We start from the raw sequence: 136098 nt of genomic DNA on the forward strand, positions 1-136098 counted from the left end.
GTGTGCCCCAGGGCGTCATCTTCACTATTTAACCCTCAGCACCGTCTGTCACTTGACCGAGGTCACACAGCAAGTAGTGGGGACTGGAATGCCAGCCCCAGCCCCTCGCCCTTCCCGCTGCTCCGCTGCCTCCTTGATGCAGAAGGCAGCAGGAAAGCCAGATGAGCTTCCATTCCACGCATGCTTGTGGAGCCAACTGTGAGCCACACCCCAGGCCAGCAGCTGACTGGGTGGTGGGTGACCAGGGTGAGAAATCTGGGGTGCCTCCTGGGGGAGTGACCTTTGAAAGACAGTGGAGTCTGGTGCCACTCTTGGGAGAAGAGGAGGCAGCGCTGCAGTTGGCCCCTGGAGAGCGAGGCTGGTGCGGGTGGGGTTTGGGAGTGGCAGGCATGGCTGCAGTGCCCTAGTGTGACCAGCGGAGGGCGCACGGGTCCTGCAGAATCCAGTCCAGCCTTTGGAGCTCAGCCAAGGGAAGCTGGAAGGAGGGAGTGCAAGTCCCCACTTCACCCCCAGCGGTACTCAGCCCAGAGGACTCTGTGGTGGGCCTTTGATCAGGCTCCCAAGGGGCTGGACTTGGCTGACAGTGAAGCTTCGTGTCTTTAACCCTCAGCAATGACTGACTGCTCTCCGACGGGAAGGAGCCCCCCAGTGGTCCCTGTTCCTTTCCCCTGGTTGAACACAGTCACCCAGAGGCAGTATGGAGTGGTGGTTAAAAGCTCCTGCTCAGGAACCAATCAGGCCTGAGTTCAAGTCCATTTGCCAGGCTAGGCCTCAGTTTCCTCTCCCATAAATGGTGGTCCAGGAATCCCTACCTTGGGACAATTGTGAACGTGTAATGAGATCGTGCTTGGAAATCTCTTAGCACGGGGTCTGGTGCTGATAGTTGCGCAGTACATGATAGTTAAAAGAAAAAAGGAGCAGTGTTGAGGTGTTAAGACCCCAGACTAGGCCTGTTTCCCACTTCTGCACCAGCACCCGCCCCCAGCCCCTCCATGTAGGGACGGGGCTGGTGGGCCCCTGGGCCTTGCAGCTCTCCTGTCTGCCTTTGGTCATCCCAAACCACGGCTGTGTGAGTCATCCCCTGGGCCTGCAGTCGGTGCTCAATACATGCTTGTGAAGTTAACGATAGCTACTGTTTACTGGGCATTTCCTGACATCTACATAGTGCTTCACAGTTTACAAAGCACTGTGTAAGTACATCAACGGAGCAGATGCTAAAGCCCTACTCTGTGCAGGGGGACGGGGCATGGTCAGATCTGCCCTCAGGGAGCCCACTATCTGGGGGCAGAGGAGAGGGGCCTAGCCAGTCAAGAAGCAAAGGGTGTGTGCTTAGCTGCACCCTAACCCAGAGCCCTGGTCGGCGTGTGGGGGAGGTGAGGAAGTCGTGTTTCATGGTCACAGAGGCTTTTCACGGAAGAGTCATCCAAGAATAGGAGAGGGAAGAATGGCCCAGACAGAAGGAGCCACAAAACATAAAGGCCTGGAGGTGAAGGGCAAGCAGGGCAGATGAAAGAAGGGCAGTGAGGCTGCAGCGGTGGGGCCGGGGGGAGAGTTGAGGCAAGGTATGCAGAGTGAATCCTTTGTGGGCGTTTCTTGCACACTTGAGGACTGGGAGCTCAGCTAGGTAATCCTCGTATCAGGCCAAACCCATTTCCTTCGACTTGCTGACAGCCACTGCGTGTGGAGCACCTCCTATGTGCAGGACGTGAGACCAAGCACTTTATGTGCGTTATTTCATTAAATCCGTAACACAGAGCAGCTAAAATTTTTATCCCCACTCCACAGATGAGGAATCTGAGGCTCAGAGAAGCTAAGTCTCTCCACAGACCACAGGGCCTGTGAATAGCAGTGCTGGGATGCAAGCCCCCTTCCCAGAGCCTCAGTGTTCCCATCTGCAGGCTGGGCCGGGGAGGCTGGAAGGGGCCTGCCTTGAGCGTCCCAGAGGTCCTACCACCCTTAGACAGGCGAGTGGCTGCCCAGGCCAGTGCTTGGTGTATCACTTTCAATCCCTGGGAAGAAGGTTAAATACCTCTGAGGGGCCTATTGAGGCGCTGGCGGCAAGGGAAGGGGCGACTGAGTGACTTTCAAAGGGGCCTGAATGCGTGGCCAGCCCCTCCCCTGGAGGAGGGGGCCCTGCTTCCTCCCGGCCTAATGATATTCTGGGCTCAGCCCTCATCTTTGGCGGCAGTTTAACCCGAGCCGGGGCGGATTTCTTTCTCACTGATCTCAGCTTGACACCCAATTAGCACAAGAATGGGAGGTGGAAGCCTGCAAGAGGCGCCTCCCAGCCTCCCGGGGCGCACGAGGGGAGCAGGCGGGGAGACAAAGGGCAGCGGGCAGGGGGGCCCCCGCGCCCTCGTCTCCCCTGCAGACCCCGCCATTGTCTCCCTAGGAGCTTCAGAGGGGATGGAGGACAACACCCGGCTAGCCAGCCTGCTGGAGGGACGGGGTTGGGGCCCAAGCCCCTCTTCTGCGTGGATCCCAGGGGAAGGCATTTGGGTGAGCCAAGCCCAAAAGGACGCAGTGAGGGTCAGGGATCCTGAAGGCACAACAACCTGGGGTCGAGGCCTGACACGTAGGGGTCCGTGAACAAGTCACCGGTTCTCAGCCTCAGTTTTCACATTTGAAAAATGGCGCTAATAGTAACCCCTGTGAGGCATCAATCAGGTCATGCATGTGAAGCTCCTGGCAGAGGCAGAGTGGGGGTCAGTACTTGCTGAATGAGTATAATATGTTAAACTGTTATTGTTACTAATTAGGAGGTTGAGTAGGGTAGGCTTGGGGTCAGGAGAAAGGACTTTCTAAGAATGAGAGCCAGGCATTCAGAGTGGGCTGACTTACTGAGAAGTGAGCTCCCAGTCTCTGGGGCTTTGCCAGGAGAAACTGGAGGCCCCCCTGCCTGTTGAAATGTGGGAAGGGTTCCCACTCCTCTGGCCTCTCTACATGCCCTCTACTGCCCACCTCCACCTCCCACAATTCCTTGGGACTTGGGCTTCGATGTGACTTCCTCTGGGAAGGCTTGCCTAACCTCAGGGCTGGACAGGGTCCTCCTCCAGCTCCCACAGGCCCCCGTGTTCCCCCTTCATGCTACTGATTGCACTGTGTGGTCTATTTTCACATCTGTGTTTTTTCCAAAACATCAGCCCTAGGAAGGCAGGGACCCCTTGGTTTTGTTCACCATTGTGTTCCCAGCACCAGCACTGGACCTGACACTTAATAGGTGGTCAATGAATGTTTGTCAAATGGATGAAGCTTTTCAAAAGCTCCTTAGCTTTCCCATTCCAGCCTCAGGAGGCAGCGGTTCATAGGGTTAGAAGATATTCAACTAATAGAGGTGGGCTAAAATCAGAGGCCTTTACCTTGTTGGCAAAGAGAAGACATTAAATGACTTTGAGCATGGGATTGATATGTGTTCACTCATGCATTCATTCATTAACTCATTCAGCAAGCACTTACCAAATCTCTACAATGTATAAAGCTCTTTATTATGAGCTAAGGCTCTAGGATGAATCAGGCAAGGTTTCTAGAGCTCAGCCCTTAGAGGAGCCGGTGGAAATATCTTAGAATATGTGAGAGTGTGTGTGTGTGTGTGTGTGCATGTGTGTATGTGTGCGTGTATATATATATATATATATATATATATATATTAAATGCCTCACTGTGCAACTTGTGGGATCTTAGTTCCGCAACCAGGGATCGAACCCAGGCCCTTGGCAGTGAAAGTGCAGAATCCTAACCACTGGACCGCCAGGGAATTCCCTAGAATATTTTTGCTGAAAAGACCTTAAGAGATCATTTGGCCCCAAAACCTTCTTTACAGATTGGGGAAACTGAGTTCCACAGTTTCCACTGGGGCCTTTCCATTTACCACAGGATTCTTCTGTGCTTTTCGAGGACCAGGGTTGTGTCTCATTTGCCCTCATTTTGCCAGTGCCCTGGAACCGTGCCTGATACACCGAAGGCGCTCAGGGCTGTCTGTGGAGTCGAATTGTACAAGGAAGCCAAGGCCAGAGGGAGGGAGTGGGAGGCAGGCAGGCCAGAGGAGCAGGTGCAGGTGAGAGGTGATGGGGGTGGCGGTGGTGGAAGAACATGGGGTTGCAAAATCAGCTTAACAAGGAGACGAGTCCAAATGTGGTGACTGTCTGGGTGTGGAAGAGAATTAAGAACAATGTCCAAGGTGTCTTGCTGAGGTGTTTCTGTGGATGGCAGTGGTATCCTTGAGATGGGGAACACGGGGAGCCTGTTTTAGGATGCGAGGCACTGTGCCAAGAACTCACTTAGTTCTGACTACAACCCTATGGGGGCTGTTACTATCTTCATTTTACAGATGAGGAAACTGAGACACAAAGATGTTAGGGACTTAACCAAAGACACAGCAGGAAGTGGTGGGACCTGGATGTAAAGCTGGCAGCTCTTAGTGATGACTGCATCCTTATATCCACCCTTAACCACCAGGCTACCCCACCTACTCTACTAATGCTGGGTTCGATTTTGGAAGTGTGGTTTAGATGCCCTGGGAGATCCACTTCACCCCTTTTGTGCCCTGGGCTTTTGTAACAGGCTGCAGTGGTCTCCCTATCTCCTTCCCTGTTCCCCCCAAACGTTCTCCACACTGCAGCCAGGAAGGTTTTTTTGTTTTTTTTAAATAAATTTATTTATTTGTTTATTTATTTATTTATTTTTGGCTGTGTTGGGTCTTCGTTGCTGCGAGCGGGCTTTCTCTAGTTGTGGTGAGCTGGGGGGCTACTCTTCGTTGCAGTGCGTGGGCTTCTCATTGCGGTGGCTTCTCGTTGCGGAGCACGGGCTCTAGGCGCGTGGGCTTCAGTAGTTGTGGCGCGTGGGCTCAGTAGTTGTGGTGCACGGGCTTAGTTGCTCTGAGGCATGTGGGATCTTCCCGGACCAAGGCTCGAACCCATGTCCCCTGCATTGGCAGGCGGATTCTTAACCACTGTGCCAGCAGGGAAGCCCGGATATTTTAAAATATATTTATGTATGTATATATTTATTTATATGCCACGCCTCACAGTATGCAGGAACTTAATTCCCCGACCAGGGATTGAAACCGCACCCCCTGTAGTGGTAGCACAGAGTCTTAACCACTGGACCACCAGGGAAGTCCCAGGAAGGATATTTTAAAACACAGTTCTAATAATGTCACACACACACACACACACACCACACACACCACACACACACCCCAAAATCCTTCCAAGGTCTACCATTGCTTTTAGAATAGAGACTGAAATTCTTACCTGGCTCGCAAGGCATGATTTGGCCCCTGCCCACCTTTCTAGCCTCATCTCTTTCCAGGCCCTCTGCTCCCCAATTTCCACCTTCTCTTGGTGCTCCAGCACGTTCTCCCACCCAGAGTCTTTGCACCGTCTGTTCTCGCTGGAATGCTCCCAGAGGTTTTTCTCCCCTCACGTCCACCTAGTTAGCTCTACTCAGGCTTTAGCGCTCAGCCCAAGTCCAGTCCAATCCATTTTCTTTTTGAAGTTCTTATAATTCCAGATCATTTTTCAGTTTGAGATTTTACATTTATTAGCATGACTCGTATGTTTATTTGATTAGTTTCCCCCACTAGACTGTGAGTGCCCTAAGGGCTGGAACCTTGCCTATCCCGTTCACCCCCGCATCCATTAGCACCAACCAAAATGCCAGGCACACGGAGGACGTGCAATAAATATCTGTTGAACGAGTGCAATCCAAATCGACAGGGCGGTTGGATTGCGAGTCGATGGCTCAGGAGAGAGATTTCTGGGCCGGAAATAAAGATTTGGGGGTCACTTATAATTCAAGACGAGTGGACGGGCTCGTCCAAGCGGTGTGCGCACTGAAGAGAACTGGTAACTAATGCAAGATAAACTGTAACGTGGCTCACAGTCTCAGCACCAAGATGCCAGGGCTCTCCTCCGCCTAGCTGTGGCTCATGCCAGTCGCTGCCCGCCCTGGTTGTTTGAGCCTCAACCCTAAACTGCACAAAAGGACCAACTCAAAGGTCCTCAACCGGGCCCACTATCCTCCAAGCTCAGCTCCCTGCTCCAGGCCTCCCTCCAATAGCTGAGCAGGAGCGTTTCCCTGGCACCGCCTCTTCCGTCCGCGGCAACCGGAAACGAGGCAGTAGCGTCGGAAGTTGAAGAGAGTTTCCTGTGAGCTCGGCTTCCTCAACATGGCAGCGCCCTTGTCTGTGGAGGTGGAGTTCGGGTGAGTCACAGAGCTGGGGCGCCGTGGGGATGGATTGAAGTCGTCGGGCTCGGAACTCCCCTCCCTCTGCCTTGGGGCCTGTCACGACCGAATCGCCGAGGCTCCCGGCGACTTCCTTGAGCTATGGCACCCGCCTCGGAGAGCTTGAGAGGTTCGGTCCGCCTGGGCCACGAGGCCGTATGTCCGGGAATAGAGGCGCACGCCGGGGCGTGGAGGTGCGGTCTGGGCACTCCTCCGTACCCTGAGCCCTGCCAGACTCAAAAGGCCTGGCGGTTAGCGGGCGGCCTCTCTACCTTCTTTGCCAACCCCGTTTTGGAGCAGGCCCGTGTGTCTGGTATCTGAGTTCCTCGGATCGAGAAGGAGCACCTTCACCCCCTGATTTCTTTCTTCTGGCAGCAATTTCCGTTTTCACGGTTCTTGGAGCCTTGTTTCTCGTGGGGTGTGTGGCCAAGACGAGATTCCTTTCCTCCCTTTCCCAAGATTTGGGGGTGTTGAACAGACCTGAAACCCTTTCAGTACATTCCGTAAACTTGCTACTCACCAGTCACTTACTGAGTGCCTCTTGCAGCTCCTGAGTCAGGTGGTGGTACGGGGCTAAGTGAGGTAGCACAGCGGAGGAGACTAACCCTGATGACAGTACAGTATGCACAGGATGAAAAGTGCAGGATTGGGGCACACACACCAGTAACTGAAGAAACACAGAGGAGGGAGGAAGTCTCCTCAAGCCACTGTCTTCTGCCTCCTACAAACAGAAGGTTTTTCATCTGATTTCAGAGCTGAGAGAAACTGCAGAGGTTAGAGAGAAGGCAAAGAAGCTGAGACCCTAGGAGATGGGTGATATAATTTCCAGAGTCCCGTGGAAAAGCTGGGACTAGATTTGTCTTTGTGTGTGAAGATAAACAAGACAAGGCTTATGTGAAAGGAAAAGTCCGGGATGGGAATCTAAAACCTCTGCCCATAAATGCCTTTCCTTCCATTGGATGCCCCCAGTTTCTTTCATGTTTTTCCTTCATTGCATAGTCCATTCACCAGTCATTTATTGAGTGCCTACCATGTGCCAGGCGGTGAGCCAGGCACAGAGGATACAAAGATAAATAGAACTTTGTCCATGCCCTCCAGCGTTCAGCGTTTCTGGCCCTTACAAGGGGGTAGTCTCATGAATGTTAACTGCATTTTAATTGATGATATTGTCTGGCCCCATGGGTCCAATTAGAACTATGTTTGTCTGGCCTCCTGACTCTATTGCTTTTCTGACCTTTTGCCCAGCTATGCCCCCCATAGCCTGGGGGTTCTAGGAGGATCCCTGCTGCTTTGACAGGCCTCAGCAGAGCTGAAGAGGGAGAAGCTGCAGATTGCCAGTGTTAAGGCTTATCTACAGCCGGCTTACCTGTCATGCTCACTGAGTCAGACATGGCATTTGTTTCTCAGAAATGTCTTGTTTGCTAGGTTCTGTGCTGGCAGCAATGGGGAAGTCATATGAGGAAGATATGGTCCTTGCCCTGCAGAGCTTACAGACTAGCTTGAGCACCCATTTTCTGGTTTGACCATCTCAGCCTCCCTTACCCCCAAGAGCAGTAGTGAACCCTGGCAAGGCAAGACAGCGTTCCCTTCACCCACCACCCCAGTGTCCCCTGAGAACTGCAGCTTCTCGGGAAGCAAGAATGCCCAATATGTATGCCAAGCCCAGATTCCTTCCCTCTTTGTCTCTGTCTCAATGCATGTCTCAATGTCTCAATGTTTTTGTTGCCCCGGCCTTTCTTTCATTTCCTACGTCTCTTAGCAGACTTCCTTCATCCTTTATTCTGAACCTAAGTAGATGTGCAAAGAAGCTGCCTTGCCCATCATTCTCTCCCTTTTGTCCCTGAGTGCCACTCCAATCCTTGAAGAGACTGGGTTAGGCCTTTGCCTCTTTCCCCTGAGCAGATATGGTCCCCTCAGCCCCACCAGGTCTGATAGACGCTCTAGAAGACCTCGCCCACCTTTCTCCCTCTTGTCATTGACCAGTTCTGCCATCCTCATCTTGCCTCCTGAACAGAGCATTTTCTCAGGTCACAGAGGATGCAGAGTATGTAGTACAGATGTGAGATGCCCTCTTCCTTCTCCCTTTTCCTCCTCCTTTAGTCTGGGAGGTAGGTATTGGCAAAGGGAGGGAATGCCATTGCGGTCAGAGAAGAAGTGAGGGAAATGGGCATTTTCATTCATTCATCAAATATTTCTTGAGTGCCTGCTGTGTACCAGGCCAGCAGGTAGAGGGGAAATAAATAAAAATAAAAATATATAAGGTAAAAAGATGACGATAAACTAGAAAAAGTGAAGGCCATTGTGGGAATGTCTGTACCAGTCACTGGTACCAACAGCCACCTCCCACCGAGAACTGGGGAGCGGCGGAAAGACAGGTATCTTAGGTTGTAATGCCTTAATTGCGTTTGAATAGCAAATCCTGTAGAACATAAGAGGCTGGCTTTGGTTCTCTTCTGGGACCAAAACAGGCCCCTCCTGCCTCCCTGAATCACTCTAGAGGCTGGGCATGCACCTTCCTCCCCTCCAGATGTGCTGACAACAAAAATGCCAACCCCTCCCTCGAGGGCTAGTGAACCCAGCAGTGACAGGTCACTCTCTGAGCCAGACTGGTTCTTTATCCGCTTGTGAAGGGAAAAACAGCCCTGGCCTCTGAGCCTGGCACCACCAGGTTTGGCCGATCTGAGTTGTTTGCCTGGATCCCCGTGCTTCCAGTTCCCACTCCTCTGACCCCCAACTCCTGTCGCCCCTTGCCTGCCACCCTCCCCCACCCCAGCTGCTGCATGTGCCAGCCCCCACCCAGGAGAGAACGAGGCTCTTGGAAGGGGATAAATGGACGCTCTGTGCGGGCCTGCAGCTGAAATGGCCCTGTGCACGACCACAGATGGGCCTCCTCTCCCCCTCCACATTTCTGCATCAACAAAGCGTGACCTTGTTTGGATGACAGTCGCCCCATGTTTCCCCCATGACAATGCTTGCCTTGCCTCTGCCTCCCAGTGGACTGTCTCAGGACATCTCTGTTCTCTGAAATTGGGAAAGGGTGGTGGGGTGGGAGGCATCACATCCATCAAAAGTCTGCTAAGGCCTTCTCAGTTAAGATCCACGTGAAGTCTGAGACGGGAATGGAGAGACCCGGGGGGAGGAGCAGTGTGGGGCACTGAAAGAGCCCAAGTGTCTGCATCCTGAGCCCTGGCTTCTGCACTTGGCTTTGAGCATCTCTGCTGTCCCAGTCTTCCCTTGGCCAGGTGTTGGCACACAGAAGTGAACCAGACTCTGCCCTCAAGGGGCTTCCTGACCTTTGGGGGGGAGTCTTGGTTGTTTCTGCCAGAAACCAGTTAGAATTCAAATCCTAGTTCAGCCACTGCCTGTCTGGCCTTGGACACGTCACATAACTTCTCCTGGCCCCAGTCTGCTTCTCCACTGGTTGGAGTTAATAATATCCGCCTCCCTCCCGCCTTCCCTGGGAGTCCCTGAAGATGAAATGAGAGGAAGAATGTTGTAGCAAATGGCAGGGTTATTGCTAAGCCCAGTGGGGTCTCTTACCCTACAGCACTGTGGTGCGCCCACCAGGCCAGCAGCGGGGATGGGCGTGGGGCACAGGCCGGGAAATTTCAAAGCATCGCCAAGCCAGAGGAAACCTCTGGATACACAGGGTCTCTAGTGTGCCACATGGTAGCTTCTCAACATTTTTGCAGATGGAAAGACTAAGGCTTCAGAAGATGAAGTCACGTGCCCAAGGTCTCGCCGTCAGGCGCAGGTAGAGCCTGGTCTCCATCTCAAGGCCCACAACTCCAAAGCCTGTGCTCTGCCCCTGTGCACTAAGGCAGAGGAATAAAAACAAGAATCTGCAAATTTGGATACTTAAATATTAATAAAAATTGTTTCTCTCCTGCTTTACCACATCAGGAAGCCACATTTGAGGCTTGATCGCTGGTACCCAGGGTGTTCCTGAACCTTGGTCTCTGCATCTCTTGGGCCTCTGGAGCCAACCTCCTCCTCAGTTTTCAGTCTCTGAGGAGTTTGCAGGAGCTCACCCAGCTCTTTCTCTGGCCCTCCTTTGCAGAGGCGGTGCGGAGCTCCTGTTTGACGGTGTGAAGAAGCATCAGGTCACCTTGCCTGGACAGGAGGAACCCTGTGAGTATGGGCTTCTGAGCCCCTCCCTGGGGGCCACTGGGCAGGAGCTGCTCCACAGGGTCGCTCAGCCCCGTTCAAGTGAGAATGGGTGAATTTCCCTGGCCAGTGGGGAGGAAGGAAGAGAGATCACCAAGTTGTCCCCACATCCTCTCCGCAATCAGCCAGCTTTGTAGGGAGGAGATGGCCTAGCTTAGTCCTTACGAGTGCGGGTTCTGTATTCAGACAGACTTGAGTTTGTTTTGGTTTGGTTTTTTTTGGCTGCGCCACGCAGCTTGTGGGATCTCAGTTCCCCAACCAGCGATTGAACGCAGGCCATGGCAGTGAAAGCCCGGAATCCTAACCACTAGGCCATCAGGGAACTCCCTGGACAGACTTGAGTTTGAATCCCCTTAGCCCCTTAGGCCAGTCACCTCACTTTTCTGAGCTTTAGTGTTCTTATCTGTGAAGTGGGGATGGTAATCCCTATCTCTCAGGGTTGCTGGAAGGTGTCAGCCAGCTGTACCATGCACTGGATGGCAGCAGAGAGATGTCCTCATGAAGGAGGTAACCTTCGTCAAGAATGGAACAATGCACACGGGCTTACATGGTGGGAACAGGATTTGGATGAGAAGAAAAGCATCCAGCCAGAAAGGAGGTTGGAGGAGGGAGGTTGACTAAGGGAGACGGGGGTTTTTCTATGTGTTCATTCAAATACCTGTTCACCTTTCTTTAGCGAATGTGCACTGAGCACCTCCCATGCTGCAGACCATGTACCAGGCACTGGGGAGACAGACCCTGCCTTCAGACGGGGGGCGGGAGTGAGGAGTTGATTTCCAGAGGTCCAGCTGGGTAAATAGCAGTGTAACCTAGAGGCAGGGGCTGGACATTGCAACTGGGGAGGTGCTTTGCAGCCCTAGCAGTGGATCCTAGCAAGAGCAGAATGTTCAGGGACGGGCGCCCGTCTCGCCTAGGGCTGAGATACTTCTGGGAAGAAGAGGAAATCGGTTCTATGAGGAGCCAGGGGAATGAGGTTCCTGGAGGTGAGCAGTAGAAAATGGTCAAGTGAGGTTCGACAGGAGTCTACTGGGGCTGGACATGCATCTGCCAAGAGTCAGACAATTACTGCCCAGATTCACTGGCTACCAAAGCTGTTTCTGACCCTCCCTTGGGTTGGAGAGCAATGGCATAGGGCGGGTCTGTGTGCCACATTCAGAGGCCGGGGGACACTCACTAAGGGACAGGGCACTGCCCCCTGGAGCTGGGTGTGGGCATTAGGCTGGGGTTAAATGTCAGGACTGTGGGATTGGGTCCCTGGTGGGGAAGACCCAAGATGATAAAGGCGATGGTTTCTTAGTTTGACAGATGGCTATGCAGCCTTGGTAGAGAACAAGGGGCTCTCAGAAGCCTCTCAAAGGTTCAGCCATAAAGACTTATCTGGGAAGGTATTAAAATATCACAAGTTATGATTTATTTCCCCCTGCTTTTGCTTGGCATGCAAGTCCCTGAGTTTAATCATTCCAGCCCCTTTTCATTCATTCATTGGCACCAAGTGCCAGGCATGGAAGTAAGTACTTTATTCTTTCCTGTAGTTGGCACACGTGTTTTTGAATGTCTCCTTTGTGCCAGGCACTGTACTAGTTGCTGGGTATTTAGTCGTAAGCAAAACAGATATGGTTCTTGCCCTAATGGAGCTTACAGAGTAACGGAAGTGGAGCCAGGCAGTGAAAAAGTAAACACGCAAATGCGTAACTGAACAAGTGGTCATCACTGGCATGAGGAGAACAGAAAGGTGCTTTGAATGAGACAACAGGTGGTAAGGGAAGGCCTCTTTACAGAGGTGACCTTGAGGCTACGGCCTGAAGAATGAAAAGAAGCCACCCTAATAAATTGGAGGGAGAGTAGAGATGCAGGGGGCCCACTCCAAGTACAGAGTACTTCTGGGCAGAAGGCCTTGGGGTGGTCAAGGACCTGAAGGAAGGCCAGTGTCATAAGGGGCACAGGCTGAGTGTGGCATGGTAGGCAAAGCCCCAGCTGGTTGTACCAATAATTGTCACAAATTCTTAGGTGGTAGCTATCATTATTATTCCCATTTTAAAAAGTGGAAACCCAAACCCAGAGATGTCAAAAGTCTTACCCCAGGTCATACTGTTATATAAATGGCAGAGCTGGGGTTCAGAAGCAGATGTCAAGGTCGCTGCCGTCCTTGCATGGTACCACTAACCCATTACCATTTATCCCAAGAGGTTCCCTGAATTACATAACATCTCAAACGTGCAGTGTATTTTCCAGTTTTTACACTTTTTTTCATGCCTCCAACAGCTACTTATTTCAATTTTCATTATGAGCCCAGTATATATTATCTATCGACAAGGAAACCAAACCTCACAGAGAGAGAAAGAGAGTGACCTGTCCAGAGTTACTCAAGTAGGGAGGCTGGGCTGAGACCCAGGTTTTAGATGCCCCATCTACTGCTTAGGGAACAGGTGGGGGCCTATCCTCCCCGCTCTGGAATAAAGAAAAGGAGGCAGGAGAGGCGAGCGGAAATGGCCCATGTGCTCAGTTTTGGGCCCTTGGCTGTGGATCTCTACCTCTGGCTTCCATTTTTGCCCTTCTGTGCCCAGAGGTGTAAGTCACATCACAGCTGCAGAGCTGGTTGGCAGCTACCAGGCCTCACCCTGGCACACGGAGCCCAACAGGAGGGCAGGGGCCTGGTGCCACTGGGAAAGTAACACTCTTCCCCCAAGCCCGTGCCCAGATCTGCCGTCTGGCAGCGTTCCCAGCCCAGGGGCTGCCACTTGGCCAGGCAGGTCTTGGAGACTCCAGCAGAGAAAATAGCAGCCATAAGGTCATGGATTGTGACAAGGCATACAAACAAGGGGACTAAACAGGGCCCTGGGTCCTGGGCCAGGCGAGAGCTTCCAGCCCAGCCAACTTGGGAGAAGAGGCTGGGCAAGGCCAAAGTGGGTGAGATCGCAAGAGAGGAGCCCTGGCAGCGCACGATGGCAAATTAGTTATTTCTGCAGGCCTCTTTTTTTCCACCTGTAAAACGGGAGGTTGGGCTAGATTTAGTCTGGAGTGAGCTGGTTATCTGTTTGACATCTGCAGTTTGGAAAAGTTGCTTCCAGATCTAAGTATATGGTTCTGGGAAACAGGGTGCACTGATCCAGTGAGCAGTTGCATGTGCAGGGGAAAGGGGGGTGGGTCTTAACCACTACCTCCATGGAATAGACCTTGAGTGGCCAGGGTTGGGAGGCACCCACCAGCTTTGGGCACTGGCTACCGAGAGCTGGCTTTTTTGCCTCAAGGATCCTTTGAACACAAGGCTCGCAGCCCATGGTTGGTCAGTGGCCTGGAGCAAACCCAAAACCTCGGCCGTCCCAGTGTGGGCATTACCTGCCTTGGCCCCAGGAAGAGACTCATCTGCCTCACCTTTCCCTGCCCCTCTGCCCTGCCATTGTGTTAAAGGGGGGCTGGCGCGGGAGGCAGGGGCGGCTGGGGAGCTCCCAGGCGCTTTAAACTGCTTAGCATGCATTTCACAGCCTCTCTGGGGCCAGCTGTTCCTTTCTCTGCTCTGGGGCCTGTTTGCTGATCCCCTCCCCACCACCCTCCTCTCCCCCCAACCACTCTCAGTCCCTGTGCAAAATTGCTTTTGAAAAGATCCACTTTCTGCTTAATTAAACAATGAGGAGCGTCCCCACGCACATCTGTAAACCTCCTTCTGAGGCCAGTTTAGCCCACAAACTGCTCCATTCTTACCCCCATTCACTTGTAAATGGACCCTCTGATGTTCCCTCTACCCTCTCTTGTCTTTTACTCCCCCCATCCCAGCTCTTTCTTCTCCCCTTTCAACTAAGGCCTGGGGTGGGCTCCCAGAAGAGCCCTGTCCTGGAGCCTGGTGGACTTGGTGGGGACAGGAGCGGCTTAACCTGTGGAAGAGAAGACGTAGGGGATCCGTCTTTCCCAAGTCTGCATGGTGTGGGGAAGCGGGGCCACACTTGTTGGCGTGGTCCCCGGGATTAGCCAGGCTCGGTGAGTGGCAGGGAGAGGAAGCCAGATTTCTGGTTGGGAGAAAAGCTCTCCCCAGAGGCCTTCAAGAAGAGGCTGGATGAGGGTCCACCGCAGCCGGGATGCAATATCAGATGAGACCAGAGAGCTAGGACACCATGGGGGCCCTGCCACAGTGGGTGGTGATTGTCCCCAGACAAGGACAAATCCACCGGGGCACGGGATTCTGGTGGGAGCCTTTGTACGTGCTAAGAGGGGCATGTGTGGTGCCCCTTTCCCAGCAGCCTTTAGGAGAACGTTCTGGCAGCCCACAGGATAAGCAATCCTGAGTCACTGCGGGCAAATGTGCATTTGTCTGGTCTGTTTGACACTGCTGGGCCTGCTGTTGGCATTAGGAGTTTGGATGATTATCCCCATTTGTTAGAGGATAACCCTGAGACCGAGGTCAAGTGACGTCCTACCCAGGGCCATCTAGTGCACGGCCCAAGGCCCTCCGGCTCCAGAACCCGAACTCTTCACCCCTCTGCCGTGGGAGCAGTAGCTCCCATCGCTTGCTCTTCCCCCAGTAGGCAGGCCAGGTCCCAAGGCTTCCTGCACTGGAAACCTTACACTGGGGTGCTCATCTCCCTGCCCTGGGCTGCCTGCCCTCAGAGTGTGATTCCTTCCACCTGGGTTGTCCAGGGAGCATCTTAGGAGTTTGAAAATCTAAAGTGAAGGGAAGGCTGGTGTTTGGGGCCCCCTTGCCACTCTCCCAATGCCCCCATTCTCTCATTCCCTCTCCAGGTCTGATAGAAAGGTAGTGGATCCCACAGAAAACCCCAGCCAGTCCCAGCAGTGTCTGTTCAATAGTTCATTGTACCGCACCCTCCAGAGCTTCCTAAGCATGTCCTTGAGGTGCCAGGCCCCTGGGCAGAGCATGTGGAAGCTCAGGGCAGCAAGAGAGATTAAAGGGTACAGGTTCTTCCTCTGGCTCATAGAAGCATTACAGCATCGCTGTGCCAGGCACAGTGCCAAGAGCTTTATGTGGACCATCTTATTTGAGCCTCACAACAACACTATGAGGCATTCTTACTGTTCCCATTTGACAAAGAGGAAGCTCAAGCGAATTCCTTACCCAAGGTCATATAACTAGGAAGTGATGGAGTCGAACTCAAACCCAGGGCTGAGTCCCGTTCTTAACCAGTCCTCCTCCCCCGCTCCGTCCACAGTTGTCCGCGTGCTCAGTAAACGTCTCAGGGGCGTTTTGTGTGAGAGATTCCCTGCTGCATGCTGGGGCTCCCACTCAGGAAATACCCCTGGGGCTCCCGAGGAGGGAGAGGCCTCTTCCCAAGCAGCCCCTCTCAAGGCCCACACATGCCCCGCATAGTCCAGCCCTGGCTACATCTCTGGCCTTGTCTCAGGCTGATCTTCTGGCTTTCTCTGTTCTGTTACCTTGAACCTGCCAAATCCAACCTGCCTCAGGTCTTCCCATATGTTCTTACTTCTGTCTGGCACACTCCCCCATCCCACCCTTCTCATCCTTCAGGCCTCAGCTTCAATGTTAATATCCTCAGGAGAGCTCTTTCTGATCCCACACAAAGGAGAGAGCATTTGTCACGACTAATTAAGTAATGTCTGTCTCCCCTGCTGGCCTCTTAGCTCCATGAGGGTAGGCTCTGTGTCCGCCTTGCTCTCCGCCATCTCCCTGGCACCTGGCACGTAGTAGCTGCTCAGTAAATATTTGTCTTGTGAGTGATTGCATGGGATCCCATGAGGGAAGCCACCATCGGTAGCAATGGGAAGGCAGGAGGACACAGAGGGGGAAGGTGCAAGTGAGATTCCCCAGAGCCATCCCCGAGCCACCAGCCCCTGACTCTGCTTAACCCTTCCTCCTCCCCTGGGCGCCTTTGGAAGCCGACCATCTGGCTTGGAGGCTATTTGCATATTGTCTGGGCCTCGGCAAGCCTAGCACGATGTCCCTGGGGGTGTGTTTCAGGCTAGGCGGAGTGGCCCTTGCAGCCTGCGAAGGGAGCCGGGAGTTCCACCTCTCCCCGCCCCCAAATCCAGGCATGGGGGAACAATACGGGTGGTGATGCGGTGGCCTCACCATGGTAACAGGCTATCAAGAATGTGGGCAGGCCTGGGGGGGCGCAGAGGAGGGAGGGAATGACCTCAGCAAATAGAAGCATCATGATAAATGAGCCAGCACCCACAGCAGACTCCCCCCCCCCCAGCCCACCCCTTGGGGACTCCACGATGGTGCCATCACTTGGATGACCCCGACATGACCATTAGTCCTCCCCACCACCCCCAGCCTACGAGAGTGGAGCAGAAGTCCCCTCTTGGAGGGAGCCAGGGCTGTCACCCAACTGGGTCCTGGTTCTGAACAGGCCAGCGGGGGCTGTGGAGGTGCAGCTGGTGGCCCTCAGGCCCGGCACTGCCCAGTCAGTCCCTCAGCGCCTCTGCGCACACAGGCACAACCCCGCCTGCCGGGGCTGGTTGATGGATGTGTCAGACCCCGGCGGCTCTATCGAGCGGCCACAAGATGTATGGGCTGGCGGCCCACCAGACAGTTCCAAGATGGAGGCCAAGGGGAAACCTCTGAAACCCAGGCCTCTGGGAGGAGCCCAGCCAGGAGTCTAAATGGACTGCAGCTAGTTGGAGGCAACACTCGCCGTCCCCTGCCCGCTCCAGGGACCGTGAAGACTCCCATCTGCTTTGTTTAAAAATAGGAATTAAAATTGAAGGGCGCAGTCTCAGTCCGTGGACACTTTGCCCATGGCCCTGTGCTCTGCTGGCGTACAATCCAGGGAAGCTGGCACAGAGCAGAGTGAACCGTCCATCCAGGGTGCAGCCTGCCTGAGTGCCTTAAAACCCTGCCCAAGGCTGGTGCTGTGTGTGACACGCACTGGGCCTCTCCTTAATTAGCAGCCTTTCCCTCGCCTGCATGCCTGGAGTTCACCTCCAGTCAGGGAAACCAAGGCACTGCTTGGGCCCTTCTCTAGCTTAGTCCCTGAGCTTTGTCTCAGGCACGGACCCAGGACAGAGGCCCCTCTGAGATGTTGACTCAGGAGGGGGATGGCTAACCTCCAGCCTCCTGCTGCCTTCTCAGAGACTAGCTGTCGTCTCAGCTAGTCTCTGAGAAGGCTACTCCTGCAGCCTCAGGGATGCTCTGTTTGAGCCGTGGATCGTTGAGAGCCACAGCCTTCGAGGAGACGGTAGAGCCAGGTTTCAGTGTGCCGTGGCCTGGGACCTGGCTCCCAGAAAAGGAGAGAAGGCCTGGGAGACAGGTGGCTCTGAGCCTCCAGATGATGTACAGAGCTTGGTGGCTGTCCCAGAATCACAGAGGCAGATCGCAGTGTCCAGCTGAGCAGGAGAGGCCCTTTCGACCCTGAACCTCTTGCCTCTTCAGGGTGGCCGCCCCTGGCCTGGAGGGCTCTGCGAAGGGGGAGTAGAGGGGCAGTGATTTGTCAGCGTCTCCGGCTGGTGAAGGATCCTTCTCTCCTTCTGTCAGAGGAAATTAAATGATGTTATCGGCTCAGCAATTGTTTTTCTTCCCTCACAAAGGGAAATATATGCAGACCTTCCAAGAGCAAAGCCGAATGCTCCCCATCTGGGACTGGCTGGGGAGATAAAGGTGGAGGGGCTCTCCCAGAAGCCTACCCGTGGCGGTTTCAGACCATCTTCAAGGGCTAGTGGGTGGAGGTCTGTCTCTCAACCCTTTCGGACGTGACCATTCCTCTTGCTGTCTGCCTTGCATCCCCATTGCCTCTTCTTCAAGCTTTCAGCAGTGCCAGATGCCACTTTTCTCTGAAGACCTCTCGGCAGGTCACTGGCCTCTCCAGGTCCATTTCCTCACCTTGGGAATCCACTAGTTCAGGGACCATGACAGCCTGGTCTAAAAGAGGCCCTCTCAGCCCCATATTCACTTCCTCCTGGTCCAGGCAAGGCCCTGAGGGCCAAGAATCATTTGGATTTGACATTAGTTTGTTTTGTGCCTTCTTCTCCAGGGGACATCCGGAACCTCCTTGTCTGGATCAAGAAGAACTTGCTAAAAGAGCGGCCAGAGTTGTTCATCCAGGGAGACAGCGTGTGAGTCCCTTTCTCCCTTCCTTGAGGAGGGCAGGTGAAGGGAAGGAGGTTTGAGCCCCTGTCCTTGGTTCAAACACAGCCTTCTCTGGGTCCTGTTCTCCCTTTATCCTCTTCTTAGCCCTCCAAGGAAAAGGCTGGCTCTGTCCAGCTCTGTTGAAGTTTATTTTCAGTTTTCTTGCTACCACATTGGACTGCTGGGGATTTTTTTCAAAACCTGGGTCAGGAGACTGGTAAATTTATCAAAAAACTTAGATTCCGCCTTCTGCTTGCCACAAACTTGCTGTGGAACCTTGGGCAAGTTACTTCACTTCTCTGGGCCTCAGCTACTTTCTCCATACAGACATTACTGAGGAAAAGATGCTACCCAAGGTCTCTCTCATCTCTTGACAACCTAGGAGAGTGTTCTCCCATGGAACTTTCTGTGATGATAGAAATGTTCTCTGTCTATGCTGTCCAATACGGTAGCTGCTAGGCACATGAGGATATTGAACCCTTGAAATGTGGCTAGTGTGACTGAGGAACTAAGTGTTCAGTGTTACTTAAATGGAATTTAAATTTAAATGTAGCTCGTAGATACCGGGCTGGACAGCGCAGGTCTAGGATTACAGGGAGTCACTTCACGCGTGTGCACACACATGCACATTCATGCTCACTGGGGACACCCCTAGTCCAGCCCAAAGCTTCTGTATCTGTCCCAGACCCAGCTTAGCCTCCTAGGAAAGGATCCAGATTCCATGTGCCATGAAGTCACTATACTCCTACAACAAGGCCAGCCTGATATGTCACAGAAGTGGCCAGGGCACTTGTGGGACTTGTTCATCTGCCTCGAAGCAGAGGTTCACCAGCAGGCCCTGGGGGCTAGGGCTGCCATCCAACCTGTGGCTCAGGTCATGGTCCAACAGTCGTGGAGGTCACCCCCAAGGACAGCAGTGCTCTTTGGGTCATTGCCAGCAGGAACCAGGCTAAGGTACCTGTCCAAATGTCGGCCTACCCTGCCTTACTCCAGGCAGGGCTGCTCTCAGGCCTTCAGGGGCTCGGGGCCACTGGCAGGTTTCCCTGATTCAGAAAAGCCAAGGTAGCCTCCTCTCCAGGACACGCATGCGGGAGGCCTAGGACAGTGAGGTTAGACCCCTGGAAAGACAGGCTGCTACCAGTGGTTCCCATGCTAGACCCTGGCAAGCAAGCACCTCACACGCATCATCCCACTTCATCCTCTGGCAGAGCTTGTGAGGAAGGCACTGATTTACCCTGTTTTCAGATGAAGAAACTGATGCTCAGGGCAACAAAATGACCTGCCCGAGGTCTGGGAGGTGGCAGTGGAATTTGCACCTGTGTTCCATCTGGCCCTCAGACTTTCCTGTCGCCTCCACTTCCTGGGAGATCTTTAATGGGGACCCTCGAGAGAAAAGGCTCCCACCACACTCCTGCAGCCCAAATGTCTAAGCCTCTGCCCCTGCCAGCTCCCACCCTTCACGCCCTGCTACTCACCACCATCTTTCCCACAGGCGGCCAGGGATTCTGGTGCTGATTAACGACGCCGACTGGGAACTGCTGGTCAGTACCTCGGGGGACAGCCCTCCCTCAACCGCTCCCCTCACTGCTTTGGTAGGAAAGCCTTGGGCCTCTCATAAGACGCAGATAGGGTGGCTGCGTAATCCTCTGTCCCAATCTGGCCTCCAGACTGAGGCTACTTGAGTCTCCCACCCCAAGTGAGGAAGGAATGGGTAGCTGGGGGAAGTGATGAGCTCTCCTCCACCCTGGAGATTTGCTAGTTAATGTATAGGGTACCCGTTATTTTCTGGTAGATTCTATCTTTCTCTCCCAGAGCAGCCAGGCTCCCCCTCTTTCCCTCTCAACACCTGGGAAGAAACTGGAAAAGTGCCCTTGACGGTCTCCTTATTTCTCTTCTGGACCAGGGTGAGCTGGACTACCAGCTTCAGGACCAGGACAGCATCCTCTTCATATCCACGCTGCACGGCGGCTGAGGGCCCTTCTCTGTGCCTGGGCCCCCTTGGGGTGGGGAGAACAAAACAATCAGACATCCCCTTGGGCCCTGCTTCCAGATCTCCCTGTCTCCCTTGGCTGCTTTCTTCCCTCCTCTGTCCCCTGAGCTCCCTCCAGGCAGGGAAAAGAGGCCAGGTGCTAAAAATGAGCCTTTCTCAGGCACGTGAGCAGGGGAAGGCAGGCAGGCGGGCAGGCACCCGAGCCCGGCACTGCCTCTCCCAGCAGCTGAGGTGGGGGAGGGTGCCCCTCAGTTTGTCAGGAGTGGAGGGGTCTGTGCGGCCAGGTGACCCTGCAGCTCTCTACTCCTGTGTCTCAGTCTAAACACTGAGTGACCGCTGACGAGGCACTCCAGCTCCTGGGCCGTGGTGCCTTCCTGGGGGAAGATGAATGGGCCTGAATAGCTGATGGCAGGCCCCTCCCTTCTCAAAGATTGGAGGGGTCTCCGCCTCAGTTTCCCCATCTGGATAGCAGAGGGCTCTGCCTGTCCCCCACTGATATCATTGTGGAACCCCAGCTGGGGTCCCCTATTCAGTGCTGCCCCCACACACACAGCAGCTGCTCTTCCAGCCACACCCCTCCTCCTGCTCCCCCATCCACAGCCCTTGACCCTGGCTGGCCTCCCCCCACACAGGCCACCAGATGGGCTCCTGAGACCCTCCTCCCGGCAAAAGGCTGCCAGCATGCAGCTCATTCCGCTGAGGGGGGAGAGAAGGAGGGTGTGGGCTAAACCTTGGACTGGCAGATAGAGGTTTGGGGGGTCAATGTGCCTCAGTTTCCTCCTCAACAACAACTGAATTTTTATAGTATCTGAAAACTGGGGAGATATTTGATGGCACAAATGTACACTTGATCTCCTCTCTCACCTTCTGCAGGAAGCAGGATGGGGGCAGGCAGCACCTGGTAGGCAGGATGGTTCACCCCTCCTCCCTCCATCCCTTCTGGAAGTCTTGGGGCCTCAGTGCCTGCAACAGCTGGCCTTGGGCAAATAAAAGACTAGGTTGTTTACTGGCCTTGCCTGGAACTTCATCCTTAGAAACCGGTGGCACCCCACATTTCCCCCAGCCGTGGTCTCTGGTCCAACCTCTCTGTCCTTAGCCTAGGGCTTTCAGAACTGCCCTTCACCCGAAAAGAGAGCAGGGGTTGAAAATCAGACTATCCAGACTCTCCGAGAAAGGGTGATGTGATAGGGCCATCTGGAGAAGGGGTGGCAGAGCCAGTCTATGCTGACCAGTCTGGGTCCCAAGATACTTCCCTACCCGTCTGTCCGAGGCCAGGCTTTGTCCCACCAGCTGCAGCCAGCGGCCTCAGGACGGAGGAGGCATAGATAAGACTGCAGAGCCCCACTTCCCATGACCTGGAGGAAAAGCTTTGTTTGCTGGAGGGAGACCTCAAAAAAAAAAAAAAAAAATTAGGGCATTAACATCATCCCGCCCCCAAACTTTGCTTTCCATTAAATGTTAATAATTTAAGGTGGAATTTCTCTCACTCTGGAGATGAAAGTGCCAAATGGTTGTCCTAACAGTGTTGGTGGTGGTGTGTGCACTTCATTCTCAAGGCTTTGTGGGCAGACGACCCCCGGGCTGGTGAGCTTCTCTGCAGCACTGCTGCAGGTGGAGGCCCCCTGGGTATGTGTGTGTGTGTGTGTGGGAGTGGCCATGTTGAGGTAATGGGTGCAGGTGCTGTCTAGGGAGAGGCTGTATGACCAGCCCGCACTAGGTGCTGAGGTCAGCGTCTGCATGTTAGGGAACAGGGTAAGGGACAGCCTCACTTGAAGGATCAACCTGTCCCGATTCTTGTAACCTGGAAGTGCCTTCCTGCCTCCAGCCCCGCTGAGCTTCGGAGTGCCCCTGTATCCACCCCCACAGGATTCCAAGTCCTGGGAACTGGGCGAGAGGAATCCTTTCCTGCCTGCACTGGGGAGAGGAGGGGTAAAAACGGGATATCCCTTCCTCCACAGCATGCAGTCAATGCCGAGGAGTAGGGCAGGAGGACGTGCTGGGGAAGCCAGGTTCTCCACCGCAACGAGGGATGCCAGCATCACGGCTGAAATTGGCCGGGGCCACACTCCAAGCATTTTGGGTCATTTTCAGCTTGAGCGCGAAAGGGGTCAGGGATAGATGACCTGGGCTCAGACCCGACGACACCCGACTGCCCCCCCCCACCCCGCAACTCCTGAACCCACTTCTGAGGAAATAAACAAATAAATAAACCCCACTATCTCCAAAAATTTGTCTTTAATGAAAAGAATTCGTTTGTCCAAGTTCTATTTCCAAAGCCGAGGCGATTGCCCCTCTGGGGCAATGAGCGCATCATTCCCGGCGCTTCTCCCACTCCAGCAGCAGCGGCTGGAGGAGGCTCAGCCCATGGGTCGGTCTGGAGTGGCTGGCGGGAGGGGTCGGTTTATTTGGGATTTAGGGGTCGGTTTAGGCTTGCTTAGGGGATATTGGTGGGGGAGGATGGGTTAGAATCAATTCAAAACAAGTTAGCAAGGGCAGTCCGCCGGCATCTTCTTTCGTCCCGGACTTTCTGCGGCTCGGGCCGAGGGCGAGCTCCCCGGACCACATTTGGGCCCCGCCGCGGCGTGCCAGCTTCGTTCCCGGCCGAAATTTGAAAAAGGGAAGAACGACGCTATCGACTGGAGGACCCCGCCAGCCAGGACTGGTCACCCGCAGAGGAGGAGGAGAACGAGGACGACGACGAGGGGAGGAGGATGGCGGCGCTGGTGACAGGGACCGGTGTCCCTCCTTCGCGCGCCTGGCTAAGGCCGCGATCCTCGCGCTGGGGCCAGCCAGCCGCCACCCTGAGGAGTCTCGCCCGCGTTGAGCTCGGTCCCTGCGGCTCCCGCCCCTGTCGTGCCCGGAGCTCAGCCACAGATGTCCAGCCACAATTCTCGGTTGGCCGCAGACTCGTACAAGAATTGCGTTTGGACAATCAGTGGCGAAGCCCCCGAGTTCAGGGCCCCGGTCTCCTGCGGGGTTCCGCCTCGCTCCTTAAAAGCGCCGGACCAGATCTCCGGAGATTCGCGGACCTCGCAGATGCTCGGCAGTCGCGGCCCATCCCGCGGTAAGGTGGACGAGCAAGCACGCGGATCCCTACCCTGCGTGGGGATCCCGGTCGCCCCTGGCGCGTGTCTCCTTCGATCGCGGCCCGGGGTCCCTAGAGTAGCCCGCGTTGGGTCTCTACGCCGCCCCAGGTCGGGGGAATCTCCTCTGTCAGTCCCGGGGAACCCCCGACTCCCCTCTCCCCGCCCCCAGCCTGGGCTCCCCGGTTTCGCCGGGAATCCGGAAAACAGGGACCCGAGGCTGGGTCGCGTTTCCGAACCCGGGGTCCGGGCTGCTGGACTCGTGGGTCTCCCGTCCCCGCCCAGCCCCGCGCACGCACCGGCTCGGGCGCTCTCCGCTTCCCTGTGGCTGAGTCGCGGCCGGGGCGCCGGCGGTAGCAGTGGCGGCAGTGGCTGGGACGGCGGGGAGCGCTGGAATGCGCCGCCGGGTCACCTGCAGCGCCCGGGGAGCCGGGCTGGGAGCCGGCGAGCTGGCGAGGCGCAGGGCTGAGCCCGAGCGGGCGCCTCTGGCGGCTCGGGGCCGGGGCGGGCTTTTAGTGGGCCGCTCCAACAATACGGGCCTGGCGCGGAGAAAGGGGCTCGGCTGCAATTGGTACTGGATTTGAATAACGCCACGGGGCCATCAATGGTCATTGTGTCGGCGGGTAATGAATCTCCGCTGTCTCTCGGGCTGGCCAGGCAGCTGCAACCTGCGCTCAGGCAGCTCTTAAAGACATAGCGTGCCCCTCCCCGGGGGCCGCCCCCCCCTGCATCGGCCGGACCCCTCGCCCTCCCACCCCCACCCAGCATCCTAGACTCCCAGTGCCCCGCCAGCTCCTTCGCCTGAACCCTTTGCACATCGCCCCCTCCCTCCTCTTGGGCCAGGCACCCGCATCTCGGCCCTGCACTCCCATGGACCCAACTTAGGCCCCTGGCCTTGGTTGAGCTCCCCAGGAGAGCCCAGGGGACTCCAGAATCTTTTAAGGCTCAACTCTGGCCTTCCATCTGCATCTAAACCTGAGGCCTCTGGAGCCCTCCTGCCTTAAGCTCCTGCCCCAGGGGCTTCTAGCTGGAGGGTGAGGGGGAACGGTCTAGAGGTCAGAGGGTCACCCCCTTAAAAGGCTGTGCTGCAGGATAAGGGAGGAGGGGATGCAGTCCCAACCCCCAGGCTGAAGATGCCATCTCAAGAGACCACACTCCCACTAGGGATCTGGAGACTGCCCTCTCTGCGGCCAAGGACAAGGGCTTATTCCCAGGATACCTCCTGCAGGCTCCTGGATATCTCAGCTCTAGCAGGGTTGTGGGGATGGGGGTGGGGGAGCAGGAGGGTGTGAGAGGGGCATGAAATCTGCTAATTCTTGTCATTGTCTCTTCCACTGGACAGCCACACTGGTCCAGGAGGGCAGGGGCTCTGTCTAGGTCTGGTATGCCCCCACCCCACCCCAGCCCACCCCAGCCAGGTCTGGCACAAAGAAGGTTCTCAGTCTACTGGGAGATACAGACCCAGTTCCTCACCTGCAGAGCTCACTCAGCCTATCTTTCCCAATGAATCTCACACCCTGGAGGGGACTTTGTGGCCCTTCTTCCCATGCATTCTGCTCTCCATTTACCCCAGGGTTCCCCAGGCACCCCAAGCGTCCCTGCCCATGCCCTGAAATCCTCTCCTCTCCTCACAGTCTGTGGGCCACTGCCACGTGCCCCACTGAATTGTGATTATTGCTTGGTCTATTTTCCTCCCTGGGACGGGAAGTGGGTCTTACTAATGATCTTTGTGCGTCCAGAGCCTAGTACAGTGCCCTCCCCCCAACCAATCGTTGAAAAGCCAGTGCTGACTTAAAAACGAGCCACGTGAACTTCTTGGAGTTTCTTACGGAAGTTGAAAAAATAAGGCTTCTGGGGAGTAATACTTGAAGTCAAGGTTTTATAGAGAGGGAACCCCGGCTAACCAGGTCCTAACTCCTGTGAATGTTCCATCTGATAAAAATAATAACAACAATAACTGTGACAAGTACCGTAAGTACCAAGCACTAAGCGCCTTAAAGGTAGGAGCCTTTTGACTTCTCACAACAACCCTGGGAAGTAGGCACTGTTATCAGCCCCATTTTACAGATGAAGAAACCGAGATTGGTGGCAGTTAAGTCCCTAGTCCCCAGCTAGAAGGTGATGGAGCCAGAGTTGGAACCCGCCGCACACTACAGATTCCCAGCCTTTACGTAGCAGATACGGAGGGGACTGGCGTAAGTGTGCACCCCAAACGGTGAAACCCAGGAGGCACCCTGTGTCTGTTTATAAATTATAATCCAGTTCCAGCCCCACCCCAGCCTGGCAGAAACACAACCTTGACAGAGAGGACGAGAGTGGTCTCTGCATGAGTGGGTCGGGAGGAAGGCTTTTCCGTGTATGTGAGAACTACTTAAAGCCATTAGCCCCGGGCAGAAAAGGGTCAGTTCCCCTCACCCTCATCCTCAGGGAAACTGAGGAGCCTAGAAGGGTCCTCCTGCTAGTCATTGAACAGATATTTATAGCATGCCTACTGTGTGCTAGTCGGGGACTCGGCATGGGCAGATGTCCCCAAAGGAGATGCACAACAGAGCACCAGGGAAGGAGAGCCGCCCCGAGGAGCTGCCAGCAAGGTGAAGGCGGGCGGAGCGCCGAGGCGGGCACTGTTCCAGGAGGAGGGAAGGGCGCCTCCAAAGCTAACACGCAAAAAACAACTTGGTGAGTTTTGGGAAGGAAGGAGATTTGGCGTGGCTGGAGCACGAAGGGGAAGTGGAGTTGGAGCTGGGGTTGACCCCACCGGGCCCTGTAGGATACTGGGAAGATTTGTGATTTTACCCTAAACGCAGTGGGGATCCTGAAAGGTCTGACAAGTTCAGATTTACATGTTTAAAGGTGTGCTGGCACTGGAGTGTAGCAAATGGGAGGCAGGGGGGCGGGATAGGGGCAAGCTGGTCAACAACGGAGACCAGTTAGGCTACTGCTGGTTTGCAGGTGAGAGCTGGTGGGGGGACCTGGACTTAGGTGATGGCAGAGCAGAGTCCCCAACTGTGTTTTTGACAGTCTTGTTACTAATGAGTAACATTTAGTGAGCACCTGTGCTGTACTGTGTGTACGCTGGAGCCTGGGGGGAGGGGGAAGGGAAAGATGAACAGAGTCTGGTGTTGCCTGTCTAAAAGTATCCATCCAGTGGACCAGTGGACAGACAGACACACAGCAAAAGGAGCCAGCCCCAGTGAAAGGAGCGGAGCCACGGGAAAACCCTTTAACTGAAGCATTAGCAAAATTCTCTGGGATTATAGAAGACTGAGCGATTCATTCCCACGGGGAGAATGTGGGAAAACGGCTGGGAGAGGCAGCACTGCCTCGGGCTTCCAGGTATGTGAATTCCAGTAGACTGAACCTTAGGTATTGCCTCCGTGAAATGGGGCCATCATGCCTGTCCTGTGTCCCTAGAGATGGTTATTAGATGGTCGTGGTGTTGGGAAGGTCCAAACACACCTTGCATTTGCTTGCAGTCAGGTTTTATCATTATCTTCCAGCATATACAGACACATATATACACGTTCAGGCTCAGGCATGCACTCAACTCTTCCTAGCCTCTGCTCTCTTCCTTCTCCCTTGTTAAGAAAGACCAGCTCTCAAGAAGAAGGTGGCAAAGTCTCCCACACTGCCAGTTAGGCATGCCGTTCCTACCAGGACTGGCATCTGACCAGGAACTAGACCAAACACTGTCCCCAGCGCAAAGGATATGCTCAGTAATTGTCTGTTGAATGAATGAATGAATGCTGTATAGGAGTCATAATTCAATGAATGGGTGGATGGATAGACAGATGGATGAAAAAGCAGACATTGGGACAGCTGAATAGAAGAGAAAATGAATAAAGAATTGACTGTGGGTGCCTAATGTAGCCACTCAGCTGAGGTTCTAAGTATGGAGCTGGACGCATTGCTGTGAGGTGCTCACTAAAGGGGATTTCCTTCATGCTGCAGCCTCAATTCTGTGCTTCAGAGGCAGGCTTATGACCAGAGCTTGGCAGGCAGGTGCACAGGAAACAGCTGTGGCAACAGGTCGGTCAGGCTGCATCTCTGATCCAGATATGTCCCACCCTGGAGTCGTGTCCCCAAACGCTCCCGTTCATCCGGTTTCACCGTGGCCTGGGAGAGAGGAAAGAGCCCTGCTATGACTCTGTGTGTCTCCCCAGGCCAGGCCCTTGCCTGCTCGGGGCTCCCACTGCCCCATCCGTGCAGAGTTCTCTAAGAGCATCCAGTGCTCTTACATGGTGACGAGCTGAGCAACCTGCCTTGGAAATGAATTGACAACCTGATACATCCCCAATCTCAGAAGATGACAAAGCCAGGCCACTGACCCCACTCAGAGGGGATCCTAAGAACCCCTACACCCTGCATAGTATATTTCCGTTTACAAAAGATGTTCCTCTCCATGAGATGAGTGAAGGAAGGGCAGGGAAGCCTTCCTCCCCCACCTGGGATGCTTCATCCCATCATGCTGTGCCATTGTCTTTTTTTTTTTTTTTTAATAATTTATTTATTTATTTATTTTTGGCTGCATTTGGGTCTTCGTTGCTGCGCGTGGGCTTTCTCTAGTTGTGGAGATGGGGCTTCTCATTGCAGTGGCTCCTCTTGTTGTGGAGCTTGGGCTCTAGGTGCATGGGCTTCAGTAGTTGTGGCATGCAGGCTCAGTAGTTGTGGCACACGGGCTTAGTTGCTCTGTGGCATGTGGGATCTTCCCAGACCAGGGCTCGAACCGGTGTCCCCTGCATTGGCAGGCGGATTCTTAACCACTGCGCCACCAGGGAAGCCCTGTGCCATTGTCTTTATTACACGTACCCCTCTCTGAAAGCCTGATATTTACCCACTGTGGAATTTGTCTCTCCACTAGAATGTAAGCCCTACGTGGGCAGGGATCATGTCCTATTCATTGCTGTGTCCCCAGCACCTAGAAGAATGCCAGACCCTTAGAAGGTGCTAACTTTTATTAAATGCCTGGGTAAAGGGATAAATAGACAGGCGGATGCATGGGTCATTGTAATCCAGTTCAAAACGACCATATATTAAGTCCTGGGCACTGGGCTAAGCACTTCTCATGGATCATGACAGCTTCATGAGGAACGCTGTTACTGTTCCCATTGTACAGACCAGGAACCCGAGGCCCAGAGAGAGAAAGTGACTGCCCCCAGGTGCAGAGCCCAGGTTTTATTTATATTTTTTTAAATTTTTGGCTGTGTTGGGTCTTCATTGCTGCACACGGGCTTTCTCTAGTTGTGGCGAGCGGGGGACTACTCTTCGTTGCGGTGCGTGGGCTTCTCATTGTGGTGGCTTCTCTTGTTGAAGAGCACGGGCTCTGGGCATGCAGGCTTCAGTAGTTGCAGCACGTGGGCTCAGTACTTGCAACGCGCGGGCTCCAGGAGAGCCCAGGTTTTAGATCCAAGTCTGCCTATCAGCAAAGGCCATGTTCGTACCCAATCCACCATCTGACACGTCTATTTTCCCAACACCCGGTGATGTTGGAGCCATTGGAAGTTAGGAGCTGGGACTCAGACATATTGTCTGATTCCAGCTATGGAAATATTCAGAATAGATAAATCTATAGAAACAGAAAGCAAAAAATGGTAGCTTAGGGATGAAGGGAGGAGACGTTTGGGGGGAACAGGGAGTGAAAACTAATGGGTATGGGGTTTCTTTTGGGGGTGATGTAAAGGTTCGAAAGTTGATTGTGGTGATGGTTGCACAACTCTGAATACACTGAAAACCATTAGATTGTACATTTTAAATGGGCGAATTGTATGGTATGTGGATTACATCTCAGTAAATCTGGTATTAAGAAAATGGTTGGGGATCAAGAATCTCACCTCTGCCGCTTACCTGTGAGGCACATCACGTCACGTCTCTGAGCCTCAGGTTCCTAAACCCGTAAAATGGGGAAAATAAACGTCTCATGGGGTTAATGTAAGCACTAAATGAGATAATACATGTTATTATCCTCATTTTATCGAGTGGGAGACTTAGGCCCAGAAAAGGGAAGTGACTTGGCCTAGGATGCACAGCTGGTGGGTGACAGGTGAGGGGCTCTGGCCTGGGTCTCTGGGCACCGCTGCTTCTTCTAGCGTGATGTAGACTGGGTCAACATTTGTGCACCCAGCCAGCCCACCACCACCACTCTCTTCCATCTTCCCCACCTTCCCCCTTCTCTTGGGCTCTGAGGCCCTGTCTCCTCGCTGCCCATGCCCATGAGCAGACTGAGGTAGCGAGATCCCCCCAGAGCACAAGACGCCCTCTCCCCCAGCCCCTACCCTGCTCCCCTCCTGGGGCCATGATGCTGTCTTGCCTTTGCTTGTAATAAAGAAAATATCTCAGCTACCCTTCCACGGTTGCTTGGCAACCCCAAAGGGGGGTGGGGGGAGCAAAGGGGAGGAGGAAAGGGGGAGGACTCTGGAGCCAATCTGGAGACAAAGAGTAGGATTTGGGTGACATAGAGCCTGTTCTTAGTGCTAACCTGGCCTGGCCGGGGCGACGGGTGGGGGCAGGGGGCTTCCTCTCACCCCACTGTCTCACACCAATAAATATGGATTAGGGAAATGGGCAGAGTTTTTCCCACGGGCCTGAAAGACCGCATCTGACCTTTCTACCCCCTTTATGTACCAACATGACAGTCAGAGAGAGCAAGGAGCAGGACCCCCTGAGATGCCTCCCCCGCGGCCTTCTGACTCGGGGAAACTTTTCACCCTCCTCCTTCCCCGGGCCCCAGACCAGGTCACAGCCCCGCCTGGGCCCCGGTCCCAGAGACGAGGAGAAGGCTGCTCTTCAGGGGGCAGGCAGGAGCTCCCAGCCTCGACGGCACAGAGCCCAGGCGGGCGGCCCTGGGGCAGCCTGTAAAGGTGCTCCCTGCCTCCCATGCCAGCCCCCTGCCCCGTGGCTCGGGCTCTGTGCCCCCCGTCCCGCCCACCTCTGCCTGGGCCTCCTGCATTAGGAGCCCTGCTCTCCCCACCGGCCCTCCTACAGCCCTGTCCCTCTTCCTCTTCTTTCCTGACCTCACTTCACATCCCTCTTCCCCCACCACCCTCGTCTCCATTTGGTTTCCCTCTTTTCCTCTTCTCCAGGGTGCGCCCCCTGCCACAGTCCCCCTACTTCTGCAGTCCCCCCCAAACCAGGAAGCTCTTGAGGCTGACGTTCCTGAAGGGAAGATGGCAGAAGGGGTTGCAAAGGCGGGAGGGTGGGGTGGTGATCTCTCTCCCTGGTGCCCCAGCTCCCTGGCCGCTGGCCCGGGGTGGAGAAAGGCCTCTCTGAATGGAGTCAGTGTGGAGACAGGAAAAGCAAACACCTCAGCCTGGGCTGTGCTGGCCTGCTGGGGCGGGGGGCAGGATGGGGCAGGGGACTGGGCTTGTCTCAACCTCGCCCCGTCAACCCTCCCCTGGTTCCCGAGGGCCCATGGCTTCCTGGACCCTCAGCCCACAGTGTCCAGAAAAGGAGTGGGTTTAGGGACTGGGGACAAGCCCTCCAGGAGACACCTTCGCCCCAATCTTTCCCTGCCCCCCTGCCCAACCCTCAGCCAGTGCCCTTCCTGCCCAGCAGATGCCAGGAAAATCTGTGCCCAGGAAGGGTGGGCTAGCACCTGAGGGCCTGCCTGACCAGCCCTTCTCAGCAGCAGGAACTGGGTAGGGAAGTCACCTTGTGCCAGAGACGGCCCCAGCAGTGGCATCCACCTCCCGGGCCGAGGGGACCCCAAGATGCTCTGCCCAGGTGAGTGCTCCTCTGGCCCCACAGCCGGGCAGTGAGGGAGCGGGAGGCTTTGTTGGGGCTCCCTATGCGTCCCCAGAAATCTGTGACATTTTCTGTCGGACCGTCTCGCCCTCTGTTTGCGGTGCGCGTGGCACTTGTAGTTTGGTGAGAGGAACCAAAAGGATGATTAGGAGAGCTGGAGGTGATCTGGGGATGAAGGGAGACAGAAGGGGCTGGAGTCTGGGGAGCGAGACTCCTGGATTCCAAGCCAACTTTTTGCTTAAGACCTATGGAATCACAGAGGCTCCTGTGATGGTCTCCTTTGAACACTTTGGATCCTAAAAGACTTCTGGAATGAGCTCAGAGAGGGGTAGCAACTCATCCTGGGTGACACAGCGAGTTGATGGAACTGGAACTCAAACCCACCAGGCCCCCTTATGACGCCAAGGGCAGTACTGTTTGTGCTCTGGGCTCTGTGCTCGGCCACCTTGCCTTCGCCCTCCACATACAGTTTGGTCCCTCTGGATTTCAGGGGCAGTTGGGGGAGGGCAGACTCTGGATAGCACCTCCCAGGGCATCCTTCCCTTTCTATCCTGTCTCCAGGCACCATGCCCAGGGCCAAGCAACCCCTGCCCAGGCATCAGAGAAGCCACAATCTCTTCTGATGAGAAGGCATGGTTTGGCCTTGACCTTACAGATCCCAGAGAATGTGACCCCCTTAGATCTCAGGGTCTAACTGTAGTCCCTTATGCTGTAATCAAAGCCCAACCACTCCTTGGAAAGCAAGGCCAACAGCTGACTGCCTGCTACAGGGTCCCCAGAGTGCCCACCTTGAGGTGCCCTGGCCATGGCACCTTCCTGAATAGAAACAGGCAGCCCTCACTGAGTCAGGTGCTGTTCTAAGGCCTTGCATGTACTTCGCTGAATGGTCTCCACACTCCTAAAAGGTGGGTTCAGTTTTACAGATTGGAAAGCTGAGGCACAGAAAGTAGAAGTAACTGTCCGTGGACCCACTGCCAGGAAAAGTCAGAGCTGGGATTTGAACTCACAGCCTGACTCCAGTGCCCTGAGCCCTTAAATGTTCTCCTATCCTGCCTCTAAATTCCTAGGAGGTCTCCACTAGAGGTCATTGTGTCCAGCCCCCGCATCTGGGTGTCTGCCCAGGCCAACCTCTGCTCACAGACAAGAATCCTTCTAGTTTTTAAAGGCACCTGCTCCAAGGGTGGAGTTCCCCCTGGGGGTAATCAGACATTTATTTATTCATAGCCTTCTGGCTGGGAGGACAGGCCTTCCCACCCAGGACTCAGCAGGGTCCAGCTGCCTCGTTGTCCCTCTCTCCTTCCCACTGCAGTATAATCTATAATCAGAAGAGAACCAGCCTTGCCTCGTGTCTCGGCTCCATAACCTCCAAGCTGTGTGTCCCTGGACAAGTGACTCAACTTCTCTGAGCCTCAGTTATCAACTGTAAACTAGGGTTAATGGTACACCCGCTTTGTGAGGTTGGTGAGAATTAAATGATAAAAGCAGATGAAAAACTCTACTTTAAGGAATCATGTCTGTAGTTTGTTACTAGAAAACTTTCTCTGAACGTGTAGAGCACCGGAAACCGCGAGGAGGAGGCACAGCATTCTCTCCTGAGTGTGAAACCTGCTCTTGGTGTTGCTTCTGCAACTGCCATTTGCCATTGATAATCGTTCTTCTCTTGGGAGAGTAAGAGGCAGAGGATGCTGCCTGAGTGTTTGCCGTCGTTAAAAAAAAAAAGAAAAAGAGAAAAAGAAAAAGGGTGGGGGGAGGTGGCTTAAGGCAGAAAGGGGTCAGTGATCACAGCGCCTGGCACCTGTGAAGTGCCCAGAATGAAGTGGTAAATCCTTCTCATCATCGTCATCATCATCGTCACTGAGACCCGTCTGCCCGCAGGATCGGAGCCTCTTGCTTTCAGCCTTATAGTTTAGCCTCCTCGTTACAGAGAGAGAAACTGAGGCCCAGAGTGGGGAAGGGCTTTCTCAGCAGGAAAGCTCTCAGGTCCCCTCACTCCCAGTTGGATCCCCTGTCTCTTCTCCTTCACTCCTTCCCACCTCGAGTCCTGCCCTGGCTTTCCGTGCCCAGGGTCGGGCCCTGGCCCCCAGTCCTGCCCAGGCCGTGCCCAGGAGAGAAGTGAGCAGCGGTTGGAAGAGTAGGCCAGAGACCCGGCGCGTTCTCAGCCCTGGCTCTTTGTCTGTCGCTTTGTGATGGTAAGTGCTGCTCCTAAATCAGTTCTGTGACATTGTTATTGTTGCCCAGGGCGCAAAGAGTCTAAACTTTTCCCCTGAGGTCAAGAATGTGGCCGGTCCCCAAGCCGCCCGGAGCAGGGGCCTGGGTGGCTGGGGGTGGGGCTGGGGCCTCACCCCGAGCTGGGGCGAGATGTTGGGGGGAGGGGGTCAGCGGGAACAAAACGCTTTGAAATGCCTCCTCTCCATCACTGCCAACATTGTCCGCTGCCCACGGGGGGCCTGGCACCGCCTTGCCGGGGCTCCGGCCCCCAGCCCTGGCCAGGCCCGGCCCGGCCTCTGAAAATGGACAGAAGGGTATTGTCCCTCCTCGCAGCCCTTTGTCTGCCCCAGTTCCAGATGTCTAGGCTGGGACCAGGGGGCTGACCCATGGTGGGCAGGGGGGAGGGGACAGAGGGGGAGAGCACGGGTCACTGCATCCTGAGGGGTCATTCCCAGACCCTGAGATCCCACCCAGCCACAGCCCAGTCACCTTCTGGGCCGTCTCAGCCCTGGGATTGTCCCTGTTCCCTTGTCTCTCCTCCCCTTCCCGATAGACCAGGTTCCGGGCTCAGGAAGAGTTAAGAGCAGGGCGCTTTGGGATTCCCACTGCTCTACCCCGCTAACTGTGTGATCTGGATAAGCTGTGCCCCCTCTCGCAGCCTTTTGCTCTCGCGTGGGCATCACTGGACCAGGGTGCATTCATTCACAAGAAATGACAGAGCCCTCCTATGTGCCAGCTCCGTGCTGGGCATGGGGGCGCACAATGGTGGGTGGGCCACTCAGATCCTTCCGGATTGTCGTTTATAGTCGTGATAGTAAAGGGGCAACATTTCTCACCGACTCTCTCTGTGTCAGGTACCGGCTAACCGCTTTACCTGCATTATCTCATCCTTTTCACAACAAAATCGAGGACGCAGTAGATATTGTTCTTCTATCCATTTTCTAGCTTTGGATACTGAGATTCCGAGAGGTAAAGTCCCTTGCCCAAAACTAGGCTGCCAGGAAGCAGCAGAGCTGGGATCTTAGCCCAGGCTGACCGCCGCCACCGAGAGGAATGATCCACTAATAAGTACTTGGAAGGTGCTGAGCGCAGAGCCTGGCACTACTCCGGACTCAGCCCACGGAGCGGGTGGCGGTGGTAATTCCACCCGTCAGCTTCCCATTTCACAGATGGCGCTACTGAGGCCCAGATCAGAGAGAGAAAGCCTGGGGTGAGAAGCTCGGGGAAACTTAAATAGCAACACCAACAGGGATTCCGGGACCACCAGGGCCGGCCAGAGAGAGGCAGGCAGCCCGGTTTTGATTTCAAACCCCAGTTCCGTGTGGGCTTGGGCAAGTGATTTAGCTTCGCGATGCCTCCGTTTTCTCATCTATAAGATGAAGATATTCCCTGCTTCACAGTGTTGTTGTGAAAACTAAGGTAGGTAACACATTTCAAGCACTTAGCACAATGCCTGGCACACAGCAGACAGTTAATGATAGCTATTACTGTTATTATTCTGAATGGGGTAACATTTATCCTTTTGAACCCTCCTCTCACCTGGGGTCACCTGAGGACAAGGCTCTGTTGAGGGGAGGGAGGGGCTGTGGGTTAGCAGTTGCTGAGTGGGGGTGGGGATAGCAAAGCTTGGTCTGCTTGGGGGTTTCTAGAAGTGTTGTGACACGCTACTCCTGCAGGTCAGAGGAAGGCAGAAGGGGTCAGGCTGGGAGGGGAAGGGGCTGCCTGGTCCCAGAGGAGTTAACAGCTCCCGGGCCCTGGCCCAGCAGGACTGCCACGATTTTAGCAGAGGAGCCAGGGCTGCTTCCTGATGGGCAAAACAGCTGGCTGCACGGGGAAAACAGCTGGCCTGGACCCAGCCTCTTGAGGACAGAGGCAGAGCCTCAGAGGAGGACAGCTCCACATCTGGGCTCCTGGGAGAGGAGGGCATGGCCAAGAGCGAGAGGGTGGTCCTTTGGGGTGGGGTGGGCATTGGGTGGGACCCTGGGAGATGAGGGGGCGTGGGCAGATTCCTCGAGCAGAGACCAAGATATGCTAGGTCTTAAGCGGAGTGGTGACTCCAGCTGGAATTTGGGGGTCTCAGTCTCCCCTCAGACAGGAAAGATGAGGGGCAGGGGAGCAGATGGGGGGCAAGACTTTGGCGCTCAGCCCTGGGTCCGCTTGGAACCGGGCTTGGAACTTGAGGTAGGAGGGAGCCTACTGGGGCTCCTGGACCCCCATCTGCCGAGCTGCACCAGGACCAGGAGCGGGGTGTGGGCTCCTGCTCTGGCCAGGATCCTGGGCTCCCTTGGCCACAAAGCAGGACAGGGGCCCAGAGAGCCCCCAACCCAGGAGATGTGAAGTTCGCAGCTGGTAAGAGCTCCACCCATGCATCCCCTCTGCCGTGGGCCCCCCGTTCCCATCCTGCTTGGCTGCCAGGCTGTGAGGACCCGCAACCCTGGGGCTCTGTGTGGACCCTGGGGTACTTTTAGGCTGCCCCCACCCATTGGCAGGGAAGCAGCACCTGGGACCTCACGTTAGGTTGGGCAGCGAAGGTGGAGGGTTAATGGGGGTGTGACCAGGGTCCACTGGACCACAGCCACCTGCCAGGGCTCCTGACCCTCAAGTCCCACAGGCCAGACACCCCTAATTTCTCTCTGACCTAGGGGGCTCCTCTAGCCCACCTTCCTAACCTCCAGGAAGAGGGGGTTGGCCTTCACCTTGGGTGTGCCAACCTCAGGGCCCCTCTCCCTGATGAAGGTCACTCTTCAGGGTCCTTGCCTGTAGGCAGACCTTGGAGCTGAGGCTCCCAGAGGGGAGAAGAAGGTGGCGGGGAGGGGGACAATTCTTCCAGGGTCTCTGTTTCCGGAAGCCAGGGTGGAGCCTGAGGCACTGGCGCCACCACCTGGCTTTGGCCAGAACTACAATGGCTGAGGGACAGGAGTGAAGCTGCTGTGGGGAGGGAAATCCAGAGCCCAACTATGTGTTGGTCCAGGGTGGTCTGGGTCCTATTCAGCCAGATGGACCCAAAACAATCATTTTTTTTCTACGCACGTGTCCTACGTGACCCCTAGAATGAGGCCTTAGGCCCATAGAATAGCAGCTTCAAACTTGAGCTGGCATCAAAATCACCTGAAAGGCTTGTTGGTTTAACTTCCACTCCCAGAGTTTCTGATTCAGTAGATATGGGGAGGGGCTTAGGAATCTGCGTTTCTAACAATTTCCAGGTGAGGCTGCTGCTGGCTGGTCCAGGGACCATGTTTTGAGAACCACTGCTTTAGAATTTTGGCGGGTTTGGCGCAATATTACCTTTGCAGAGTATGTCGTATTATATGTGGGGGCAAAGAAATGAGTGTAAGTAGGAGCACAGGTGCTTGGTCAGCCCACCCTAGTCAGTGACCTCATAATATTTCTTATTTTAAATTAATTTTTATTGGAGTATTGTTGATTTACAATGTTGTTAGTTTCTGCTGTGCAGCAAAGTGATTCAGCTATACATATGCATATATCCACTCTTTTTTAGATTCTGTTCCCATATAGGTCATTACAGAGTATTGAGTAGAGTTCCCTGTGCCATACAGTAGGTTCTTATGACCTCATCATGTTTCTATTGAGAGCCCAGCCAATGCCCGGCTGGCCCTGCTCTAGGGCTGGTATAAAATGGTGAAGGCGGCAGACGGGTCCCTGCCTCAGAACTCACAGCTGGCAGACGTGGCATGTGATCTTTCCACTTGCGAGTCTAAAAGGCAGCTCAAAATAAGGTCCAACGCAGAACCTGATTTCACATTCTACCTGCTCCTTCTCAGGTCTTCCCCATTCAGAACCTATCCCACCACCCAGCCCACTTCAAACCCTGTGAGTCATCCTGACTCCTCGCTCCATCTCTCACATCTAATCCCATAAGGCTGTGGGCTCTGCCTCCGTTACATCTCTGCCCGCCCGGCCCACTGTCATCTCTCCCGGTACCAGGCTCTCCTGGGCTTTCATCCTTGCCCCCGTGGTCCACCCTCTGAGCTGCAGCCAGAGCAATCTTTTTTTTTTATAAATTTATTTATTTATTTATTTTTGGCTGTGTTGGGTCCTCATTTCTGTGCGAGGGCTTTCTCCAGTTGCGGCGAGCGGGGGCCACTCTTCATCGCGGTGCGCGGGCCTCTCACTGTCGCAGCCTCTCCCGTTGCGGAGCACAGGCTCCAGACGCGCAGGCTCAGTAGTTGTGGCTCACGGGCCTAGTTGCTCCGTGGCATGTGGGATCTTCCCAGACCAGGGCTCGAACCCGTGTCCCCTGCATTGGCAAGCAGATTCTTAACCACTGCGCCACCAGGGAAGCCCCAGAGCGATCTTTTTAAGAGAAATCCTGTCAATCCTCTGCTTACCCCCTCCAATGTCTTCCTGTTGCACTTTTTAAAAGAATCCAAAATCCTGCCATAGTTTTAAGGCCCTAAGTGGTCCTCACCTCTTACCACACTCCCCTTGCTCACTTTGCTCCAGCCACCCTGGCCTCCTTGCTTGTTCCCACCTGTTCCCTCCATCTGGAACACTCTTCCCCAGATCTGCTCTTGGCTGGCTCCCCTTATGCTCTGAAATGTCTTCACTGACCCCTCTATTCAATGTTGCCTCCCACCTTCAGCTACTCTCTGTTCTCATTACCTTGTTTTATTTTGTTCATAGCATTTACTGTTCGTCGCAGTTATCTATTAATTTATCAGTTTGCTTGTTTCCTGTCTGTCTTCCCTCATCAGAATGTGAGCAACTTAGGAACAGAGACTGTCTGTACCTCTGTATCCCCAGTACCTAGAATTCTACCTGCACATAGCGTGTGCTCAATAAATATTTGCTGAATGAATGGAATTATATAGGATTCCCTATAGGAGTAGGTCCCCCTGACATGACATCAGGGAAGTCTTTCCAGAGGGCCTGTAGAAGTTGGCCCAGTTCAAGCAGAGGAATTAAAAAAAAAAAAAAAGGATGTGGGAAGGTCTTCAAGCATGAAGTGTTCTGGAAACTGTACATAGTCCAATTTGGCTGGAGCAGGAGATAGGGGAGGGGAGGTCAGAGGAGTTGGAGAAGCACCGGGCAGGCCATGAAGGGCCTCCTTGTCCCTTGAGGGGTTTGAGCTCTGTGCTGAGGGCAATGGCAGCCCCCAAAGGGTGTAACACCATGCAGTTGAGAAAGCACTGAGTGAAGAACAGTTTCCAGGGAGAAAGCCTCGGGGGTGGGGGTGAGTACTGGGAGGTGCTGTAGCCCAGGTGAGTGGTGCTGATGCCCTGGGCCACGCAAGTGGCCACGTGCAGGAGACACTGAGGTGGTCTAGCCAGGATGAGGAGATGGAGTGGGCTGAGAGAGAGGCACTTGTCATCAGGTCCCCAGCTTGAGGGAGGCCACCGGAGTGGGAGCAGGTTTGGGGGAAAGACTGGGGTTCTGTTTTAGACAGATGGAATGTGGGTCCAGGTGAGAAGCAGAGACACATGTCAGTTTTGCAGAAAGACAGAGTGCTCTATGAGATCAACTGCTGGAGGGAGCCCTCTTGGATGAGGGGCCAGGAGGATGCCGGTCTTGACGGGAGCAGTTTGGCTGGAGCAGCCTTGGTGTGTGTCAATCAGTGAATGAAGGTGAGGAAGTGAGACCGGGAGCAAAGCACAGGCAGGCAGCTGACTGTATTCATATATATTTTTTTAATATTTATTTATTTATTTGGCTGCACCAGGTCTTAGCTGAGGCATGCGGGATCTTAGTTGTAGCATGTGGGATTTAGTTCCCTGACCAGGGATCAAACCAGGGCCCCCTGCATTAGGAGTGTGGAGTCTTAACCACTGGACCACCAGGGAAGTCCCTGTATTCACATTTTAAGTTGGGGGAGATTTAAGTCCTTTGGAATGTTGAAGGAAGGATCCAGAAGAGGCGGGTGTTGGTGATCCAGGAAGGGCAAGGGAATGGCTTTTGGAGTCCAAGGATGGTTCTGTTATGAGGAAGGGGTGCCTCTTCCATGGTAAGAGGCCGTGAGAGCAGAGGCCAGCTTGGTCGCAGGGCGTGGAAGGTTTGGAGGCTGGAAATAAGAGTTCTCAGGTGATGGCTTCTCTTTTTCCAAAAAAGGCAGGAAGATTTTCACTGGGGGAGAGGGAGTGGAGTGAGGGCTTCAGAAGACCCGGGAATGTGAAATGCCACTGAGGAGCGGGGGCAGGAGCACAGGGAAACTGGATTGTTGGGCTCAGTGACAGTCCAGTGGAGAGTGGAGATCAGGAGTGTGCAGCAGTCTTAACGTGTCCCAAAGCAAGATGGCTGTAGGGTTTTTTCAGGCAGGAGTGATGGGAGAACCCTGGGGCAAGGGAGTCAGTGACAGGCTGGACCACTGGGTGGACTGGGGAGGGAGAGAGGTGAAGATGGGAGGGGTCAGTGCATTGGGAGGAGGACGACGACTGAGGTGAGAGAAGAATCTGGAAGCCCCCATGACTAATAGCATGGGCAGAGGCTCTGGGATGATCCTGGGATGGGTGAGGTTGGGGACATTGCTTTGGTATCCCCAGGACTTCCCTGGTGGTCCAGTGGTTGAGACTCCACGCTTCCACTTCAGGGGGCACGGGTTCAATCCCTGGTCGGGGAACTAAGATTCTGCATGTTGCTCAGCATGACCAAAAAAAAAAAAAAGGTATCCCCTTTCTGGGGCTGGGAGTGCCTTCCAGCAGAGGCAACCATGCAAGGGAAGGGACTCATTATTTCCCCAGGATGCTTCAGGGGGCCTCAAGCCTTCCATTGCAGGGCACTGGCTGTGAAGCAGCCCCACCTGGAAGCTGTTGGAGGCTTTGGAGCTGGGCTAGAGACCAGGACTCTGGGGTCTGATGCCTCCACATGCTGCCCCATCACCAGGCTGTTCCTTGCTGGGCCCCCACCCCTTTCCTTGCAGTGGGGATAGTGTGCACAGGCTTAGCCCCCCTCCCTGACCCTGGGAAGAACCTGAAGGGAGACCCAAAGGTGCCATAGGAGAGTAGGTTCCCGTGGGTGAGGGGCTGAATGGAAGGAGAGGCTGGCTTCTCCAGTTCTGTCTTCCAGCCCCAGGAACTCTTCCCGCCTGCCAGGCCCCATGCATAGAATTAAAGTGCATTCACGCTCTCAAGGAATTCTTGCAAACCCTCCTAGGTGGGTGCTGTTAGCAGCCCGATTCTACCCAGGAGGCCCTGAGGCTCCGGGAAAGTGGCCTGCCTGAGGTTGGTGGTAGAGAGGAGCTAGAACCCACCACTGGTGCCTCCAGACCCCTCCCCTCCCCTCCCCTGCCCTAAGAGAGTCTGGGGACCCTCTTCCATCTCAGCAGGGGCCTTAGGACCCCGACTCTGACCAGACACAGGAGTCACCCTGCTTTGGAGGGGGCTGGGTCACCGTGAGGGGCTGAGTGGTGGCCCATGTTCTACACTCAATCTAAGAGTAGGCCTTGCTCTCCTAAAGGGCCGGAGCAGTGCCGGTGCTGGCGACGGAGGCGAGGACGATGACGCGCGGGGGACGCCAGGCTCGGACCGCGGCGGCATGACGTCCGCAGGTCAGGGGGACCCCCTCCCCGCCCCCCAAGCCGGTCTTGCTGTCCGCCCACGCGTCGGCTGGCTGGTCTGAGAAGTTCCGTCTGGGCCCGCCAGAGGGCGCCCGGGGGCGGTGGAGGGGCTGGAGCGGGGGAATCGGGAAAGGCCGCGGCCCAGTGGGTCCCGCCCCGCGGGGTCTGCGGAGGGTCAGATGGATGGCCAGGGAATCCGGATTCAGGGGCGCTCAGTGGAGCCGGATTCTGGCGATTGCACGCCCAGGGATTCGTAGTCGAGCATTCTGAGATGCCCGGGCGGCTCGGATGCCGTCCCCCACGACCCTCCAGCCGGGAGGGAGCTGCTCCTGGATCGCGTCCGGGGCTGGTGTCCGGGCCCTGGCCCTGCGATGCCCCTGGTCGAGGAGAGGACACTTGAGAATCCACGAATAGGGGTTGGGAGTGGGAGTCCACTCTTTGGGGGGTGCGCCCCCCACAACCCCTTCCGGGCCCGCCTCGGCCCCGCCCCGGCCCTAGGCCCCGCCCCGGCCGGGCCGCCCCGCCCCGCCCTCTACCCTCGGCCGGGCTGGGAGTCCCGGGGGCCGCCGCAGCCGCCAGAGCGCCCGCCATGCGCGCTGCCCCCGCCGCCCCGCTGCTCCAGCTGCTGCTCCTGCTGGGGCCGCGGCTCGAGGCTGCGGGCGTCGCAGAACCGCCGCTGCCCGCCGTGGTCCTTGCCATCCTGGCCCGCAATGCCGAGCACTCTCTGCCCCACTACCTGGGCGCGCTGGAGCGGCTGGACTACCCCCGGGCCAGGCTGGCCCTCTGGTGAGAGAGACCCGGGCATTGGCATCCACCGGGCATCTATCCCCCAACCCCACCGACAGTCCGGGCTCCAGATGGCCCCATCTGATCGCTGCCCAGACACCACCCAGACAGGCCCCTCCCTCGCAGATAGGCCCTCCGCAACCCGTGTCCCCGGACAGGACCCCTTATCCCCCTGGCCCTGCAGACTGACCTCTGAGGCCTTAGGTTGACACAGGGACACCATTCCCTAATTCTGGCCCCTATTCCTCCTCTTGGGACCTCCTCTGGGTGTAAGTTGGGCCCGGTCCCTCTTGCCCTAGCCCTCAGAGCTGAAACTGAACCCGTGGGACCTGTGGTTGGCCTGATTTGGAGTGGAGCAGACAGGAGCAGCTGGCGTCCCCTGGGGCCCGATGTGGCACAGACCAGCAGGTCTCCGGGTTCCTGGGGAGCCCGTGAGGGTGCTGTCAGCCCTGGGCTCCATGCTGCCCTATGGGGAAGTCACACCCGTTCCCCCTTCCCCTGGGCTGGTTCCAGCCTCTCTCAGGAGAGGGGCTGGGGCCTGCGGCCAAGGGCAAAGCCCCCTTCCTGCAGTCTCTCCCCCTAGGCGGCCCCACAGGGCACTGGAATCAGAGGCCACAGTCTGTGGAAGCCAGAGCAGGGAGGAGTCCCAAGCTGAGGTTGGGGATAAACTGAGAGAAATGACCAAACTACCCTCCCTCCCCAACACATCAGAGTTGGGCTGGGTTGGAGCCAGTGGCCTGGGGAGGCTGCCCACAATTACTAGTTTGGGAGTTAGTTAGTTCCCACCCATAGAAGACTTGACACGTAGTTAATCTTCACTTCTGGGGAATTGACTTAAAGGGGCAGTATCACCTAAAACCTGGGCTCTTGGCTAAGCCCCCTGCACCCCCCTCTGTCATGAGAGCCCCTTCAGAGAGGCTACTCGTGGTGGCAACGGAGCTCGAGCCCATCAGCATTTCTCAGGGACGCTCAGAGTGTGGTTTGGTCGTTATTACAACTATCTGGTGGAGGGAAGCAGCAGCTCCTATGTCCAGTCCTGACTCAGAGAGTGGAGGCGCCTGACCTGTGGTCACACAGCAGGGAAGGAAGGTAACCAGAGAATGTGGCAGGTATGTTCCTCAAAGTTGAGGTACTTTTCATCCTTCAAAATGCATTCGAGTTCTGTCATCTCAGCCCCTGAGCATGCCAGGACAGCTTAAAGTTACAGGGAGAAAGTGAAGCCCAGAGAGGGTCAGAACCTGCCTGAGGTCACACAGTGGATCACAGACCTATGATTGGGACCTGGCTTCCTGCCTTCCTCTGGAGCACACCTGCCTCCTCTGCTCCCAGGAGAGGCCAGCCCTGCAAGTGTTGGTGCTCCAGGGGTCAAGGCTACCTCAGGGTTTGGTCCTTCGGTGGCTGTGCCCCCTCACCCTTCTTCCTCCTGTGTCCTCAGGTGTGCCACAGACCACAACGTGGACAACACCACAGAGATGCTGCAGGAGTGGCTGGCTGCTGTGGGCGACGACTATGCCGCTGTGGTCTGGAGGCCTGAGGGGGAGCCCAGGTGGTGACCTGAGGGGAACGTTCTGGGGAAGATGGACGACAGCTGCAGCCCAGAGAAGGAAAGGGACAGCCCCAAGCCACAGCCTCCAGACCAGGGCTCTGTCTACTGCCCTGCAGAGAGGGACACCACATGCACCTACCCCATGGGAACATCTCATCGTTTTACCCCCTCAGGTCCTACCCAGACGAAGAGGGCCCTAAGCACTGGACCAAAGAAAGGCACCAGTTTCTGATGGAGCTGAAACAGGAAGCCCTGACCTTTGCCAGGGACTGGGGGGCCGACTATATCCTGGTAAGGAAGCCTGGCCTACAATTGGGCTTCCCACAGGTGGTGGCACCTGTCCTTGACAGAAATCTTGGCGTGACTTAACCACCTGTAGGCTGGCTCCTTCAGCTAGCAACCTGGGTCAGAACCCAGATCAGATATTGAGCTTGGATCCCTATGCTTGAGCTCAGACTCGGTACTAAGCTTGGATCCCTGAGTCAGAGCCCAGGGTATATACTGAGACTCGATCCCTGGGCTAGAGCCCAGAGTATAAACTGAGCCTAGTTCCCAGAACTAGAGCTCAGAGTACGTCTTTGGATTTACTTCCTAAAACTTCAGATAAAGTTCTTAGATCAGCAACTCAGGTGTAATCTCTGGACCCAATCCCCGAGCCAGTGCCCCAGACTAGATCCTTGGTCCAGAAACGGATCTACTGGTTTATAGGTTAGACCTCTCTGAGGGAACCCTGTTGGATCCTGGGAGACTTTCTGGGTTTCTGGAAATCTGGAATGATCCCACTCAGTGAATCCTTGGGGGACCGCAGCCCAGACAAGGCTGGGGCCTGTGACATCCCCCTCCCCACAGTTTGCAGATACGGACAACATTCTGACCAACAACCAGACACTGCGGTTTCTGATCGAGCAGGGGCTGCCCGTGGTGGCCCCGATGCTGGACTCTCAGACCTACTACTCCAATTTCTGGTGTGGGATCACCCCCCAGGTAAGGCCGGGTTCGGGGGCCTCAGGAGGCTTGAGGTCTGGGAGGAGGGATGTGGAGAGACTGAAGGCCTTAGGGTCTGTGGGCCCCGGCAGGGGAGCAGTGTGCTGGGGATGGAGGGGTGCCCTCTCACGGCCCGGAGCCACCCCTTCCCCAGGGCTACTACCGCCGCACAGCCGACTACTTCCCTACCAAGAACCGCCAGCGCCGGGGCTGCTTCCGTGTCCCCATGGTCCACTCCACCTTCCTGGTATCCCTGCGGGCGGAGGGGACAGAACGGCTGGGCTTCTACCCCCCTCACCCCAACTATACCTGGCCCTTCGACGACATCATCATCTTCGCCTACGCCTGTCAGGCTGCTGGTGAGGACAGCTCTCCTTGAGCATTTCTTCCAGGCCTCTAGGCCTTTGCACATGCTATTCCCTCTGCTTGGCGTGCCCTTCCCCACTCTGCAATTAATCTTTTTAATTCCTGTTTGTCCATCAGGTCGTAGCCTTTCTTGGGCCCACTGCCCCAGTAGGTTAGATGTCCTTCTGGCTGTCCCCACCATGGCACTTTCATGTATTCCTTCATTAGGCAAATATTTATGGGACACCTACCAGGTGCCAGGCATTGGGGAGACAGTGGTGAGTAAAATCAGGCAGTCTCTGATCTCCTGGATCCTCCAGTCCAGTCAATCAAAGGATCACGCAAATCAATGTCCAATCACAATGACAGGAAGAAGAGCTTTTTGATTATAGATGTTTTGGGAGCTTAGACTAGAGTTAACCTGTCAGGGAAGGCTTCCTGGAGGATGTAAACTTTGGGGCTGAGCTCTAAAGTATGGGCAGACATTAACAAGGTAGACAGAGCAGGACAGAGCATTTTAAGCAACGGGACCAGCAGGTGCAAAGGCCCTGTGGTGGCAGGGGACGCAAGGAGGCAGGCAGCTGGAGCACAGTAAACAAAGGGGGCATGGTGCAGGCTGAGGCAGGAAAGGTAGGCAGGGGCCAGCTTGTGTGGACCTGATGGGCCAGCATCTGGTCTTTAGCCTGTGGGTGTCGGGCAGCCATCAGAGGATCACATGATTGGATTTGAACACTAGAAAATATCATTCTGTTGTTGGTGGTTATTTTTAAGATGAAGGTTACTAGAAAGTGTTTGGGTTTGGGGAATTCCCTGGCGGTCCAGTGGTTAGGACTCTGTGCTTTCTCTGCTGAGGACTCAGGTTTGATCCCTGGTCAGGGAACGAAGATCCCGCAAGCTGTGCAGCGCAGCCAAAAAAAAAAACAAAAAGAAGAAAAAGTGTTTGGGTTTGGATGGGATAAACCCAGTTCTGAGGAAGAGTCGAAGTTGAGAGTGAGACAGAGATACTGCTGTTGGAATAAAGATCTTGAGAACGCTACAGAGAATGTATTTCACAGTGTGTACTCACGGATGGCGAGGACATGAAGGCTGTCTGGTGGGTGGAGAACTCTGCTTGTGGGCGAGGTGAATTAGAAGTGATGATTTAATCAAGAAGTGTTGCACTTGGGCAAGCAGAGTGTGAGAAGTGTCCAGGGAGAAGAGTGTCATCTTTTTTTTTTTTTGTGCATGAGGTGCTGGCAACATCTGCAGTGCAGAGATGCAGGAAGAAAAAAAAAACCAAGTGCAGAAAGCAAGTGAAAGTGAAACAAATACATGGAGAAAAAAATAAGAAGAAGAAAAGTATTTCCTTTTTTTTTTTTTTTTTTTTTTGCCACACCGGGCGGCTTGTGGGATCTCAGTTCCTCAACCAGGGACTGAACCCAGGCACGGAATCCTAACCATTAGGCCGCCAGGGAATTCCCTATTTCCTTATTTTTTCATTCCTACCTCTGCTTTGAGTATCAGCTGCTCTTTATTGGTCAGCGGTTTGTAGGAATTTCGTGAACAGGGGTTTTGTCTCCATCATTCATGCTTCCACCACCTGCACTGGGCCAGGCTCTGTGCTCAATGCTGGGCCTGGGGTTAACTTTTTAATAGATACCATGTGCCTGCCCTGGAGGACTCACAGTCTATAGAAGACAAAGGCTAAATAAATAATTATAATAAAGATGATAAACATTGAAGGAATAAAAAAGGCCACTCTGGCTGCCAGGTGGAGGACAGCATGGTGGGGGCAGGCGAGGGGGTGGGGTTAAGTGTAGGGATCTGGGCAAGAGGTGATGGTGCTGGATTGGCGAGGGGGGATGGGCAGAGGTGGGAAAGATTTAGGGGGTGGAGCAACGCCCGGTGGCATCAGGTGGCTGTAGCCAGGTGTGAGTTTGCCTGCTCCTTCCTCACCTTGATCCCCCGAGGGCAGGGACTGTCTGTCTTTCTCACCACCATCGTTCCAGCAGCCAGCTGGTGCTCTAGACGCGTCTATTGCATGAATAAACCATTTCGGCAGGAAGATCCCTTAGATATTGTTTGAGCCAAGCCGTTTCTCCCTCCAAGCCCAGGTGGGGACGCCGGGTCCCAGAGAGGACTCACGTGGTGGGCCACTGGCAGGACTGGGGCTAGGACCTCCCATCTGGGTTCTGAGAGCCCTACCCTGCACTCCAGTGCTCACTCCGCCTCTCTCCACAGGGGTCTCGGCCCACGTGTGCAACGAGCACCGTTATGGGTACATGAACGTGCCTGTGAAATCCCACCAGGGGCTGGAGGATGAGAGAGTCAACTTCATCCACCTGATCTTGGAAGCGCTGGGTGTGTCCCCTCTCCCCACTGCTGGGGTTGAAGCCTCTCCCCAGCTCATTCCCTGACTCTGGGCAAGTCCCTTTTCCCGCTGGGCCTCAGTCTGCCCATCCGTACAATGGAGGCAGGTGGATTCTGTGATCTCCTGCTGGGTGTTCTGCCAAGGGGCAGGAACGAGGGGGGCTAGGACTCCAGGGCTGCCGCTGACTAGAGCCAGTAGGGACTCCTGATGGGGGGTTGCTTTCCTCTGCAGTGGATGGGCCCCCCATGTGGGCCTCAGCTCATGTGTCCCGGCCCCCAAAGAGGCCCAGCAAGATGGGGTTTGATGAGGTAAGTCCTCCCGGCCTGCAGGATTGGGGCCAGGAGGTGGGTGGGCTCTCCCCTCCCCCTGCACGCACTCCCCTGCCTCCCCTCCTCCTCCAGGTGTTTGTCATCAGCCTGGCCCGCCGGCCCGACCGCAGAGAACGCATGCTGAGTTCGCTCTGGGAGATGGAGATCTCTGGGCGTTTGGTGGATGCCGTGGACGGCCGGTGAGGCTTACTGGGTGGGGACAGGACCCTGTGCAGCCGGTGGGGACCGGGTGGTCCATCACGGCTCCCTGGGGGTGGGAAAAGCAGACAACGAGCTGAATGAGTTTGCCGTTCTAGGAGCTGTTCAAACAGGGCCTGAGTAATTCTGTCTCGGGGAGTCGCAGGGCAGACAGAACAGGACAGGCTGCCCTCCCTCAGCCCACCTGAGGGAGGAGAGTACAGTGGTTAAGGCCCAGGGTCTGGAGCTTCTGGGCGTGGTCACCAGCTGCGTGACCTCCATCTCTCAGCCCTACTGTGTAAACGGCGAGTAACTGCCTTCCTCTTAGGGGTTTGTAAGGGTTCAGTGAAGATTTAGCCAGGGCCTGAAATGTAGTAAGTATCCCAAAGGTTAATAATGTCTTCATTACGATTATCAGGGTTATTCTTTTCCATCCTGAACTTAGGTCCCTGATGGGCAGGGCGGGGGTGGGAGCAGGCCAGTCGTGTTCCCCCGGCAACCAGGGGTCACACGGCCCCACGTGCCCACTGCTGTTTGCTGCATATGCCCCAGCCCTGTGGACTGCAGGATGTCCATCCTTCGCTTGGGCCGCTGCGTAAGAAGTATCTGCCACGTTCCCCGCATTCATCCTGGGGTATGTCCCCCTCAGACTGCTGCCCCCTCCCCTTAGGATCCCCCCCGCGCAAGGTGGCAGTGGCTTTCCAGGTCCAGTCACTGATGGCTTCAGGCCACACGAAGCAGTAACAAGACTGAAGCCTTCTTCCAACCAGACTCCAGTGTGACTGTCCGCAACTTGCACAGGCCAGTTCCCCCTGGACAGGTCCCTGGCGGGCACCCCTGACCCCCTTACACCATCTGCCTCAGGATGCTCAACAGCAGTGTCATGAGGAACCTCGGCGTGGACCTGCTTCCTGGCTACCAGGACCCCTACTCGGGCCGCACGCTGACCAAGGGCGAGGTGGGCTGCTTCCTCAGCCACTACTCCATCTGGGAGGAGGTGAGGACCCCCATCCACTGCTCTGTGCCAGCACTCGTGTGACCGGGGGTTGACCGAGCACACTAACAAAGACCCGGCCAGCAGCTTTCAGCCTCCTAAGAGCCCAACCCTATACCTTATTCACCCTGCGGTCTCCACTGAGCACCTACTGTGTGCTAGGAGAGCTTCTGCTCTGAGAACACGGAGGTGAACAAGAAGAATGCAGCCGGTCCCTCCTGGGGCAAAGCGACCAGAGCAAGGCGCAGAAATCAAGAAAGAACTAAGCTTGCCACGGAGGGGGGATGTACAGGTTGTTCGAGAGTGCGGACTGGCCTGGCCTCCTGGCCTCCTGTGGGGTCAGGGTGGGCCTCACCATTGAGGGGCAGGGAGAAGAGCCTTCTCAGCAGAGGAAGACAGTGCGGGCACAGGCCCTGGGGCTGAAGGAGTTGGGTGTGTTCTGTGTGGGAAGAAGAAAGGCCTAGGGCTTGGCCAAGCGGCCTCAGCCCAGGGCTGGGGTGTGAGTGCCCGGGAGAGGTCACTGCCTGGACACGGCAGGAGAGGACCCGGGCCTGGCCCTCCAAGGGGCGCCCCCTCCAGGAGGTGGAGCACAGACTCACTCCTTGTTTTTATTTTCTACTGTAGCCAGAATATGGGCGTGTGAGCTTATATTTCTGCTTTTCTGCTACCTCTGAACAGATTGAAGGATGATGTACGTTTCACCACTTACTGAGCTGATCTCATGCTCTTTTCACATTTCCAAAAGTTACAAAAAGTATTTTTTCTCAGGGATGTGTGGGGCTAGGGTCTTCCTCCACCCCCCTCCCCCAAGCCTAGCTTCCTCGAGGAAAGCTCCAGAGGCGGAAGTGAGGAGCCAGGCCCTGGAGTCCAGCAGATGCGGTTCAGATCCCAGTTCTGCCACTTCCTGGCTGTGTGTCCTTGGACGAGTGGGTTCATCTCCCTGTGTCTCCATCTCCTTGCTGCAGTACGGGGACATCGTACCTCCTGAGGGTCCCTGGAGATGAACACTGTGGCCCCAGTGCTCAGTGACTGCAGCAAGGGTTCTGATTGCCATTGTGATCTGCTTGGAGAGCAAGACTCTGCCCTCTGGACCCGTCTTCCATCAGGAGAAACCACTCAGAGATGGGTCCCCTTCCCCGAAGGTCACGTAGCACAAGGGCAGGGCTCACAGGCCCCCTTGCTTTGCCGGCCTGATTCGCGGCCAGGGGTGGAGGGAAGAAGGGAGGTCCCCCCAGCCTTCAGCAGCTGAGCGACGCAGCCAGGGCTGAGCATTCGGCCTGTAACTGAGGCCAGGAGCGTCTGTCAGGGTCAGCCAGGTGGGAGGGGACAGCCCGAGTCTAAAGAGGCTCCCCCACCGTGTACCACAGGTGGTTGCCCGGGGCCTGGCCCAGGTCGTGGTGTTTGAGGATGACGTGCGCTTTGAGAGCAATTTCAAGATGCGGCTGGAGCAGCTGATGAAGGAGGTGGAGGCGGAGAAACTTCCTTGGGACCTGATGTAGGCAGCCTTTGCCCCCAGGGGCCAGGGAGAGGGGTGGGCCTCCAGGGGTCTTCCTCCTCCTGAGGGGTCCTGGGACATCTACAGTGACTCCTGGGACCCCTGGTGTCACCTGCAGCTACCTCGGCCGGAAGCAGGTGAACCCTGAGGAGGAGGCAGCCGTGGAGGGGCTGCCGCACCTGGTGGTGGCCAGCTACTCCTACTGGACACTGGCGTACGTCCTGAGCCTGGCCGGCGCCCGCAAGCTGCTGGCCTCCCAGCCCCTGCGCCGAATGCTGCCCGTGGATGAGTTCCTACCCATCATGTTTGACCAGCACCCCAAGTGAGCCTCAGATGGGGGCAGGGCAGGGTCAGTCTGTCCTGAGAGCCCACCTCAGCAAGTAGTAAGTCCCCTCACTGGGCAGGTGGAGAGACTGAGGCTGGCAGGGCTGAGTCACTTCCTTCTGGTCACCAAGGAATAGCCCAGCTTAGCCTTGGAGTCAGACCAATCTATGTGTGAATTCTGTGATGCCCTGTGGTTTTCAGTCAAGCGATTTTCCTGTTCTGTGCCTCAGTTTCCCCATCCGGAAAATGGGGATAAGAGAAATCCTGCCTCAGGATTAGATGGGGAGGGCGGTCAGGTGCTCTAGGGGTGAGGTGCCTGGCTCCGGGCTGGCATGGGTCTGGGTGGAGGGGCCTACCCCAGCCCCCCTGAGCCAGCCTCCCGCCTCCCAGCGAGCAGTACAAGGCACACTTCTGGCCGCGGGACCTGCGGGCCTTCTCAGTCCGGCCCCTGCTCGCTGCTCCCACCCACTACGCGGGGGACGCTGAGTGGCTCAGCGACACAGAGACGTCCTCGCCCTGGGACGATGACAGCGGCCGCCTCATCAGCTGGAGTGGCTCTTATAAGACCCTGCGGGACCCCCGCCTGGACCTGGCCGGCAGCAGTGGGCACAGCCTCCATCCCCACCCACAGGATGAGCTCTAGGTGCGCCTCGGTTTTCTCTCCCCTTTAACGACTGACTCTGTGTTTGGGTCTCCCTTTCCTCTTCTCAGCTGTCTTCTCTCTCTCCCTCTCCCTGTCTCGGGCTTTCTCTCTCTCTGTCTCTGTATCTTTGACTGTGTCTGCATTTCTCTGTCCACCTCTAACTCCCTCTCTCTCGCTCTCTTTCTCTCTGTCTATCTCTATCTCTTTGTGTCTCTCACTATCTCTGTGTCTGTTTCTGTCTCTGTCTCTCACTGTCCAACTCTAGTTCTTTCTACTTCTCTCCTCTTACCTCTCTCGTCCCACCAGGTCAGGGTGGTGACTCCAGAGACGCACCCGGGAATAGGCCGTAGCTGTCCAGGGAGCAGAGCAAGAGCCGCCACCAGGAACCATAGACCCAGTAGAGACCTGGCTGCCACCTTGGGCATGGCCACTCTGCCCTCTGGACCCGTCTTCCATTGGGAGAAACCACTCAGAGATGGGTCCCCTTCCCCAAAGGTCACGTAGCACAAGGGCAGGGCTCACAGGCCCTCTTACTTTGCCAGCCTGATTCAGGGCCTGGGGTGGAGGGAAGAAGGGAGGGTCCCCAGCCTTCAGTTTCAAGCTGGGCGGACACAGGAGCCCTGCCCCCAGCTAAGGACCCAGCTGCTGGGGCCCCTCTGCCGCCTTCTACCTCCACCTCAGCTCCCTACCCAGCTTGACACATGGGTCTCACCTGCCACCCTCTTCCCTGGCCAGTGGGAAGTGCAGGGAGGTGGGAGGAGGTCCCAGCACACAGTAGGCCCTCAATAAAAGCTGGCTGGTATTGCACTTTATACTTTTTAACTCATGGTTGAGCCTCTTTGCGTGTCCTGAGGGCTGGGAGGGAGGCGTTCCTGATCTGTGGTTGAGCAGGTGGAGAGACAGAGAGGGGAGGGCAGCCTAGAGAAGGAGTCAGGCGATTGATCTGGCATGACCTCCTTAGTCTGCTCATTGGTAAAGTGGAGGTGGGAGGAGAAGTATCTCACGGGCCAGGTGGGTATAAAGTAGCCAGGCCTGGAGCCCAGCCCACAGTGAGTGCTTTACCCACTGCGGCTGTCATGGTCATCACCGGCCTCACCTTGCTGGCCAGGTTGGGCCCAGGCCAGACCGAGGGCTGCTGAGGCCTCCCTGCCTTTGGATCTTCACTTGTGCAGTTGGAACCCCTTCCCTGGAAGTGGCTGGGGAGATCCAGGGCTCCCCTCCCGCCCTAACTAGTGTGGCAGCCAGAGGGCGCAAGGTGGCAGAACCTGGACCTTGTGGGCCAGGGCGCCCTCTGCTGGTTTGGGGCCAACAACGGGAAGGGAGCCTGGGGCATTTGGAATCTGCCCCCTGTGCTCTGGGTTACTTGCAGCAGCTTCACCTTCTTCTGCTCTCCTGCTTGGGAACTGCTGGCCTTCCTCCCTCCCCACCCCTGTAAGGCCCAGCAACTGTCTCCAGTGCCTGCACTCAGGCAGCCGGAGGGGATGGAGAGGTGGCTCCTTGTCTTGTCTGTAGCTGCCGTGGCCTCCACCAGCGCAGGACCTGCCATCTCCAGGTTTCCTTCTTCAGAGGAGCCTCTCCCTCATGCAGCCCCTTGACTTGGTCTTGTAAGCACCTGGGTCCTGGCAGAGTCAGTCAGGCACCCCCTGGGGCTGGGCTTTCCCTCCTCCCGTACCAGGGATGAGGTCCCGCTGGCCTGGTTTTGGTTCCAGAGCCTGGCATGGCTCTGAGAAGGACTTTGGGCCAGAGCTGTGGAACTGGTGCTTTGTTCATTCCAAGACCAAAAGCCATTGATTCTGGATGGCTATGACCTTGAGTAAGTCACTTCTCCCTTCCAGGCTCCAGGCGTCCCTTTCATTCATTAAAATGAACATTTATTGAGCACCCTCTATGGGCCACGTTTAGATACTAGGGATACAGCGGTGAATAAAACTGTCCCAAAAAATCCCTGACCTCATAGAGCTGACGTTCTAGTGAGGGAGGCAGACAAAAACAGAGAAGCAAATATTGGAGGGTGGTAAGTCCTACAGAACAAAATGAGGGAGGAAATATCAAGCATGAGCTGAGAAGGTAACACATGAACAAAGACTTCAAGGAAGTAAGGGGACGAAGTATGGGGATATGGGAAAGAAGACCATTCTAGGCCAAGGGGGCAGCATATGCAAAGGCCCTGAGGCAGGAACAGGACTGGCAGGTTCAAAAGACAGGGAAGATGGCACTGTGGCTGGAGCAGAACGAGCAAGGAGGAGCCAAGTTCTGGAGGTGATGGAGCCAAGGTCAGGGCCAGAGCACGGAGGGCCTTGGAGGTCATTTTGGCTTTTACTCTGAGACGAGGAGCCCCTGGAGGGTTTGAGGCAGAGAAATGACACAATCTAATTTTTATTTTAACATGATTACCCTGGCTGCTGTAATGAACTGTAGTTGGATCCGGGGTAGAAATAGGGAGATGGGTTAGAAACCCATTGTAATAATCCAAGTGAGACATGATGGTGCCGCAGACCAGGGTGTTAACAGTGGGGGTGGTGAGAGGCAGCAGCAGAATTTCAGGAGGAGACACTGACACGCCACCGCTGGGAGCTGCTCCCTGCGCTGCCTAGCAATGGTCAACCCCTCTGTGTTCTTCCACATTGTCAGCGAGCCCTTGGGCTGCATCTCCTTCAAGCTGTTTGCAGACAAAGTTCCAAAGACAGCAGAAAACTTCCGTGCTCTGAGCACTGGGGAGAAAGGATTTGGTTATGAGGGTCCTCCTTTCACAGAAGTATTCTGGAATTTATGTGCCAGGGTGGTGCCATCATGGCACTGGTGGCATCCAGCTACAAGGAGAAATTTGATGACGAGAATTTCACCCTGAAACACACAGGTCCTGGCACCTTGTCCGTGGCAAATGCTGGACCCAACACAAGTGGTTCCCAGTTTCTCATCTGCACTGCCAAGACTGAGTGGCTGGGTGGCAGGTGTGTGGTCTTTGGCAAGGTGGAAAAGGGCATGAACGGTGTGGCAGCCATGGAGCACTCTGGTTCCAGGAATGGCAAGACCAGCAAGAAGCTCACCACTGCTGTCTGTGGACAACTGTAATAAATCTGACTCGTGCTTTATCTTAAACATCAGCCCACTCCTTCCGTAGCTCGGTAGAGCATCCCTCACCCTCATCTGCTCGTGGCATCCTATAATCTTTGTGCTTTTGCTGCAGTTCTTTGGGTTTCACATTTTCCATTCCCCGCTCCAAGTCTAGCTGAATTGCAGAGTTAAGTTTATGATTATGAAATTAAAGCTAAACAGCAACAGAGAGAGAGAGACATAGACAGATTGATGATGATGTCAAAGTTTTGGACCCAAATTACTAGAAGAATGGAACTGCCATCAACAGAAATGGAGAAGACTACAGAGTGTGGGGCAGGGGACTGGCTTGGGGGTGGGGCAGGAGATCATTTTCAGATGTGCTACATTTGAGATTCAGGTGCAGGTGTCAAGTAGGAGTTAGATACACGAGCCTGGGATTCAGGGGTCGGGTCTGGGCTGGAGATAGAAGCTTGGCATCCCCTGTCCTGACCCAGAAGTCCTGGCCCCAAACCACACACTCCACCACCTGTTACCTGGGGAGCTGGTTGAAATGCAGATTTCTGCCCCCTCCTAATTCTCCTGCCCAGGGTTCTGATTCAGTAGGTTGTGGGTGAGGCCTGACTGTTTTTGAACAAAACTATCGCAGGTGATTCTGAGGAGCTGACAGGTTTGGGAACTGTAGCTAAATCTACATACAGTAAAATTTACTTTGATTTTTTTTTTTTGAATGAATGATTCTTTAAATTCTATAGTGCTTTACAATTTTCAAAAGTTTCACACACATGATTTCATATAATTCCATAATAACCCTGTTTTTCCCCTAACCCTCTACTGCACCTCCCCCTTCCCTGTCCCCACTGGTAACCCCTAGTTTGTTCTCTGTATCTAGGAGTCTGTTTCTTTTTTGTTTTATTCACTAGTTTGTTGTATTTTTTTTAGATCCCACATATAAGTGATATCATACAGTATTTGTCTTTCTCTGTACTTTGATGATTTTTGACAAATGTAAACAGTCATGCCACCAGTACTACAATGAAGATATGGAATATATACATCCCCCCAAAAAGTTCTCCTCTGCCTCTCTGCAGTCAATTCCCTTTTCCCACCCCAGTCCCTGGAAACCACTGATCTGTTTGCTGTCCCTGATTTTGCCTTTTCCAAACTGTCACCTGGATGGAATCATGTAGTACCTGGCCTTTTGTGTCTGTCTTCTTTTAGCCAGTATAATGTTTTATTTGGAAGTTTTATACAAAACTGAGCTTTAAAGTCTTCCCTAATATTTTATACCACAGTGTCTAATCCTAATATATATTATGAAGAATGAAGTATGAAATTTTCATCAAGACTTCCAAACGTCCCCCACTACCCACCAGACTACTCAGATGTTGTGTAAATATTTTGGTTTTCTGTGGGTGCCCTGCTCTGAAAAAAGGCTGGGAAGTCTTGCTCCAAGGCATACCCACTGCTTGGGGGAGGCATGGAGAACTGCGAGAAAGTGAGAGTGGGGATGGGTCAGGGGCCAGAACCAGGTCTCCTTCTCGCTCCTGCTGGACCACTTCTAATCTGCTCTTCCCCCCCACCCCGCTACTGCCACAATAGTGTGCAAACCAAGAGACAAGGGGCTTTGCTATGAGTAAACGGCAGCTTTTGGGCATTGGCTGTTTGCCAACCGTTTTGCCTGCTTGGGGCGCTCTTTGTCTTCCTTCTGGTTTCTTAGCGGAATTGTAGATGCTGGAGAATTCCCTGGCGGTCCAGTGGTTAGGACTCCGCACTTTCATTGCCGAGGGCCCTTGTTCAATCCCTGGTGGGGGAACTAAGGAGGAACCCCTTAAACAGCGGGGCGGCCAAAAAAAAAAAAAAATGAAGGAATGCTGGAGAAGAGCCCTCCCTGCAAACCTACTAGTCACAGCGTAGGCCCTGCGGGCAGAGAAAACTGGCTTGAGTTGTCTCAGCCCCTTCTAGCTCTATGACCATGGGCAAGTGTCCTGACCTCTCTCTAGGCTCAGTCTTCTGCTCTGTAAAGTGGGATTATACTCAAGCCAACCTCACCGGATGTTGTGAGGATTCATTGAGCTGATGCAGGTGAGCACAGTGCCTGGCACAGAGGGAGTGCTGCACTGAGGGTCACTGGTATCACGGTGACCCTCCAGACGATGACCGTGAATCAGGATGTACTTGGGTGGTCTGCCTGAGTCAGAGGAAAAAGTGGGGCAGGGCAGAGGAGGGTGTCTCTCTAAACAGGTAATCTAATTTCCAATTTCGCCTCTGTCACTTAGTTATCTGTACCCCTTGAGCCAGGTCCTTCTCCTCTCTGTAAAATGTCTGTTTCCCTTTCATTAAAATGAAGGGGCATGACCAGATTTGCCCTCCAAGATCACTCCCGGATGGTCCAGGAAGTGGTTCTCAAACTTTAGAGTCCAAATTTTACAGTGCATCCGAATCACCTGGAGAACTTGTTAAAACACAGATTGCTGCTCCCCCCGCCCCCCAGTTTCTGATTCAGTAAGTCTGGGGTGGAGCCTAAACAATGTGTATTTCTAACAAGTTCCCTGGCGATGCTGATGTCGCTGGTACAGGGACCCCACTTTGAGAAACGCTGCTTTGGGCCACCGTAGAACCTGGACTCTCTTCTCAGCTGAGTCCAGCGTCCATCCAATCTCAGAGGCCCAGGGTCAGTGAGGTGCTGGTTAAAGGTCCAAGAGGAGCCAAGCCTTGATAGGGCCTGGAAGAATTTTCTCTCCCTACTCTACCCACGACTTGAAATCTCTAAAGTCACCTGAAAGAAAAAGTTAGACCCTGTTTGGAGCACGGATTCCTTCTCCCCAGGGTTATGCTGTGACCATTGCATCAGGGCCCTGGAGGAAGTGCTCCAAGATGGAAACAACTGGTAATCAGGCCCTAGAGCAAATGGAGAGGCTGCTCCAGAGCCTAAGGACTCGGGCCATCCCCCTGGCGGGAGCTGCACGCAGGGCTGGGTCCAGCGCTGGAGCTGACAGCTCCTCCTTCACCTGTGGTTATTTCCAACGAACAAGAAAAGCCCATGTTCATTGTTGAAATTTAGAGAAACAGAATGAGGAAACTAAAATCGTCAGTGTTAACATTTTGAGATAGTGTCTTCTGGCTAAAAATTTAAAAAAAAAATCTTTTCTTACTTAAGCTGGGTGGTGGCTCCATTAGTGTTTATTTTATTGTTATTGTTATTATTATATTTTTTGGCCACACCGCGCGGCACGCAGGAATCCTACTTCCCTGACCAGGGATGGAACCCGTGCCCCGTGCAGTAGAAGCGCGGAGTCCTAACCACTGGACCGCCAGGGAAGTCCCGATTTTATTATACATCTTTAAATGGAACATATGCATTATGTTTGGGTTGAATTGTGTCCCCCAAAAGTTAATATGTTGAAGTCCTAATACCCAGTACCTCAGAATGCAACTTTATTTGGAAATAGATTTGTTGTAGTTGTAATTAGTTAGGATGAGGTCATACTAGAGAAGGATGGGTCCCTAATATCCGCTATAGCTGATATCCTTATAAAAAGGGGAAATTTGGATGCAGACACACACACGTGGAGAAGGCCATTGGTAGACTGGAGTTCCGCTACCAAGGAACTACCAAAAGCTAGGACCAAGGCCTGGACCAGATCCTTCCCAAGCACCTTCAGAGGGAGCATGGCCCTGCCAACACCTTGGTCTCAGACTCCTGGCCTCCAGAATTGTTTAGTTCTGTTTAGTTTCTGTTGTTTCATTCACCCAGTTTGCGGTACTTTGTCAAGGCAGCCCTAGGAAACTAATACACATTACATACCCTCTTTTGTTCACAGTTTTATTTTCTATTTTATTTATTTATTTTTAAATTTTTGGCCACCTCTCACGATATGAGGGATCTTAGTTCCCCGACCAGGGATCGAACCCGTATCCTGTGCAGTGGAAGCGCAGAGTCTTAACCACTGGACCCCCAGGGAAGTCCCTGTTCACAGTTTTAAAAAGAGGATATGTAAGTGTAATACAAGAAACACCCATATATCCTCCACCCAAAATTTGTAGTTTTTTTCTCTGTGAATATGTATCTACATCTCTCCTCAGCCTCCCAAACAAATACATGGTCTTATACTGAACTTGCTATTCCTACAATCTAGTTTTTCAACCAATAGATCACGATTATCTTCTCCAACAAGTTTTTTTTTTTTAAACAAAGTTTTCTTTTCTTCTTCTTATTTATTTATTTTTGTCTGTGTTGGGTCTTCGTTGCTGCGCGCGGGCTTTCTCTAGTTGTGGTGAGCGGGGGCTACTCTTCGTTGTGGTGCAGGGGCTTCTCATTGCGGTGGCTCCTCTTGTTGTAGAGCACGGGCTCTAGGCACATGGGCTTCTGTACTTGTGGCACGTGGGCTCAGTAGTTGTGGCTCGCGGGCTCTAGAGTGCAGGCTCAGTAGTTGTGGCGCACGGGCTTAGTTGCTTCGTGGCATGTGGGATCTTCCTGGACCAGGGCTTGAACCCGTGTCCCCTGCTTTGGCAGGCAGATTCTTAACCACTGCGCCACCAGGGAAGTCCCCTTTTTTTTTTTTAATATTTATTTATTTATTTGGCTGCGCTGGGTCTTAGTTGCGGCCTGCAATATCTAATTCCCTGACCAGGGATCATACCCACGCTCCCCCTCCAGGGAACGTGGAGTCTTAACCACTGGACAACCAGGGAAGTCCCTCCAACAAGTTTTTAATCTGTTGATTTTTCTTCTGACTGAAAACATATTCCTTTGCAAAAATACTTAAACATTACAGAAATTTACACTTTACAAGTGAAAAATCTCTGACTCCACCTTCCAGAAATAAACACTCCTAAGTGTTCAGTGTCTAGTCCTCCAGATTTTTTTACATGTACATATTAACATACACAGGTTATTTTCCTACAGAAATGGCATCATGGTTGCCTTACAGCTTTGCACCTTGCCTTTTACTTTTCTCAGCTATATGTTTTGGAAACCTTTCCACATTCAACAATTGATCTGTCTTATTATATATATATATATTTTTTTTGACTGCATTGGGTCTTCATTGCGGTGCGCGGACTTCTCACTGTGGTGGCTTCTCTTGTTGTGGAGCACGGGCTCTAGACGTGTAGGCTTCAGTAGTTGCAGCACGTAGGCTCACTAGTTGTGGCCCGCGGGCTCTAGAATGTAGGCTCAGTAATTGTGGTGCACGGGCTTACTTGCTCTGCGGCATGTGGGATCTTCCCGGACCAGGGCTCGAACCCGTGTCCCCTGCATTGGCAGGCGGATTCTTAACCACTGCGCCACCAGGGAAGTCCGGTTACATCAGTTTTTAAACCTACCAGCAATGTGTGAGACTGCTTGTTTCCCAGTGTCCTCATCAGTGCTAGGTAGTGCTCTTAAAAGAAAAAGTGGCCAGTGCTGGCCAGGCTTGGAGTGGCTTGAATTCAGAAAACACGGTCCAGCAATCCAAAGTGATATCAGGGAATTCCCTGGTGGTCCAGTGGTTAGGACTCCATGCTTCCACTGCAGGGGGCACGGGTTTGATCCCTGGTCAGGGAACTAGATCTCACAACTAAAAGATCCTGCATGCTGCAAAGAAGATCCCGCAAGCTGCAACTAAGGCTCGGCGCAGCCAAATAAATAATATTTTTTAAAAAATTCCTGTTCTCTTTCCCATCGCACGTCCTTCCTGCAAGCCGCTTGATGCAGCCAAAACAACAACAACAAAAACAAACAAAAAAACCCACAAAAACCAAAGTGATATCAGAATAACTCAAGTTCTTTACCTGCATTTCTCAAACACCACAAAAGGGACAGATATACAGACCACAGCTATGCTTTAAAAATTCCTCTTCTCTGGGACTTCCCTGGTGGTCCAGTGGTTAAGACTCAGAGCTCCCAATGCAGGGGGCCCGGGTTCGATCCCTGGTCAGGGAACTAGATCTCACAACTAAAAGATCCTGCGTGCTGCAAAGAAGATCCCGCAAGCCGCAACTAAGACTCGGCACAGACAAATAAATAAATTAATAATATTTAAAGAAAAATTCCTGTTCTCTTTCCCATCGCATGTCCTTCACCCACTACAGGTGTCCCTGCGCCCCTGTCTTCAGCACCCCTTCCTCCCTGTTGCCTGTCTCTAAGATTTTCCTCCTCCTCCTTCCTGTCACTCGCTTCTAGTGTGTGCATGTGTGTGTATTTGTGTGTGTGTGTTGAGGGTGGTGACCTCTCAGTCCTGTCCATTCTCAGATTCTCCATCACAAAAGCCCCGAAGAACTGCACTGGCAGAGAAAAACCCTCCTCAGATGGTGGGTAGGGGACAAAACCACAGAGGCAAAATCCTTCAGTGGGTGGGGAGGGGAAAGCTTTAATCATTTCATCTGGTCACGTTACAGGGGTTGGCTGTGTACTCCTTGAAGACCGAGCGGGATGTGTTGGTTTGGTGTCCCTCACCCTGGGCTTAGCACACAGTAGGGACTTAATAAATGTTGGTTCATTGAATGTGGGAGCACTGAGAAATGATCAACAACTCTGCGTTGGGGGTGGCAAGAGACGTTTTACAGAGATGTTTGACCTAGGCCTGGAAACAAGAAGGTTATCTTGGGCAGCAAAAATGACATCACTTCTTCTGAAGCGGGGTGGATAAGGTGGGGGAAGTTAAAGATGAGGGAAGGTGGGAGAAGGAGAGAATTCCACTGGATGAATTTATGTTTCTCTATGAAAAAGGAGAGTGGTCATATGGGATGGGGAAGAGGCAAAGATTTGGAAAAGCCCACATGGCGGGCTTCCCTGGTGGCGCAGTGGTTGAGAATCCGCCTGCCAATGCAGGGGACACGGGTTCGAGCCCTGGTCCGGGAAGATCCCACATGCTGCGGAGCAACTAAGCCCGTGCACCACAACTACTGAGCCTGCGCTCTACAACCCGCGAGCCACAACTACTGAAGCCCTTGCGCCTCGAGCCCGTGCTCCGCAACAAGAGAAGCCACTGCAATGAGAAGCCCACGCACCACAACGAAGAGCAGCCCCCACTCACCGCAACTAGAGAAAGCCCGCACACAGCAACAAAGACCCAACTCAGCCAAAAATACATAAATAAATAGATAGATAGATAAATAAAAAGCCAACGTGGGGAGGCGGAGGGGGTCCAGGGATAAATTAAACCATTGTTGGGCAGTGGTGAGAGCTCAGCTGAGGGTGGAGGAAATGATTTGTGCATTTGCTCTTTGCAGAGACTCAGGAGGTTGGATTACAGTAGGGATTGGGGATCCATCATTTTATTCAACAGGGAGAAAATGAACGGGGCAAGGGAGTGGAGGGCTCCCTAACACTGAGGAATGAACGCCATAAGCATTAGACAGTAGGCGGGAAGGCAGAAGAATGAGTTCTGTTTGGAGAGGGGGGAGCTGGAACTTAAGATTTCAGGTGGACCAGTTGTGTGACCCTGGGAGTGCATGGCTGAGGTGCAGGGAAGGTCATGGAGATGAGGATGTCAAGGAACTGAGGCCAGGATGGCCCTGAGGATGTTAAAGTCTCCCAGAATCCAGGGCGGCTGCGTGAGCCACGTGACAGCCCCCCATGCTTGGCTGACAGTGAAACATAGTTGAGAAGATGGAGACTCAGCGAGAACTTCAACGGAGTAGGTCTGTACACAACAGCGGCATACAGTGTGCAGGAGGGCAGTGAGGAGCAAGGGGAACGCGGACACTTCCTCCCGCCTGGACAAAGACAGGCGATGTGGGAGGGGGAGAGAGTCTGGGTGGTGTGCAGAAGCGGGCTCCAGCTCTGCACCAACAGGGGAGGAGAGACAGGGCTGTATTTCCAGAAGCAGCGCGCAGCTCCGGACAGTAACATGTTTCCTGACCCCTGAGCCCAGTGGCCTAATATGAATCAGAGGGAGTAGGCTAGAAGTTGGGCTTTCCTCTGAGTTAGGGGAACCGATGAGGGCTGAAGGCAGGGTAAAAATGGCGTAGGGGGGAAAGCTAGGTCATGAACGGCGAGGCAAGCCCGGGAGAGGCAAGCCCGGGCCAGGCCCGTCAGTGGCGTCGCGCGTCTCCATGGCGACGCTACGCGTGGCCCGGAAGAGGGCGGAGCTTCTGATGGGCGGGGCATCTCTGTGACGCCAGGGGCTGGGCCTAAATGGCGAAACCCGAGAGGCTCCCGGGGGGGTTTGAACTGGCCAATGGGCGAGCTGCCGACCGGGTGTCTGAAAAGGAGGAGGAAGCGGGGAGGAGTCGCCGCCAGAGCTGGACTGCATCCGCCGCGGCGTCTCCATGGCAAGACCCTGGCCTCCGACTTCAACGACTTCATAAGGAGGCGTTTCTGGGCGCAGCCGTGTCGCTCCTGGTGAGAGGCCGCCGGCAGGCGGGAGCCAGGGCGCTCCCGGGCGCCCCGCGGCCGCCGCCGGGCCTGGTCCCCACGGGTGGGGTGGCCCCCGCCGAGGTCGCCGGGTCCCGCTGCCCGCCCCGGGCCGCCCCCGCCGGCACCCTCCGGCGCGCTCGTCCAGTTCTCGTCAGAATCTCGCCCCCCGTCCCGCCCACCGGCGCGGGCCTTCTCCTCCTCCCGCTAACGGGCGGGCCTTTCCTCACCTGGCCACCGGCAGGGCTCTGCTCCCTCCGGGCTTCGCCCTTCTCTCTATGGGCAGAAACTGGTCCCCTCCTGCCCGCTGGTGGGTGGTCGTCCCTTCTTTCCGCCGACGAAGACTGGCCCCGCGCCCTCTTGCCCGCCGGTGGGCGTCGCCCCGTCCGCCTCGCCCTCCCTGAGGGCCTCGGCCCGGCAGTTATTTGCCGGCTCCTTGTAGGCAGCGCAGTCCCCGGGGACCGCCTCCGCGCTGCCCTACCCCGTTGGGTGGGTTCACCTGTCCAGCGGGCCTCCCGAAGATCCCGCCCCGCCCCCTGCACGACCCGACGTCGAACCCGCTCTAACTCGGATACTAAATCCCAGCGGCCGCTGCTTCGCCCGGGAGGATTTTCCCTGTGCCGTCGGGGCACCCACTCGCTGCTTAGCGCCCCTTTCCCCCTGCAGCCTCCACTCCTTCCTCCTTCAAATACTATTGGTCTTCTCGGGTGTCTATTCTGCCGGGAACGCCCTTCTCCTAGGAGACAGTTGCCCTGGCTCCGCCCCGAATATCCCTCCTGCTCCCTGCGCCGGTTCCGGCCCTTTGGGGCCCACTTGGAGCCTAGCGGTTCTCTGCCGCCCTCCTCGCCCGCGAGCCAGCATCTCAGGTTTCCCCCCTGGTGGCCACCCACCTTCCCTCCCGCGTGGGGTCTGGGTGTGGTGGTCCTTTACTTCGAAGTTCTGCCCCCTGGCCCTCCCTGGGGAGGGGAGCTCTCACCGCCCCGCCCACCGGGTCGCTCAGCCTCTCCTATCTCCCCCCACTTTGGCAGGACAGTCAGTTGCTGTGCGACTTGGACAGCAGAGGAGCACCTCCCAAGTTTTCATCCAACTGTCACCCCCAAAGCTTACACTCTCCTCCCCTCAGGACGTTTGATGCCGGGCCCCTGAGATTCTCACTGACACGCCCCTCTGGGTCCCCCTGAGCAGAGCCTGCTGACCCAGTTGCCCACCTTTGCGGCTTTGATGCCTAACCATGTCTGCCTCATCCTCAGGCGGCTCCCCCAGGTACTGCCATTGTGGGGGGGCGCCTCCGCCACAGGGCAGGGAAAAGCGGGCAGGGGCTCCCAGGCCAGGCTCACTGGAGGATTCTCTTTTCAGCTCTCTGTTCTGTGTACTGAAAGCCTGGGCCAAAACATTTAAAAATAATTTTTAAGAGGAAAGAGGAAAATGCACGCATGTAATCCCAGCTCTGCCTCTCTCTGGCCCTCCCTCCTCAGGTGCCCCAGTTCCTGGTAGCAAATAGGATCACCATCGTTGTCATTGGAGTACTAGGCTCAGATCCTTTTTGAAAGGAGGCGAGGTGTAAATAAATAACAACCATATAAGAGGTGGACGCGGCAGTTAGTCAGATGTTGGTGGAATCCAGGTAGTTTGATTTAAAACCCGCTGAGGGTGAGAGCTTTCTCAAATCTATTGGCTTCAAGTGAACAGAAATGTTCTAAGTGACGAGGGGAAAAAAAAAAAAAAACCCCTCTGCTCAGATTTGGTATTCCTTGGCTAAATGATTAGTAGGACTCAAATTTTTTTCTTGTATATCAAGGTGTGATATACATACAGCAAAACGTATGCTAAAGTGCTTAAGAATTTTTATGTTGCATTATTTTTTTCCAAAATAATGGAGGGCGAGGGCAAGGTCATATTTTGGGGGCTGTCATCAGGCAGTGGGATGGATCAAATGTACTTTCCAAGTCCCTTCCCATCCTGGAATTCTTGGATTGACTGCTGCCAGATTTTGGAGATTAAACTTTTGCTTTATTTGCAAATTTGGTGATGGGGCTGTTTATATATAAGATGAATTACACGTGGTATTAAAAAAAAATCCGTAAAAGCAAAAAGAACCCTGCCTCTTAGGTGCTTAAAGAGTAGCAAGCGGAATATTTTGGGAAATAGTCATTTTTCATCCTCTTATTTGAATATTTGACTATTAATTTTATGAAACTGAGTCACAGAGACCTTGTTCCTGAGCTTATGCCTCTGTCTTTTCATGGCAGTCATTCACTGAGCATTGCTCCAGGCGGTGTCCTGGGCACTTTCACCCTTGCCCAAACTAGTATGCTGGCTGTTGCCCACGTGCTACCTGCTTTTTTGTCTCCTGACAGACAGGATGACAGCTGGGCTTTTCAGTAAAAAGTCACAATACGTGTGATGCGATGGCAGGTTAAAAGGCCAGCCCTGCGAATGCCCATCACCCCCTGCTTCCATCCCCCTGCCGGGCACACCATGAGTGTTTGATGCTTGTGTAAAGGGAGCCAAATGATTCCAGACTGGTTCTCCTAGCCGTGGACTCGTTAGACACCATATGTAGTATATAACTTCGGGAGATCTAAGAAATAGAAGAGCCCTAGTTTTCTGCTTATAATCTGCTTCTTGTGCCTGGGTACAGGTTTCCATCGTGTGAGAAGAACAGAGTAACGAGTCTCACGCAGAAAAAGGTCTTGAGGACACCTTGTGGCTCACCCAGTGTGAGTGTGACGGTAGGTGACATGCGCCCGGAGCAGCCCCGTGGTCTGTGGCCCTGCCAGAAAAAACGCTTCTGCTGGCAGCCCGGTGGCCAGGTGCTCTGTTAGGTGCCTTCGTGCATAGCCTGCTGATTGATTGGATTTGGTTTTGCCTGTGGTAAGGCTGCCGGGTGTGAGGAGGTTGTGTTAACCTAATCCTTCCAGACAAACTTCAAAAATCTTAAAACAGAATTTTAAAAACAAAAGACATGAAGGAAAAAAGAAAAAAGTAAAAAAAAAAAAAAAAAAGAATGGGGATTGACAGGAGCTGGTGGTAGGCGAGGGGTATGTGTTCAGCCCTGCTTAAGTGGTCTTTAGAATCCATACAACCTTCTCATCTCGGCATTTCCTCCAGCTTTCTGTCTTCATCGTCTTTTATCTACCTGCTGCTTGAAGTATTTTGCACCGTAACCGTTCTGTGCGTGTCCCGTGCTAATCCGCATGCCCCATTCAGATTCCGGTGCAGGAGGACTTGCCTGCTTTCCATCTGTGCTGCGCTGAATCTCAGGAGGAGCTCTGCATTCCAGCAGGCTTGGAAAGAGATGCAGCTCTGAGGACCCCGGGGCCTGGGTTTGGGCTCTTTTGTAGAACTTGTGGGTCTCACAGACCCTTCTCTTGAGCGGACCTGCATCTCCCCGGTGGTCTTCAGCTGGGATCTCTGCAGGAGCCTGCTGAATGGCACGCCCGCCTCGCTTCCAGCCCGCATGCCAGTAGTTGGTGTCCTGCTCGCTTGTGGCTAGGCTTTCAGTGGCCTCCAGAGGCTGTGAGCTCGGTTTTTCACGCCCAGTTTACTCATCCACAGATCAACCTTTTTTGTGTTGTCCTCCCCCACCTGCCAGAAGCGAACCATGAAGGACCGCTCTTCAACTCCCCCCTTACATGTTCACGTGGATGAGAACACCCCTGTCCATGTCCACATAAAAAAACTCCCGAAAGCATCAGCGACCAACAGCCAGGTAGGAGCATGCCAGTGGGGCAAGGCCAAGGCTGTGGAGCAATGTGACACCTCCCAGCTGAGCTCCTCACACTTCTAACTCCAAAGGTTTGAGAGACAGACACATTGGCTTTCTGAGGTCAGTTGCCTGGTTGGAAGGTAGGACGGTCACCCGGAAGTGGCAGCAGTAGCCTTAGTCAGAAGCGGTTCCCCAGCAGAGTTGGAAGCAGATGCCACCAGAGTGATGCCACGGGCAGCTGCGTGGGGAAGTGACCCTGGGTTTGTCCCTTTCCACAGAAATCTCATAAGCGTGGAATGAAAGGGGACACCGTGAATGTGCGTCGGAGTGTCCGGGTGAAAACCAAGGTACCTTGGATGCCCCCTGGAAAATCATCCGCCCGGCATGTGGGATGCAAGTGGGAGGTAGGCTCATTCTCGTTCAGGCTTTTCTTCTCTGACTGGTCAGGTTCTAGCAGGCCTCACACTCTGTATGGTTCAGGGTCGGCAGGAGCTCTCAGAGACATCCCAGTAGGTCTCGCTTACTGAGCGCCTTGCTAAACCCTGAAAGTATGGGAATCTTCTTGAGTCCTGCCAACACTGCAATGCGGTAGGTCCCGCTCTCCCAAGGTGCAGATGAGGAAACCAAGGCTCAGAGAGGTGAAGTCTCAGAGAGAGAGTAGCAGAGATGGAGTTAGGACTCAGGGGTGTCTCATTCTAGAGGCGGTACTCGTAGGCTCTCTGATTTGTATGTGAGGAGCTACATGTCTTGCCCCACGTAACTTTGCTAGTGTCCGAAGCATAATTTTAAAATATGTACCAGAACGTACATATCCAAGAAAGCATCTTCACTTTTACGGTTGCCCCATAAGAGACCATGCACGTATTCCATAGATGTCATCAAAACCACTGGAATAATCTCCTGAGGAATAACTGCCTTCCGTGTTAGTTGCCAAGGTTCCAAGAGAACTGTTGTCTTTTTTTAGCCACACCTCAAAACATTTTGCTTGTCCATCTATCCATCCGTGCAGTAATTCATGCATTTCTTGCGACACTGCCGCACACTGGGGTTACAGCTGCAAACTGGCAGCTGTGCCTTCCTTATGCTTACATTCTAGTCAATTGCAGTGAAGAAACTCATTGACAAGACAAGGCCTGTGACTGTGTTTTAGACAAAGATCTCATTATTGGGACAAGTAAAGGGCTTGAGACTACAGTTGGCCCTCTGTATCCACGGGTTCCACGTCTGTGGATTCAACCAACCACAGATTTAAGAAAAAAAAAAAAATCCATAAAGTTCCAAAAAGCGAAACTTGAATTTGCTGTGTGCCAGCAACTACTGACAAAGCATTTACATTGAATTAGGTATTATAAATAATCTAGAGCTAATTTAAAGTATACAGGAGGAGGTGCCTAGGTTATGTGCAAATATTACACCATTTTATACAAGGGACTTGAGCATCCTTTGATTTTGATATCCATGAGGGTCCTGGAACCAATCCCTGTGGAGACCAAGGGATGACTATAACTTAAGATGATGATGCCTGACCTATTTTGAAAGATTCTTTTTCTGAGAGCTTATTACTTTTAAAATTAGAAATAATCGTAATTAGTCTGAAGTTTAGAGTCATACTTCACTCTCTTGACTCCCTGATTTACCATGTTATCCCTAAGAGACAAAGGGAGTTTGGTATTCTAGGGAATAAATGAAAAGTGTTCTGACATATCTAATCAGTGAAATGTAAATTAGAAACAACTACATTTTAGAAAAAACAAGCTATCATTTTTATTGAATGGAAAAAAGTTGAAAAGATTATGAATATCTTGTGTTGACAAGCATATGGGAGGTATCAACGAATCTTTTTAGATGGTTTTTTTGTTTGTGTTTTTTTTTTTTTTGGCCGCGCAGCGTGGCACGTGGGATCTTAATTCCCCGACCAGGGATCGAACCTGTGCCCCCTGCAGTGGAAGCGCGGAGTCTTAACCACTGGACCACCAGGGAAGTCCCTGGACAGTTTTGAGTGGATTGTGAAACCGATTCAGCCGTTCTGGAGGCAGTTTGGCAGCATCCATCCAAACATGGATTCTATAGTGCTACACTTGGGAATTGATGCTAAAAGTCACAGAAGAGTACAGGGATCTGTGTGTGTATCAGGATGTTTGTTAAAGCATTGTTTGCAATAGAGAAAAATTAGAAGCAACCTAAATGTCTGTCAGGAGGGTATTGGTTAAATTATGATGCATCCGTACAATGGAATGCCATGCAACCACTACAAGATTGAGGTAGATATTTCTACATGATAATGAAGCACCAAGCGGCACAGCACGGAGAGTTTGGCCCTATTTGTGCAGAAAAGGGCATCTGTGTGTCCATGTGTGTATGGATATGTTTGTATGTGCAAACCTGTTTTGGGGAGGAAATACAAGAAGTGATAAGCAGTGATTACCTCTGGGTGTGGGAGGCTTTAATGCTTTATCTTTTCATGGTTTGCTTGAATTTCTTTATAACAAACATACTATATTTTATTTAAAATGCTATTTTTCTTTTCTTGTTTTTTAATGAAGAGACTTAGTAGTTCTCAAATTATATATCAAAGTCATGCCGCTATGGAAATGGACTTCCTATTGACTTGGGTTGCTAGGACTACGATCCCCCCCTGGAAAGCTCAGTGCCCCTTCCAGTCCTGGGGCCACAGAATCCTAGAAATGGAGGGGCCCAGAGATGTGACTTAACATCTCTCAAGCAGTAGCTGTCTTTCATGCTGTCCTCTTGGTTCAGCCCCTTTCCATTTTTCAGTGGCCTTCCATGTTCCTGGAAGGCCCCAGCCTGCCCTTACCATTATGGACAAGAGAGAAAAGACCACAGGAGGAAAAGTTTGTGGTGGAGCTGGACATGGACCCCGGAAGCTGCTATGTGCTTGTGGGGATTCATGTTTCTTTTCTTCCTTTTTTTTTTTAAAATTAATTAATTAATTAATTTTTGGCTGTGTTGGGTCTTTGTTGCTAAACACGGGCTTTCTCTAGTTGTGGCGAGTGGGGGCTACTCTTCGTTGCAGTGCATGGGCTTCTCATTGCGGTGACTTCTCTTGTTGCGGAGAACGGGCTCTAGGCGAGCAGGCTTCAGTATTTGTGGCGTGTGGGCTCAGTAGTTGTGGCTCATGGGCTCTAGAGCGCAGGCTCAGTAGTTGTGGCACACGGGCTTAGTTGCTCCACAGCATGTGGGATCTTCCTGGAGCAGGGATCGAACCCGTGTCTCCTGCATTGGCAGGCGGATTCTTAACCACTGCACCACCAGGGAAGTCCCCGTGTTTCATTTTTAAAACCCCTCCTGGTACACAAGATAAGATCTTTGGGAGAAAGCAGGTCTGGGTTTTTTCTCTACCCTATTACTAAGTAAGTCATCTATTTTTATGACAGAAAGCTGAAAATACAGAAAAATAGACAATCACTGTAATTCTACTACTCTATAATCTGGCTGCTATTAAGTTTTAAAACCTTTTCATTGGAAAGTGCAGGGTAGTACATGCATCAGAAGTGTGTTGATGAATTTTTACAAAGACCCAGCTCAAGAAACAACATCACCAGCTTCCCCAGAAGCTCCTCTCTGGTCCTGTTCTTTTCACTGCCACCCCCAAGGGTAACCACTCTCCTAAAACTATTAATATTTCTGTACATTTATTATCACTTTTTCCTATGAGGAGTTTTTTTTTTTCAAATTGTAATCATACTGTCTATACATTTTCCTATTGTCCTTCTTTTATATATTAAAATAACTTTTTTCTTATAAAAGCAATGCACAGTCATTTTTGAAAAATTAGAAAATCTAAATCAGCGCAAGGAAGAAAGTAAAAACCACCTGTAATTCCACCACCCTGAGAAGACCCATGTAACTTCTAGGTGCAAGCCTTCTGGATCTTTTCTTGTAAATAGACTCGTTCTTTTGATTTTTGTAACAATGGGTTTATATTTTACTTATTGTTGTAATGTTCTTTTTTCCACATATTTTGACTATATTTACATCGCACGTTATTTTTTTAAGGCATTATTCCATTGTGTGTACATTTGTGTACTGTTAAGTATTTAACCAATACTATCTTGCTGTACATTTATCTATATCCTAGCCTTGAATTTAAATATTGATTCACATTCTTAGATATTCCTGATAAATCCCTCAAAAATAGAATTGCTGGGACAAAGGGCACATACATTTTTTAAATTGCACCCTATGAGTCCTACTTGTTTGACATAACAGTTACACCCTTATAAAACACTTCCTCTGGGAGGGGGGTAGGGTAAGCTGGGACGAAGTGAGAGAGTGGCATGGACTTGTAGATACTACTGAATGTAAAATAGATAGCTAGTGGGAAGCAGCCACGTAGCACAGGGAGATCAGCTCAGTGCTTTGTGACCACCTAGAGGGGTGGGATGGGGAGGGTGGGAGGGAGGCGCAAGAGGGAGGAGATATGGGGATATATGTATATGTATAGCTGATTCACTTTGTTATAAAGCAGAAACTAACACACCATTGGAAAGCAATTATACTCCAATAAAGATGTTAAAAAAAAATAAAAATAAAAAAAATAAAACACTTCCTTTTATTCCTGATAGCCGTCATCTTTCCCTGGAAATTAGCACAGAAGTTTAGCCACCTCAGCTTACGAGAAGGAAAAAACGGTGCAAACAATGAGAAATGGCAATTACTTAATACAACGGAATAAATGTATAGAATGAGAGAGTCAAATTCAGTATATCAAAATCCCATGGAGGGACTTACCTGGTGGTGCAGTGGATAAGACTCTGCACTCCCAATGCCGGGGACCTCGGTTCGATCCCTGGTCAGGGAACTAGATGCCACATGCATGCCGCAACTAAAAGTTCACATGCCACAACTCAGGAGCCTGTGAGCTGCAACTAAGGAGCCTGCCTGCCACAACTAAGGAGCCCGCCTGCTGCACCTAAGACCCGGTGCAACCAAATAAATAAGTTAATTAATTAAAAGACAGTTAAAAAAACAACAACAAAAAAAACATGGAAACACTCGCCCCCAGATTAGAATATCTTTTTGAAGTCTTGAAAGTATTATACAGCTTTGCATAAACTTCTCTGAGGGGCACATGCATTTTAAAAAATATTTTTTTATGCTGATGTATTTAGGTAAATATTTTCCAGAAATACCATTTTAACCCTAAATAATTCAGTATGCATTTCTAATAACATTTTCTCCATAACCAAAATAACAGTGATTAGTCCTAAAAACTTCACTTTTTTTTTTTTTAAACTTAATTTCTTAATCATATAACATCTGGTTAATATTCAAATTTCTCCACTTGTCCTTAAAATACCTGTTATAGAAGATTTGTTTGCCTTTGCAACTATCCACTGTCATGTATTCATATTCATTTAAAAGACTTTTGACATATTTTATGTCTACCCTAGGTGTATGAAAATATTTACTGCCCCCAACTTTTGCCAGCTTTGGGAATCACAGTTTTTGCCAATTTGTTATATCCTTCATTTTAAACTTGACACTGGGGACTTCCCTGGTGGCGCAGTGGTTAAGAATCCACCTGCCAATTCAGGGGACACGGGTTTGAGCCCTGGTCCGGGAAGATCCCACATGCCACGAAGCAACTAAGCCCGAGCGCCACAACTACTGAGCCTGCGCTCTAGAGCCTGCGAGCCACAGCTACTGAGCCCACGTGCCGCAACTGCTGAAGCCCACACGCCTAGAGCCCGTGCTCCGCACCAAGAGAAGCCACCGCAATGAGAAGCCCGCGCATCACAACGAAGAGTAGCCCCTGCTCTTCGTTGCGGTGCGCGGGCTTCTCATTGCGGTGGCTTCTCTTGGTGCGGAGCACGGGCTCTAGGCGTGTGGGCTTCAGTAGTTGTGTAACACAGGCATTTTATTTCTATGTTAGAAGAGCTTCAGAAACAACATTTAAACAAGGGTAGGTAATGAGGTAATGTTCCACCAAGAAAGTCGGTGTGTCCTTCCCCCTGGGGTCTCTGTGGTTGCCCTTTAGCAGTTTTAGCTCTTCCTGCCCAGCGGACAGCCAGGGATGGTGGGACCAATGGTTGCAGTTCTGCCTTATGAGTTCATGTGTCTCTCCCTCCTCTACATCAGAATCCACCTCACTGCCTGGAGGTCACGCCACCATCTTCAGAAAAGCTGGTCTCAGTGATGCGGTTAAGTGACCTCTCTACCGAAGATGACGACTCGGGTCACTGTAAAATGAACCGTTATGATAAGAAGATTGACAGTCTAATGAACGCGGTTGGTTGTCTCAAGTCTGAGGTGAGGGAGGTAGGGGGCTGGGCTGGCCAGTGTCCCGAGGACACTTGGGACTGCCAGGTGAGTTCCTGGTGGACGCCTCCTTCCAGCTGCCTCTGCAGGCCTCCCAGGGTTTCAGATGCCCCTGGGGAGGTAGTCGGGGCAACCTGAGATCCCTTTCCATCAATCACTTAGCCCAGGCCTGGCCCTGACCTTGCCTGGTGCTCTGTATGGATGGCCTGGTTTGATTTTTTACAACAGTAAACGAAGCCGGTGGTATTATTATCCCTGTCTTGGAGATGAAGTGACTGGGACACTGGGGCCTCTGTTTTCCATTTTATACAAAAGTTTAAAAAAAACAGGAAACAATGCCCCAAACAGGCAGAGGAAGTTTGTCCTCAGTTGCTGGGTTCTGTCTTTCGGTGGGAGGTGGCAGTGAAATTGGAAACAACCTGGAAGTCCAAGACCCCCAACTAAGAAGTTGGCGGAGCTGCCATGGAATCCACGTTGTGGCTGCTGACGGGGCCTGTGTCTTTAGTCCTCCCCTGCGCCCGGGGCCCAGGGCCCTCCTGGAGAACCTGCGGCTGGTGGCTGCCTGGCGACAGGCCCGCCTTTCTCCACAGCCCGAGGGGCAGGGGCCTTTTTGTGACATCTCTCCTCCTGTGGTGTGCCAGCTGAACAATGGTTTGTATCCTGGCTCTGTCCCCAACTGGAAAGTCACTCAGGCTCCCTTCGCTCCCTTTCCTCGGTGACGAGGAAATGAGAGGAATCGTGTCTGTCCAGAGTCTTTGTGACGATTGACTGAGCTTGCGCCCAAAGGACCTCAGTAGCATGGAGCGCTCAATCAGAGGTGCCCCTCGCTTTGTCCAAAGCAACGGGCCTTGAGAACTGGTGGAGAGGAGCTGCCTCCCCTCAGTGGCCCCTGCCTGCCTGCCCCTGCACAGGTCAAGATGCAGAAGGGAGAGCGCCAGATGGCCAAAAGATTCTTGGAGGAACGGAAGGAGGAGCTGGAGGAGGTGGCCCAAGAGCTGGCCGAGACCGAGCACGAGAACACGGTGCTACGGCACAACATCGAGCGCATCAAGGAGGAGAAGGACTTTACCATGTAAGGCGGCGCTGCCCTGGGCACCTTCCCTCTTGTGGGGCTGCCCGAGCACCAGCCTAGCCCAGGTTACAGTGTTCAACAAAGTCACTAATGCACTCATGATTCCCGGTCAGGGAAGAGGGCCCTGCAGAGTTCTGGGGGGAGGGCATCAGGGAGGCCTTTCTGGAAAAAACGGGAGTCCGGCAGGATGGCTAGGAGCTAGGCAGGTGAGTGCGGGGGAAGAAAACACGCCAGGTAGCAGGAACATCTTGCAGGAAGGCCCCAAGGCGGGAGGAGTTTGCGACTGAGAAATGAAAAGCGGGGCAGAGCAAGGGGAGAGGGTGGGCCAAGGGGAAGGGGGCCCAGGAGGTTGACAGGGGCCGGCTCTTGGTGGCCACTTCGTGGCATTTGCATCGAGGGCGGTTGGGAGCCACAGAAGGGTTTTCGAAGCAGGAAGTGGTGTGACCAGACTTGGCTCCAATGGGGAGAGTGGAGGGGAGGGCTCAAAAGCGGATCTGAAGATGGTAGTTAGGTGGCCATGGCAGTGGCTGGGGGACAAGGTGACACTGGTTTCTGTCTGAGAGACAAGCAGGTGGCATAATGTCACCTGGTGTGGAGGCCCTGCTCTGGTGACCAGGTGTCCTTCCAGAAGGCCACCCAGGCCAGAAGGGCCATCCCTGCCCCCTCCCCCACTGTTCCCTGACCAGGAGATGAGCCTCGCAGGGCATTGTGAGGTGAGCCTCGGAGCTCCGGGTGGGCAGGGGCCTGGGAGGGCTCACAGAGCCCTATTCTTTCTGGGCCCAGGCTTCAGAAGAAACACCTCCAGCAGGAGAAGGAGTGCCTCATGTCCAAGCTGATGGAGGCTGAAATGGATGGGGCTGCCGCGGCCAAACAAGTCATGGCCCTGAAGGACACCATCGGGAAACTGAAGACGGTAGGTGGCCAGCCCAACCACCCAGGGCCGGGCCCAGAGCGGGGGCAGCTGCACACTGTGGAGGGGTCTTGACGCAGTCGTCATGCTGACTTTATGACATCTTCAGGCCAGGGCAGGGCACACTTAACTCCTCGGCCCCCACCCCTCTTCTCACTTCTGGGGCCTGACCCTCGAGGATGACCTTTGGTAGCCAGGGCCTCTGAGGTGTCATCGTGGGTCTCCTGGGATCACAGTGAGTCAAGGCACGTGTCTGGTTCCTGCCAGTATCAGCCACCAAATGTTGTCGTCCAGGAAGCGCACCTCGTCCAGGAAGCCTGCCCTAACTGCACTTGCCCACACTGAGCTCTCCAGCCCTTTTCCCCACCTGGTATTCTCAGCAGGCTCAGAACCTGACCATCCTTCCAGGTCTACCTCCTCCGGGAAGCCTGCCTTTGCCCAGCTCTTCTTGCCCAGGCTGCCTGGCACCAATACCTCTTAAGCTCCCCTTGGGGACTCCCTGTGCCAGCACTTCCCTTCTCCACCCGTGCCTGGCAAGACTGCCTGCTGTCTTCCAGGAGAAACAAATGACGTGCACGGACATCAACACCCTAACGAGGCAGAAGGAACTTCTCCTGCAGAAGCTGAGCACATTTGAGGAGACGAACCGCACCCTCCGAGAACTGCTGAGGGAACAGCACTGCAAAGAGGTGAGCTGCGGTCCTAGCTGCCCCACTACCCAGCGCTCGCTCGGAGCCCTGGCCCTCTAGCGCCGCAGGCTCCTGTCTGTAAAAAGAAAATATTCTTGGTGCCTGCCTGACCTGAGGGGGCCATAGAAAGGTTTGCTGAAGTCATTCATGTGAAGTGCTGGGCATCTGGTAGACGAGTGCTGTCTTTGTTGTTGAAGTGGGCCTGGTGGCACAGGAAGGACCTTGGAAGTCAGAAGAGCAGTGGAGAGTCAGGGAGGGGTTCAGCCCAACCCAGGGGTCATGCGACAAAGCGGGGAGAAGACTAGACCTGAGTTTTGGTGAAGTAGGAGGCTTAATGGCTGGCGGGCACATTGTATGGTATCACTTTGTTTTCTTAAAAGATGGTCTCTGAAATATATTTTATGTTAGCAAATGACTCTGAAAAGACTGACAGTGTAAACAGCTCTCTTCCTGTTTGGTTCAAAACCAAAGGGATACCGAGAGTCTCAAAATGCCCATGCTGGGAATTCCCTGGCGGTCCAGTGGTTAGGACTCGGCGCTTCCACTGCCGTGGGCCCGGGTTCGATCCCTGGTTGGGGAACTAAGATCCCGCAAGCCTCGAGACGCAGCCAAAAAAAAAAAAAAAACGCCCGTCCTGATGAGATGATATTTTTTTTAGTTAAACTTTTTTAAAAAACAGTGTCAACTTCCTTTGTTTTTAGTTTAAAAACTAATATTCAAAATAAGTAATAGTGTACCCACTATCCAGCTTTCCAAACAAAACCTTGTCCACATGGTTAAATCCCTCTTGGTGTCTCCTTTGGCAATAACCTCATCTCCTTCCCATCAGAGGGAAACTTTATCTGGAATCTGAGAGTTTTTCACTTATATATGTATCCCTAAGCAACATATAGTATTGTTTAGGATGTTTTCAAACTTTACATAAATGATATTGTTCCATATGTTTTCTTCTGAGTTTGCTTTTCTCAATCAATGTTTTTATGAGATCCGTCCATTGTTATCCTTGAAGCCTAAGGTATTTCATTTTCACCGCTCTATTCCATTTTATGACAATACCACAACTTATTTACCCACTCTTCTGTTGATGGAGACAATTTTTGGTTGTTTGCTCTTACAAGTGTTATTTTGCGCATTCGTCTGTACTATCCTGGTGTACTTGAGGGTTTCCAGAATATATTTCTATGAATGTTACTAGTTATAGCTAAATTATTCTCTTAAAATAGTTTTATCTGTTTCATTTCCAGCTCAGTGTTCACGGGTGGGTGATTTTTACCTCTCTGGGCTTCAGTTTTCCTACCTATAAAATGGGAATAGCATCTTGCATGCGGGGTTGGGAGGGACTTAGAGGTGATGTGTGGGCGAGGACTGTGTGTACTCCTGGCATGCAGTGGGTACTTGGTAAATGGTGGCTGTCGCTGCTGTTTGTTCTGGGACTGGGGGCGGGGAGGGGGGTGCTTCAGAAAACCTCTTCCTACCAGTTTTTTCCCTTTTCGCCTTCTTAGCTCCTACAATCCCGGAATCCCAGAATCTCCAATTGGAGGTGAAGGGTCAGCTAATTTAAACTCCCACCGCAGCAGGCGTTCCAGGTTCTACAGGCTCTCGCCTCCGCCTGCCCATGTGGCCCTCAGGACCACAGCCCCGCTGCGGTGCCTCCTCCTGCCCATGGGGCCCTCAGGACCACAGCCCCGCTGCGGTGCCTCCTCCTGCCCATGGGGCCCTCAGGACCACAGCCCCGCTGCGGTGCCTCCTCCTGCCCATGGGGCCCTCAGGACCACAGCCCCGCTGCGGTGCCTCCTCCTGCCCATGGGGCCCTCAGGACCACAGCCCCGCTGCGGTGCCTCCTCCTGCCCATGGGGCCCTCAGGACCACAGCCCCGCTGCGGTGCCTCCTCCTGCCCATGGGGCCCTCAGGACCACAGCCCCGCTGCGGTGCCTCCTCCTGCCCATGGGGCCCTCAGGACCACAGCCCCGCTGCGGTGCCTCCTCCTGCCCATGGGGCCCTCAGGACCACAGCCCCGCTGCGGTGCCTCCTCCTGCCCATGTGGCCCTCAGGACCACAGCCCCGCTGCGGTGCCTCCGCCTGCCCATGGGGCCCTCAGGACCACAGCCCCGCTGCGGTGCCTCCTCCTGCCCATGGGGCCCTCAGGACCACAGCCCCGCTGCGGTGCCTCCGCCTGCCCATGGGGCCCTCAGGACCACAGCCCCGCTGCGGTGCCTCCTCCTGCCCATGGGGCCCTCAGGACCACAGCCCCGCTGCGGTGCCTCCTCCTGCCCATGGGGCCCTCAGGACCACAGCCCCGCTGCGGTGCCTCCTCCTGCCCATGGGGCCCTCAGGACCACAGCCCCGCTGCGGTGCTTAGTGGGGAGTGCTCAGTGTGGTGGCGGAATGCTCTGGCTCTGGGGTCCTTTGGCTTAGCAGCCAGCTCTGCCATTTCTGGCTGTGTGATCTCAGGCAGCTCACCTCACTTCTCCCAGCCTCGATCTCCTCATCTGTGAAGTGGGGGTGGTGATAGTGCCTGGCTCCTTAGAGCGGGGGATTTGGTGAGATGGTGTGTTAGTTTGTGTAGAGTCCCCCGGAGGCTCAGAGGGCATGGCCTGTCGGGGCAGTGAGAATAGCTTCAGGCTCTGGGTCCCCGGCCTAGGTTTTCGTTCCTTGCCTCCTCTTGTTGCTAGAGAAGCCATAATGCTGTCTTCCCTCAGTTCCTAGGTCCCTGGGAAACTTTGGGACCAGGGAGCCCTTTTCTCTTAGCCTGTGAAGGTGACCTGTGGGACTGAAAGGGAAAGGGGGTGAGACTTCTTCTAGGGACACTTTGTTTAGGTGACTGGGAGGAATAGAGACAGTTCAAAGACACAGCCCAATGCGAGAGTGGGCAAAGGTGTGAGCAGGCAGTCCGGGGAAAGGGAAGCTTAAATGGCTAATAAGCATATGCATAAATAGGGAAATGCAAATTAAAACAGCAGGATTCATGCTGGCAAGACTGGCAACAGGCAGAGGCTGGCTACTGCCCGGCGTTCTCACGTCCTGCTTGTGGCCGTGTGCGTCAGTGCAGGCATTTTGCAGGGCGTGTCACCTGCCAGAAATCACAGATCTTCGGGCCCAGCCATTCTTACTCTTTGTATCAATCCTGGAGAGACACTTAGTATGTGCCCAACATGTCCACTGCTGCAGTGTTTACAGCTGCAAAACCTGGGAACCACCTTATTGCCCAAAGGTTACGGCGAGAGGTTAAAAAATGCCACGGCATATTAGAGACAGAAAGCAGATTAGGGGTTGGGGATTTCCCTGGTGGTCCAGTGGTTAGGACTCAGCGCTTTCACTGCCGGAGCTTGGGTTCAATCCCTGGTCCGGGAACTAAGATCCTGCAAGCCATGTGGTGCGCCCACCCCCTAAAAAAGAAAGCAGATTAGGGGTTTGGGGGGATCTGGGGGAAGGGGAAAATGGAGACTGACTGCTTGACAGGTGCAGGTTTCCTTTTAGGGTGATGAAAAAATTCTGAAACTAGATGGTAGTGATGGTTACACAATATTGGAAATGTACCATATGCCACTGAATTTTACACTTAAAATGGCAAAGTTTGTTATATTTTACCACAATTAAAAAAATCATAATGTAATATACCACAAACCATTGAATTATACATTTCAAGTTGGTGACTTGTATCTGAATTTATATCTCAATAAAACTGTTGTTAAAAAATCCAGTTGTGACACAAAAATACAGTATGATATCATTTTGGTAAAATTACACATTAATCCCTTCCCACCCCTCATCCCCCAAAAGATACTTCTCTAGGTATAGCTACGTATAAATGCATAGAGAAAGGATGGGCAGGACAGTCCAAACTCATGACAGCAGGGCTGGGTTTGGAGGTGGGGATGAGGGGGACTTTAGCTTTATCGGTTTTCATTAAATATTTTATAATGAGAATATAATTTACTACTTCTATCATTAGAAATATAATTTTTGGAAAAGGAACAGGACCTAGAGGACGTAGACATCTCAGTTTATTGCTTAATGAGTTGGCTTTCCCTGCCTTCCCTTGAAGGATTCTGAAAAGTTGATGGAGCAACAAGGAGCACTATTGAAACGGCTGGCAGAGGCGGACTCCGAGAAAGCGGTAACACACAGCGCCCCCTGCCTGCTCCAGGGGGTATAGGCGACGGCGTAGAGGTGCTGAGTGGGCGGCAGGAGGGCTGGAGCCCTGCTCTGACTTTTCTTTGGGTCTTAGTTTCATGATCTGTGAAATCATGAAACACATATCCCCGTCCCTCCTGCCCCACCAGGCTTGTCTAGTCAATCACTCGAGAACTTGAACCACCAAGCTGGACATCAGCATGAGGGATGGTGATGACGGTGATGGATTTGTAAATCATCAGAGTCTGCTACCTGAATTTCCTTATTTGTATTATGGTGCAGACTTGTTGACTCAACATTTCCAATTCTCCCAAGGAATCTCTCCCAAGGCAGCATGTTCCAAAGTCTGTTCCGTAGAACCCTGAGTTCCTCAAGGTGTTAATGGGTACAAGAAACAAAAGGGGGGGTTGATCCATGGCCAAATAAATTTGGGGAACTACTGCTTAGCCTGAATGACAAGTTAAACCAGCTGCTTAACTACAATACCTTTTGGAGCCTTTGATGTATTAATGCCTGTTGGGAGTCTCCAAGAGAAAGAAAGAAGTAGAGACCATGGTTCCCGAGGTTTGGCCCTTGGCCCTCGGTGCCTGGCCAAACATCGCTGTAGGGGATTCAACGGTCATGGCAATAATGCCTAAACCTGCATTCCCAGCTCGAGAGCCTTATCAAATTATGATACATCTGTAAATTGAAATGTTAAAGTGCTTTTTCAAAAGATATAGAAGATTTAATCACACTATGGTAAATGTGGTTATAGAGCAAAATAGATATCTGACTTTTTAATGTGTGCTAACAATGGTTATCTCTGGGTGGCGGATTATGGGGCTTCCTTAGTGTTTTGTGTGTCTGTGTTTCAGTGTGTCCCACAACTAACATTATTTTAAATTGTTGTAAAAAATTGTGGTACAGATGTTAGGTGCTTCCTGCTAGGGTCTCTGTGACATGGGCCGCTGTATTTGGGACTTGAGCCCAGTGGCCAGGCACTCACAGGAGTGTTTGTCCTCCCTGGGCGGGGCCTCCTCACCCTTCGCAGGGAGCTCATGACAGTGTGTGTTCTCTCCAGCGCCTGCTATTACTGCTGCAAGACAAAGACAAGGAGGTGGAAGAGCTCCTCCAGGAAATACAATGTGAGAAGGTACCGTCTCCAACAGTTGCTCCTCGATATGGGCCAGTAGAGCTTAGTGGGTAGAGTGTGCTCTGGAATTGGAGAGCTGGGTTCAAACCCCAGCTCTACCACTTTCTCCGTCTCTCCAAAGGCTCAAGCGAAGACAGCATCTGAGCTTTCGAAGTCCATGGAGACCATGCGTGGGCATTTGCAGGCACAGCTTCGGTGCAAAGAGGCAGAGAACAGTCGCCTGTGCATGCAGATCAAGGTACCTGCCAGCCCCACAGGTGGGGAAGGGAGGGGGCGGGGCCTGGCAGTCGAAGGGCAGTGGCCTGGCCAAGGCTCTCACGCTCAGGAAGGCTTTGCCCTAAAGGTTTACGGGGCCGCTGTTGCCCAAGCACTCTGAGCCAGTGGCAAGAGCAGTGGACCCTGAGGGTCTTGGGTGCCCTTCCCAGCAGTGACCAATTGGGTGCCATGCCCCTGAGCCAATCACTTAATCCCTTAGGCCTTCAGTTCTCATAACTACCCATGGGGTAGGGGGTGGGCTCAAATGCAGCTTGCTTGCATCTTTGAGCCAGGGACCTTCTGAGGTCACAGCTCTGCTGAGTGACTGAGGAATATCTCTGACCACTATGCTGAGTTCAAGGAAGGATTCCAGAAGAGTTCTATCTTAACACTAAGACCCCAGTGGGTTCAGTAATGGGAGAGGTGCTACGGGGAGCTGGGAAGGACCTTCATCTCTGCTCTGCACTGGGGGAGCGTTAAGCCTCCACGCGGTTGACCTGATTTCTCTCTCCCTCATTCCTGCTTTTTGCTCGTCCCCTCTCACCTCTGCTCTCTGTCTTGCCCTTTCCCGGCCTTCCTTGTCTCTCTCCTCCGTCTCTCCCTCATCCTTGTCCCTCTCCCCGCACCTGCTCCCGGGCCATCCTCTCCCAGAACCTGGAGCGCAGCGGAAACCAGCACAAGGCGGAAGTGGAGGCCATCATGGAGCAGCTGAAGGAACTGAAGCAGAAGGGAGAACGAGACAAAGAGTCCTTGAAGAGGGCCATCCGAGCCCAGAAGGAACGAGCTGAGAAGAGTGAGGAGTACGCTGAGCAGCTGCACGTGCAGCTTGCTGACAAGGTAGCCGCCTCCCCGAGAAGGGCGGGCCCACGGTGAAGCGTCGGGGGTGGGTTGGCTGCCAGTGGATGGCTGCTTTGAGCAGGGCGAGGCGAAAAGCTGAATAGAGGTGGCCGGGCGGGCGAACGGAGAGGAAGATGGCAGTGGAAAGGGTGAATGAGCTGGGAGGACTGCTGGCTGGGTGGAGGGAGAGGTGGGGGGGCAGTAAATGGGTAAAAGGATGACAATGGGGGTGGGCACCTGGCTGGAGACAAGTGGAGGGTTTGTGTGACATTTTAACCGCATCCATATTGTGGGTGGGAATGATGGTTAAGGAAGGATTTGCAGTCAGGGCGCGTGGGATGCTGGAAACTGAAAAGCAACAGCTGGGCTCCCGCTTCACTCTCAGTGCTTCTAGGAAGGAATTGCAGGAGTGAGGTTGAAGTTATCAGGGTGAGGGGTGACCTGGGGTGACTCCCAGCTCGCTTGGCTTCAGCGGTGACACCAGGCTGATGGGCCCTTCTGTCCCATGTTCCCAGGATCTTTATGTTGCTGAAGCTTTATCCACTCTGGAATCATGGAGGAGCCGCTACAACCAAGTTGTGAAGGACAAGGGGGACCTCGAGCTGGAAATTATTGTCCTGAACGAGTACGTCTGTGTTAGGAGAGGGCGTGTGGGCCAATGGGAGGAGGGGGGTGTGCTAGTGCACGGCGCCAGGCAACCCGCGACAGCTCACGTCGCTCACACGGCTGCCATCTGGTCTCCTCTGGTCAGGGGCTGCATCGGACTGAGCTGTGGGCGGCCCTGGGGTCGGCCTTCTGGTTGGACCCTGTGTCCTGGCTCCAGCCCCCCGCCCCAGCGTCCTACCCCCCGGCAGGCACTATGCAGGGGCCTTCTCTGCTCACACCTGGGCTTGAGCTGGGCCCCAGTCTGCACAGCATGGGAAATGGGCACAGGCACGCTGGTATCCTCCTTACTGTCCTTGGGGCACGGGGCAGCTGGTAATCCCTCTGTCTTCTCTCAGTCGTTTTGTCCACCAGTCAGTAGGTCAGAGGTATGGCCTGGGAGTAGGGGGCAAAAGTGGCCTCAAGTTGAAGGTTACTGAACTCATACCTTTCTTGCCACTGGTGAACTGTCAACAGTGACCATTCTCAGAGTCAGCTATAGTCATGTGATCATTCATTTAAAGATACTTATCAAGCATCTACTATATAACAGGCTATGTGTTGGCCTTGAGGGCTACAGCAGTAAAAAAAAACAAATGCATTGGACTTCCCTGGTGGCGCAGTGGTTAAGAATCCGCCTGCCAATGCAGGGGACACGGGTTCGAGCCCTGATCTGGGAAGATCCCACATGCCATGGAGCAACTAAGCCCGTGCGCCACAACTACTGAGCCTGCGCTCTAGAGCCCATGAACCACAGCTACTGAGCCCGCGTGCCACAACTACTGAAGCCTGCGCGCCTAGAGCCTGTGCTCCGCAACAAGAGAAGCCACCGCAATGAGAAGCCTGCGCACCGCAACGAAGAGTAGCCCCTGCTCACCACAACTAGAGAAAGCCCATGAGCAGCAACGAAGACCCAATGCAGCCAAAAATAAATAAATGAAATAAATAAATTTTAAAAATTAAAAATTAAAAAATAAAGTTGCGTAGGAGTTTGCCGGTAAACCAATACAAGGTGTTTGCTTGGGCCTAGTCAGTACTCACTAAATATTTGCTGAGTGGTGAACTGTAATTTATCAATACTGAAAATACACTGTGCAAAGGTTCTGCAGTATCAGGTGGGTCTACAGTCCAGAGCCCCAGTGCTCCCCTCCTCAGTCTCTATTCTTGGATTATAGCCCTGCTGAGGGCCTGCGGGTAGGGGAAGGGACCAAGGGAAGCATGTGCCTTGTTATTGCTCATGGCACCTGCCCTCGCCTGGGGGAGACAGAACCCCAGTGTAATATGTGTCTGAGGGAGACGGGTGCCTGGGGTTATCCCTGACCACTGGGCCTGCGAGTTCTGTCCTAACTTCAGTTCCTAATAGGTTAAGAGATCCAGGGGGTGCCGTGGGGAGCTGGGGAGGGACTGCGTCTTCTGGCCATTGTCTTCAGGGAGTGTCTCAGCCTCACGGGAGGATCAGAACAGAGAAGGCTTCTTGGAGGGGGTGGTATGGGAGACAAATCTTAAAAGGCTGTTAATACGAAGTGGGATACCTGGGAATGCCACAGGCAGCAGTGGCAGGGCAGCTGCTCCTCGGGGTGGAGACTGGGGAGCAGGCAGGGTGCCAAGAAGAGAGACATGGGTGACCTGGGTAGGAACACTTGGCCCTACTCCATACCAAGTCCCGGGCTGCTCACAACCTGTGGAATTGATTCTGTCTGCTTTCACTTTGTGACCTTCCAGCCGGGTGACAGATCTTGTAAACCAACAACAAACCTTGGAGGAGAAGATGCGGGAAGACCGGGACAGCCTGGTGGAGAGACTACACCGGCAGACTGCCGAGTATTCCGCATTCAAGCTAGAGAATGAGAGGCTGAAGGTCGGTAGTGAGAGCCGGGACCAGGACGGTTGGGTGGAGAGCAGAGGCTGGTGGTACTCCTGGTTGGGCCCCAGAGATGACCACCGGGGCCTTCAGAGGGCCTGGAGGCAGCAGTGTGATAAGAGGGCTTGTTCTGGAGTCGGAAAGACCCCGATTCAAGTCGTGACTCTGCCTCTTAGAGCTGCAGGACCTGAACGGGACGTTTCCTCCTGTGTTGCTGCAGTTTCCTCAGCGGGAGGAAATGAGGTCCTTGTGAGAAGGTGGTGATGCATGTGAAGTGCTTAGCGTGACAGTCAGCCCGTGCACGTGAGACGGACCTGACTTTGAGGTTAACACTGACTCTCCTGGGGCACTGCTGGGCCCCTTCACATGCATTAATTCTCACTTTAACCTCCCAGTAGTGTAATTATTGTCGCTACTTTACAGAATAAGGAAACTGAAGCTTAGAGAGAGTTTAAGTTTCTTGCCAAAATTTTGCCCTTGGAAGCGTTGGAGTTGGGATTTGAACCTCAGTCTGACTCTGGGGCTCTAACCACTAGCTCTTGACCACTCCCTCTACACCCTCCCAGCACACCGAGGGCGAGAGGCAACCGAAAAGAGGTAGATGTTGCAGAGCCAGGTTTGATCTTGGTTTTTAGTTGATCTGGGCAATAACATCTGGATCTATTTATTTATTTATTTATTACTGATTTTTGTTAAGTAAAATTGATTTTGAGGAAGTATAATACAGAAAGGTACACAAAATGAACATAACTTTGTCCATCAGTCACCCTGATTGAACCTTAAAACCAGCACCCCGGTGACCTTGCCTAGTTACAGACACCCCCTGCCAAGGGCACGGTTATCCTGACTTCTGTCACCACAGATTAGTTTGCCTGGTTTTGAACTTTGTGCCTGGCCTTTATGGCTTTTACTCAGCATTAAGTTTGTGGAAGTTATCCATGTCCTGTGTGGCAGTTCATCATTCTCAGTGCAGTGCAGTGTATGAATGTACCACGATGTGTTTATCCATTCTACTGTAGATGGACATTTGGGTTGTAGAACACCCTTGTACCTCTTTTGGTGCATATATTTGGTGTATTTTTACAGTTTCTATACCTTGAAGTATAATAGAAATGCCAGGTCATCAGGTGATATACACAAATTCAGCTTTGGTAGATGTCACCAAATAGTAAAGCAGTTGTACAGATTTCCACTCCCATCAGGGATATGTGAGATAACACTTGGTATTGTCCATCTTCTTCATTTTAGCCACTCTGGTGGGAGTATAGTAGTATCTCATTTGTTGTAGTGCAATTGTTGGATAAATGACAGACAACCCCCATGTCTAACAATTAGCTGGGGTATTGGTTGCAGTATGGTATGTCTGTGTGGTGAAACACGGTGTGACTGTTCAGAATGATTGTAGAAGTGTATTTTCCTAGCTGTTATCATTACAAAGGTAAAACATGCTCGTAGTGAAAGTTGAAAACATCACAGAAATGTTATAGAGAAGTGAAGGTCTCTGTTAACCGTAGATGTGTATTTTTCCAGTTTTTTCCCCTGATACTCACATACACATTCAAACACATGCACATCCATTCATCCAGCCATTATTCTGCAGCTCGCTTTTCTCCTTCAACCATATTCCATGGATATCTTTTTAGATTTTTTTTTTTTTGCTTTATCTCTTTCTTTTAAATGATTGCTTATTATTTTATTGAGATACCGTGATTTATTTTGTCCCATCTGCTAAGGTGAGCATTTGGGTTGTAGGAGAACATTCATTGATGAGAGAAGTAGTTCCCAACTAACTTGTTAATTGAAAAAGTTCATTGCAAGGCAGTAAGTATATCATAATCCCATTCTTACTGGAAAAAATAAAATAGCTACACAGTTATCAATATATAGCCATATAATAAGGCATCATGATTCATTTTTCTTGGTTTTATATCCCTTTTCTGTAGTGATAATGTAGTGCTCTTTTTTTTTTTGGCCAAGCCACAAGGCTTGTGGGATCTTAGTTCCCTAACCAGGGACTGGACCCGGGCCCCCGGCAGTGAAAGTGCCGAGTCCTAACCACTGAACCACCAGGGAATTCCCCCATAATGTACTGCTTTTGTAATAAGAACAAAAAACATAGGAGTCTCTTATTTGCATCTGTATTCACTTGAGTTGGTCTTATCAGGAATCCTGCCCTGGTGCCTCTCTGAGGAAAACTGCTGGCGTGGGTTTGAGTAGGTGGGGCTTCCCTTTGCTGGCCCCTCGGAGTAGGAGCTGGGGTTGGGATGGCCACCTGCTCCGGAACCTTCCCGCTGGTTACCGACGAGCCATCCCTTCTAGGCTAGCTTCGCCCCGATGGAGGAGAAACTCAACCAGGCGCACGTCGAGGTTCAGCAGCTGAAGGCATCGGTTAAGAACTACGAGGGAATGATTGACAACTATAAGAGTCAGGTAGGCCTCTCAGGTGCCAAGCCTGCCAGGGCAGCGCCTCCCAGCAGGCTGGGATGGAGATTCACCATAAGGCCTCTCCTGGGAAGGTGTTTTTCACCAAAACTTGGCTCTGCCCAAGATGGCCCGATGCTTTGTTGGTCCCCAGGTGATGAAGACCAGACTGGAGGCTGATGAAGTGGCTGCCCAGCTGGAGCGCTGTGACAAAGAGAACAAGATCCTTAAAGACGAGATGAACACAGAGATTGAGACGGTACTGCTCCCCTTGCTCGCCTTCTTCCCCTACCCAGTCCCGTGTCTGTCAGTCTGTCCCTCTTGTTTGTCATTGGCCCTCTCCGATGTGGGTGACAGAGATTCATGAAGGTTCTTATTGCTGGGCTGGTCCACTCTACCGTGTACGTAGTCTCTCCTTCCTCGTCTCATCTCTTCCTTCTCTCCTGCTTCCTCGTTATCCCTCTTTCTCATCCTTGTTTCCTTCTTTCTTCACTTTCCTCAAAAAAAATTTCCCCTGCTTGGAACATCCAAGTGGATTCAAATCCACAGATCTGCCAGGCCTTAGCTGTGCCTATTTCATTCTGTGTGGTGTCTTTATTTTGTGCCAACCAAAAGTGTTCCTCCTGTCCCCTTCCCCAAAGAGCCTTGTTCTTCTAGGGACGACTTGGCTCTCTAGAAGCAAAGGGGTCATCTTAATAGTAACCCTGGAGATGGATTGAGTCCAGGCTCAGCCATTAACTTGTTGCATAACCTTGGGCAAGTCACTGCCTCTCTCTAGTCCTCAGGCCCCTCGTTAATACAAGGATGGACTAAGAACAGATAGGTCGTAGCTTTCCCTCTGACCTAGAGCATCGTGATTGCCTTCCTAGGGACTTTGAGGTTAGACTAGACTTGAATCCTGGCTCTGCCAATTTGTAGCTGAGTGACCATGGGCAAATGATCCTTTGATCCTCAGCGTCCTTATATGGGGATAACAGCACCTACTTAATAGGTTGTTGTATGAATTTAATGAGTAATGCCTGGGTCCTGGAGTTTGCTACGTGGTTGCCATTATTCTTCAATGACTGAAGGAGTGGCAGGCTCAAGTGGCCAGTCAGGGCCAAGTGTGTCCCCCCAGAGAACAGCTAGACACCCTCAGTGGCCTGCAGGGAGGCCGCACTTCTGCCCGTGGATCTTTCAGGATCCTTTCTGGGGACTGAGGGCGGCCCTGCCCTAAATCCAAAGCACTCTGCCTGGCCTCTTCAGCAGCCAGGCCCTTCCCAACGGCGGGCCCCTCTCTCCCACTCCAGGCGCGGAGGCAGTTCCAGTCCCAGCTGGCTGACCTGCAGCAGCTGCCTGATATTCTCAAGATCACCGAGGCTAAGCTGGCAGAGTGCCAAGACCAGCTGCAGGGCTATGAGAGGAAGAACATCGACCTCACAGCCATCATATCAGACCTGCGCAGCCGGGTAAGGGACTGGCAGAAAGGTTCCCACGAACTGGCCCGAGCAGGGGCCCGCTTACCAAGATGAGCTGCACGCCCCCCCCGCCCCAGGGAGGACCACTTCCTTTTTCTTGGCTGCCGCTTTCTCAGAGGAGTGAGCTATCATCGGTGCTGTGAAATAAAAGTCTGGTGTGCCAAATGCCTTGTGTTTGCACCAAGTGATTGTAGTCATAGGAGCCGCCACTCGATTGGAACTGCCGGACCCTCCTGCTCTTGCCCCCCGAGGGCTCCAAGTCTCCGCCAGCCTCTGCCCTTCACGCTCCGCTGCTGCCCTCTGCCATGCGCCACCAGCAGACACCAAGCCATAGGTTTTCTTTTTTTCCATCTTTCTCTTGCTTTAGCTGCCTTTCTGTAGTCTTAACAGACCCCTTGCCTGAGCTAGGGGTCCTGAAAGAGGACTTCCTTTCTACCAGAAGCAGTCTGCCTCTGGGTTACTGGAACCAAGCCTACGGTGTCTAAGAGAGGAAGAAATGCTATGCCTCTCGTCTGCACTGTGACCTTGGGCAAGACCCTTCCCCCCTCTTAACCTGCTTCCTTGTAGTACCAGTGAAAGTAGCTACCATTGTTTGAGCACATGCTCGGTGCTCCAGCATTCCCTGATTGAATTCTCCCAGGAACTTTGTAAGGGGTCTTATTTTCCCCGTTTTACAGAAAGCAGCCCAGGGCATAGAGAGGAGAAGTCATTGCCTGAGGTCACAGAGCTAATACTTGTCAACAAGGATTGGAACCCAGCCAGCTCTGTCTGGTTCCCAAGCCCAGGTTCTCAGCACTCTTAAATCACTAGGCTTCTCTTGAACCTGAGCGTTCTCAGGGCCTTTCAGGCCCAGACGTCTGAGGCTTCTGCAGAAAGCAGCCTTCTGGATAACTTCTCAAACTTGCCAGCCTGAAGGACTCAGTAGATTTTCTGTGGCCTTGCCTGCATTTGTCCCCAGTTAAGAAGAATGAACTCAGCGGTCCCAACAACATCCTCGGTAAAGCTCCGTGGTGTGTCATGTGGGCCAGTTAGGCCTGCCGTCTGCTTCTGCCTTCTCACGTCCGCCCAGATCCCACTGACTGGCCTCTCCTGATCAAGGAAGTGTCGTCGTGGCTCTTCAGGATCGAAGCTGGCTTCTCTCGGCGCAGGAAAGCCTTCAGTCTCGGGGGTCGGGCCTAACCTGTCCCCTCTCTCCCCTCTCCTCCAGGTTGTGCGTTGAGACTCAGATGCCTGCTGAGGGCAGTGTGCCTTTCTCCTGGGTGTGGATGACAGGTCACAGGGAGAAGGGAGGGCTGTACCGGGAAGTTCTTTCGTAAACCAGTCTGTGTTCCTGTCATTTTAGATCGAACATCAGGGGGACAAGCTGGAGATGGCGAGAGAGAAACATCAGGCTTCCCAGAAGGAAAATAAACAGCTGAGTCTGAAGGTGGATGAACTGGAGAGGTTAGAGGCACTTGGTCCCATCTCTGTCCTCTTCCTAGGACCTGAGACTTTCAGCCACTTAGCTGCTCTGGGCTTAGTGTGCAGAAGTGTTTGAGGGACTCAAGGCCCTGGAAGGTACTAGGCAGACCTTAGAGGAAAAGCTGCTTCCATTGCAGTGGTAGACGTTGTGGGAGAGAGGAAGGTGGTCTCCGGCCAGGGGGGACGCTCCATAACAGTGTGATCAAAATCAGACCATCCATAGGCATCACCTATCAGAAAGGCACGCTTCGTCCCAGCAAACCGGCAGGGCCAGGATGCTGCGGTGGGGGCCTCCCCCCATTCTGCTCTTTGTTCCCGATCGTCCTTCCCAAGACCTTTCTGATCTGTTCTTCCCTGTTCCTCATGGACTGTTGGAAGCAGTCAGGTAAAGAGGACACGTTTTGGAATCAGAAGCTCTGGCCCTTGGTCCCAACTTGGCCACTTAACCTGATCACCTTGAGCAAGTCATTTCACCCTTTGAACTCTGTTTACTCATCTTGAGAAAGGGACCAAGGTAGGGATAACAATCCAGCTCATGGGGTTATTGTGAGTCCTCCATGAGATAATCCTCAAAGGGCTTAGCACATTACCCGGCATGCAAAAATGCACCATATAGGTTAGTATATACGAGTTGGTATTTTAGATGTGAGGAAACTGACCTCCGGGAGAGGTTAAGTGACTTGCCCAAGGTCACATAGCTGGTACTTGGCAAAGCTGCGACTTAGACTGTCTTCCTCCAGGGCTTTTAGCGTCTGTAAAATGAGGGCTGGAGCCTCAGTTTTCAGAGATGAAAGGCTTGGGGTCCCAGGAGGCTGTAACTGGCCCAGGTGGCTCACACAGCCTGCCAGCAGGGACTTAAAGCAGGTGGTCTTCCCTGGGCTCCACCTCTACTCTGCTGGCCTCGAAGATGTAGCTGGATTCAGCAGGACTTGCAGAGCTCCTTAAATTGGAAGGTGCTCTGGAAGTGCAGCGGGGACCATGTGTACACATGGGATGGTCACTGCTGCCCCATGGCTGGTCATGTATGATGTTGAGTGGTCCAGCTGAAGTCCCTTTGCTGAGGGAGGCAACAGTGAACAGAAGAAGTTGAGCGCGTGGGTTTCGGTGACAGACGTGCTAGCTGTGCTGGCCTCAGCCAATGACTTCACCTCTCTTCAGCTCAGTTTCTTCATCTGTAAAGTGGGGATCATGGTGGAACCCACCTGCCTGAGCCGCAAGTTGTCACATTACACGTGATGACATACAGACTTAGCACAGCCGCGGTCAGTCTGTGCTTCTCCCACTCTTCATACAGCTCCTTGCCGCCTTGCTGCTCAGCAGATTTCTTTGGTTTATTCCTGTTGTTCCCTGGAGATTCTTGGTGTGATGAGAACCCCAGCCCGGGGTGGCTGGCAGCCCCCAGCTCTGTGGAACAGGACAGGTAGGGGGACGAGCAGGATCTGATTGAATGCTGTCACCTAGGAAACTGGAGGCGACCAGTGCCCAGAATATCGAGTTCCTACAGGTGATTGCCAAGAGGGAGGAGGCAATCCACCAGTCCCAGCTGCGACTAGAGGAGAAAACCCGGGAATGTGGGACGCTGGCGAGGCAGTTGGAGAGCGCCATTGAAGATGCCAGGAGGCAGGTCAGTCTCAATTCTATTACTAACCTATCTCTGTGTCTTTGGACAACTCACCTAACCTCTCTGAGCCTATCTCTCCATCTGAGAAATGGGCATATAGAAGTAGTACCTGCCTCATGAAATCATCATAAGGATCAAGTGAGCAATTATTGTAAAGGACTTGGCACTTTTTTCACAACTGCTCCTTTGATTGCTGCCTGAGTGGGCCTCAGACAGGTGTACCACGTCTTAGGTGATGACTCATGGAGCGTTGGCAAAGGGCAGGTAAAGCGGGGTTGCAGAAGTTGTCCCCATAGTTTGCTCCTGCCCTGAGGCTCCAGAGAATTGTCCGCAGCGAGACCAGTTAGTGGGAGCGGCCCAGCCTTCTCTTTACCAGGTGTTCCCCATGCCAGGTAAGCCAGCCCCACCTCTGTGCCTTTCGGGCAGGTGGAACAAACCAAGGAGCACGCAGCCTCCAAGGAGCGAGCAGCCCAGAACAAAATCCTGGACCTTGAGACCCAGCTGAGCAGGACCAAGACTGAACTCAGCCAGCTCCGGCGGAGCCGGGACGATGTGAGTCGGGCTGGGGGTGGGAGGATGGGGTAAGAGCAGACAAGAAGGGAGTGGGTTGAGATCTGAGCTTCCTGGCGCCTGCAGGGCAAGATGTTTTGTTGTTTTTATGAATATGACATGGTTTTATTTTTCTCGCATCACTTTCCCATCCCTTCAGGATATCCCAGGCCAATCCCCTTTTTTATTAACAGTTTTGTTAAGACAGCATTTACCGTAAAATTCCCTCATTTAAATTGCACAATTTAGTGGTTTTGAGTATATTCAGTGTTGTGCCGTTATCACCACAATCCAGGTTTAGAATATTTTCAGAAAGAAAATTACCCATTAGCAGCCACTCCCATTCCCCTGCCCTCAACCCCTGGCAACCACTAATAACGTCTCTGTCGCTATGGGTTTGTCTGTTCTGGATGTCACACACACTTGGCCCCGGCCCCGTTCCTCCTCTTAGGCTGACCGCCGCTACCAGAGCCGCCTGCAAGACCTGAAAGACCGCCTGGAGCAGTCGGAGAGCACGAACCGCAGCATGCAGAACTACGTCCAGTTCCTCAAGTCGTCCTATGCCAACGTGTTTGGGGATGGTCCCTACACTTCCTACCTAACGAGCTCTCCCATCCGCTCCCGGTCTCCTCCTGCCTAAGGCGGCCACTCTTGGGCTAGGAGCTCGGATGGATGCCGTGGGAACTGAGGCGTTGCTAAGCCATACCCGGAAAGCCTGTTGCTTTCCTCTCTCATCCTGTGATGAAGTATGTTCAGGATCTTGTCTTAGCTACTAGCTCCAGAAAAGTGCCTGAAGCAGCAGGGGATGAAGCAGAACCCACTTAGTTCTCTCCTCTCTGATAGCATCGCCTGATGGAAGTTTTTAATTACCCTGACAGGCGTTAAAGTTACTACTATTAGGGTCAGATTTTAACTCACCGTGACTTTGCTCATTCCTTCCCCAAGAGGATGTTTGGACTGGACTTTCCCTCCAGTTCCCTTACACCTCTCTTCTTTTTAGGACTCTCTCTTGGGTTTTCCCTGACCTGAACCAGCAGGAGCTGTTCGCCAGAGGTCCTCACCGCTCCTCATATTCACTTGCTGTTTTCCTTATTTCATGGGTACGGTGTTTTCCCCAAGGTGCTCGCCTCCCAAGCCCAGTGGAAACCTCTCATGGCCAAGTTTCCTCAAGGCCACTTGCCCTCACGCACTTGCCAATAGACACTCGAGGGCTTATGTCCAGTTCGCCTTGTAAAAGTACAATCCCAATCTCATTGATTTTTCTCTTTGCCAGGTTTGTATCTGTGGAATGCATTTATTCTTGAAACATGTGCATTGTTTTACAAAAAGCTTTTATAATCAATATTTAAGGCTCCATCGGATGATTTCCTTTACCCACCCCAGCCCTCTTCTAAAAATGATTCAGTAAAATGCTGCAGGAGAGCCAATAAACGTTTTTAAAGGACTTGGTGCATGAGACTCTTCATTTCATTTTGGCCAGGTTGGCTCTTTCTCCTTTGTGTGCTTTCACTTACAATTCCATGAAAGGCCTGGAGGAGACACACTGAAAGGCACTGCTCAGTGTGTGAGGGCAGACTACTTTAGCTGTTAGGAGGAAGACGGGATGTGTATGTATTACTATTTTTTTAATGTTAATTGCTTTCTGAAAAGATTATGGGCTATTTTTGTTCTCTTCACATTTTCCTGTATTTAAAAGAAAAAAAAATTCTTCAGAGAGAAGAGAACAAATGTGGTATACTATGCTGGTACTGACCTCTGGGTGATCCAGTCTGGTCCTCTCTCAGCCACTCTAACCCAAGTCCAAGAACTCCCCTGTGTCCTCAAAAGCAATGGCTCCCACCCAGGCATCTGGATTTCACTACCAGAAGCACCCCCGCCCCCCATCCCCCCGTTTTGGAGACATTCGTAGTTTCCAGCTTTTAATGTTTTGGGTTTTTTTGTTTGGTTGGTTGGTTTTTAATTTTATTTCCAGCTTTTGATTTTGCTAAGGAAGTTCACTGAAATCACTACTACCAGCTACCACTGCCACAAAACCAAGCCTATTTTCACACCCTTAACATAAATGGACTTGAACTTTCATACGATGTATGAAAGCTCTTCCTAAGAAAAGACAGTTGGCAAACTTACACCAATGTGCATACATTTCTGTATATCCCATTATTCTTGTTTTTGTCAAACTAATGAAAACCTCCTCAGTGCAGGGTTCTGCTATTTGTAATGATGGTGTGGGAAACACCTCTTTTCCGGCCCATTGCTGGGATTCTCCCAAGAGCGTTCTATTTTTCTTTGTAAAATGTTGTATTCCAAAAAGTCCAGAGAGTTTGTGGAAAATGTTTATATTGCTTCAAACTCGAGAGTTTTCCTTTCTGCCTCAGACTGAGATCCCATGAAATGGGCAAAAGGGTCAAAAGTTAAAGGGTCCTAGTTAAAGCTGGCCTCAGGCAGTGGTGAACATTTCATTTACTGAGATATAATTCACATAAAATTCACTCTTTTAAAGTGTACAATTCAGTGGCTTGTATTATATTCAAAGTTGTGCGACCACCACCTTTATCTAATTCTCGAACATTTTCATCACACCCCAGTGGAACCCATACCATTAGCAGGTGCTCCCCATTCTGCTCCCCTCAGCCCCTGGCAACCACTAACAGTCTCTTTGTTTCTCTGGCTTTGTCACTCTGGACATTTCACATAAATCATACCATATTGTGACTGGCTTCTTTCACTCAGCATGATGTTTTCAAGGTTCATGTCGTAGCGTGTATTTGTACTTCATTTTTATGGCCCAATAATATTACATTGTGTGGATACACCATATTTTATTGACTCATTGGTTGACGAACACATGTGTTTCCATTTTTTGGCTGTTATAAGTAATTCAATATTCTACCAGTTTTTTGTGGACACATTTCTTTTGCGTATATATTTAGTAGAACTGCTGGGTTAATGGTAACTTTATTTTTGGCCGCAGGCAGGCGGGATCTTAATTCCCCGACCAGGGATGGAACCCGCGCCCCCTGCAGTGGAAGCGCAGAGTCTTAACCACTGCCAGGGAAGTCCCTCTTTAACCTTTTGATGAACTGCCAGACTGTCTTCCACAGGAGTTGCCCCATTTTAGAGTCCCACTGGCAGCGTATGTATGAGGGTTCCAATTTCTCTACATGCTCATCAATACCTATTCAGTTTTCTGCAACCTGGAAGGCCCAGCCTTCTGAAGCCCCCAGGTCAGAGGTCCCTGCAGGGGAGCGAACTGCGGGCCAAGCCCTGTGCGCAGGCGCGTTGGTGGGCGGGCTCAGCGCCGGAGGCGGGGCCATGCAGCCGTTAGGGGCGGGGTTGAACTGCGCCGCTACGTGTGCGCCCCGGAAGCGGAAGCGAGAACCTGTTTCCGGGCGGCTGATTCGAGGACTTGTTTTGTACCAAGCGGCGCCCCTGGAGAACTGTAGCGGGGCAGGCCATGCCTTCCGAGGGTCGCTGCTGGGAGACCCTGCAGGCGCTGCGCAGGTCTGACAAAGGTCACCTTTGCTACCACCGCGATTGGCTGCTGCGGGGCGAGGTGAGCAGTGGCCCCAAAGGGGGCGGTGGTCCTTCCTGCCCCTCGTCACGGGGCTCTGCTCTTCCCTAGCCCTTGGCATGTCCTGCGCCAGGGAACCCGTGCGTTCTTGTAACAGCCCGGGTTTGCTGCTTGACTCCTGTGTGTGCATCACCGTCTCTCGCCTATTCTAGCCTTCCGTAGAGCGCCCCTTCAGAGGTGCTCTTTGAAGGCTTCATTGCTCCCCGCAGCCGGCGTTAGGTGCCTGCGCCTATGTTGTCAAAGCAATCCTGGCCTCTCAGGGTCAGTTAGGTTACTGCGCGTCTCTTGTGTTAGGAGATCCAGATTTAGCGGTGAACGGTTAACAGGACCTAACCTATTGCTGCCAGTGAAATGACCAAATTTTTAGACGACGTTGGACGGACCTGGGAACTTTAATGGGGGCTTGGTCACTGCATCTAAGATTCGCAAAGCCCTGTACTAGACCGCGCAGGTGGGGGAATATAGAGACAGTTAAGGCATAGCTCATCTTACCGAGTTGCTGGTAATCTAGCTACAGGTATGATGTCTTGTCTCTTCAGACTTAAATGGGAAACACTTCTAAAGCATTTCTGTCTTTATGTCTTTGACGATTTTAAAGAATACATACCTTACATTCTATAGGATGAATTCCAGCATGAATCTGTATGGTGTAGACTCAGGTTATGCATTCTTGGCAGGAATACCACAGAAATGATGCTGTGTTCTCAGTAAGTCACATCAGTCACACATAGATGCTTCAGCCCATCCCAACACTGGTGATGCTCACCTTGATCACTTGGTTACAAGGGTAACTTCCAGATATTTCCACGTAAAATTCACTTAAAATTCATCATTTTCCCTTTTGTAACTTCTTAGTATTTTGTTGGGAGGTAGTCCAAGATTACACCAAAATATTTTTTTCTTATCAAACCTCCACCCTTAGCATTTATTGGTGATTTCTTCCTGAATCAATCTTTTCTGTGATGTAGACGAATGGTGTTTCTTTATAGCTACCATTCCTACGTTTGTTAGCTGGCATCCTACTGTAAGGAAGAGCTTTCTTTTCTCTTCTGTTTAATTATTCATATCAGAATCCTCATGGGTTCCTTCTGTTTAATTGTTTATATCAGTATCCTCATGGGTTCCTATTTTATTCAGTGAGTCGTGATCCACTACTTGTAACCTTGTGTGTGTATATTTGCCAGTTTATGTCTTTTGCTCATTTTTCTATTGGGGTTTTGCCAATATTTTATAAGTTCTGTATGTATTAGGGATAATATTCCTTTATCTGTGATATATATTGCATCTTTTTTTCTAGTTTGTCAGTTGAAATTGTTTTCTCCGTTGATGGTGTTTTTTATGGGTATGGGTTTATTTTTTACATTTGAAACTTGGCTCGTGGAATTTATTTTGGCGTAAAGAAAGGGTAAAAAGTTGTCTCAAATTCAACATCCTTCCATGATAAAAACTCTTCCCAAAGTGAGTATAGAGGGAACATATCTCAACATAATAAAAGCTACTTTTATTATGGGACAAATAAAGCTACTTTTATTGTGGGACAGACCCACAGCCAACACAATACTCAGTGGTGGTGAAAAGCTGAAAGCCTTCCTGCTAAAATCTGGAGGAAGACAAGGATACCCCCTCTCACCACTCCTATCTAATATAGAATTGGAAGTCCTAGCCACAGCAGTCAGACAAGGGAAATAAATAAAAAGGTATCCAAATCAGAAGGGAAGGGGTAAAATTGTTATTATGTGCAGATTACATGGTACTATCTATAGAAAACCCTAAAGACTCCACAGAAAAACTACTAGAACTGATAAATAAATTCAGCAAGGTAGCAGGATATGAGATTAACATACAGAAATCTGTTGCATTTCTTTACACTAACAATGAAATATCAGAAACGGAAAGTTTAAAAAAAAAAAACCAAACCCTTTTAAAGTCACATTCCCCCCCCCCCCAAAAAAAAACCTTAGAAATAAACCTGACCAAGGAGGTGAAAGACTTATATTCTGAGAACTGTAAAACACTGATAAAGGAAAGGAAATTGAAGATGATTCAAAGAAATGGAAAGATATCCCATGCTCTTGGATTGGAAAAATTAATATTAAAATAGCCATACTACCCAAAGCAATCTACAGATTTATTGCAATCTCTATCAAATTACCCACGACATTTTTCACAGAACTAGAACAAGTAATCCTAAAATTTATATGGAAGCACAAAAGACCCAGAATTGCCAAAGTAATCCTAAGGAAAAAGGACAAAACTGAAGGCATAACCCTCCCAGACTTTAGACAATACAACAAAGCTACAGTAATCAAAACAGTGTGGTATTGGGACAAAAACAGACATATGGATCAATGAAACAGAATAGAGAGACCATAAATAAACCCACACACCTACAGTCAATTAATCTTCAACAAAGCAGGCAAGAATATACAATGGAGAAAGGACAGTCTCTTCAGAAAGGTGTTGGGAAAGTTGGACAGCTGCACGTGAATCAATGAAGTTAGAACACTTCCTCACAGCATACACAAAAATAAACTCAAAATGGCTTAAAGACTTAAATATAAGACAAGACACCATAAAACGCCTAGAGGAGAACATAAGCAAAACATTCTCTGTTTTGACATAAATCATAGCAGTGTTTTCTTAGTCTTCCAAGGCAATAGAAATAAAGCAAAAATAAACAAATGGGACCTAATCAAACTTACAAGCTTTTGCACAGCAAAGGAAACCATAAACAAAACAAAGACAACCTATAGACTGGGAGAAAATATTTGTAAATGATGAAACCGACAAAGGCTTAATTTCCAAAATATACAAGCAGCTCATACAACTCAATAACAAAAACAAACAACCCATTCCAAAAATGAGCAGAAGACATTTCTCCAAAGAAGACATACAGATGGCCAATAGGCACATGATAAGATGCTCAACATCGCTAATTATCAGAGAAATGCAAATCAAAACTACACTGAGGTACCACCTCACGCTGGTCAGAATGGCCATCATTAAAAAGTCTACAAATAATAAATGCTGCAGAGGATGTGGAGAAAAGGGAAGCCTCATACACTGCACCTCAGTGTATGAGGCTTCCCTTTTGAAAAGATACCTGCACCCCAATGTTCTTAGTAGCACTATTTACAATAGCCAAGACGTGGAAGCAACCTAAATGTCCATTGACAGATGAATAAAGAAGATGTGGTATATGTATACAATGAACTACTACTCAGCCATAAAAAGAATGAAATAATGCCATTTGCAGCAACGTGGATGGACCTAGACATTATCAGACTAAGTGAAGTAAGCCAGAAAGAGAAAGACAAATACCATATGATACCACAAGTGGAATTTAAAATATGATACAAATGAACTTTTTTTTTTTTTTTTTGGCTGTATTGGGTCTTCATTGCTGCACGTGGGCTTTCTCTAGTAGCGGCGAGTGGGGGCTACTCTTCATTGTGGTGCGCGGCCTTCTCATTGCGGTGGCTCCTCTTGTTGTGGAGCACGGGCTCTAGGCGCACGGGCTCAGTAGTTGTGTCTCGCGGGCTCTAGAGTGCAGGCTCAGTACTTGAGGCGCACGGGCTTAGTTGCTCCGCAGCATGTGGGATCTTCCTGGACCAGGGCTCGAACCCGTGTCCCCTGCATTGGCAGGCAGATTCTTAACCACTGCGCCACCAGGGAAGCCCACAAATGAACTTATTTACAAAACAGAAACAGACTCACAGACATAGAAAACAAATACATGGTTACCAAAGAGGAAAGGGGAAAGGGAGTGGTGGGAGGGATAAATTAGGAGTTTGGGATTAGCAGACTACTATATATAAAATAGATAAACAGGGCTTCCCTGGTGGCGCAGTGGTTGAGAGTCTGCCTGCCAACGCAGGGGACACGGGTTCGAGCCCTGGTCTGGGAAGATCCCACATGCCGCCGAGCGACTAGGCCCGTGAGCCACAATTGCGGAGCCTGTGCGTCTGGAGCCTGTGCTCCGCAACAAGAGAGGCCACGACAGTGAGAGGCCCGCGCACCGCGATGAAGAGTGGCCCCCGCTTGCCGCAACTAGAGAAAGCCCTCGCACAGAAACGAAGACCCAACACAGCCATAAATAAATAAATAATTTTAAAAAGAAATAGATAAACAACAAGGCCCTACTGTATACCACAGGGAATTATATTCAATATCCTGTAATAAACCATAATGAAAAGAATATGGAAAAGTACTTATATATATATTCAGGTATGTGTATCTGAATCACTTTGCTGTATACCAGAAACTAACATAGCATTGTAAGTCAACTACACTTCAGTTTAAAAAAGAAAGTTGTCTCAACATTACTTCCAATATGTCTTTAAAATGAGCCTTGTCACTGTATAAAGTGTGCATACAGTCTGTTTGCTTCTATGTCTAGATTATTCCCCATGGGTTGAATATCTGTTTATTGTATACACACTCTAGATCAGTAGTTCTCAACCGCAGCATCATTGACATTTTGGGCTCAGCCAGATAATTCTTTGTGGTAGGGGCTGCTGTTGCTGTATTGGGCATTGTAGGGTGTTAAACAGCATCCCTGGCCTCTACCCAGTAAATGCCAGTAGTATCCTCCCAGTCGTGACAACCAAAAATGTCTCCAGACATTACCCAGTGTCATCTGGGGAGTAAAATTATCCCTGCTGGAGAACCACTGATTTACGTAACATAATAGCTTGTGATTTCTGAGTAGTTATTATGTGCCAGGTACTGTGCTGAGTTCTTTATATCTATTACTCATTTAATTCTCCCCAAATGTTTTGAGGTAGATCCCCTATTATTCCATTTCAGAAGAAATGAACCTTAGGCACAGAGAGGTTAGGTAATTTGCCCATGGTTATACAGGTAAGTGGAATACAGAGATGGAATTCAAACCAAGAAAGGCTAGTTCCAAACTCAAGGCTCTTAACACTATTATACTGTTTTTCCATGTTTCCTGATAATATTTTCCTGACACTGAGTAAAGTTCTCAGCCAAAATTTGCTGTATACTTTAACTACAGTTAAGTAGTATACGTTTCTTTGGTTTAGAGCACTGTACACCAAACATATAGAGATAACAGATAACTGGTACAGTTGAACAACTCCACACACATATTGGAGAGTGTCTGGGACTTGTTTTATGGTCTTTATATTGTAGAACCTATTTTATTTAAGCCATTGGCTCTTACATCAGTAACCACTTTTTAATTAATTAATTAATTTATTTATTTTTGGCTGCGTTGGGTCTTCGTTGCTGTGCGCGGGCTTTCTCTAGTTGCTGCGAGTGGGAGGCTACTCTTCTCTGCAGTGCGCGGGCTTCTCATTGTGGTGGCTGCTCTTGTTGTGGAGCACGGGCTCTAGGCGCGCGGGCTTCAGTAGTTGTGGCTCACAGGCTCCAGAGTGCAGACTCAGTAGTTGTGGTGCACAGGCTTAGTTGCTCCGCAGCATGTGGGATCTTCCGGACCAGGGATCAAACCCATGTGCCCTGCATTGGCAGGTGGCTTCTTAACCACTGCACCACCAGGGAAGTCCCTCGTAACCACTTTTCTATGCCTATTTTTTATTTGCATATTTTCATTTTAAAAAGTATAACATGTTCATTTAGAAATTAGATACAAAAAAAAAAAAAAGAAATTAGATACAGAAAATTAGAATAAGTAGAAATATGTCACTGATCACCCAAGCTTAACTTCTGGTATATTTCCTTCAAATTTGTTAGGGTATTTATTTGTATTTATTTTATATCATTGTAGACATATTTATTTATACTGTTGTTTTTTCACTTAAAATTGAATCTTGGGGGAGGAGGAAATGGAGTAAGGTCGTCAAAAAATAGAAACTTCCAGTTGTAAGATAGATAAGTACTAGGGATGTAATATACAACTTGACGACCGTTAGCTAACACAGCTATACCATATATAGGAAAGTTAAGAGAGTACATGCTGAGAGTCTCATCACAAGAATAAATTTTTTTTCCTTTTTTCTTTCTTTTGATTATATCAATATGAGAAGATGGATGTTGTTAGTTGAACCTATTTAATCATTTTACAATATATAAAAATCAAACCATCGTGTTTACGCCTTAAACTTTTACAATGGTGTATGTCAATTATTTTTCAATAAAACTGGAAAAATTTGAACCTTACATAGGATTCACAATTGGTATTTTTAAATGACTAATATTCACTGAGTGTGTATACCATAGTTTACTTCAAAATTCCTTTCATGTTCTTTTCTGTTACAACATTTTAGATTGCTTTCAAATCTGCTTTAATGACCATCTTTGTGCATTGTTCCTTTTTCTGTAGTTAGGGTTATTTAGTCTGATACTCTAAAAGGATAATAGTCAAGGTCATTATCAAGAAGCTACTGTACTTTCTCTTCATCTCATTGTTAATACAGTTACTTTGGGTCTTTGGTATGTATGTATGTATATATTTATTTAGGCCTTCTTAGGTTTTCAGTAAAGCATGTAGTGGATTATAAGGACAAAATTATTTTTGATTGCTTAGATCAGTTGACATGCAAGTTGAGCTTAACCTTCTTCTTCTCTCTAGGATGTTTTAGAAGAATGTATGTCTCTTCCCAAGCTGTCTTCTTACTCTGGATGGGTAGTAGATCATGTCCTACCCCATATGCAAGAGAACCCACCTCCCTCTGAGACTTCAACATCCCCTAGATCTACTTCAGCCCTCGACCAACCTTCATTTGTTCCCAAATCTCCTGTCAGAGACCCTGCCTTCTCACCAGCCTCCTCAGCAACACCAAATGGAACCAAGGTAACGCTTTTGATCAACTTAAGGCAAAAGACAATGGTGGCTGCAAAGTTGAAGTGTTTAACATTGTCATACTACAGTGACCTTACTCTGGAGAAAATAATGGTTGCTTCTTTGAATCCTTGTAGCTGTTTGTAGCGACAGTGTTTACCACATCACCCAGCGTTCTCTTTATGAAGACCCAGAGAGAGAAATTCCTCTTTATTCTTAGTACCAAGAATAGTAATTAATTTCATGGGCAAGTGGATTGTTTTTTCTCATGAGCATTGCATCTGTTTAACTCAACAAGGTCTCCCTTTTTGTTGTTGGCTGCTGGAAAGCTTAGAGTAAATTTTATACTTGCTCTTAGATTTACATACCTTATTGTTGCTTCTGTATGAGTTTTTACCTTCTTTTTGGCTCTATTTTGTTCCTGCCTTTGTTTCTCCCACTTAAAACAGTTAAATTGTTGCTGGTGCTCTGCTCTTCTCTTCTCTTTCTTTGTATCTCTAGAGGTATTTATTTATTTATTTATGGCTGCGTTGGGTCTTAGTTGCTGCACACGGGTTTTCTCTAGTTGCAACGAGCGGAGGCTACTCTTCGTTGCAGTGTGTGGGCTTCTCATTGCAGTGGCTTCTCTTGTTGTGGAGCATAGGCTCTAGGCATGCGGGCTTCAGTAGTTGTGGCTTGCAGGCTCTAGAGCACAGGCTCAGTAGTTGTGGTGCATGGGCTTAGTTGCTCCGCGACATGTGGGATCTTCCTGGACCAGGGTTCAAACCCATGTCCCCTGCACCGGCAGGCGGATTCTTAGCCACTGCATCACCAGGGAAGTCCTGTTGTTATGTTTTAGGTTCCTTTATAAGCTGCATTAAATCCTTTCTGGATCAAAGTAAGGTATAACAAGTAGTATTTGGCCTAGAATGTAAAGAGTTAATAGAAAAAAAGCCTTCTAAACTTTTAAACACTACTGTGCTTTTTCAAGTTTTAGATTTTTGTGCCAGCAAAATAAGACTAGGCAACTCTTTAGAAAGGTAGAGATTACGTTTTTCACGTTTAGCTTCCAAAAGACAAAGTTCTTTGTTCTTTTTGTTCATACTCACTGCAGACTTTTGTTTACTGAAAATATATTATCAATTCAACAAAAGGAAGCAGTTAAATCTCCCTATGGTTTCATCATTTCAGTCATCAGTTACTCCTTTCCAGTTTCATATGCCTGCATCCTTGTACCTTGGCATGATTAAATTGTATGTGCACTTTCATGTTCTGCTTTTCCTTCCTAACTTTATTTTGTTCATGAACTATTTGAATTATTTGTTCACGTTATTTCCACCTTTGTAAATGTCTACTTAGAGGATATGTAATGTCCTGTAATTTATTAAACTGCTCCTTTATTATTAGGCATTTATATTTTTCCATTTGATTGCTTTTAAAAGTATTACACTGAGAAACTTTCTGCAGAGAGATTTTTCCGTTTTTAATCTTAAAATATGTCTTCTAGCTAATATCTTAAAATAAATGCCCAAATGATTTGACTGGCGTCAAAGATAAAAGGGTATGAACTTTTTTTTTTTATTTTAAACCTTTTTTTTTAATTGTAAAATATTCATGACATAAAATTTACCATTTAACCATTTTTAAGAGTACAATTCAGTGGCATTAAGTACATTCATAGTGTTGTGTAACCATCACCACTATCCATCTCCAGAACTTTTTCATCATCCAAAACTAAAAACACTACACTCATTAATCAATAACTCCAGGACTTCCCTGGTGGCGCAGTGGTTAAGAATCCACCTGCCAAGGCAGGGGACACGGGTTCGATCCCTGGTGTGGGAAGATCCCACATGCCGCGAAGCAACTAAGCCCGTGCGCCACAACTACTGAGCCTGCTCTCTAGAGCCTGTGAGCCACAACTACTGAGCCCACGAGCCACAACTACTGAGCCCGCATGCCACAGCTACTGAAGCCCGCGCGCCTAGAGCCCATGCTCCACAACAAGAGAAGCCACCGCAATGAGAAGGCCGTGTGCCACAACGAAGAGTAGCCCCCGCTCACCACAACTAGAGAAAGGCCGCGCGCAGCAATGAAGACCCAACACAGCCAAAAATAAATAAATTAATAAATAAATAAATAACTCCTATTTCCCCCTACCCCCAGTCCCTAGCAACCACCATTCTACTTTCCGTCTCTATGAATTTGACCATTTTAGGTACTTCATATAAGTGGAATCATGTAATATTTGTCATTTTGTGACTGGTTTATTTCACTTAGCATAATGTCTTCAAGGTTCATCCATGTTGTCACATGTGTCAGAATTTCCTTCCTTTTAAGGCTGAATAATATTCCACTGTATGTACCACATTTTGTTTATTCATTCATCTGTCACTGGACGTTTAGCTTGCTTCCACCTTTTGGCTCTTGGTGACTAGTGCTGCTATGAATACACATGTACATGTATTAGTTTGAGTACCTGTTTTCAATTCTTTGGGGTATGTACCCAGAAGTAGAATTGATGGATCATATGGTAATTCTATGTTTAAATTTTTTTTTTTTTTTTTTTTATGTTTAAATTTTTGAGGAACCATCATATTGTTTTCCACAGCAGCTGTATCATTTTACATTCCTACTAGCAATGCACAAGGGTTTCAGTTTCTCCACACCTTTGCTAACGTTTGTTATTTGCTGGGTTGTTTTTGTTTGTTTGTTTTTATTTTGTTTTGTTTTACGAAAGCCATCCTAGTGGGCATGAAGTGTATCATTGTGGTTTTGATTTGCATTTCCCTAAATGATTATTGATGTTGAGCATATTTTCATGTGCTTATTAGCCATTTGTATATCTTCTTTGGAGAAATGTCTTTGTAAGAGTTATTCACAATAAGAAAGAATTTATTGTACAGTAAATAATAATCCTAAAAAATAATATAGGACAGAGATGATTATTCATACTATGAAAGACTGCATGATTACATACATAAAAAGTTTACTTTTTAGTTTATATTTCACACTTCATCTTTTAAAATATTAGTCTTTAAAAAATATTTCTAGCAATTGAACATTATAGACACAAAAATGAACTTTAGCCTAAACTTTACAACTTACATAAAAATTAACTCAAAATGATCATGAACTTAAATGTAAAACTATAAGACTTTTAGGGAAAAAAAAAAGCATAATCAGAACCTAGGACTAGGTGAAGAGTTTTTAGATTTGACACTAAAAACTTAATCCATAGAAGGAAAAATTAATAAATTGGACCTCATCAAATGAAAAGCATGGCTCAGTGAATGACCTTGTGAAGAGGATGATCAGACAAGCTACTGACCAGGAGAAAGTAGTTGCAAACCACGTATCTGACAAAGGTTTATGTATCTAGAATATATTTAAAATATATATCGAGAATATATATTTAGAATATATTTTAAAAACTCTTAAAACTCAAAGGTTAAACAAAAACTTTCTAACCTTCAATTAGAAAATGAGCAAAAGATATGAACAGACATTTCACCTAAGACAATATATAGACAATATAAGTACATGAAAATATGTTCACCATCATTAGCCATTAAAGAAATGCAAATTAAAACCAGGACGAAGTAGCACTACACACCTATCAGAACGGTTAAAATAAAAAACAGTGACACCACCAAATGCTGACAATGATGTGAAGAATCTGGATCACTCATATATTTTGGGTGGAAATGTGGAATGGTACAGGCACTCTAGAAAACAGTTTGGCAATTTCTTATAAAACTAAATAGGTACTTAACTATATGACCTAGCAATTGCATTCTTGGGCATTTTCCCCAGAGAAATCAAAACTTATATTTACATAAAAATCTGTATACCAGTGATCATAGGAGCTTTATTTATTATATCCCCAAGCTGGAAACAATGAAATGTCTTTCAACAGATGAATGGTTAAGCAAACTGGTACATCTCTATCATGGAATACTACTGGCAATAAAAAGGAACAAATCTTTGATAATATGCAACAACTTAGGATCTCAGAGGCATTATACGAAGTGAAAAAAGTCAATCTCAAAAGATTATGTACTGTATGGTTCCATTTATTTAACGTTCTTGAAATGCTATCATTATAGAGATGGAGAACAGGTTAGCGATATAAAGGTGTGGCACAAGGAAGCTTTATGGTGATGGAACAGTTCTGTACTTTGTGATGGTGGTTACACGTGTGATAAAATTGCATAAAACTATACACGTACCCAAATGAATTCCTGTAAAACCTGGTGAAATCTGAATAAGTTCTGTGGCTTGTACCGTCAATTTACTGTTTCCAACTTCCTGTAAATTATAATTATTTCAAAATTAAAAAAAAAATTAAGTTTCTATGAGCAGCTTCTCAGAGGCAGCAGTTTCTAGTTCTGATCCTGCCAATAGTGTGGCATGCCCTCAGGCAGGCATCTTTCCCTCCTTAGGCCTCAGTTTCTTCATCTGTAAATCTGGTACTGGACTAAATTGCCAAGGTCCTCTCCAGGTATAAAATTCCGTAATTCTTAAGGTTTAAGTAAAGTTTTGGATGGCTTTATATAATGAATTGGATTTTTGGTATTTAAGTAACAGAAACCCAGTTTAAACTAGCTAAAGCAAAACAAGGGAGTCAGGGGAGAAATTAATTAGCTCATATAACCAGGAAATCTAGGAGTGTATTTCGAATCAGTTAGATCTAGAGAATCTATTTTCTGCTTGTCTGTCCTTGATATTATTTCTGACTTGATTCAGTGACTCAGACCCAGGGCTTTGCTTCTCCATTTCTCAATTCTGTCTAACTCGTCTTGGTTTCATCTTTCAGATAAACTGTATGGCAGGATGTCTCTTGGTAGCCCTAGACACATATCTTCTTAGCTTAGCATCCCCAGAATAAGAGAAAGCCATCCCAAATAGCTCCATCAGGAAAATTCAGAGATGGACTCTGGCTTAGTTTAGGTCATAAGCCTCATTCCTGAAGTAGATACTGGGTACAGGGGTATAGAATACTTTGATTGCCAGGCTGGTCACATGCTTAGTGACCCCTAAGGCTAGGGGGCGTGGAAGAATCGGGGATGTGGGCTGGGGTTTCTCCGTCCATACCACCCCAGCAAAAATGGACACTTACTAGAAGAAATGGGCAAAATGTGCTGGACAAATCAAAACAAACGAGCAAGCAAAAAAAAAAAACACAAAAAACTGTCCAAAGTGAAAACATCCACTTAATTTATTAAGGAAAACAATTAGAATAAGGTCAATATCATGAAAAGCACACTGGTTCTAACATATATTGTTTTGTTGTTGTTATTGGTTGTTCATAAGTAAGGATGTGATTTTTGTTCAGATTGAATAACACCAACTTTACCGTCTTAAAAGCTTAATTTTTCCATCTTCTGTCTGTATAGGACAAACAGGAGTCTCAGCATACAGAACCTATGGTACTTCAGTCCTCCCGGGGGATCAAAGTGGAAGGCTGCATCCGAATGTATGAGCTGCTGCACAGAATGAAAGGAGCAGTAAGTAACCCTTGAAGTAAGACTGGCATAACCCTAGGGAGCCACATTTAAATACAGTTCCTCAGGGGTTATGAATGTCCACCATGTACTAATAATCATCATGCCCCACCTACTAGTAGCTCTGATTCAGTTGGGGAGATAGCATAACATAGCAGTCAAGAGTAAGCTGTCTAAAGTCAAATCTGGTTTCAAATCCTACCTCTTCTATTTTACATGTGACTTTGGGAAAATTACTTGGGCTTTCCTGGCTTCCATTTACTTCTCCAAAATTTGAAGATGATCTTTGTTGTCAGATAAGGTTATACTGAGAAGATTGACCTTAGCAGCCTCTTGAGAAAAGAATAGCACTATTTTAATTAGTTTATTTGACTTTATTTTTTTAATTAGAAAAACAATGCATGTTTTGTAAAACTTTTTTTTTTTTTTTTAATTTATTTTTGGCTGCGTTGGGTCTTTGTTGTTGCGCGCAGGCTTTCTCTAGTTGCGGCGAGTGCGGGCTACTCTTCGTTGTGGTGCGCAGGCTTCTTATGGCGGTGGCTTCTCTTGTTGTGGAGCACCGGCTCTAGGCACGCGGGCTTCAGTAGTTGCGGCACATGGGCTCAGTAGTTGTGGCTCGCGGGCTTTAGAGCACAGGCTCAGTAGTTGTGGCGCACGGGCTTAGTTGCTCCACAGCATGTGGGAATCCTCCTGGGCCAGGGCTTGAACCCGTGTCTCCTGCATTGGCAGGTGGATTCTTAGCCACTGCGCCACCAGGGAAGTCCCTGTAAAACTTTTTAAAGAGTACATAAGTTTATAAATTGAAAGTCTTCTAACATCTACCCTCATTCATTTATTCATGGAGTCACCAAATACTTATTGAGCACTTTTGTTCTAGGCCTACATAAAATAGTGAACAGGTGGGCTTCCCTGGTGGTGCAGTGGTTGAGAATCTGCCTGCTAATGCAGGGGACACGGGTTCGAGCCCTGGTCTGGGAAGATCCCACATGCCACGGAGCAGCTGTGCCCGTGAGCCACAACTACTGAGCCTGCGCGTCTGGAGCCTGTGCCCCGCAACGGGAGGGGCCGCGATAGTGAAAGGCCCGCGCACCGCGATGAAGAGCGGTCCGTGCACCGCGATGAAGAGCGGTCCCCGCACCGCGATGAAGAGTGGCCCCCACTTGCCGCAACTAGAGAAAGCCCTTGCACGAACCGAAGACCCAACACAGCCAAAAATAAATAAATAAATAAAGTAGCTATAAAAAAAAAAATAGTGAACAGGGAATTCCCTGGTGGTCCAGTGGTTAGGACTCCTTGCTTTTAATGCCGATGGCCTGGGTTCAATCCCTGGTTGGGGAACTAAGATCCCATAAGCTGCGCGGCACGGCCAAAAAAAAAAAACAAACAGTGAACAAAGTAGACACAATTCATGTCCTCATAGAGTTTATATGCTGGAGGGAGAGACATAGAACCAAGGTTCTAAAATATAGTTAGAAGACTATTATAATCTGAGTGAGAGACAGCAACAGTCATTGAAGCATTCACTTTGACACTGGATAAAAAAGGATGACGGTTGCTTAGACTGGAAGGGAGTGGGTAGCAATGGAGATGGTGAGGGAGAGAGAGAGTTTCTTCTTGGGTTTTCTCAGCTCTCTTCTTTCAATCATCACTCCTCCATGGACTTTCTGTCCTCCAGATGCAAGTAGAAAGTTTTTCCTTGCTGATAATCTTCCTCATGTGCTCTCTGTTGTTGAGTCTTTCTTTTTTCTTCCCAACTTTTAATTAAACAGTCTCAGAAGAGAGAAGATATATATAGATATATATATATATATATGTATGTGTGTGTGTGTGTGTGTGTGTGTGTATATATATATATATTTGTGTTCAATTTGCTGCCTTCTACTGGAAGTTTTTTTTTCCTTCTTATAAATTTATTTATTTATTTATTTATTTTTGGCTGAGTTGGGTCTTTGTTGCTGCACACGGGCCCTCCCTAGTTGCAACGAGTGGGGGCCACTCCTCGCTGTGGTGCACGGGCTTCTTATTACGGTGGCCTCTCTTGTTGCGGAGCACGGGCTCTAGGTGTGCCGACTTCAGTAGCTGAGGCTCGTGGGCTCTAGAGCGCAGCAGCAGCTGTGGTGATGGGCTTAGTTGCTCCGCGGCATGTGGGATCTTCCTGGACCAGGGCTCGAACCTGTGTCCCCTTCATTGGCAGGTGGATTCTTATCCACTGTGCCACCAGGGAAGCCCTACTGGAAGTTTTAAAATAACTTTTAAAATACAACAGCGTAATATCTTAATATATATTAGCATATCACCATTCCAGTGTATATAGCATGTCATCTTCCTTAAAGGCTGCAGAGTATTTTCTAGTATGACCTACTGTAATATATTTAATTATTTCCCTGTTAATTTAAATTGTTTCAGAGTTATTGCCATTATCAACAGGGCTGTAATGAGCATCCTTGTACATATATCTTTTTTTTTTTAATAAATTTATTTATTTTATTTATTTATTTTTGGCTGCGTTGGGTCTTTGTTGCGGCACACGGGCTTTTCATTGTAGTGGCTTCTCTTGTTGCGGAGCACGGACTCTAGGCATGGGGGCTTCAGTAGTTGTGGCACGTGAGCTCAGTAGTTGTGGCTCGTGGGCTCTAGAGCATAGGCTCAGTCGTTGTGGCGCACGGGCTTAGTTGCTCCATGGCATGTGGGATCTTCCAGGACCGGGGCTCGAACCCGTGTCCCCTGCATTGGCAGGCGGATTCTTAGCCACTGTGCCACCAGGGAAATCCCCTTGTACATATATCTTTGCACACATATGCAAGTATTTCCTCAGGACAAATTCCTAAAATGGAATGAGTGTCAAAGGATATATACACTTTAAATTTTGATAGTTAAAATGTCAAATTGCTCTTAAAAACCAAATGAGAGGGCTTCCCTGGTGGCACAGTGGTTAAGAATCCGCCTGCCAATGCAGGGGACACGGGTTCGAGCCCTGGTCCGGGAAGATCCCACATGCCGTGGAGCAGCCAAGCCCGTGCGCCACAACTACTGAGCCTGCGCACGTAGAGCCCATGCTCCTCAACAAGAGAAGCCACTGCAATGAGAGGCCCACACACTGCAACGAAGAGTAGCCCCCGCTCGCAGCAACTAGAGAAAACCTGCACGCAGCGATGAAGACCCAACGCAGCCAAAAATAAATAAATTAATAAATAAATTTATTTTTTAAAAAAACAAATGAGAGTACTCTCGTGAATAATAAATGGAATACCTGATACCCTTAGGTATAAAGGAAAGGGACTTTCCTAAGTGAGGGTGGATGAAAAGAATCTAGGCAGAGATAATAACTTGAGGGAAGGAGTGAGATAGGAATGTGCATAGCATGTTTATGGAATTAGAATAAGGATTTCTTAAAATTACCCTGAAGCTCTCATAAGAATACACAGGATGGAAATTCCCTGGTGGTCCCGTGGTTACTGGACTCCACGCTTTCACTGACGAGGGCCCAGGTTCGATCTCCAGTCAGGGAACTAAGATCCCACAAGCTGTAGAGTGTGGCCAAAAAAGAAAAAGAGTACAGTAAGCTTAAGGATGGAAGCTTAAAAGTGCAGGGCTATTTGATACTATGTTGGTGAATACCCGTCCATTCTTAGCTTATACTGGAGTGACATAAACCATATGGAGCAAATTGGAAAAGCTTTCCACAACAGCTGAGTTTAAAGATCAACCCAAAGGGGAGAGGTGACTCAAGCAAAGGTTCCAAGAAATAGGCAGATGATTGCATGCCCCGAAGTATCTTTGATGGAGTTAAGGGCTGATGGGAGGGCATCCCATAGGGGTAAATGAGCAGAGTGTAATGGAGCTCCAGAGAGCTGGTGCTGATCCTTTGCAGGAGGGCTTGAGGCAGTGGCAGGAGGAGCAGGAGAGGAAGGTGCGGGCCCTCTCTGAGATGGCATCTGAACAGCTGAAGCGGTTTGATGAACGGAAGGAACTGAAGCATCATAAAGAATTCCAGGACTTACGGGAAGTGATGGAGAAGAGGTGAGTTCCCTGAATTACAACGGGAATGTTGGCGTGGTCCACTGGAACTCTTTCCCTACATAAAACCCAAAGGGAAGGAGTTGAACTTCTTCTGAGTCCTTAAATATCAAAATAAAATAGCCAGAGAAGCTTATAACCTAGAAAAATTACTAACCTTAGAAAGACGATCAATGCAACACAAAGGGAGGAGGCTTTTAGGAGAGGTAAAACAATTTTAGGAAGCGTCCCTGACTGTTCCTCCCTCCGTTTTTCATTCAGCTCCAGAGAAGCCCTGGGGCAGCAAGAGAAGCTGAAAGCTGAGCATCACCACAGGGCGAAGGTCAGAGCCTGGGAGAGTCTGTGTGGGTGTTCAGTGTCTGAGTGACGTGCCTGAGGAGTCGGGTTCCAGCACAGTCACAGAGGACCTGGCCCCTGTCATGCCACTGTGTGGCTGACTTGGGGCAGTCCTTTTTTCGCTCTGGGCCTATCTGTGAAAATAGGTAGTCCACACAGGACTGGGAGAATGTAGACAGAGAAGGCCCAGGAGCCCTTACTTTGACCGCCCTTTCTGTAGATTCTCAACCTGAAGCTGCGGGAGGCGCAGCAGCAGCGCCTGAAGCAAGCGGAGCAGGAGCGGCTCCGGAAGGAAGAAGGCCAGGTCCGCCTGCGGAACCTCTACGCCCTGCAGGAGGAGGTCCTGCACCTCAGCCAGCAGCTGGACTCCTCCGACCAGCACAGAGACCTGCCGAAGGTCGACCTGTCTGCCTTCCGGACCCGCGGCAACCAGCTGTGCGGCCTCATCTCAGGGATCATCCGGGCCACTTCTGAGGTGAGGGGACTTCAGGAAGACTCTGTCTTCTGTCTTTATTTTATTTATTTATTTATTTATTTTTGGCTGTGTTGGGTCTTCGTTTCTGTGCGAGGGCTTTCTCTAGTTGCGGCAAGTGGGGGCCACTCTTCATCGCGGTGCGCTGGCCTCTCACCATCGCGGCCGCTCTTGTTGCGGAGCACAGGCTCCAGACGCGCAGGCTCAGTAGTTGTGGCTCACGGGCCCAGCTGCTCCGTGGCATGTGGGATCTTCCCAGACCAGGGCTCGAACCCGTGTCCCCTGCATTGGCAGGCAGACTCTCAACCACTGCCCCACCAGGGAAGACCTGTCTTCTGTCTTTGAAATGAAGAACACTGCAAGCAAAATTGTTTTGTGATTTAAAAATAACACCTGCTTATTATCACTTGTCATCCTCTTACCTAGAGATAACCACTGTTAGTGTTTTATGTTTCTTTTTTGCCTGTGTGTGTGTGTGATCCCCACCCTAAATTGGGCTAATATAGATATAGTTTCTTATCTTAGGTTAAAAAAAATATTTGTTTCTTCCAACTGCAAAATACTTTAGTTCATTCAGTAATATAAACTGAACGCCTGCTATGCTTATGATAAAAATTAAAACCTTACAGAAATGTATATTGCTTTTTTTCAGTTGATACGGTATTTTGAACATGTAATTACTATAGTCATTACAAATGTTTTGTTGTTTTTAAGGCAGTGTTAAAAACTGCAAGTATTGCCTTGACACATAATAGGTATTCAATAAATATTTGATGAACAGATGAAATTGGATACTTCCAACATGTAACCATACCAAAATTTATTGAAAAAACATGCCTATTGTTGAATATTTAAGTTTCTGTGTTTTCACTATCATGAGTAACACTGCAGTGATATCACTTTGTGTATGTCTTATCTGTATTTTTGATTATTTCTTTGAGGTAAATTCCTAGAAATGGAATTACTTGGTCAAAGAACTTGAAGGTTTTGTTTTGGTTTTTTTTTTTTTGGTTGCACCAGGTCTTAGTTGTGACCCGCTGGCTCTTTAGTTGCAGCACGTGGGCTCCTTAGTTGCAGCTCGCTAGCTCCTTAGTTGTGGCATGCATGTGGGATCTCGTTCGCTACCAAGGATCGAACCTGGGCCCCCTGCATTGGGAGTACAGAGTCTTATCCACTGAACCACCAGGGAAGTCCCAACTTTAAGGTTCTTGATTTGCATCCTGAAGTTGTACCAGTTCACACTTTTATGAATTGTATGTTCTTTTTTTTCTTTAACTTTTTTTTTCCTTTTTTTAAATTTTTGGCCACTCCGCACAGCTTGCAGGATCTTATTTTAATTCCTCGACCAGGGTTAGAATCCACACCCTCGGCAGTGAAAGCATGGCATCCTAACCACTGGACCGCCAGGGAATTCCTAAATTGTATGTTCTTTGCCCTTTGTTCATATCTCTACCAGTTTTTGTTTTGAAAAATCAACTTATATGAGTTCTAAATATTAAGAACCTTAAGCATTTATCATATTTGAGGCAGAAATTTATAGTTTATTGTTACCTTTCAATTCTCTTTTTGGCTTTTGTTTACCCTTCTTTTTGTAAAATTTCAAACCTACACGGAAGTGGAGAGAACAGCATGATGTACCTTTAGGCACCCATTCCCCAGCTCCCTCAAGAATCCTCACATGGCAGTCTCATTTCATCTATGCTGCCACCTGCACCCCTTCCCCCAGATGGTTTTACAGTAAATCTCAAACATACTGCTTCATCTGGAAAATAATTTAATATGTATCTCTAAAAGATATAACTCTCTATTACATAAGCAAAACACTAATATCATACCTAAAAAACTAATAATTCATTTAATATGATCAGATATCTAGCCAGTGTTCAGATTTCTCCAGCTGTCTCTATAATTTTTTTTTTTTTACAATTGGTTGGAAAATTAACATCCATACAAAGTTCAACTTTTTGGTTTGCTATATCTTACTTAGGTCTTTTAATCTTAAGACTCCCTTATCTCTCTCTTTTTTCTTGCCATTGTTGAAGAATCTGGATCATTTGTTCTATAAAATTTCCTACATTCTAGAAAATTTCAATGCAATTGCTAACCCTAACCCTTGGATGTATTTCTTTTTTTTTTTTTTTTTTGGTAATGTCTGAAACATTTATATTAACATATTTCCATACAAATAACCCAAAGAAAGTTTAGTATTAGTTGGGTTTTTTTTGTTTGTTTTTTTATACTGCAGATTCTTATTAGTCATCAATTTTATACACATCAGTGTATACATGTCAATCCCAATCGCCCAATTCCGCACACCACCATCCCCACCCCACCACAGTTTTCCCCCCTTGGTGTCCATACATTTGTTCTCTACATTTGTGTCTCAACTTCTGCCCTGCAAACCGGTTCATCTGTACCATTTTTCTAGGTTCCACATACATGCGTTAATATACGATATTTGTTTTTCTCTTTCTGACTTACTTCACTCTGTATGACAGTCTCTAGATCCATCCACGTCTCTACAAATGACCCAATTTCATTCCTTTTTATGGCTGAGTAATATTCCATTGTATATATGTACCACAACTTTTTATCCATTCATCTGTCGACGGGCATTTAGGTTGCTTCCATGACCTGGCTATTGTAAATAGTGCTGCAATGAACATTGGGGTGCATGTGTCTTTTTGAATTATGGTTTTCTCTGGGTATATGCCCAGTAGTGGGATTGCTGGGTCATATTTTTAGTTTTTTAAGGAACCTCCATACTGTTCTCCATAGTGGCTGTATCAATTTACATTCCCATCAACAGTGCAAGAGGGTTCTCTTTTCTCCACACCCTCTCCAGTATTTGTTGTTTGTAGATTTTCTGATGATGCCCATTCTAACTGGTGTGAGGTGATACCTCATTGTAGTTTTGATTTGCATTTCTCTAATAATTAGTGATGTTGAGCAGCTTTTCATGTGCTTCTTGGCCATCTGTATGTCTTCTTTGGAGAAATGTCTATTTAGGTCTTCTGCCCATTTTTGGATTGGGTTGTTTGTTCTTTAATATTGAGCTGCATGAGCTGTTTATATATTTTGGAGATTAATCCTTTGTCCGTTGATTCGTTTGCAAATATTTTCTTCCATTCTGAGGGTTGTCTTTTCATCTTGTTTATGGTTTCCTTTGCTGTGCAAAAGCTTTTAGGTTTCATTAGGTCCCATTTGTTTATTTTTGTTTTTATTTCCATTACTCTAGGAGGTGGATCAAAAAAGATCTTGCTGTGATTTATGTCAAAGAGTGTTCTTCCTATGTTTTCCTCTAAGAGTTTTATAGTGTCTGGTCTTACATTTAGGTCTCTAATCCATTTTGAGTTTATTTTTGTGTATGGTGTTAGGGAGTGTTCTAATTTCATTCTTTTACATGTAGCTGTCCAGTTTTCCCAGCACCACTTATTGAAGAGACTGTCTTTTCTCCATTGTATATCTTTGCCTCCTTTGTCATAGATGAGTTGGCCAAAGGTGCGTGGGTTTATCTCTGGGCTTTCTATCTTGTTCCATTGATCTATGTTTCTGTTTTTGTGCCAGTACCATATTGTCTTGATTACTGTAGCTTTTTTTTTTTTAAATAGATTTATTTATTTATTTGTTTTTATTTGTGGCTGTGTTGGGTCTTCGTTGCTCTTCATGGGCTTTCTCTAGTTGCGGTGAGTGGGGGCTACTCTACCTTGCGGTCCATGGGCTTCTCATTGTGGTGGCTTCTCTTGTTGCAGAGCATGGGCTCTAGAGTGCAGGCTCAGCAGCTGCAGTGCACAGGCCCAGCTGCTCCGTGGCCTGTGGGATCCTCACAGGCCAGGGCTTGAACATGTGTCCCCTGCATTGGCAGGCGGATTCTTAACCGCTGAGCCACCAGGGAGGCCCCGATTACTGGAGCTTTGTAGTATAGTCTGAAGTCAGGGAGTCTGATTCCTCCAGCTCTGTTTTTTCAAGACTGCTTTGGCTATTCAGGGTCTTTTGTGTCTCCGTACAGATTTTAAGATGATTTGTTCTAGTTCTGTAAAAAATGCCACTGGTAATTTGTTAGGGATTGCACTGAATCTGTAGATTGCTTTGGGTAGTATAGTCATTTTCACAATATTGATTCTTCCAATCCAAGAACGTGGTATATCTCTCCATCTGTTGGTATCATCTTTAATTTCTTTCATCAGTGTCTTATAGTTTTTTGCATACAGGTCTTCTGTCTCCCTAGGTAGGTTTATTCCTAGGTATTTTATTCTTTTTGTTGCAGTGGTAAATGGGAGTGTTTCCATAATTTCTCTTTCAGATTTTTCATCATTAGTGTATAGGAATGCAAGAGATTTCTGTGCATTAATTTTGTATCCTGCAACTTTACCAAATTCATTGATTAGCTCTAGTAGTTTTCTGGTGGCACTTTTAGGATTCTCTATGTATCGTATCATGTCATCTGCAAACAGTGACAGTTTTACTTCTTCTTTTCCAATTTGTATTCCTTTTATTTCTTTTTCTTCTCTGCTTGCCGTGGCTAGGACTTCCAGAACTATGTTGAATAGTAGTGGTGAGAGTGGACATCCTTGTCTTGTTCCTGATCTTAGAGGAAATGCTTTCAGTGTTTCACCATTGAGAATTATGTTTGCTGTGGGTTTGTCATATATGGCCTTTATTATGTTGAGGTAGGTTCCCTCTATGCCCACTTTCTGGAGAGTTTTTATCATAAATGGGTGTTGAATTTTGTCAAAAGCTTTTTCTGCATCTATTGAGATGATCATATGGTTTTTCTTCTTCAATTTGTTAATATGGTGTATCACATTGATTGATTTGCGTATATTGAAGAATCCTTGCATCCCTGGGATAAATCCCACTTGATCATGGTGTATGATCCTTTTAATGTGTTGCTGGATTCTGTTTGCTAGTATTTTGTTGAGGATTTTTGCATCTATATTCATCAGTGATATTGGTCTGTAATTTTCTTTTTTTGTAGTATCTTTGTCTGGTTTTGGTATCAGGGTGATGGTGGCCTCATAGAGTGAGTTTGGGAGTGTTCCTTCCTCTGCAATTTTTTGGAAGAGTTTGGGAAGAATGGGTGTTAGCTCTTCTGTAAATGTTTGATAGAATTCACCTGTGAAGCCATCTGGTCCTGGACTTTTGTTTGTTGGAAGATTTTAAATCACAGTTTCAATTTCATTACTTGTGATTGGTCTGTTCATATTTTCTGTTTCTTCCTGTTTCAGTCTTGGAATGTTATACCTTTCTAAGAATTTGTCCATTTCTTCCAGGTTGTCCATTTTATTGGCATAGAGTTGCTTGTAGTAGTCTCTTAGGATGCTTTGTATTTCTGCGGTGTCTGTTGTAACTTCTCGTTTTTCATTTCTAATTTTATTGATTTGAGTCCTCTCCCTCTTTTTCTTGATGAGTCTGGCTAATGGTTTATCAATTTTGTTTATCTTCTCAAAGAACCAGCTTTTAGTTTTATTGATCTTTGCTATTGTTTTCTTTGTTTCTATTTCATTTATTTCCTCTCTGATCTTTATGATTTCTTTCCTTCTGCTAACTTTGGGTTTTGTTTGTTCTTCTTTCTCTAGTTCCTTTAGGTGTAAGGTTAGATTGTTTATTTGAGATTTTTCTTGTTTCTTGAGGTAGGCTTGTATAGCTATAAACTTCCCTCTTAGAACTGCTTTTCCTGTGTCCCATAGGTTTTGGATCATCGTGTTTTCATTGTCATTTGTCTCTAGGTGTTTTTTGATTTCCTCTTTGATTTCTTCAGTGATCTCTTGGTTATTTAGTAACGTATTGTTTAGCCTCCATGTGTTTGTGGTTTTTACATCTTTTTCCCTGTAATTCATTTCTAATCTCATAGCGTTGTGGTCAGAAAAGATGCTTGATGTGATTTCAATTTTCTTAAATTTACTGAGGCTTGATTTGTGACCCAAGATGTGATCTATCCTGGAGAATGTTCTGTGAGCACTTGAGAAGAAAGTGTAATCTGCTGTTTTTGGATGGAATGTCCTATAAATATCAATTAAATCTATCTGGTCTATTGTGTCATTTAAAGCTTCTGTTTCCTTATTTATTTTCATTTTGGATGATCTGTCCATTGGTGTAAGTGAGGTGTTAAAGTCCCCCACTATTATTGTGTTACTGTCGATTTCCTCTTTTATAGCTGTTAGCAGTTGCCTTATGTATTGAGGTGCTCCTATGTTGGGTGCATATATATTTATAATTGTTACATCTTCTTCTTGGATTGATCCCTTGATCATTATGTAGAGTCCTTCCTTGTCTCTTGTAACATTCTTTATTTTAAAGTCTGTTTTATCTGATATGAGTATAGCTACTCCAGCTTTCTTTTGATTTCCCTTTGCTGGAATATCTTTTTCCATCCCCTCACTTTCAGTCTGTATGTGTCCCTAGGTCTGAAGTGGGTCTCTTGTAGACAGCATATATATATGCGTCTTGTTTTTGAATCCATTCAGCAAGGCTGTGTCTTTTGGTTGGAGCATTTAATCCATTCACGTTTAAGGTAATTATCGATATGTATGTTCCTATGACCATTTTCTTAATTGTTTTGGGTTTGTTTTTGTAGGTCCTTTTCTTCTCTTGTGTTTCCCACTTAGAGAAGTTCCTTTAGCATTTGTTGTAGAGCTGGTTTAGTGGTGCTGAATTCTCTTAGCTTTTGCTTGTCTGTAAAGCTTTTGATTTCTCCATCGAATCTGAATGAGATCCTTGCTGGGTAGAGTAATCTTGGTTGTAGGTTCTTCCCTTTCATCACTTTAAGTATATCATGCCACTCCCTTCTGGCTTGTAGAGTTTCTGCTGAGAAATCAGCTGTTAACCTTATGGGAGTTCCCTTGTGTGTTATTTTTCATTTTTCCCTTGCTGCTTTCAATAATTTTTCTTTGTCTTTAATTTTTGCCACTTTGATTACTATGTGTCTTGGCGTGTTTCTCCTCGGGGTTATCCTGTATGGGACTCTCTGCGCTTCCTGGACTTGGGTGGCTATTTCCTTTCCCATGTTAGGGAAGTTTTCGACTATAATCTCTTCAAATATTTTCTCGGGTCCTTTCTCTCTCTCTTCTCCTTCTGGGAACCCTATAATGCGAATGTTGTTGCGTTTAATGTTGTCCCAGAGGTCTCTTAGGCTGTCTTCATTTCTTTTCATTCTTTTTTCTTTATTCTGTTCTGCAGCAGTGAATTCCACCATTCTGTCTTCCAGGTCACTTATCCGTTCTTCTGCCTCAGTTATTCTGCTATTGATTCCTTCTAGTGTAGTTTTCATGTCAGTTATTGTATTGTTCATCTCTGTTTGTTTGTTCTTTAATTCTTCTAGGTCTTTGTTAAACATTTCTTGCATCTTCTCAGTCTTTGCCTCCATTCTTTTTCTGAGGTCCTGGATCATCTTTACTATAATTATTCTGAATTCTTTTTCTGGAAGTTTGCCTATCTCCACTTCATTTAGTTGTTTTCCTGGGGTTTTATCTTGTTCCTTCATCTGGTACATAGCCCTCTGCCTTTTCATCTTGTCTGTCTTACTGTGAATGTGGTTTTTGTTCCACAGGCTGCAGGATTGTAGTTCGTCTTGCTTCTCACCTTGGATGTATTTTATAAATTTATTTTTGGCTGCATTGGGTCTTCGTTGCTGCACACGTGGGCTTTCTCTAGTTGTGGCGAGCAGGCTTCTCATTGCAGTGGCTTCTCTTGTTGCAGAGCACAGGCTCTAGGCACACAGGCTCAGTAGTTGTGGCTCGCGGGCTCTAGAGCGCAGGCTCAGAAGTTGTGGCGCACGGGCTTTGTTGCTCTGTGGCATATGGGATCTTCCCACACCAGAACTTGAACCTGTGTCCCCTGCATTGGCAGGCAGATTCTTAACCACTGCACCACCAGGGAAGTCCCTAATATGTTCTTTTATTCCCTGTATTTCCTGTGAATTGGTAACTTTCTCTAGGGCAGTGCTAAGAGAATATTCCGTGATGATGGAAATCTTCCATATCTGTGCTATTCAATACGGCAGCCAATAGCAACATGTGGTTATTGAGCACTTGAAATGTGACTAGTGTGACTGAAGAACTGAATTTTAATTTTTAAAAAGTTTTTAATTAACTTCAATGTAAATAGCCTCATGTGGCTACCTTACTGCACAGTGCAGTCTAGAGGCTTGATCAGATTTAGGTTTGAATTTTTTCCCCCTGCAACAGTACTTCATAGTTGGGAGTGTGTATTTGTTACTGCATCACACTGGGAGGCGTAGAGTATCTGATGGTCTTTCCATATGTGATGTTAAGATCAACCAGTGGCTTCAGATATCGTCAGGCTTATCTTCCATTTTAAAGATTCCTCTGAGCCTTTAGCTAATGATTTAGTAGCCATTGCTGATCATTACTTATATCTATTATTTCAATAGGGGTGGTAAATTTTGAGTTTTTCTAATGCTATCATTTTTCTACATTTATTAGCTAGAATTCTACTACAAAGAAGAAAATTTCCCCGTAAACTATTTGTCTTGAAGTGTAGTCTCTATAGGGAAGGAAGGATAAATGATTGATTCTTTCCCTTTATCCGTTTTCAGAGTGTTGAGATGCTTTTCTAGTATTCTCCCACAGTGACTTGAGGTTCTTTTTTCTTTAACTATCATTAAGAACATACAAATTTTATATACTTGATGTGTAATATGTTTCAGTCTATTATAGATTCATTGTTGTTCAAATTGTCCAGTGGGAACACCTTCACATTGGCTCCTCTGTCCTTTGGACATGGCCCCAGTAGTACTTGTTGCAGCAGAAAGCAGGCAAGCTGTTTCTACCTCATCTTGAACATTTTCTTCTCCAGAGCTAGAATCGGGCATTTCTTCACAAAGCCTTATTACTTGTTAATGGGTAAAGGTATTAGAAAACACAGATTAGTTACTAGGATTTGTCATTGTTTTTAGGCCTTTTCAATGGGTTAAACTAGGAAATGTGTTGTGTTGTTTTTTTTTTTAGGTGAAAATGCATCATTAATTAATGCTGATCTTTTCCATTTGAGTATAGGGTTACAGCATTTATTTAACTTCTTTACTTTTATGCATGTATCATTTTTATCCCATATTGAAAATCTCAGTTTCTAAATTAATGAACATTACTTACTTACCTTACCCTACTGTCTATAGTAAAATATAGGTGTGTATATATGTAATATATATGTGTAATTTCATAACATGTAATTTCAAAATAATAATACCAATACTAACAATATGATTGCTGATAACAGTTTAAGATTTGCAGTTCTTGGGACTTCCCTGGTGGTCCAGTGACTAAGGCTCTGTGCTCCCAATGCAGGGGGCCCTGGTTCGATCCCTGGTCAGGGAACTAGATCCCACATGCCACAGCTAAAGATCCCGCATGCCGCAACTAAGACCAGGAGCAGCCAAATAAATAAATAAATATTAAAAAAAAAAAAAAAAAAAGATTTGCAGTTCTTGGGCTTCCCTGGCGATCCAGTGGTTAAGACTCCCCCTTCCAGTGCAGGGGGTGCAGATTCGACCCCTGGTCAGGGAGCTAAGATCCCACATGCCTTGCGGCCAAAAAACCAAAACATAAATAACAGAAGCAATATTGTAACAAAGGCTTTGTAATAAAGACTGTGAAAATAGTCCACATCAAAAAAATCTTAAAAAAAAAAAAAAGATTTGCAGTTCTTTTTGCCTACAGCTATATACCGCTAAGGGATGTATGATTAAGTTACTGTTTCATTTCACTTGAAATAATTCTCCTTATTGTTAAGCTACCAACTTGATAAACAGTTGGGTTCATTTGTTTCATTTTTGCTTTTGTAAGAGTTTTTTCCAACTGGATTTCATTTTATTTTATACTTATTTAAAACATTTACGTGATTCCAGAGTCAGAACTACAAAACAAGGTATATTTGGAGAAGTCTGGCTTCCTTCTCATTTGCTTCCACGCTGTTCTTGTCCTGTCTGCCAGTGGATGTTTCTGTTAGCATACGGGTGTTGTATCTGTTCCTTAAAAACAAAAGCAAGGGGCTTCCCTGTGGCGCAGTGGTTAAAAATCCGCCTGCCAATGCAAGGGACGTGGGTTGGAGCCCTGGTCCGGGAAGATCCCACATGCCACAGAGCAACTAAGCCCATGCGCCACAACTACTGAGCCTGCGCTCTAGAGCCCATGTGCCACAACTGCTGAGACAACGTGCCACAACTACTGAAGCCCATGCGCCTAGAGCCCTTGCTCCACAACAAGAGAAGCCACCGCAGTGAGAAGCCCGCGCACTGCAACGAAGAGTAGCCCCCGCTCACTGCAACTAGAGAAAGCCCGCGCGCAGCAACGAAGACCCAACGCAGCCAAAAAATAAATAATTAAATAAAATAAAATAAAAAAAGAATTGGCTACCATCTTTTAAAAAAAAAAAAGTAATTCCAGCCAGTGTTGGTGAGAGCATTGAAAAATCTCTCCGTCGATCCTGTGGATGTGGTGGTAAATCGGTATTACCATTAAGAGAACAGAAAGCAGTAGGTATCAACGTGTTGAATGTGGGTACTCCACTGGCACAATTCCAGTTTAGAAATTTGTGGACTTGTGTGAGGTATGATTCAGCACCTCAGGTACCTAGGAAATAACCACTAAACTCTGCCTCTGTCACTGTGACAGAACGGCTTTCCCACGGCAGAGGAGCAAGCTGTGGCTGAGAGAGCGCTGCAGGAAATGCGGGACCTCCTTGTGGACTTGCAGCAGGAAATCGCCAGAGCCTGTGAGGACAGGAGGAGGCAGGATGAAGAGGAGGCCCGCGTAAAGCGGCAGGAGTCACAGGTGCGGCAGGGGCCAGAGGTCCGCAAAGAGCCCCCAGCTTCCGGGCAGGGCCCAGGAGGGAAACTGAATGAAGGTGGGTCTTGGTGTGGAAATGGTCCTTCAACTTGATGTGTAAAAGTTTCAGAACGGGAAAAGAAACAAGAACGTGTTTTGAATATTATATTTAAGCTACAGGACAATTTACCAGAACTTTTACATAATGTAAAATTCAGTACTTTCAGTGAATTACATTTAGTTTTCGTTGATGTGGAGCCTGACGTCAGATTCCAACATTTGCCCTGAGGACTTGAAATTCTGTATAATTCTAGTAGATGTATTATTCCAAGTATTGCTGCTACTGAGTATTTTAAATAAGTATGTATAGAATATATGTTTACTGAATACATAAGAGCATCGATATAGCATAGTGGTTCAGAATGCTGCCTTTGGAGCCAGATCAGTGGGAATCTAGTTTTTGTACTTCCTGACAATGTGACTTTGGCAAGTTACGTAACCTTTCCATGACTGCTTTCCTTATCTGTAACATGAAGATAATAATAGAATCTACCTGATAGGATTATTATGACAGTGAAAGCAGTTAATGCATATATAAGGTGATTAGAACAGTACCTGGCTCATATTAAATGTTTAATAAATTCTCCTATTATGAAATCCTTTCTTTCATCCCTCAGACCTCCAGGTGAAGGTGCAAGACAGTACAATGCAGTGGTACCAGCAGCTGCAGGAGGTCTCCCGTCAGTGTGTGTTGGCCTTTGAGGGACTGAGCAACAGCAAAGACAGTCAGGTACGAGGGGTGGGAGTTGGGAATTCTCTGGGCCGCATGGTGCCACCCACAGCCTTGTGTCCCAGAGGAATGTAGCTAGCGTGTCACATTCCCTAACCGTAAGGGCATCTACTCAGCTCTTCAGAACACGGTCTGCCTTCTCACTGCTCTCTTCTGGCAGGCCAAAAAGATCAAGATGGACCTCCAGAAGGCTGCCACCATTCCAGTGAGCCAAATCTCCACCATTGCAGGTTGGTCAGAGGGATTAAGAACACGGCACTTCACTTCATCGTACAAGTATTTTTTGAGATTCCAAATCCACTTATCTGTAAGGTTCCCATGAATAGAATGTGTTTCAACAAATGTTGACTGTTGGATTAGGTATATAAGCTATATGCATATAGCTTACTCTCCTTTGTTTTCTCTCAACATGTAGAAGGTAATCATTATGTGTTTGTTGACACATTTAAAAAAAAATAAGCTATATATTAATAGTAAATTATTGGGGGCTTCCCTGGTGGCGCAGTGGTTAAGAATCTGCCTGCCAATGCAGGGGACACGGGTTCGATCCCTGGTCCAGGAAGATCCCACATGCCCTGGAGCAACTAAACCCGTGCGCCACAACTACTGAGCCTGCGTTCTAGAGCCCGTGCTCCGCAACAAGAGAAGCCACCGCAATGAGAAGCCCGCACACCGCAACGAAGAGTAGCCCCCACTTGCTGCAACTAAAGAAAGCCCGCGCGCAGCAATGAAGACCCAAGGCAGCCAAAAAGAAAAAAAAGTGAATTGTTTAAGAAGGCTCTTACCTAAAGTTAGAAGTTATTGCAGAAAGCACCCCTAAGGGAACCTAGGATGTGACTTGTATTCTTTGCTTTTTGTCCTACAACATTAGCTTTTCCAGACTCGAAACTTGCTTGTTAACACTTGAGAACGCTTTCCTTTTCTCTCCAGAGACGTGAGATTTAGAGAGGAAGAACCAGACAGGGGAAAGACCCCTTTTTCTTCTTCTTTAGAAACAGAGGTTCATTTTCACAGAGCTCAGATGTGGAAGCCTCCACAGTACAGACTGTGCTACCCAGGGGCTGGGGAGCACGTGCAGCGGGCAAGCTGCTCTGACTTAGCCTGGGTCCCAGTTCCCTTGAGTAACTTGTGCCCAGAAAGCATAAGCAGTTGCAGTTCCTGCCCTTGAGAGGCTACGTGACAGAACTTCCATATCACGTGGCTGCCTGGAATTCCTTCTGGAACAGGGCAAGATCTAAATAAGTAAACACGTATCACTTTCTAGAACTGAAAGTGCCATTTCCTTTGATAGCCAAGGCAATGGGGGCGAGGTTGACTGAACAGCCGTTCCACACCTTCGCTGCTCTCCTCAGGCTCATCCTCAAGTCTTTACCCCTCAGTTGACCGCAGGCAGCCCTGCCTCCTCCTTCATCAGGAAAATCTGAGACGCCAGGTGTGAGATCCTCAGATGCGCCCCCTTGCACCGATACACAGCTGTATTTACCTCTTCGTCTCCTGCTTCAAAAGATGCGGTACCCTTCCGGCCCACACTTACCCTTCTGCCTGAGCCTTGAACGAGGCTCGGGAGCCTTATTCTCATCCCCTCCCATCTCCTTCAAGAGAGATCTCTCCTGTTTTCTGCAAAATTACTCCCTTTTACAGGCTCCATTCCCTTTAAACATGCCTGTCACTCACATTCTAAAATCTGTTTTTTTTGATTCTGTGTCTTCTCAGTATTTTCTAATTTTCTTGTTGCCTTTTGGTTAATTTATTTACTTTTGGCTACACTGGGTCTTCGTTGCTGTGTACAGGCTTTCTCTAGTTGCAGCAAGCTATTCTTGGTTGCGGTGCATGGGCTTCTCATTGTGGTGGCTTCTCTTGTTGCAGAGCATGGGCTCTAGGCACGCGGGCTTCAATAGTTGTGGCTCATGGGCTCAGTAGTTGTGGCTCACGGGCTTAGTTGCTCCGCAGCATGTGGGATCTTCCCGGACCAGGGCTCGAACCTGTGTCCCCTGCATTGGCAGGCAGTTTCTCAACCACTGCACTACCAGGGAAGTCCCCATGTTGCCTTTTGGTACCATTGATTATTCCCTCCATCACCTCTACTCGTCTGGCTTCCGCAGCAGCATTAATTTCCAGCTTCTCCTCCTCCCTCTCTTTCTCCTTTGTGGGTTCCTCAGTCTCCAGCCCCCACATCAGTGGTAAGTGTGTCCTCAGGGATGTGCTTCCACCCCGAAGTTCTTCTCATTCTAAAGACCCCCCATGGCGTCAGACTTGACCTCTGCGCACAGACACCCAGATCGGTCGCTGGGTCATTCCTTTCCTTTGAGCTTCAGGTTCCCTCTCTCCAGCTACCCGAGGGGCAGCTCTGCCTAGATGTCCCTCAGCTTTGTCAGGTTTAGAACGTTCCGATGTAAACTCATCATCTTCCTCTTGCCTGCCTTTTCTCCTGTTCGCTCTAAGTAATCAATAGCACCTTATCTACTCGGTCACCTTAGTTGAAACCTGCGAGTCATCCCCCTGACTGCTTCCTCTAGTTCATTCTCTATATCTGATTAGACTCTAGTTTTGCCATTCTTCATTTTCCTGCCTATTCCATAACTATGTCCCTTTGTCTCCATCATTATCGTAAGCCCGTTAAGAGCTTACAGCCCAGTCAGACACAAACATTTTCTGGAGTTAGTGCCCAGTAAATGTTGAATGACAGAGAGAGGTGACCTAATTGCTGCCTCTTTAAAGGTGGGTGTCCGTGAGTAGTTAGATTCGGAGCAGAATTTAAAGAAGGATATGGTGCCGGTGTGGCATATGGGATGTGGGAGGCCATATCAGGCATAGGGTTGGGACCTGATTTTCCTAACTGGAGAGCCACGGGGAGAGGGGCCGGCTGGGGATTTGGCCAGTGGAACCCTTTGAAACCGTCAGTCAAGGAATAGTAGGGTATGACTTAGCAGGAAGGTGAGCTGAGTAAATTTGTATGGAAATGTACACATTTTAATATCTCAGTAAGGTTACAGTCTCTGTTTCTGTTTTTCTGGGATTATTAGCCTTGAGATTTCTGCTTAAGCAAAAAAAAAAAAAAAAAAAAAGGAAAGGAAAGGAAAAATGGGTGGGGTGGGGGGGTTTGTTCTCAAGATAAAGCAGTTTTGGGACTTCCCTGGTGGTCCAGTGGGTAAGACACTGTGCTCCCAATGCTGGGGGACTGGGTTCGATCCCTGGTTGGGGAACTAGATCCCGCATGCATGCCGCAGCTAAGAGTCTGCATGCCGAAACTAAGAAGTCCGCACGCCGTAACTAAAAAAAAGATCCTGCGTGCCGCAAGGAAGATCCCACGTGCAGCAACTAAGACCTGGAGCAGCCTAAATTAATTAATTAATTAATTAATTTTTAAAAAGCAGTTTCACAGAACCTATGGCAGGAATGGAGCTGGATCTCAGGAGCCAGAAATTTTAGGACCCTTTTCTCTCTCCTCTTGGCTTCCCTCTGTCCACCTCCATTCTAATTTTGTAGACTGCTGTTCTTTGGTCCACATAGCAGGGGCAACCCCACTGCTTACATGTGTATGTGTCTCAGGAGCGGCCACTTCAAGGAGTCGACTCTGTCAGCTGGCTGATCAGCTCAGCGTGACTAGTCCTAATCTAACTAGCCAGTGTGGAAGATGGGGCGCACAGGATCTGTAATACAAATGTAGCTTCTGTGTTGCTGAGGATGGAGGAAGGCAGGTCCAAGAGAAGGGGGGAATGACTGTGAGTTGGGGAAGATCCTTCAGAAGGTTTTCCCTAGAGTTGCAAATGACTTCTCTAGGGACATCCGCCACACCCGTGGCATCTGTAACAATTCAACACCGATTTCTATACTACTGCTCATCTCTCAGCTGTGTCAGTTTCAGAATTAGTTCACTCTGCAAATAAGGAATTCCTTCGAAATAGTACCACGCTTTATGTACTTTCTCATCCCCCACAGCATGGATTTGATTGTCATACATTTTCCCGCATCTGTATTTTGGCTTTAGGCTCTGACTTTCTGTAGGGCTGCACAGCTGGGTTTGTATAGAGGATTTGTTACTGCAGTGATGAAAAAAATAGATTGACTGCAGTTGTATCTTTTCACTAACTTTGTCTTTCATACCCAGGCTCAAAGCTGAAGGAGATCTTTGACAAGATCCACAGCTTACTCTCTGGAAAACCCGTTCAGTCTGGTGGGCGCTCTGTGTCCGTCACACTTAACCCACAGGGCCTGGACTTTGTCCAGTACAAACTGGCAGAGAAATTTGTGGTGAGGAACCTTGTTGCCAAAGGTATGGGAAGAAGAGGCTGGTGTACAACCTTTAAACCTTTCTCGAGTATTAACTTAAAATCACCCCCTCTCTGTGCTCCCAGAAACAAGGGGAGGAGGAAGTGGCCTCCCATCATGAAGCAGCATTCCCCATCGCAGTCGTGGCATCCGGGATCTGGGAGCTCCACCCCAAAGTGGGGGACCTCATCCTTGCTCATCTGCACAAGAAGTGTCCTTACTCTGTTCCTTTCTATCCAGCTTTCAAAGAGGGAATGGCTTTGGAAGATTATCAGAGGTGAAGTTGTTTTTCTCCTTACTCACTATCCCTAGAGTGATGAATGAAATAGAAATAGAACTGGGATTTGTTTCCTCTCCTCAGAACATCTCTTATGTACCTTGAACATTCTATCAGAGAATACAGTGTCTTTCGTGCAAACTGGATGGCTTTAGAATACTGGATTTAGAATCCAGGGGTCTTAGAATTTTATCCCTGCTTTGTCTTTTAATAGATTTGCAAAAATGGGGAAATCATTTAATCTCTTTAAACATTATTTTCATGACTTGTAGATGGGGGTAATGGTATCCATTACCTCCTGGGAATTTACTTCTCAGGGTTTATATGATGCACAGATTTGATAATAGATGTGAGTAGCATGTAAAAATATATTAATAATAATGCTAAATGTAATAATAATATATTGTTACTTTTAGCCATAAAAAGTAATTGGTCACCCTCACTTTGGCCTTGTCACACTGAATATTTTCTTCCCACATAGGATGCTTGGCTACCAAGTGACGGATTCCAGAGTAGAACAGCAAGACAACTTTCTAAAACGCATGTCTGGGATGATCCGTCTCTACGCTGCCATCATCCAGCTCCGGTGGCCGTATGGAAACCGACAAGAGGTAGTAGAAGCGGCTTAGTATCGATAATGAGAGGTTGGACCAGAGTCCACATTAGTGTATCTTACCTGCAGGAAATATTGACCTTTCAGAGAGGCAGTCCAGTCACATGATAAGTTAAAGACTGTTGCTGCTTCATAGGTACTCTTCAGAGAAGTTGATGTTGATTATTAGGAAACTTTTGGATCATCAGAGTCATTTGTTCAGAGACTAATTGGTGCCTTATAGGCCATCTAGGTCACATACCTTACTTCACAGATGGACAGACGGAGGCTTAGCAAGCTGTTGTGATACACACTTGTCAATGACAGAGCCACGGCTGGGGGCCAGGGCTTTGACCTCCCAGCCCAGTCCTTTTTTCAAGGAATGGAGATTAGAGGGTTGGAGAAGTTGATGGACTTGGAAACCTAAAGAGAAAGGAATATAGGTTGATTGAATCCAAGAAGTTTTTATTGTGCATCTGCTATGTCCCAGGTTCTGTGCTAAAGATACCAAGAATAATAAATAAAATGTCTATGAGCGTAACTGTGGAATCCCTGAAACTGAAGCTGACAGCCCTGTGTTGAAGGGATGCTGTGAAGAATGTGTGGGTACCAATATATGCAGTATTTAAAAACAGAATTTGTTTGGCTTGTGTTGTTTCTGCCCTGTGGCATGTGCTTAGGTTAGATGATCTGGGGGTTCATGTCCTGTTGGTAATGGCTGGATGATAACGGTGGAAATTTAGATCTCTGCATAAAATGAGATTAAACAGTGACCAAGCCTCTCTCCTCCCAGATTCACCCTCATGGCTTAAATCATGGCTGGCGCTGGTTGGCACAGATCTTAAACATGGAGCCCCTGTCAGATGTGACAGCCACCCTCCTCTTTGATTTCCTGGAGGTACGTAATACAGTTATCACACGAGAGAGAGCCAGTGGTTGAAGCAGCCTTGGGCCACTGTGTGACGTGACTGGGAAAGGAATATGGAGATAGAGACTAACGGGAATTTCCTGGCGGTCCAGTGGTTAGGACTCTGCGCTTTTGCTGCGAAGGCGCAGGTTCAATCCCTGGTCAGGGAACTAAGATCCCACATGCCGCATAGCCAAAAAATTTTAAAAATACATAAATATATATACAACAAAAGATACTCTTTTTACCTTTATCACTTAGGAAATTACAAGGATTTTAGGAGCTAAAAAAAAAAAAGAAATAGAGACTAATGGTGGACAGCATTAGGGTCCAGTGTCATAAATTTTTTCCTGATCCCCAAGACAAACCTAGCTTTTGATTTTTCTTCCCAGTGTACTTTCCTTCTCTGTGTGGTTGTCTTCTCGTTCTAAAGAACAGAAAACTGTACATCCCAGTACAAGTGAAAAGGAATTTGTTTTAGGGATATAGAAGTGACTCACTCCAGAATCAAGGGTAAGATGTGCGGTTGAATCTCATCAGGGCCTGGAACCAGGAACTGGAATGTCACCAGGTAGCAAGGCAGCCTCCCTCTGGAACCACGTGGTCTTTCATGTCTGCTCTTCCTGCAGGTTGCCTCCTTCTTGCTCTATAAGCCAACTTTCTGACGTTTTCTGTGCATAGTGGAGAAGATGCCATCCTGGGCTATATCCCTCAGCCTCAGTGTGGTCACCCAGTGTAATGGGACTAATGTCCCACCATTGTGATTGCTAATTCCCAGGAGAGAAAATATGATTAACCAGCGTGGGTCAGGCACCAGTCTCATCTAGAAGGCTCCATATAGTCCTAACTGCCTATTAGGGACCCACTATAGGGAAAGGGTAAGGGTTTCTGTGGAAAGGAGACAGTTCTTAAAGAATAAAGGCTTGGGGCACATGCCATAACAAATCTGGGACCATTTGGCCTATAACGCCAACAGTTTCTTGTCACCTTAAAGCTCCTGAAGTCACAATATGGGAAGTATGTCATACCTTTAGAATCAATAGTAAAGTTATTTTTGTTTGGTTGGGTTTTTTTGAACTTTATTTTATTTATTTTTTATACAGCAGGTTCTTATTAGTTATCCATTTTATACATATTAGTGTATATATGTCAATCCCAATCTCCCAATTCATACCACCACCACCATCCCCAGCCACTTGCCCCCCTTGGTGTCCATATGTTTGTTCTCTACATCTGTGTCTCTATTTCTGCCCTGCAGACAGGTTCACCTGTACCGTTTTTCTAGGTTCCACATATATGCGTTAATATACGATATTTGTTTTTCTCTTTCTGCCTTACTTCACTCTGTATGACAGTCTCTAGATCCATCCACGTCTCTACAAATGACCCAATTTCGTTCCTTTTTATGGCTGAGTAATATTCCATTGTATATATGTGCCACATCTTCTTTATCCATTCATCTGTCGATGGGCATTTAGGTTGCTTCCATGACCTGGCTATTGTAAATAGTGCTGCAATGAACATTGGGGTGCATGTGTCTTTTTGAATTATGGTTTTCTCTGGGTATATGCCCAGTAGTGGGATTGCTGGGTCATATGGTAATTCTGTTTTTAGTTTTTTAAGGAACCTTCATACTGTTCTCCATAGTGGCTGTATCAATTTACATTCCCACCAACAGTGCAAGAGGGTTCTCTTTTCTCCACACCCTCTCCTGCATTTGTTGTTTGTAGATTTTCTGATGATGCCCATTCTAACTGGTGTGAGGTGATACCTCATTGTAGTTTTGATTTGCATTTCTCTAATAGTTAGTGACGTTGAGCAGCTTTTCATGTGCTTCTTGGCCATCTGTATGTCTTCTTTGGAGAAATGTCTATTTAGGTCTTCTGCCCATTTTTGGATTGGGTTGTTTGTTTTTTTAGTATTGAGCTGCATGAGCTGTTTATATATTTGGGAGATTAATCCTTTGTCCATTGATTCGTTTGCAAATATTTTCTCCCATTCTGAGGGTTGTCTTTTCATCTTGTTTGTAGTTTTCTTTGCTTTACAAAAGCTTTGAAGTTTCATTGGGTTCCATTTGTTTATTTTTGTTTTTATTTCCGTTACTGTAGGAGGTGGATCAAAAAAGATCTTGCTCTGATTTATGTCAAAGAGTGTTCTTCCTATGTTTTCCTTTAAGAGTTTTATAGTGTCCGGTCTTACATTTAGGTCTAGAATCCATTTTGAGTTTATTTTTGTGTATGGTGTTAGGGAGTGTTCTAATTTCATTCTTTTACATATAGCTGTCCAATTTTCCCAGCACCACTTATTGAAGAGACTGTCTTTTCTCCATTGTATATCCTTGCCTCCTTTGTCATAGATGAGTTGACCATAGGTACGTGGATTTATCTCTGGGCTTTCTATCCTGTTCCATAGAATCAATAGTAAGTTAAGTGTGATTCACGTTTTCTGAAACCCCTGGCTACCTGGCAGTCTGGTTAAATGGAGGTGTTACCATATATGAGAAACGCTTCCGAAGAAGGCTGGATTTTAATTCCCTTGCTTAGCTGGCTAAGTGGCATTGTGGTTGAAATTCTTGATAGGAACAAAAGGCAAAGGTCTGATTGTCCTTTATGGATCTCTCATATGAGTGTGAATTTTCATTCTCTGCTCTGACGGTGCCCACCTTCCCCTCTAGGTGTGTGGGAATGCCCTCATGAAGCAGTACCAGCTCCAGTTCTGGAAGATGATACTTCTCATCAAAGAGGACTACTTCCCCAGGTATTAGACTTGTTGAGTAGACACCAGGGGATTTGGTAGGTGAAAACTTATGACGTCAGATACCGTGGCTGCTGTTACATGCTGTTTCTGACTCAGTTAAGCACCTGTGTTACATGTAACATCTGCTCCCGTCCTTCTCCTCTTTGTTATTTGAATAAACGCTTCTGAAGTCTCTCTTAAATATTGTTGACTAAATAAAAAAAACAAATTAGGAAGATCTTGGATTCAGATACCTGACATTTTTTAAACTCTCTTCTTTTCTAAACTCCCCCAGATAATCTGGGATGGTGCTTACATGCAGTCATGAATGAAACCAAGGAGGCAAACCCCCTCAGTAAATCAGCTGGTGAAACTGATTGGTCAGCCAGTTTGCTTGGCTCTGTTGTGGCATTCACCTTCAAGGACCCTTCTCATTCCTCTCAACTCACTGGCCTTTCAAAGTGGGGAAAGGCATTGGCAGCGCCCATCCCACCTGGTCACAAAGACCTTGGAAAGGAACAGTGCTCTCTTCTCCTTCATCCACTTACTTGAAAAAAATGTTGAGGGACTTCCCTGGCGGTCCAGTGGTTAAGACTCTGTGCTTCCACTGCAGGGGGCATGAAAAAAGAAAAAAGAAAAGAAAAGAAAAAAATGTTGAGACCATTTAGTAGAGCGACAGCATCCAGTTTAGAAGACATGTCTGTGAGTCGTTTGATCTGCCCCTTCCTCCAGATCAGCAGGTCTCTTAACTCCTCCAAAAGATAAGTGTGAGTCATAGGTGTGACTCACCTGTCTTCTTTCTCTCCCTGTAGGATTGAAGCCATCACCAGCTCAGGACAGATGGGTTCCTTCATACGCCTCAAGCAGTTCTTGGAGGTAAGATGCCCTTAGACCAGCACGTCCCAGACTGTTGACCTCCAGTGCACCTGTGTCCGACGTGTCTTGCACATCCAGACTCTGACTGCGGTCTCTTCCTCTTTGATTTTTCCGAACCCTACTTTTTTGTCCATCAACCCCTCTTCACCTTAAGGGCTGCCATTTCATCGTCTTCCTACACGTCGTTGTCCATACTGCCCGTGGGGAAAAGCTCTCCTAAGAGACGAATAAAATATATGTAATGAATCTTATCTCACTGATACACTTTTTGCATGTTGGCCAAGGTTCTTTTCTCAGTCTCAGGTCTAGGGGACAGGTAGGTGTGGTCACTTTTCTCCACGAGAACAGACTGCAGTTTGAGCCAGACTCCTCTCCTTTTTCCAAGTGCCAAAAAACTTTAAGAGGTGAATTTTGACGGATCATTGAGAACTCTGTGGTACGTCTGCCAAGACAGCCAACTGACTTCCAGTTTCCAGTAGCCCAGTTGGGGAAATTGCAGTAGTGAAAGGTGAGGCCAGGCTGTGGGAGATGAGAGTGGGATGGACATTAACAATACCCTGGCATTTGTTCTCCGCTGCAATTCATGCAGAAGGAGAAGTCTTATAGAAAACCTTTTTTTTTTTTTTTCAATTAATTTTTATTGGAGTATAGTTGATTTACAATGTTGTGTTAGTTTCTGCTGTATAGCACAGTGAATCAGTTATACATAAACATATATCCACTCTCTTTTAGACTCTTTTCCCATATACGTCATTGCAGAGTATTGAGTAGTTTCCTGTGCTATATAGTAGGTTCTTATTATCTATTTTATATAGTGTGTATATGTCAGTCCCAATCAACCAATTTATCCCTCCCCCCACCTCATAACCATAAGTTTGTTTTCTACATCTGTGACTCTATTTCTGGTTTGTAAAGAAGTTCATTTGTACTATTTTTTTAGATTCCACATATAAGCGATATTATATGATATTTGTCTTTCTCTGACTTACTTCACTCAGTATGACAATCTCTAGGTCCATCCACATCGCTGCAAATGGCATTATTTTGGGTTTTTTTATGGCTGAGTAATATTCCATTGGCTATCTATGTACTACATCCATAGGACTTACTTCCACTTGCTGTCCCTCAAAGTTTCTTCCAAACTTTAAGTGTTGGAAGCAGTGTTATCAGAGAATCATTCTGTTTTCTTTGTCTTTCCCTGACCAGAAATGTTTGCAGCGCAAGGAGATTCCTCTCCCCAAGGGCTTTCTGACTTCCTCCTTCTGGCGTTCCTGATGTTACTCCATCGCCCACCATCACCATTTTGTTGCAAAGGGACAATAATAAAGCAACTGAAGACAGCTGTATTTGGGAGAAGTCATGTCAATATGTGTTTTGTGTATTTGTATCTTGTGACTAGGAGAGCAGATTTTCATAGGTCACAAATCTAAGAGGTCCTTTAGTAGATATGATGACTCCTTAAAGGGGTCCGCATGACAGAGTAAGCAGAATTGACCTTTCTCATTTTTGCAAAAAATTTGAAAACAAAATTAGGAGAAGAGTTTAGCACTTGATCTCACCCTTGATTTCCTTTGTCTCTAGTATCTTTCAGAAGGTAGGTTAATACCTTGACCATTTCATTCTGAGCTGAAGTGGTTTTCCCTCCACCACCACACCCCAGCCCCTCCCCACATGCTGTCCCCATTCAGAATAATTCCCAGGAGGAGCAAAGACTCAAGGTCACCTTTAAAGTAGCAGTTAATAAATGAGGCCCAAACCCTCACATGCAGGACTGGGTTATGTTTGTTTTGCCTTAGTCAGCTTGTGAAGTAATTATAAATTCAGAAGAAATGCCTGGTGTAGACATGGGCTAAGTCAGTCCCAAATTGCATCGGAGGTAGCTTAGTGTCTGGGATTAGGACTGTTAACACATGTTATATTGAACCAGGAAGCACTGTTTGTCCTCTTACTTTGGAATTTGGTTCCTGGATGACTCAGGATGCATGAACCAAACTTTGTTTTTCAATTTGAATTAAGATGGGCTGAGATGGAGCTTGCAACATTGTACATGAGCTGAGCATCCATAAGCAATGAATCAGGGGTTTAATAAAGATGTTGGGGAAGAATTGAGAACTGCCTTATAATTTTTTTTACATGTTCTGAGTAATGAATGATGATAGATTTGCCTGACTAAAGCCACTACAAAAATCCAGAGTCTGGCTGTTCAGATAAGAGTTGAGATTTGCTTTATGGAAAGACTCATTCTCTTGGATCTATTCCTCTGTAGTAAATGTTGTATGTGGGGTTGTGTTTGTTGTGGAGGATTCCCTGGTAATTTTGAGTCGCTCGAAGCAACCCATTCTGTGAATTATTGACTGTAGTGCCAAAAGATAAGTAATAAAGCTTGATTTTTAAAAACCCCTTGCTGGTATCTAGTCGGTTCAGTATGATCAACTTCCTGTACCTGGAGCTGTGTAAATCATAAGGGGCATGGTGGTGCCCGAGTCTAGGTATAGAGTGGTATGTTTTTCCCTTTTTTGTCTTCTTGACCTTCACCTTGGGAAAGCTGCTTTTTTTCTGTCATTTCTTTTGTGGAATTATATACCAATAACTGACCCTGTTTTATCTAGCAGATGGGAAAGAATTAAAGTCTTTTGATGTGGACACAATGGAATGAACACTGGGGAAGGAGTCTAGAGACTTGGGTTCAATTCACTTTTTTAAAAAATTTTTTTCACATCTTTATTGGAATATAAATGCTTTACAATGTTGTGTTAGTTTTTGCTGTACAATAAAGTGAATCAGCTATATGTATACATATATCCCATATCTCCTCCCTCTTGCATCTTCCTTCCACCCTCCCTATCCCATCCCTCTAGGTCGTC

General features: G+C 49.4%; 4 protein-coding genes, 1 non-coding gene and 1 pseudogene across 19 annotated transcripts; all 6 read left to right on the forward strand.

Annotated features, from left to right (window-relative positions):
* The first annotated feature begins 6117 nt into the window (after nt 1-6117).
* Nucleotides 6118-22642, forward strand: URM1 (ubiquitin related modifier 1). 3 transcript variants are annotated; one of them, XM_059925743.1, is made up of 5 exons: nt 6118-6204; nt 10286-10356; nt 18330-18411; nt 19917-19965; nt 22373-22642. In XM_059925743.1, the coding sequence occupies exons 1-5, from the start codon at nt 6170-6172 to the stop codon at nt 22394-22396; spliced, it is 261 nt and encodes an 86-aa protein (XP_059781726.1). In that variant the 5' UTR covers nt 6118-6169; the 3' UTR covers nt 22397-22642. The 3 variants fall into 3 exon arrangements, with proteins under 3 accessions (XP_059781726.1, XP_059781725.1, XP_059781724.1); XM_059925742.1 differs by lacking the exon at nt 22373-22642 and adding an exon at nt 20328-21423; XM_059925741.1 differs by lacking the exon at nt 19917-19965.
* A 10081-nt stretch (nt 22643-32723) lies between these two features.
* On the forward strand, nt 32724-32932 carry LOC132368278 (small nucleolar RNA U3). Its single transcript, XR_009504019.1, has one exon. It is a non-coding gene; the product is annotated as a small nucleolar RNA U3 (small nucleolar RNA).
* Nucleotides 32933-41277: 8345 nt separating this feature from the next.
* CERCAM (cerebral endothelial cell adhesion molecule) lies at nt 41278-51747 on the forward strand. Of its 4 annotated transcripts, none has more exons than XM_059925744.1 (13): nt 41286-41738; nt 43174-43340; nt 43456-43575; nt 44134-44268; nt 44423-44627; nt 46834-46953; nt 47195-47271; nt 47365-47471; nt 48334-48466; nt 49831-49958; nt 50077-50280; nt 50673-50925; nt 51232-51747. In XM_059925744.1, the coding sequence occupies exons 1-12, from the start codon at nt 41324-41326 to the stop codon at nt 50923-50925; spliced, it is 2064 nt and encodes a 687-aa protein (XP_059781727.1). In that variant the 5' UTR covers nt 41286-41323; the 3' UTR covers nt 51232-51747. The 4 variants fall into 4 exon arrangements, with proteins under 4 accessions (XP_059781730.1, XP_059781729.1, XP_059781727.1 ...); XM_059925745.1 differs by having other exon boundaries at nt 41495-41738; nt 43174-43284; nt 43458-43575; XM_059925746.1 differs by lacking the exons at nt 49831-49958; nt 50077-50280; nt 50673-50925; nt 51232-51747 and adding an exon at nt 49429-49604 and having other exon boundaries at nt 41280-41738.
* A 1765-nt stretch (nt 51748-53512) lies between these two features.
* Nucleotides 53513-53997, forward strand: LOC132367984 (peptidyl-prolyl cis-trans isomerase A-like; annotated as a pseudogene).
* An 8147-nt stretch (nt 53998-62144) lies between these two features.
* ODF2 (outer dense fiber of sperm tails 2) lies at nt 62145-92799 on the forward strand. Of its 10 annotated transcripts, none has more exons than XM_059925751.1 (22): nt 62224-62308; nt 63444-63583; nt 64962-65052; nt 65916-66032; nt 66308-66433; nt 72132-72302; nt 73223-73383; nt 74167-74296; nt 74851-74982; nt 79028-79099; nt 80180-80251; nt 80373-80489; nt 81158-81343; nt 81859-81968; nt 83708-83843; nt 86166-86276; nt 86422-86526; nt 87557-87715; nt 89067-89167; nt 90647-90809; nt 91233-91358; nt 91807-92799. In XM_059925751.1, the coding sequence occupies exons 2-22, from the start codon at nt 63552-63554 to the stop codon at nt 91993-91995; spliced, it is 2607 nt and encodes an 868-aa protein (XP_059781734.1). In that variant the 5' UTR covers nt 62224-62308; nt 63444-63551; the 3' UTR covers nt 91996-92799. The 10 variants fall into 10 exon arrangements, 9 of the variants coding, with proteins under 9 accessions (XP_059781731.1, XP_059781732.1, XP_059781733.1 ...); XM_059925752.1 differs by having other exon boundaries at nt 72132-72281; XR_009503779.1 differs by lacking the exon at nt 63444-63583 and having other exon boundaries at nt 62145-62308; nt 91199-91358; nt 91807-91898.
* Nucleotides 92800-94747: 1948 nt separating this feature from the next.
* On the forward strand, nt 94748-135634 carry GLE1 (GLE1 RNA export mediator). Its single transcript, XM_059925758.1, has 16 exons — nt 94748-94908; nt 101483-101704; nt 107071-107181; nt 111050-111198; nt 111457-111517; nt 111752-112006; nt 122635-122866; nt 123465-123577; nt 123738-123807; nt 127686-127828; nt 127933-128123; nt 128605-128734; nt 129509-129613; nt 132297-132379; nt 133171-133234; nt 134441-135634. The coding sequence occupies exons 1-16, from the start codon at nt 94810-94812 to the stop codon at nt 134507-134509; spliced, it is 2097 nt and encodes a 698-aa protein (XP_059781741.1). The 5' UTR covers nt 94748-94809; the 3' UTR covers nt 134510-135634.
* The last annotated feature ends 464 nt before the right edge of the window (nt 135635-136098 follow it).

Source organism: Balaenoptera ricei, chromosome 6, assembly GCF_028023285.1.
Source record: "Balaenoptera ricei isolate mBalRic1 chromosome 6, mBalRic1.hap2, whole genome shotgun sequence".
NCBI lineage: Eukaryota > Metazoa > Chordata > Mammalia > Artiodactyla > Balaenopteridae > Balaenoptera > Balaenoptera ricei.

What these genes read in the sequence shown, in the direction of transcription:
- URM1 (XM_059925741.1), top strand. Translation starts at nt 6,170, where the DNA reads ATGGCAGCGCCCTTGTCTGTGGAGGTGGAGTTCGG. An exon ending in GCCTGGACAGGAGGAACCCT is followed by an intron (nt 10,357 to 18,329) that starts GTGAGTATGGGC and finishes CTTCTTCTCCAG; the next exon opens with GGGACATCCGGAACCTCCTT. An exon ending in TTCATCCAGGGAGACAGCGT is followed by an intron (nt 18,412 to 22,372) that starts GTGAGTCCCTTT and finishes CTTCCTCCACAG; the next exon opens with CATGCAGTCAATGCCGAGGA.
- CERCAM (XM_059925744.1), top strand. Translation starts at nt 41,324, where the DNA reads ATGCCCCTGGTCGAGGAGAGGACACTTGAGAATCCACGAATAGGGGTT. An exon ending in CCTGATCTTGGAAGCGCTGG is followed by an intron (nt 46,954 to 47,194) that starts GTGTGTCCCCTC and finishes TTTCCTCTGCAG; the next exon opens with TGGATGGGCCCCCCATGTGG. An exon ending in AAACTTCCTTGGGACCTGAT is followed by an intron (nt 49,959 to 50,076) that starts GTAGGCAGCCTT and finishes TGTCACCTGCAG; the next exon opens with CTACCTCGGCCGGAAGCAGG.
- ODF2 (XM_059925748.1), top strand. Translation starts at nt 62,145, where the DNA reads ATGGGCGAGCTGCCGACCGGGTGTCTGAAAAGGAGGAGGAAGCGGGGA. An exon ending in AGGAAATACAATGTGAGAAG is followed by an intron (nt 80,252 to 80,372) that starts GTACCGTCTCCA and finishes GTCTCTCCAAAG; the next exon opens with GCTCAAGCGAAGACAGCATC. An exon ending in AAGGTGGATGAACTGGAGAG is followed by an intron (nt 89,168 to 90,646) that starts GTTAGAGGCACT and finishes GCTGTCACCTAG; the next exon opens with GAAACTGGAGGCGACCAGTG.
- GLE1 (XM_059925758.1), top strand. Translation starts at nt 94,810, where the DNA reads ATGCCTTCCGAGGGTCGCTGCTGGGAGACCCTGCAGGCGCTGCGCAGG. An exon ending in TCATCCGGGCCACTTCTGAG is followed by an intron (nt 112,007 to 122,634) that starts GTGAGGGGACTT and finishes TCACTGTGACAG; the next exon opens with AACGGCTTTCCCACGGCAGA. An exon ending in GCCTCAAGCAGTTCTTGGAG is followed by an intron (nt 133,235 to 134,440) that starts GTAAGATGCCCT and finishes TTCCCTGACCAG; the next exon opens with AAATGTTTGCAGCGCAAGGA.